Consider the following 144,179-nt stretch of genomic DNA (forward strand, 5'->3'; position numbering starts at 1 on the left):
ATCATGCCACAAACTGGGATTCGTGCATGCTTATTTACATGGTTGAGGACAGCCTCAAGCATCTCACCACCAACATTGTCAAAATAAATATCAATGCCATTAGGGAAGTACCTATAACATTCAAGATCAAATAAGTATGCCTCCTCCACTAGATTATATGCTTGTGATAATCATAACATATAATAAGATATCCAAATGCAAGTTAAACTTAATAAAGAGATATTTCAACTTATAAACACATTATCAATTACATAAAGATGAAACCTTAAATAATAATTACTTGCTTAATGCAGCATCTAAGTCTGTTTCTGTTTTGTAGTTGAATGCATCATCATATCCAAATTCCTCCTTTATGAGCTTTACCTAAGAATCGCAAATAACATAAAATCAGAATGAGAAATTGGTGAGAACGTCTGATACAAAAAAGTAAAAATATGATATATATGCATCATGCTTTATCCCTTGATCTCTTATATCCCCAACTTTCAACAATCTGGTATCCAAACATGCCACCAATTCCAACCTCTAAAACCACAAGCCAGTCAATCATTGTTAGATTCCAAATTTTAAATCACTTTTAATCCCCAATCTTCCACTGTCTTTGTTTTTTTATTGGTAGCTCTTCCTTAGTAACAATGCACATAAACATAATGGTATTGTTAAATTTGCATGCATAACAAAATTGATTTATATGTTGGAAGGTGATGCATAATGCATCAATTCTTCATAATGTAGGCTGAAAATATAAAATACTGAACATCAGGAACATTTGCAAATACACTAAACATAATAGGTCCAATAGAGAACTCAAACATAAGTACTTTTCGAAATTAAAAACAATAAAAATGATTGTAATTTGTCGCGCATAAAAGTACTTAAAAAACTTTAAAAATGATTGAACTTTGTCGCATTGTTAACAAATTTGTTGTTGTTCTGATAATTTGTCGTGTTCGACACTATTATTGGATTACGCTAGCAGATTTACTAGATTTCCTTACCTTGTTGAGATCGTTTAATCCAAACTTCAATTATTGTTTTCTTCCAAAAGTTCGGCGATCTATACTTATTTTTTTACTATATCCTTCTCCATAATAATCAGGAATATGGGAAATATCCTTAAATGCAGGTAGAAACACCTTTCTATTCTTTGATTTTAATAACCTTTGTTTTCACACACACACACACTGAAAGCAATGCATCTAACCTCCAATCCACATTTGCTACTTGGATACAGAACCTAGTTTAACCAATATAAACTACTAAACTACTTGAAAAACAGTTAATTCAAACTGCCAAATATAAGAGTCCCTCTTGTTTCCTAATTTGGTTACAGTAATCAAATTATCTAACAACAATAAAATTGACAGCACTTCACTTTATATAAATCATATGCAGACTGGAATAAGTAATTGTACTTACTTTCAACTTAAGTGTTGCTATGAGTGGTACTAATCCACCATGTTATTTATGGCCTCTATCCTTTATATTAGACACACTTCTTCTTCTTCTTTTCTTTTCTTTTTGAGGAAATTATATTAGACAAACTTAAAATCAAATTAACTAGCTGAACTGCAGCAATCTCCTTTAAAACAAGAACGAAAGCTATATATAGATGCATTTGAATGTTTCAAATTATTTATGTAACTTAAGCTCAATGTTGGAAAGCCAAATTAGAGAAATTTTTGAGAAGAAGCTTTACCTTGGCATTCAAGCCCAAAAAAGAATAATAACAAAAGACAGGTGATGGGTTCCCTTTTTCGGACCATAAACCAAAACGAAAAAAGGCTGTATTGGGCTAGAGATCCTATTAATCCATTATATATAAGCCAACACAGGGGAGATAGATTCATAGGCCAACATAGCGGAAATTCCAAGGGAGTTTTCGTAGTCAATACTTTTCAAAAGGCTCATCATGAGGTCCACTAATTGAAACTACCAAATGAATTTTAATCATAATGGGTCCAAAAAGTCCCAACCCACCATCTCTATAATTGACAAAGTGGTACACCAAATGATATGGGGTTTATAATGTTGTTCCCAGCAGACCCCACCCATGGCAATAAAATTGATTTTTAAGGTTCTGATTGACATGCAAACGGGTCCAAAAGGCGTACACGCAACTACTTTTTTTTTTTTTTATAACTTTTTGAAGAGATGCCAGCTGAGTTACAAGACTCTTCGTCATATCAAATAATACTATGTCATTCGTATCAAAATCTAATGAACAAGAGACATATGTACAAAAATAACTGCCCACTAACACGTCTTTCATTTGTTAGTAAGGTAATTATTTTTTGCAAACATGTCTTACACTTATTGGATTTTAATACCGCTGACATGATATCATTTGATACCAAATACCTTCTCCTTGGTCACAAATGAAAAAGAGAGTTATAAAAATATCTTTTTATTTTTGTTATGTACTCAAATTCATTTGAAATAGATGTAAGACAGTTTGAAAATAGCAAGCCTTTCTACATTGGCTTATGTAAGTTGGCCTATCGAAAAAGCACTAATACTTCATTTCTGCTCAAACCGATAATATCCATCATTATCCAATTCCCCAAGAGTGAGAGATAGCCTAAAATTGTGAGGATTTTTATTTATATTTTTTTTATAGATTTTTACAACAAATCTCAAATAGATTGTTACTGATTGTTATTGTTGGGGCAAAAAAGTAATCTTAGTGTTACGTTCAAATTTGAACCAATAACAACTAACCACTTATGATTTGTTGTTAAAATATTGTGAATATGTCGTGGACATAGCATCTCTTTATATATATATATATAAATATATATATATATATATATATATATTTTTTTTTTTTTTTTAAATGATCTTTTTTATATATTTGTTTAAGTGTTAGAATACTTATTTAGTTATCTTTAATTTACTCTTTTAGTGCTTAGTTTGTATATTAATTATCATTTAATTGCCATGAATTCACTTTATTAGATCATTCACATTGTTGGTGCTAAATTATTTTGTTTTTAGCACCTTAAAAAGCTTCTTCTTCTTTTTTCTACCATCTCACTTTTTAATATACCCTCCATCCCATCTCCTATTTTAGCATACATCCCAGTAAAATAATATAAACAATTTATACCCATTAAATAAATAAAATAAAAAATCACACAAAAACTAGAAACACCGACAAACACCATTTCACAACCATAGAACACCAACATACCCAAGGCCAAACACCCAAACCCACAACCATAGAACACCCATAAAGAGCCATACCCACAGCCAAACACCCATTTCACAGCAAACCACCAACCATTCCATAGCCACACCACCACTTTCACAACCACCAACCATACCACAACCACGCTATTACCAACCCCATCACAACCTAGCGACCCAAACCAGCCAAAAACCACCCCACAAACCACAACTCCGAGAAAACCCAATCATACCAAAACCCGATTAGTGACCCACCACATCCATAACCTCCCATGACCCACCAACCCAACCACCACAACCCGATCAATGATCCATAACAACCCACAGCGTGACCCACCTACCCAGCCACCACAACAACCCACAACCCAATCAACAACCCACAGCCCAATTGAAACCCTAACCCAACTGCCACAAGATGATCAAAGTAAGGAGAGAGGGATGAGAGAGAGAGGAAGAAGAGTGAGAGGTCTAAAATTGGAGAGAGAGAGAGAGAGGGGGGGGGGAATTGAATGAGTGAGAAATGGAATAAAAAAAATATAAAAACAAGTTGTCAATTTTTTTTAGATATGGTACCACCAATGTAGCATGTATTTTGTTGTTTGTGATTCTAAAATAGGTTTTTTAGCAATTTTAACACCCCCAATGTGAATTTTTTTACCCATTATTACTCTTAAATTGACATATGAAAATATAAAAATATTTATATAATAATTAATTAATAAAAAATAATAATTTTCAAAATAATTTTGCATTTAAAATTATCTTTGCTCTTTCCCTCTTTGAATTAAAATTACGGCTTCCTCATAAGTCACCACCCTTCCCCAAAATCTGCGGCCTTTAAGCCTAGCATACACCCTTGACCAAAATTTGATCACTCACCCAAAAAATGGGCTGCGTAACATGCGTTTAGCAGCTTTAGCTTCAACCAAAAGCTTAATTAGTAATAGGTGAATAAGGTTCTAGCCCAAAAATAATTGATTGAGTTACAGGTTAACACTAAACTTAAACAAATTCGACACATGAAAAACACCTTTCTTTTTTCTTTTCTATTTTTAAACTTAAAAAGATAATTAGTAGCAAATTGGAATCACAATTCAATTGCAACAAAGCAAAGAAAGTATTACGAGGACATCCAACCTAAAATTTAGATGGAAGAACTTATATCAATTCGACAAACTATACATGCCAACTGACTTTTTTTGTTAAGTATTAGGCAACTACACATTAAAGGGAAGAACAAAGAAAGTATTAGGAGAACAGCCCACCTAAACTTTAGATGGAATACCTTCTCTCATGCGAGAGTGACAGCAATCAATTACAGTCTACCATATAAGATAAGAGTGCAAATAGGTTTAAAAAATTAAACCTTCCTAGCTATTGAGTTAAATATTATTAATTAGTTTATTTAATATTAACATTGCTTCTAAACCACCTTTATCAAATATTTTCATGGTTGCAATAGATACCTTCTCATCTGATCCAGTGCTGCCAATAACCCTGCAACCTTTGAGTTTAGCCAATTGCCCTGCAAACATTCCAACACCTCCAGCCGCAGCCGAAACAAACACATTTGACCCTGGCTTTGGGTCTCCTAGTACCTCTATTCCCACCCATGCTGCAAACCCTGGTAGCCCTGCAATACATTTATATGTCATCTCATCTTTCATTTTTTTTTAAATATACTATATTTAAAGGATAAAATCTATAAAAATAAAAAATAAATAAATGTATAAAAAGAAGAAACTCCTGGAGAAAAGAAAATAAAAAAAAGTCTCAAGAATATGGATTCAATTAGTTCAACTGGTAAATTTTTATCATCAAATGGGGTTCGAACCCGATTACACTAAAACCAAATTGGTGTCTTGGTTTAATAATAAATAACAATTATTTTGGAACAAACTTTATACATGTAGAAATTCTATTGTACCTATATAAGAAAAAAAAAAAAAAAAGTTCCATGAACAAGAAGTAGTACCAAGAGAACTGAGATACTCTTGCAATGGAAGCTCAGATGCTGGGTCAACCTTCCTTAAATACAACGCTGATGGTATAACACAATATTCGGCAATAGGACCAAAAGGATTGAGGATAATATCACCTACCCTGTAACTACTGTCCTTTGACCCAATCACCCTTGCAATTGTAGATGCGCTTACCACCTACATTACAATTTAGCATTTGAATTATCTATTCTATCAAAAAAAGTACATACATCTATGACAGAGGCGAAGTCTTTTTTTTTTTTTTTTTTTTTTTTTTGAGAAAAAGATATATCAATTAAAAAATTCATGTTTTATGAGAAATAGTAGACTAATACCATTCCAAAATTATTCATTTAATTTCTCTTTTGAACTTTTAACAATATGAGTTTTAATTAGGCATCATCTTTGCATATAAAATTGTATAAATCTCAATGAAAAATCATGCAATTTTGAGAAATTTTTTAAAGACTTAATTTTCTAAAATACTTATTACTTTATTCTCATTTTTTTTAAAAAAAATTACTTTCTTAAATGTTCAAAAACTGAAAAACCTGTTAATATTTGAATTTAAAAAAATATAACTCCCATTCTTCTGAGAGGGGAGCTCATATTTTTTTAGAATCAAACTCAAAGCTAAAAAAATTAAAATTTTAATGAGTTTGTAAGAGGCCATGGCCACGCCAAACACGGCTGATAGCTCCACCATTATATGAGGTTTTGGATTGCATATTGTCTTTTGCCAAAAATTACATAGAGATATAAGAAACATATTTTAAGCCCAAAAAAAAAAAAAAAAAAAAAAAATATATATATATATATATATATAGACATATAACAAACATGGATGATGGATCCCAATTTTAGTTCTATGAATTTACGTCCAATGATTTTTTTGGGCAAGTGGATTGGTCTTGAATTCACAAAACCATTCTGCCAAAAGACATGAAACTTTGAATAAATTGATTCCACAGAAGTAAGATCCGGTTTAAAAAAAATGTATTTTTTTCCAAAAAAGCCATATATAATCTACGAAGAACCGAAGAACTAAAACATATACATATGTTGATATCAATGTATAGGCTAGAAAAGTTGTAAAAATGGAATGGGGCGGTGTTTATTTAAACTTTTAGAAGTACCTCGTTAAGTTTGGTCTGAGGAAAATAAAGGCCATCTTCAAGGCCAGACATCAGGGTACGTTGATATGGATCGACGGAGATGAAGATGTTCTGCACAATGAGATGGTGGTCCGGAATTGAATCAACATCGGGTGATAAAGTGACTGTACGGAGTTTGAGATGATCAGACGTTGGAACACCTTCGGGTGCATATGCAGCCAAGTACCATTCTCTGCTCTCAACCACACCTGCCATTGATGTCTCTAGCTTTTGTGGATGAAAATGTCTGTACGGGTGTCGGTGTGAAGTGAAAGAGAGTTTAATAACCAACGAGTCTTGTGAACTACTTTTCAGGCGGAGATTGGACCTGATTGACTCTTGAGATGTGGTAATGAATGTCTTGTACAGTAGTGATAGTGCTGTGGGTGTTGGTGCAGGGTGGCCCTAGAGACTAGAGAGTCGTTAAGATATTAAAAATTATTCTTATTTTATGGCTAAATTTGCTTGTATACGCAACATATATATATATATATATATATATATATATATGAAAAAGATATTTTTATAATATTTTTACAATAAATTTTAAGTAAGTTATTATTAGTTGTTATTGTTATAGCAAAAAAGTAATCTTAGTACTATGTTCATAATTGAACCAATAACAACTAATTATTTATAATTTGTTGTAAAAATATTATAAAAATATTATGAAAGTAGTCTCTCTCAAAATATGTATATATAAAAGGGTTGTCAAAAAAAAAACTTTTTCCGCCAATAAAAAAGAGTTTTTTATTGGTGGAGAATAAAATGAGTTATTTTTAGCTTATATTCATAATTAACTTTAATAATTATAAAATTTATTGGGAAAAATATGTCGTTGCTAGTATTATTAGTAAATTGTCAATTAGCACGTCTCCCTTTTCAATTCTTCGTAAATAGTCCCAACTGCGCTAGACCAAAATTTTCAACATTCTTGACCTTCTCTCTTCTAAAGTTTTTCCAGTTTGCGTCAATGAGGTTCTTACTTCTTATAGTAGCTTCCCTTGAAAAATAAAAACAATAAATGAACCATTATGGTTTCCTTTTCCATTAAATTAGTAGATTAACTAGTTTTAACAACTCTTTTCAATTGAATTCATTAAAAGTACCTACAAAATAAGGAAAATAAATAAGAAGAGAAAATTGCTTAATTAACTCTCTTTTTTCCATCTTTTCTTAAAACTTATTTTGTATTTTGAGTGGAATTTGTGGTGTATTTTTCAAATTATAACTCATTTTCACTCTTTTGTGTGTATATGTTTTTTTAAAATAAAAATAAAAATAATAAAAAAGATGTTCGAATGTGTTTTATTAAAGCAACAATTATAATAAGTTATAAGAGATGGGGCAAAAAAAAAAAACATTATGCCTGGCTTTTATTTTTAAAAAGCAATAACATGATGCAGTCACCCTCTATCTTTAGGACAGCCCACCAACTCTCTTACTCTTGGGATTAATAACCAACCACTCTCTACTCTTAAGCCAAAACAACTTGCCACCCTTTCTGATATCTCAAAGGGTGTTTAGTTTGTCTTAATATTACATTACGCTCGGGGATGGACCCACAGTGGGGCAGAGGGGGTCCATGCCCCCAAAAAAAAAAAAAAACTAGTATATATATGAAATTGTGTTTGTGCTTGAGACCAATGATTGTTTGGCAGCACTGTTAATGCTAAATTTTGAGTATGCATCATTCTTTCCGTAGAAGCATATAGATGAAATATACATGGGATGCATTATTTGATTGAAATAGGTGTTAGACAATAATTGTAAAAGTCTTTAGTACTGAGTCATTAAATTTTGTGTTTATCACTTTGTGCCGTGTGGGCCGTGTGGCCAAATATATTATACATGAAATTGTGTTTGTCTCTTGAGATTTAATTTGATTCTTTTTGTGGTTGTGATTTAAGTCTTTGATTTTGTACATTGAAAATGAGATTGCTGCAAAATTTGATACAGAATTAATCATAGACGACTTTAGAGTTTTAAAAGAATGTCAAGTTCCATTTTGATAATGTGTTAAAATGTTTAAAAACACTTATTTTGTATGTTATATTTTGTTGATGGTTTTATAACATGAAATGTTTAAGAAATACTTTTATTTTGTATGTAGTATTTTGTTGAATATGAAATAGATGTTAGTTTTTATTTTCATAATATTTTTTTTTTTTGGTTTTAAGCTTTGGCCCCCCTCAAATTCGAATCCTAGTTCCGTCCCTGATTACGCTGTAATATTACATTATTATAATCTTACATTAATGTAATCTGAATATAAGAATACAACATTAAATTGTTTTGGAAGATAATGAAATTAAGATGTTGTGATATATTTTATAGTTTTTAATTATGGTAATATTAGAAAATAAAATAAAATAAACCAAAAACCTTAATATTACATTATCGTAATGTGTATCACATTAAAGGCATATCACAACGAACCAAACACCCTCTTAGAATAGCCAATCAACTCCTTATTTTTACTTATTAGATTTATAATTTGTTCTCATTAATTTCAGTTTTGACTTACATTGTGATAGCATGTCTAGTTGTAACTATTAGCTAATTTATTTCCTATTAGTTACATATTATAATAGACCTATTATGAAAAAGTATAATCAGTTTTTTTATGTAACTTTAACTAGGTTTCAAACCAAGATAGAAAATCAACTTCTCCAATCTTTCTCTGTAATTCCAGCTTTGGTTCTTGATTCTAAGGCAATTCTAATTCAAGTTCTCAATTATTTAATCTTGATTTCTATCATAACACTTTTATATTTTAACAAAATTAGACATGGAATTGACAAAATTATAAAATCAAAAAGAAAGAAAGAACACACTAGAAGGAGTGCTAACTTTTAAATTTTAACAAAATTTAGAAACGAGGTAAGGGGAAAAAATTAAATAAAGAATATGATAGAAGGACTGCTTTCTTCTAGATATACACTTTTTAAAAGTGTGTTTTGATGGGCTTTTCTATTTGTTCATTTGTTAAAAATGCTTAGAAAACGAAAGGAAAAATTATTTTGTATTTATGAATGAATTTACCAAATCAGCTCAAAAGGCAAACCTTATTTTGGTTCTCAAAAAAAAAAATGGCTGGCCTTATTTTTATTATTATTATTTTTTTGCTCTCACTTGTATTAACTTATCCAGTTTTTCTTTTTCTTTTTTTATAGGACTTCTTTGGTTATTTGTTGAAAATAGGTAAAAATGCAGTTATACTTAGAAGATTTGGAAATTTAAAAAGTTATGTATAAGCAAATATGCTAAATAAACTTCAAGAAAATTATAAATAAAAAAAAAAAAACACACTTAGATGCTCTTTGTTTTGTTTTTTTTTAATCTACATTTACTAAGAGGGGGCGGGAAAAGAAAAGGCTACACAATTTTCAAAAAAAAAATATACATGTATTAGTGCTTTTTGTTGCATGTACTCTTAAAATTTCTTATTTTTTAAAAGCTACAATTATATATTAAAAAGGTATTGAGAATTCTTCTTTTTTCAGTTATATTGTGGATGGGCCTCTAATATCAACTAGCTTAATGGACAAAAGTAACCTATACAGGCCTCTAAGATAATAAATGCCCATTATACATACACTATAGTAAGATTGTGTTAGGCCTGTCCAACACAGCCCAACCCACTTTCAAAATATCAACTCATATTTTGTGACTAACCAAATTCACACAGCCTTTCGGGTCTAATAAACCTTCTAGCAAAACCACTCAGACTCCTTTAGTCTTTTGACTGAATCCAACAGCTCATGGAGATGCCAAACTTTTCAGGAACCCAAACACACGAGTCACACTTCTAAGAGGTGGAGTGTTCTAATAAAATCGAGGTTATCTGATGATTCTGATCATCCACTCACACATGTAACCTAACCTTCCAGCTTAACCAAATTTTCACTTTTATAAAACCAAAAGAATTTGAAATCAAGGAAACCTAATTTGGGTCCAATAAATAAAATCCCAAATAGGAAACTATTTATTCTCTTCTCCCAACAATTATATTTTCATGGACTTCATTGGAACTTTTTCACTTTTTTTTATTTTTTATTTTTTATTTTTTATTTTTTATTTTTTATTTTTTATCAAATCCCTTTATCCGTCACCAAAAATCCTTCTACCAAAGTCATGAAAAGGGAATTTAGTCATGAACCAAATACCAGACATTGCTCATATATACCATTGACATCTTCACTAAATTCATCTTTGCTAAATAACCCCCATGTGAGAAAATTGCTTAAACTTCTAGTAAGACTAGAATTTCACAATTAGCAGAGGCACAACAACCATAATTATCGTTTTATTAATTAATTGGCCTCCATGGTCACCATTCACAAGTATAGCAGAACGAAAAATACTTCCAACAAGACAAAGGAGAAAGCAGCTTAATTTTTGTTGCATGCACCACCAAAACTTATGTCCTCCCCATTTCTAATTCACTTTCCTCTCTATCTTACTACTTGATTTGAACTCATTAGCTTGGATTTATTATTAACGCTCCTAAAAACACAGGCTATAGCCGCGTTTCAAAAACATGGTTATAGACTTATAGGTCCATTTGATCTATAACCGCGTTTTCTATTGTCACGTTTTAAAGCGTAGTCTAAAAACTGTAACTATAGACCTTATTTTAGCCACATTTGTAAAAACGCGGCTATAAACCTTATTTTAGTCACGTTTGTTAAATGGGCCTATAGGAGTTATTTTTGCCACGTTTTTAAAATGTGGCTATAGGTCCTCAATATATATATATATATATATATATATATATATATATATATATATATATATATTGTAAAGACCAATTTTTAGAAGGCCTCCAACTTGTAAACAGTTGATGATGGCCCAACAAGCCAAACACAATATATTTGTTAGAGAGTAAATTTTACAAGAAAGAACGTTTCAGCAAATCAAATATAGGCCCTGATTAAAAGGGATTAAACCAGTTAGAAAACATAATGCGAGAATGGCACTCCTCGATCAAGTCTGAGGATGAATTGTTATTATATTTACTGAGGTTCTATCTAAGTAGAAGGTATTCTTTTTTTCTTCTCCTTTTTTTCTTGAGATTTTATGCGCCATTTTTCATGGAGACCGTTCCCTTATATAGTCTTATTCTCTTCAATCTCAACCTTCCACTTATTGATTATTTAGGTGATCTCTTGAATACTTATACCATCAGAAGCAACTTGAAAGATTTGTGAGTAGCTGTGAACTGTGATATCCTTGCTTAGGGGTCATTTCCACATAAATGCGGTCAGTTGGTTAGGTGCAAAACATTAAATGCGGTAGTAGCAGCCTTCTTCTCAGATATTTCTTAGTTTACTATTGACTCATTTCCTTGAAACTTATCCTCAGAAGTATGGTTGCCCCTTACACGGTATTTTCTAGGCGTCCAAATTCTAACATTCAACAACGCTTTCCCGAGGAAGTTTGGCTCCTCGGGAAGCATCATCTATACATTATTATTTGTCCTTGTCCTCAACTCACTAACCCCCACACTTATTTCACCGTCTTACCATCCTCAGGCTCCAGCATGTCCTCGGGCATGGCCCACAGCCCAATACTCCTGCTTGACTCACTAATCTCCCCCCCCCCCTCCCCCTCCCCCTCCCCACACACACACACACACACACACACACACACAACTTTCCTGATGGACCTATAGTCGCGTTTCAAAAACGTGGCTATAGGTAGTCTATTTTTTATTTTATTTTAAAAATTCAAAATGAACATATAGCTATGCTTCTAAACACTCAGAATGCGGCTATAAACTTAATTTATAACCTTGTTTTTAAAAACACAGCTATAGATTAACTATAGTTGTGTTTATTAAATGCAGGTATAGGTCCCCTTTTAAAAAAAATGATTTGATTGGACCTATATCTATGCTTTTTGAACCCGGCAATAGGCCCTATCAAAAAAAACGCAGCTACAAACACTTAGAAATGCAGCTATAGCTTGTGTTGTTTATAGAGTTTTGCTGGAAAGGTTTATATTACTTTGCTAACTCTTTTAGTTCACCTTGCCGAACACTTCTTATTTAATTGTGATAGATACTTGATTTTGTCATCATTGAACATGTATACTTAAGTTTGCTAATCTCCCCCTAATTAATTTTTTGGATACATTTGTTTAGAATTGTTAGACCGTTGTATTGTCTTTTTGTACATGTTTATTTCAACATGTTGCACTTGCTGAATCATGTGAACTTGAGCTTTTTGGATTCTCAACTTTAGCATTATTGGGCTCTTAATTCTTGAGACCAATGTCACTCACTAGACACATTTGGTTACCATTGCTGAATGCTTTTAATTTAGTATATCTGAAATATTATTTTGATATCTCTAAATGCACACAAATCATTACTTCACAAAACACATTACCCTAACTTTACGGGGTGCATTATAATATTTAGTTGAACATGTTATTTTAACCTTGTTGAGTGTTTCATGATCTCACTGAATATCAATCTTGTATTGTTGCATTGTTAAAAGCAGACACATATGTAGACCTAACTTGTAACCATTGGGCATCTCTACCCGATAAATTTCACTATTGTTAGTGTAGACACTCGATTTTGCACCCATGATTTAATCAAGGAGAATGACTCGAATGAACATTCATGTACCAAAAAAAAAAACCATTCATGCATCATTCTATTCTTGCATTTCGTGCATCATTTTGTTCTTGCATTGCATACATCATTTTGTCTTTGCATTACATGCATCATGTCATTCATTACATATCATGAAAATGATCTTGAAATTCTAACGGTCACAATGGTGTTTCCGGTTTCCAAATCGAACCATCGGATCGAAAGATATCGCATCATCAAGTTTGCACAATCCATATGCATTATGTCTAGGAAGAGTCGACCACACACGATTAATTTAAATTAATTTTGATTGGTCAAGCAATTAAAATTAATTAAATAATTTTGTGATTGGTTGATAGTTAGTATTTAAAATAGAGATGCATGCATAGGAATAAAAGGGAGGATTTAATAACAATAAAATTGTGGATAATCTGAACTTTATCAAGATCTATTTTAAGGGATTTATGCACAAGATAATGGGTCAAAATAATTGATTCAAGATAATTGTTCTTAAAAAGCCTAAATTATCCAAAAAAGAGATTAAAAAAAAAATCATAGAGGGATGATGAAAATGCGTCTAGGTATAAGGATCGGCCAAAAAACTCTAGAAAGAGAATCCAATTGGCACCCGAACATGAAAGTGCGTTCAGCATCCAAGGGCCAATTTGGCACTTTTGGAGTGCTGAACAAAACTTTGAAAGTGCTAAATAGCCATCATATGGGCTTTGGCCCAACAGCCTTCGAGTGACGATAATGCACACCATTTTCGACATTTTCACAAAAAGATGCATCCAGATTCAAACCCTAGTCGTCCATACCTATTTTGTAGGGATTTATGATCTCTATAAATAGAAATTGAACCTCATAATTCAACACCTTTTTTTTTACGCTCTAAGATGCATACATTTTGAGACTAAAAGAGTGTTGATATTCTTTAATCCTCTCTGAGATTTGCTACAAGAATTAGAGTTTTTAGGTTTCAAAAAAAACTGAATAAGTTTCTTTGAACCCTAAAACATCCTCTCAAGTAAAAGAGTGCTCATGGAAGAGGTTGCTTTCTAACCCTTCTTCTTACGCTTTTCTTATTATGATGATGCATGCTTTCTTGTTTTAAATATTCATATTTTGATTTGTTAATTTAGATTATCAAAGTATGCTCTTGATTCTTTCATTGTTACTATAATCTGTTTCTTAGTTTTAGAGATCTGCATATACTAAACTAATTTTTCTTCAAAATAAAAACGGATCTACATCTTTTTAGATGTACATCTTAATTTTTCTTCAAAATAAAATGGATTTACATCTTCCTTAGATGTAGATCTAAATTTTTCTCAAAATAAAAATGGATTTTGTATTTTTTGGATACAGATTTGATTGTTTTTAAAGCAAGCAGATTTTTGAAATAAAGAAATATATCGTGAATTGTTGTTGTGTTGTTTGTTTTGTTTGAGTCATGCAGCATGAAATTATGTTATGAATGAGATTCTCTCCATAAAAAACATATCTTTTTCAAATACAAAAACGGATTTGATTTTTCTATTATAAAAACAATTTTTTTTATCATCACCAAAACAAATCTAATCTTTTACAAAACTCGAAACCACTTTTTTTATCCCTTAAAAAATAGATCTGAATTTTTTCTTCAAAAATCTTTTACACATACAAAAACAGATTTGATTTTTCAAAATCAATTTTTTCTAAACATTAAAATAAATCTGAATTTTCTAAACAAAAGAGGATGCATTCATAAATGGTTTTATGTAATTAATTTATTTCACATGTTCAACATATCATACATAACATACATAAAATAATACATTGGTCACAAGAGTCTGGAAGACTAGACTCTGTCTCAGTGGAATGGGTGCCTAACACCTTCCCATTCCGTAATCTAGTCTCCAGATTTAGATTTTTAGTTAAGTAGACTTAGCTTTATCTTTATTTATTTTGGGTAAATTGTAACTAGGACCCAAAGCCATGTAAATTTCAAATTTTCGTACTTGTATTTTTATTTATTCAATCAATGAATGGAACATTCAATCATAAAATTTTGTATTTAGTTTTTCTTATTTTTTGTACAAAAAAACAAAAATTAGTGGCGACTCCATACCACTTACCCAAAAAGAGAAGTGCTCTAAAAGGTACCCGAATCTCTTTTTTGAGGGACACCGTCTCTCACAGTTAGACTATTTTGCAACCTTTAAACAACTCATAATATCACCACTAGATGTCTTTAATTATCATTGGATATTTCACATTTGTAATTGTATTACTATTAGAAGTTGTTTAGCTTTACTTAGACATCACTGTAGTATGTCTCAACTAATTAACATCAGTGTCGTTGGCAATGGCAGCGCCACCTTATGGCCAGGGTGGTCTGACCTGAAAAAAAAAAAAAAAAATCATATATAATAATTTAAAATTTTATATTTATTTACCTTTAAAAAAAAATTGGGATTACCTTGAATTTTTTTATGCCAATAAAATTAAATTTCGGTCCATAATTTGAGCAACTTAACAATATATTGGAGTCTTTCAAGCAAAAAGGCAAAACTCAAAAAAAAAATTAACTAAAATCTGAAAAAAAAAAAAATTATAATAAAACTATTACAAGCTGGGCAGTGGCTTGATTCCTTCAACTAAACACACTGTCCAATACAACACAATTTTCAACCTTTTATTATTTTTTATTACAGTATTATTTTTCCTCACCAAATATATATTACTTGCTTCTCATTTTTAATTATTTTTTCTTGTTTATTCTTAACCACACACATCTTTTGTCTCCTCGATTTTTACACTTCATACTTTTAAATTTTATCACATTTTCATCTACACTTTTACATCTACGTTTTGACTTTCTCTTTGTTCGTAACTTCTGTGTCTTCTACCAGTACCAGTGCAGCAGTGTCTCTTCTCAAGTTTTGAGTCTCAAATTTCTCAATACGATTTTTTTTAGCTGTACAGGTATCTTTGTTCATTGCTTTTCTTTTCTTTTCTTTTTTTTCCCTTTTGAGGTTTTTTGGTTTACAGAATGCACAATTGTTTTGGTTTTAAGAATTTTTTAAGCACAAACTTCATGCCGGCCGAATCTTGAATTTTGGCCGATATTTACCGAAACACCCCGAAACACCTAAAATAGACCGGAATGACCCGAAATTTTTTCAGAAGTGGAATAAGGTGGGTTACTGTTCTGGTTTGTTTACCGGCACGGTATTTTCCGGTCGTTATGGCTAGAATGGAATGGAATTAATAACATTGAATCAAACATAATTAGCTAAAGGCTAAAAAGAAATAAGATTGTGCTATATATGCTTCTTAAAGAACACCTTGAACAAAATTCCTGGAGCCGCCACTGGTTGTTGGGTGCCTTGCGAGGTCGCTGTTGGATACTCTTTTCTGAACTACTTCTTATCTCATATGGTGTTGTTGGATACCTTTTGACACTGCTGAAGCACCTCATAACTATCCTTAACATTGATGTATGCTCTATGATCTAACTACCCCATGATCAAGGGAAAACTATTTCTCTCTCTATTGCAAATTTCCATATCATGTTTTATCTTAACTTACATACTAATCACACTAATTTATTGTTAAAGGGGAAGCACAATGGTACCAACTGATGGATGACCCATTGGCATCAATTTTGGACTCAACCACTCTCACAAACTCGATTCTAATTATCATTGACACGTAGTTTTAGATGTTCCTATTTGAAAAAGCAACTGTTCTAAATTAAAAAGGAAAAAGGTGGGGAAACAAAAGCAACAACACAATGAGAAAATTAAAGCAACAATACTTTTTTCAATTTTAACAAAATTTAGAAACGGGTTTAAAAGAAAAGAACAATTGAAACCAGGAAGAGTTTATTTAATTTAATTTATATTTAGATGTTCAAAATTTAGAAATGGCCGGGTTTGAAAGAAGAAGAAGAATTACTTAAGAATTTTTTTGCCTCTTTATTGTACGGTTTTATATATATATATATATATATATATATAATGGATATTAAAAAAAAGCTAAAATTATAAATTATCATGTTTATATTATTTTACTTGCTAAACACATTAATTTGTTGTTAAAGGGAAAGCACACTGATAACAACTAAAGGGTGACCCAAGTCTAACTACGTATTTATGTATTGAACCACGACACATATTTGAATAAATCAACAAAACAAAAACAAAAATCGTAACAAAATGACATGGAATTGGGAGGGGGGAGAAGAAATAAGAAGAAAAAAAATTATGTCATAGGCCTATAACTAGTGTTGAACTCCCCTCCCCCTCCGACTCACACCATGTACTCTTAGATGTTCTTTCTAAATTGAAAAGGGAAATGTTGGAAACAACATTGGCAATAGTAACTTTTCAATGTTAACAAAATTTGAAACAAGTTATTCATTCAAAATAAGAAATTGAAACGGGTTAAAAAAAAAAATACCACATGGAGGAATATTGTATGTAATTATTACACATAATACCAACTTCCCCCCTCCTTCCTCTCTCTCACCCCATAATGCACTCTTAGATGTTCTTATTTTGAAAAAAACACAATTCTAAATTGAATAAAAGAAAAATGAAAATTAAAAAATATGGCAAACATCACTTTTCATTTTTAAAAACATTTAGAAATGGGGTTGGAAGGAGAAGAAGGGAGTTTACTATAGAAAGTAGAAAGAGGTTTTATCTTTAATTTTTTTTAAAAAATCTTTAATGTAGTAGGCTCAGATGTTTTTGTTTTTTTAAGCTAAAGTTGAGATTCTAAAAATTTAAAGTTATGAATGAATGTACACTTCAGAAGGGAGATTCACAAGTATAGGTGCTTGTGGAGTGTGAGGGGCAAGGACCGGGGTTCAAGTTTCTAGGAGGGAGCTTCACACACATATACACTTAGATTAGGCTAGAGTAGAATTCTATCTTGTATATATATATAATAAAAAAAAAATACTAAAGAAGAAGAAAAAATAAATAAAAACCTAAGTTATAAATGAATATACACTTTAGATGTTCTCAAGAGGAAGAAAAAATAAAAATATAAGCCTAAAGTATAAAAATATAAGCCTAAAGTTATAAATTAATGTACACTTCAAATAAAATAGAGCAAAATATAAATAAAAAGAGTGACCAAAAATAAAAATAAAAGAGAGAATTTTAAAAATAACTAAAGAGGAAGAAAAAAAATAAAAACCTAAGCTATAAATGAATGTACACTTTAGATGTTCTCAAGAGCAAGAAAAAATAAAAATAAAAGCCTAAATTAATGTACACTTTTAAATAAAATAGAACAAAATATAAATAAAGGAGTGAGCAAAAATAAGAGCAAAATATAAATTAATGTACACTTCAACTAAAAGAGAAAAAAACAACGCTAGAAGGAGGGCTTGAACCTCCGACCTTGTGGTTAACAGCCACACGCTCTAACCAACTGAGCTATTCCAGCTTTGTTACTCTCTAATTTGTTTAAATATTATAAATCATTAAATTGTAATCAAGGGAGTATCCAGAGTCGCCTGATTCACATTCGTATGATTCATAGAGTCGTATCCACGGCAAATACGACATCTGCACCAAGGGAATATAGGACATAATATTCATCCGCAGTTTGCTTTTTTGCAAATATGTGGAGATATTATCATGGGCTTTGAAAAGTTTTACTCCGCTAGCTTGTGCTGTAAACATATCATCCATGCAAAAAAAAAAAATTAAAAAAACGCAAGATTGGTATGGAAGAAAAGTACCATAAATGGCTTACAATGTGGGAAAGTGCAAGAACCTCATGCCTAAAATGGTATGAAAATTTGAAAATAGCACAGATTCACGTCACCTTGCAGAGATAGAATGTAAAAGAGCGTGGCACAATCATTTTCATAACAAATTACAGACTTGTTATTTATTATTACTAATTCAATAATTGATACCATTGACATTACTTTACTTTATTACCCATATATTAAATGTAAAATTCGTTGTCAAAAAATTATGGTACGAGCGTGCGTAAGAAGGTAAAAAGGAAAGTGACCAACCACCTAGGCTACATCTGCTCACACCACCTTCAGTTAACTTCAATACTCCTTAGCAATAAAAATAATAAATAGAAACTCCTCCTAATCCTCTTTGGACGTTATTTATTACTATCACAAGTTCAAACTGCAACCACCCACACCCACACCTACTCTCTCTCTCTCTCAAATTTCTCTGGGCCCTGCGCCTCTCACTAGCCTTCAACATCAAGGTACTCAATTCTCATCCTCTCTCGCTACGAGGTACTCATGTGTTTGTGTGTATGTGTGAGGGAGAAAATCTTAATCTTGAAATTGATTATCAGGAGCCTAATAGATCCGTTTTATGCGAAATTGATTCTTATTACAATAATATAAGAAAGTAGTCATATTTCTCTAATTTAATTCTCTGCACAGATTATTTGATTTGTCAAAATAGTGGGAAAACAAAGCATTGCTTGCCTGGTGAATTTCGTATATCTTATATGAATTAGGTACATTGTTTCTCTGATTGGAATGTGACTCCCACTTGATTTGATTAATCTCTATTCTTTATTTCTATGCTTGATCTAGGGGGCTTTCTTTTTAAATATTTTAGTCAAGATCTTGCTCTCTGATCCATAGGTTAGGCATCGTCTATCCAAGAGTTCATACTAAGAAACCGGTTTTCCCCCAGAACCAGAAACACATACCTACTATACTCTATACATGGTTAATTGAATAATGGTTTTCATAAAATCTAAATGGGTCTGTGTCTTTGAGCAAAATTCAGATACCATGGGAAGTAAGGCACCAGGCTGGGGTGAGCAATGGAGCGCAGAAGGTTATGGTGGCAATGATGATGATGACAAGCTCATGAACAAGGTAGGAAACAGCAGTGGCAGCAAGATGGGAGATGTGAAAGCAGCAGCATCAGCAGGACTCGGCAAGGCCAAGGCAGCTGCATCAGTGAGCGCCCAAAAGGTTAAGAGCGGAACCTCGGTGGGAATCAAATGGGTCAAGAATCAGTACCAGAAAAAGGTCTCTAAATGAACAAAGATTTGCTCCTTTGATTGGATGAACGAAAATTTGTATTTGTTCCAAAAAAATAACCAAGAACATTTTACATGAAACTTTATACATACAAGGTGGACAATGTGAACAGCTCTCTTTGTTGGCTTGGTAGTCACTTGCTCACTTTTCTTATCCCCAGCCCGAAGGTGGACAATTTGATTTAGTTTTGCTGTTCCTCACCCTCTATAATATATTAATATTGTTGTGCTTTATGATGTACATTCTGAAGATTTTGTAAAATCCTTTTAGTGACATAATGCCATGGCAGTGCTACAAGCTCTACCATAGTAGCAGATAGCTCCCACGGGACAGCGATGGCAGAATTAAGATTATGATCTCAGTTTCGACTCAAAATTTCAATCGCAGATGACTATTTCTGTCTCCCAGAACTGTCTGTATAACAGCCGAGTCTATAAATTTATTGGAACTTTTCGTAATAATCTCGCAGGAAAATACTTTTTAGTTTTTAATAGAAAGGGCTACCGTTAAACCATAGAAAAATAGAAAACAATACACATTACAACACCTCTAAAACACGAGACAATCACTAAATTAAGAATTGTTGTCAAATCCTCTAGGGGGTCTGGGAAGACAGATTTTGCAATAGTAAAGCAACTACGTTTGGCAAGTACATTTGCTTCTCACGCAAAGTGTGAAGACAGATTTTGCAATTGTAAAACAACCACGCTTGACAAGTACATTTGCTTCTCACGCAAATCTGCTTCCCACGCAAGCCAATTATGCAGAGGACCAGGCCTTCACCAGCCAAGTAAGTCTAGGGACACATCCTAGTTCACGATAAATATATTTGCACATCTATTTGCTTCCCAACGCAAACCAATTATGCAAGAATCAACCTTCATCAACCGAGTAAGTCTCGGTACACATTCAAGTTATCATGTATCAAGTACATGTATTCACTCTCTTACATAGGAGTGAACCGCATACTCCCCACAAGTGAGAGTGATGATACATGTATTAGTATCACCTCCAAGTATTCACTCCAAGTATTCACTCTTTCACATGGGAGTGAACCCCACACTCCCCACAAGTAAGAGTGTTGATACATATATTAATATCACCTCCAAATAGACATGCAAATCCACATGTTTAAGTGTGAAGTTGTAACTTTTTTATTCAGCAAGTACTCATGGTAGTCCCATGTATAATTGCTTAAAATCCATTCCCAGGATAACTCTGAAGCATATTGTGAAGTTGAGTGTGGCTGTGTCAATAGGCAGACTAGTCACTGACCACAGCTTGTAAAATTATATCATTAGATGTGCCATTATTTATTAACGATGCCAATAACAATGTCTGCACCAGGTCCAACTTCTAAAACTATTATCTCAGACTAGACGACTAGATGGAGGCCATCCTTTACCAGTGGCGCTCAAGAAACCAGTCCATGTGCCATTATCATCCCTGTTTTGCCTTTCAACCCTCCGCTTCTATCAATTGATTCAATACCTCCTCCCACGTCCCTTTTTTTTTCCCACATACCCACCGGCGTTGAGCTTATGCCAACCCCAGACCTCTAAAATACAGAGTCAAGCGCGCACACATCCATAGCGCTGCACAAACAATTCATTTACTTAAAATAGTCATTCACCCTAATCATAAAAGAGGTAGTCAAACTGGCAAAAGTAGACATTGATCCAAACCATCTGGAATTTAAAAAGAACATAATACTAAACAGTTGACGAACTAAAAAATATAGTAATTGATCCAAACCATAGTGTACTGCTGAGAACATCAATCTAATGAACTACAGAGAATTTACATCTAATCTAATTCCATCATTTTCTTAGTTTTATTTGCAACTCTTATTCACATAGATGCAGCTTAATCACGATTCAGCAAATCCCAAAGGTGTTCTCGCCACTGTAGGTCATATACAGGAAACCATCATCTTCCTTATTTTCCTCATAAATTGCAGACATCATAGCCGCTGCAATAAAAAACCAATACTCCAAATCATAAAAGTGAAAAGGGAGTGCAAATTTGAAAACAAAAATATAGTGACTATCTTACCAGTGGGTGGTAGAATGTTCTTGACAAAAATGAATATAGCCTTCTCAGGACTTAACTTGATCCTCTTCCGAACCACATACACAAACTGGCCAACAGTCAAATCAGCAGGAACCAGATACCTACATTCATCCCAATGGGGCACATTTAATTTCAGATCCAGTAAAAAGAATGGAAAGACCTGGAGAATGAACACAAAATGTATTAACATAACCTTCCAAATCCACTCTGATAAATGAGAACTAAACTGCAACCTAGGAAATGGTTTTTTTTTTTTATAATTAAACCCATGACCTTACCCTTCACCATTTCTTAAGAGGGGAGATCATTGGCCTAAACTATGAAATGGTTACATGTGACTACTCTAGGAAACTCTTAAAACATATTAAAAACATATTAAAAACACACACACGCACACACACACACATACATATATATGAGAGAGAGAGAGAGAGAGAACAAATACCCATTTAACAAATAAAACTCAGAGATGTAAGCAGATAATAGCATCAACAAAATGCATATTTAACTTGGTTTTTGTAAACCTAGAAGCTGTTACAAGTCTTAAATCAAAAATTCTAACTTTGATAACAAAATGATTCTTCAAGATGTTCCATTAAAACAGATAATAATAACAATGAATTGCTTTAATTTCCTCTAGTGTCCAAAACAGAACTCGGCAAATGGATCCATAGATTACAAAAAAAAAAAAAAAAAAAAATCCATAGATTACATACAGTCCCAAAAGAAATCACATCAAAAGGCAAAAATTGCAATCAAACATAACATAATATTACAAATATTATGATTCCACAACATATCAAAATATTACAAATATATGGAAGTTGTAAAAAAATGGCATAGAAGAACTGACTTCTTCTTATCAATGTCAGGCACATCACTCTTTTCAGCCCTCTCTACAATCACCTACACCAGGCAACCATTTATGTTAGAATCAAAACTAAAACTAAAACACACACACACACACACACACACAAAACAACAATCATACTGGAATTCTATCTGGGTACTTCTCTCTGATGCGTGCAGCTTCAGCCTGCCTCCTCTCTGACATATAGAAGAACACAAACATTAACACATAGACCATAGTAGAATTATACACATAAGCCTATATATAGAAACATACAATGCATATAAATATAAACACAATGTGTATGTGTAAATATATATTAAGTGTATATGCCTAAGGTTCTTAACACTCCAATTGATTACAGTAAGCATAACAAGATGGCTAAATACCTATACAATAATTTACCAATTGCAAAATAAGCAATTATACAAAAAAAATTTACATAAAAGTACAATAGAACATCATAATTACCAAACCCATTTACATTAACCTACAAAAATTAAATTTTTTATTAAAAAAAAAAAAAAAAAAAAAAAAAAAAAAAAAAAACTAGACCAAAAATAGAAATTTCCAAAATCCCCATTAGGGTTGCCAAAAAAGCTAATCAAAATAAAAAAATTCTGAACCTAACAAAGCGTGACTCAAATTTGAGAATTGCCTTTTAAGGAAGAGAGAGAGAAAATATGAAAATTTTCTAGGAATCTAAATCAGAGATCCTACCGCCGCCGAAAATCTAGCCCAAAATATTAAAAATCTAGGGTTCCTCCACATGATCAAACGCATATATCTCCAATAAAAAATAATGAATAAAATCAATACAAAAAAAAAGCACGAACCAAGTGGGTGTTCCATCTTAAAGGAACTCTTGGCCATGGCGACAAATTCTGCAACCAAAAAGAAATTGTAAATTAGGGTTTGTCAGTTTGATATCAATGAAGCAATCGATCAAATCAGATTTTAAAAAGCCAAAGAAAAAATAAAATAAAATAATTTTGTACCAAATTGGGGGGGGGAGAGAGAGAGAGAGAGATTGATTGAGTTGAGATCCCAAAAAGAGGGGCGAAAATACGAGAAAACGAGCAAAGGACAAATTGACCTGAACAGGAAGCCAAGGGAATTCCGTTAATATATACGGTTCGTTTATAGAAGGGCTCTTAAACTTTGTCGTTTTGATTTTTTAATATAAGTTTTTTTTTTTTTTTAAATATGGTGTTTTTTTTTTTTTTTTTTTACAAAAATTTTGGTTTGACTTAACTTCTTTTTTTTTTTTTCCCCATTTCTTTAGCCACAATTGGCTAGTGATTTTTTTTTTTATCGAATTATTATTGGCCAAATCAGTAAATATTGAATTATATATATCTATATATTATAATTCCATAATTGGGTGAGGGATAATTTAATACCTTAAATATCTCATTGGATAATATCAAAATGTGACAATTAATTGATATTACAATTTGTAACCCTAAAAAAAAAAAAAAAATCAGGAATGTTGTTTCTTTAATTTTTAAATGATTAAACTTGTCAACTTTTGAAGCCTACACCACAATTATTTGAATCACGATGTTAATTTGCAGTCATTTTTTTTTTTAATTGTTCATTTGCATTCATCTTGGTTGTTAACCAAATATGATAACTTTTTTTTATGAGACAATATGATAATTTTTTTTTTTATAAAAACAAATATGATAACCTTGATTGCGTGTATGATATGGAATCTAAAATTATGCCAATTTTCCTCTTTCTCTTTATCTTTACATTAAAAATAATTATAAAAATATTTTTTTTCCTTTTATTTTTTTCCATCCGACCCTTTCTCCCTATTTCATCTAATTATCGTTTTGAAATTTGGACCGGACCGGACCGTACGATCTGACCGAAAAAATCGCGAACCTCTCATTTCTATGGTTTTTTTAACCTTAAGAACCGTCTATACAAAAAAAAAAAAAAGCAAGGACCCATGCGAACCCCGATTGGACCTCACAGTTTTGAGAATTGTGAACGATTCTCACAGGTCCCTTTTTTAGGAAAAAAATTATAGCATTCGCCCAACAAATTTGAATAAAAAAGGTGAAATCGAGAGGGAAAAAAATCATGTTAGCCCTCCCATTTTCTTCTCCTCCTTCTTGGCAACACTTTTCCTAGCAGTCATGTCTATTTCTTGTTTTTTGTTTCAGCTACATACCCAGTTTTTTCTTCCTCTTCTTTTAGCTCATTTCTTCCTTCTTCTTCTTTCAGCTTCTTGTCATTTCCGACTTCTTCTCCCAGCTTCATTTGCTTTTTTTTTTTTTTTTTTTTTTTTCTATTTGTGAACTAGCTAGACACGTGAGTTGAGCATTGGAAACTAAGTCTAAGACTTTATTTCTTACAAAGTCTTTAGCCCCACATGGGGTACTTGTATGAGTTGTAAAATCATGTCATAATTTTTTGTCCTACAAATTGATGCTTTTAATTTTTTATAAATGGTTAATATTATTATTGGATAATATGCAAATTGATGCTTTTAATATATTTTTTTTAAATGGTTATTATTATTATTGGATAAATATTTAGGGCTGAGATTGATATATTAGACATTAACTAAAACTAGCTTGTAACCTCATGCATGTGTATGGATACACTTTGTAGAGATGAAGGGCCTAGATAAGGATATTGAGCCGTGGGTCGCGCCCAAGGACGTCAGATAACCTGAGGATAGATAAGTACTAGAGAAGTCAGATAGATTTTTGAGCTGAGGAAGAGATTGAGTCACAATGAACAACTGATGTTGTCTGAGGAGCAACCCCTCCTCAGCTAGTAGAGTAGAGGCCTGAAATTTGACCACCCATCAAGCACTAGGTAGCAGGTAGCTGTGCTTGGGAGAATAAGCATTAGAAAGAGATGAGTCAACAAGAAATTAAGAAATATCTTGGAAGAAAGCTGCAATCACTGCATCGAATGCTCTGCATCTAACCTCCTGGTAGCACTAATGTAGAAGTGATACTTGAACAGTAGTTTCCAGCCTTACAATCACCCACAAAGACTTTAGGAAGGTGCTGATGGGACAAGTATCAAGAAGATTAGCAATCCGATTTACACATGGAAGGCTGGGATGAAAGAAGAGAAAAACATATAAAAGGGAAGAACTTCATGACAAAGAGGGGCATTTGAGATTGAGAGAGAGAAAAACACTGTGTAACTAAGAACTTGAACATTTGTATAAGTCCAAGAGAAATATATAAGAACATACCTTCCTCGGACCTAACTGATGAGCATTTTTCTTTGTCCAAACTGTTTAACTAGCCTATCACCTAACTTACTGAACATTCAGTATCAGGTCTACTCTAATAAATTCATTGTTTTGGGCTTATTGGGCCATTGCCTAACTCGTTTGGGCTGTGGATTGAATCTGGTCCTTACAATTGGCGCCATCTGTGGGGACTAAACATTCTTGAGCTTGTTCCACCATGGTGGGTTCAGGACCAAACTGTGAAGAATTTGTAGGATCCCAATGTCGAGATCATTTTCTTAATCTTGAACGAAGAAGAGATCGTGTAGTTAGTGTACAAACGACTTATACCAGTAGGAGTCATTCCAAGAGTGGGAGCCGTGTGTCTCATGGAGAAGATACCAGAAACCTGCAGCTAGAGATAAATCATTTACGAAGAAAGCTGCGTTGTAAGCAAAGGAGATGGACTCAATCTTGGGGTCTCAGTCTGATGATGATGATAGTTATAGACTTAGATTAAGGACACCCCTAGTGAGTCTTTCTCTTATGATGAAGATCGCCATCATAGGCGAAGGAGTAGAAGCCCGGCCTATAGGGGCTTGGGGAATGATGCAATGAGTAGGGCGTTGCGCAAAATTTCAAAATCACCGTTTACACGAAGAATTTAGAAGGGAAGACTTCCTCGGTGGTTTACCCAGCCAACATTTACCATGTATAATGGAAGGACGGATCTAGTGGAGCATGTTAGTCACTTTAACCAGAGAATGGTTGTCCACTCCCAGAATGAGGCCTTGATGTGCAAGGTATTCCCATCTAATTTGGGACCAGTGGCAATGAGGTGGTTTGATGGGTTGAAGGAAAGATCAATTAGCTCTTTTCAAGAGCTTACCAGGGCCTTTGCGGCCAGTTTGGTCACCTGTAGTAGAGTGCCTTGCCCCTTGCACTCCTTATTGTCTATGACTATGCGAGAAGGGGAGACTCTAAAGATATACTCAGATAGATATCGGGAGATGTTTAACGAGATAAAGGGAAATTTTGATGATGTTGCATTAAGGACATTTAAGGTCGGTCTAGCCACTAAACATGATTTGAGGAAGTCCTTGACTCGAAAGCTTGCCTAAAGTGTGCGTCAACTAATGGACCGAATTGATAAGTATAAATGGGTTATGGAGAATTAGCAATAAGGGAAGACGAAAGCAAAGGCGAAGGTGATTCCCCAAGACCGAAAAGATTTTAGGTTAGAGAGGTATAATAACAATCGGCCCAAGAGAGATTTTGCTGGACATATTGGGCATGCAGCTTCCCAGGTAGTCAACATAGTGTTCAAGGAGCCTGTACACCAAATCCTAGAAAAGATAAAGAATTAGCCATATTTTAAGTGGCCAAATAAGATGGAAAGAGACCTAATGAAGCGTAATCAAAGTCTTCATTGTCAGTACCATCAAGACTAAGGACACATTACAAAAGATTTTAGGACTTTACGTGACCACCTAGAACAGTTAGTCAAAATTGGGAAGTTGAAGCAGTTCCTGTATCAGCCCACTAGGCAGGGAAGCTAGGTCGAGTCGGCACACTAGAGGGATGTCTCCTTAAGACCACCCCTAGGAACAATCTGTGTTATTCTTGCTGCCCTAGGTCGGTCTGGTTTATTTCCATCGTGGGTTATGTCCATAGCAAGGCCGCATGCTGAGGATTTGATCCCTTATTTTAAAAGGGGAAGAATGGAAGTCCGACCAGCTCTAAACTTCTCTAACGAGGATAAAGTTGGAACTTTTCAGCCACATAATGATGCCTTGGTGGTTACCCTCTGGATAGGGGGGTATGATGTGAAGAGAGTCTTGGTGGATCAGGCAGTGGGGCAAAGATCATGTACCCTGACCTATACAAGGGGCTTAAGTTAAAGCCCGATGATTTGGTCAGTTATGATTCCCCTCTGGTGGGGTTTGATGGTCCCAAAAGGCCAGATTAGATTGCTTGTTCAAGTAGGATCAAAGGTTGTGGAGGTAGATATTATTATGGTGCATGCATATTCCCCCTATACTGCTATCATGGCAAGACCTTGGCTTCATGCCATGGGAGCTGTTTCTTCCACCTCGTACTTGAAATTGAAGTATCCCTTAGGGGACTAGGTCGAAGAATTGATTGGAAGTCAGGCTATGGCTAGACAATGCTTAGTTGCGACAATTAGACATCAATCTGAGGGTGAATCCTCGGCCACTATAAAAAGGGATTTATAGCAACCAAAGGAAACAATAATATCCTCAGACACTGTGGTAGAGGGGGAAAGATGTGGAGAATTGGAAAAATCACTATTGATAATGATGATGAAAATTATTTTCAAGTGGGAGTTCATTTGCCTCCTCGGGAGAAGGAAGAGCTCGTTGCTTTCATCAGGAAGAATGCTGATGTGTTTGTGTGGAGTACTTATGAAGCTCCTGGAGTGGATCTAAATTTTATTTGTCATCATCTGAATATTAATTCATCTGTCATCCTTAAGAAACAACCGCCTCGGCGCACTTCTAAAGAACATTCTGAGGTTGTCAAAGAAGAAAGGGTGAAACTTAAGCGTGCAAGGGCAATAAAAGAAATGTTTTACCCAGAATGGTTGGCCAACACGGTGATGGTAAAGAAGAAGGATGGGAAATGGCGAGTGTGTGTGGATTTCACAGATCTGAACAAAGTTTTCCCCATGGATCCCTTCCCGATACCTCGAATAGAGTAGTTAGTGGATGCGAAGATTGGTCATCCTCAAACTGCTTTTGTAACGCCTACTGGGAACTATCATTATAAGGTGATGCCATTTGGATTGAAAAATGCTGGGTTTACTTATCAGAGGATGATGACTAAAATGTTTGAACCTCAGCTTGGTAAGAATATTGAAGTCTACATAGATGACATGGTGGTGAAAAGCAAGGCAGAGATTGAGCATGTGAATGACCTCGAAAGTATTTTTGAGGTGTTAAGAAAGCATTAGTTGCGCCTTAATGCTTCTAAATGTTCCTTTGGCATCAGTTCAAGCAAATTTTTAGGTTATATGGTCACCCATCGTGGATTGAAGTTAACCCTGATCAGATTAAAGCAATCAATGATTTATAACCTCCTTGGAACCCTAAAGAAGTCCAAAAGTTGACAGGAATGATTGCAGCCTTAAATAGATTCATCTCTTGATCCGTAGACAGATGTAGGTCATTTTTCCAACTTTTGCACAAGTGGAAAGGGTTTGAGTGGAATGAAGAATGTGCCCTAACTTTTCAGCAATTAAAGGACTACCTTTCTCGGCCACCCATTATGTCTAGACCTGAGGAGGAAGAGGTTCTTTTCGCCTACATTGTCGTGGCTTCTCATGTAGTTAGTCTGGTATTGGTAAGAGTAAAGAATGGAGTACAGCGGCTAGTCTATTATATGAGTAAGTCACTACATGAAGCAGAAGTTCGTTATTTACCCTTAGAGAAAGCTATTTTAGTAGTAGTGCATGCTACATGGAAACTCCTTTATTACTTTCAAGCTCATACAGTTGTGGTTTTAACTCAACTTTTTCTACAGTCGTTGCTCCGAAAGGTTGATTATACAGGAAGAATTGCCAAGTAGGGGACAATTTTGGGGGCATTTGACATCAAGTATATGCCTCGGACCTCCATTAAAGGGCAAGTTCTTGCAGATTTAGTGGCAGAGTTTACCGAGTCTCCAATAGAGTAGAGGACGGGGAGCATAACTTAGAAGGAAAGCAAGTTAAGACAATTTCTATACAAGGGCCCTCATCCTAGAAGTTATACGTTGATGGTACGGAAAATCAAAGGGGATCTGGAGTGGGGTTAGTTATAATGTCCCCAGACAAGATCACTATTGAGAAATCTTTGAGGTTAGGCTTCTCGGCCATGAACAATGAAGCCAAGTATGAGGCTCTACTAAAAGGGATTGTCGTGGTTTAGAAGATGGGAGGAAAGGTTGTGGAAGTGTTCTCAGACTCAAGGTTGGTTGTAGGACAAGTAAAGGGAGAGTAAGAAGCTAGAGATTTGAGAATGCAAGGGTATTTGAATCAAGCTTGGCATTTGCAGTCAGGCTTTGCATTTTTCACCATACAACAAATCCCGAGAAGCAAGAATACACATACTGATTCCTTGGCAACTCTGGCAACCTCTTCTAGACAAAACCTACCTCAGGTTATACTTATTGAGGACTTGCATAAGCCTGCTGAGGAGAAGAAGGATAAAATCCAAGTTCATCAGATCATGGTCGGACTTAGTTGGATAGACCCTTTGGTCCTATTTCTTAAGGAAGGTGTTTTGCCTAATAAAAAGGGAGAGGCAAAAAAAAAATACGAAGGAAAGCTCCTCTTTTTTTGTAGTCCGAGGTGCAAAAGTTTTACAAATAATCTCTCTATGGACCATACTTGCTTTGTATTCATCTTGAGGCAATGGAGCCACTTTTAGAGGAGTTGCATAAGGGGGTATGTGGAAGTCATACGGGGGGCAGATCGCTATCACATAGAGCCCTTACTCAAGGGTATTGGTGGCGAGTATGCAGAAAGAGGCATAAAAGTATGTAAAAAAGTATGATTAATGCTAGAGATTTGCTCATAACATTCATCAGCCTGGGGGTGTACTCAATCCTCTGTCTAGTCCATGACCATTTTCTTAGTGGGGCTTGGATATTGTAGGACCATTTCCTAAGGATGTGGGAAACTGAAGATGGCTTCTGGTCGGAACTGACTACTTCACAAAATGAGTGGAAGCCGAGCCATTATCCAATACTAGGGAGGACGAAGATGCAAAAAAATTTGTTTGGAAAAACATTATTACTCAGTTTGGGATTCCTCACACCCTCATCTCAGATAATGAGCTCCAATTTGACAGTATAGCCTTCAGGAGATATTACTATGAATTAGGCATTAGGAACATGTATTCAACTCCAGCTTATCCACAAGGAAATGGGCAGGCTAAAGTAGTTAACAAAGTTATAGTGAATGGGCTTAAGAAGAGGTTGGACGAAGCAAAGGGTAGGTGGGTGGAAGAGCTACCACACGTTCTCTGGACATATCGAACTACTCCTCGTCGGTCAATGGGAGAAACACGCTTTTCAATGACTTATGGGTCCAAGGTTGTGATCCTTTAAGAGACTGAGTTTCCAACATTAAGGACGAGTTTATCCTCGTCGGTCAATGGAAGTTTGATTGATGGGCGAAGAGAAGCTGCCATGGTTCAACTTGCATACTTTTAGCAGAAGCTTAAGCAGGAGTATGATACTAGTGTGATGGCGAGACCATTAGCACCTGGTGACTTGGTATTGAAAAAGGTTATAGGTACTGCAAAGAACCTATCATAAGGAAAATTGAAGCCCAACTGGGAGGGGCTATATCGCATCACCTCAGTAGCTGGCATAGGTGCTTACTTTTTAGAAGACTTAGATGAAAATGCTGTACCATGTCCGTGAAATGTAAATAACCTACAAAGGTATTACTTTTAATGAAAGGCAATCTACCACTTTTCGTTTCTAATATTATATGTTATGCATCTTATTCATTTAAGTATCAAACTGAACATTGGTCATGTTTAGTTCCTTGAACCACATACCTTGAGTAAATTAATGCTTATCATTTATTTAAGTGTTAAACGGAACCTTGGTCATGCATGGTTCATCGGACCACATACCTTGGGTAAATTAATGTTTTTCATTCATTTAAGTGTTAAATAGAACCTTAGTCATGCATAGTTCCTTGGATCACATACTTTGGGTAAATTAATACTTATCTATTTTTCTAAGTGTTAAACAGAACCTTGGTCATACCTAGTTCCTCAGACCACATACCTTGGGTAAATTAATACTTCTCTATATCTCTAAGTATTAAACAGAACCTTGGTCATGTCTGGTTCCTCGGACCACATACCTTGGGTAAATTAATAATTTTCTACTCCTTTAAGTATTAAATAGAACATTGGTCATGCCTGGTTCCTCGAACCACATACCTTGTGTAAATTAATACTTCTCTATTCCTCTAAGTCTTAAACAGAACATTGGTCATGCCTGGTTCCTTGGACCACATACCTTGGGTAAATTAATGCTCTCCTATGCCCCTAAGTGTTAAACAGAACCTCGGTAATACCTGATTTCTTGGACCACATACCTTAGGTAAATTAGCATTTAACCTATCCAAATGGATAATAAAGACTCTTGTCAAAATATCCTAACTGAAGAAATGCCTATGAGCATCACTCAAAGCATTTGCAAGTATATCCACGAAATATTCTTGGGTGATAAACCTGATCTCACTAAGCCGTATTCCTTGGACCATATGCCTTGGATAAATTAATACCTCATGTCTATTTGGAGTTATGAATGGAGCCTTAAATCACATGCAATCTTTTGAGCTAAGTATCTCAGGTGCATAACTTATATTTCTAAGTTAAGTTGTAAATTATCAAGTGATTAGCAGTAAGCTTATTAAGTTACCAATTGCATGGGAATTTAACTATTAGATTACTAGCTGCATTGATATCTGTCAAGGTTAAAGGCAATGCTATACTTTAGTTGGAAGATGTTATAAATTGAACTTACAGTAATTAAACTACGTTCAATAATGAGAGAACATTTTTTTTAGCACAAACACGCTGAGAATGCAAAGAAACTTGGTACTTTTTATTAGATAAAGTCTTAAAAGGTAAAGAGAGTACATGTAACAAAAAAAATAAAATAAAAGGAATGCTTATAAATAAATAAAAAAATTAAAAAAACAACAGCAAAGTGAGTGGGGTCCTAGGTGGTCTTAGAAGGAAAAGGGTTGGCCTTCATTGCAATCTAGGTAGACGCCTCAGGCATTGTTGCTTGAGTTGCACCCTTGCCCTTAGGATCCTCCTTGGTGGTGAAGGGGAGTGTGGCCAGTACCAATACCTAATCCTGAGATGCTCCCTTCTCCTACGAGGAGTCCTTGTAATAATAATGTTTGAGTTTGGAAAATATTGTTTCATAAAGTGAAAATTCAAGTTCTAGAATTTTCTAAGTGAAAATTCGAAATTCAGTATTTTTGATTGATCGACATTTTGGCTCAATTAATCGAAATGGTAAGAAAATAACCCTGAAGCCTCTAGATGATTCGATCACTATTCGATTCCCGTTCGATCGATTGAAAAGAGCATTCGATTGATCGAAAGGATCTTTCAATCGATCAAAACTTGAAAAACTAAATTTTCTAGTGATTGTTCAAAGAGTTTGAAGAAGTTTCAAGCCTTGTAAACGGTTTTATAAAACATTTTAACTCTCTATACGTGTCTTTTGATGAAATATAACCCTATGGGTAAAAATAGAGGCTTATGTTTATCGGGAGCTTTTTTTGTGCGTAGCCACGTGTCTTTCTCTGGAGGTTTGACTTTGCTAAACCTGGATTTGTTTTGGGGAGTCTAATTTGGAACTTGACATTGGGCCACATAGACCAATGGCTTCCGGTGCATTTTAAGCCTACAAAACAAATAAAGCCCAAAGTCTTAGAGTCATGATAATAGTTGAAATATATAAATACGATATTTAGCATAATAGCTTTGATTGAATGGTGAGTAGAACGTTATTATTATGTGTAAACGTTATTATTATGTGTATTAAGTGATGACCAAGATTAGAAAGTAGTTAATTAAGTGTCATATATCCAGTAATGAGATGAGTCCAAAATAGTCCATATCCAGCTGAGGTTCGTGGTTCATGTTCAACATAATAAGGTATGTTCAGCAATGGTCTATGTCCAAATGATGTATGTCAAATAGTTCATATCCAGTCGTGATTTATGTCTAAATAATATATGTCCAGCGGTAGTTCATGTCCAAATAATATATATCAAATAGTTCATATCCAGTTGTGGTTCATGTCCAAATAATTTATGTCCAACGATAATTTTATGTTTGAATAATATATGTCCGGTAGTGAGATGAATTCAATTTATTAATATATATGTTTATTAAGGAAGCATTAGTGAATCCAAGTTTATTAAATAGTGAGATAATATTAAAGTAATTTGCATCCAGCGGTGTAATAGTAATGAGTTAACGTATACTTAATAAGGTAATCTTGAAGATAGAGAGATTTTGACTTATCTTGTATTTTTCTAACTCCAGCTGTACAACATCACTTTATTATTTATATGATTTGTGGCTCCAGCCATATAGCGTTAGTGAGCTGATAACATTCCAGTGGCAGAATAATATGAGTACAACAATACAATGATAATAAATTAAAATATACTCAATAGTATAATTTTGGAGACAAAAAATATAATGACTTATCTTTATAGTTTGTAGCTCCAGTTATATAACATCAGTGGACTTGTAACATTTCAGTAGCATGATAAAATGAGTTCAGCAGTACAATATGACATTATGAGTCCTTTCATGGTGACTTTATGATTGAAGGGGAAAAATGGGTGCAACTGGAGGGAGAGAGAACATATCCAGCCATGTGCATAAGTTAGTTAAGTTTATCTTCTTTATCATGCATTTAAATGATTTTTCCCATATAATACTCTTTTAGTTTTTTAGTCAAATATAAGTGTTATTGTCTTCCATAAGAAAGACTTTTAGTATTAGAGATTTATGTCTATCATGAGAATGACTTTAATATAAGATCATTGTGCCTTCTAAGAGAAGGACTTTTAATCTTTAATGTTCATATGCCTTCCATGAGAAATGGCGTTTGTAATATGTTTTTGGAAGAGTATTCGGTATCTTTTAAGATGTATGAAGATGGTAAAAAATATATATGTTTTGTGAGATATGGTGTTTGTAAGATAGATGAAAAATATATGTGAGAAGTATGTATGGATAGTTTGTAAGGAATGTGTTTGTAAAATCTATGAAAGTATGAGATAGATGATATGAAGGTTAAATATAGTAAATACATGAGCTTATAGTTGTTGGTGGAGTTTTTTTTTGTGTTATGACATTGGTTATGTTGCTTTCTAAGAAGAGATGTATTGTAAGAGAAATAGAGAAAGAGATGGAGATGTGTTTATGGGCAACAAAATGATGATATTTCAGAATAATAGAGTGTGGGGAAGATGGGTCGTAGTGTTGTAATATGTGTGTTGTGTTGTTATCTAAGAAGAGAGATTTTGTAAGAGAGGTGGAGAAGTATGGAAATGTTTAGAAATATGGGCAGCAAAGTGAATGAAGTTTCAGAACAAAAGAGTGAGAGAGAGATGGATAGTGGATAATAGTGTGGTGAGTTGTGTGTAGTTTGGTTCTCTTTATATAGAGCCAAGTATGTAACTAAGTTTGAATTAGTTGAAGGGAAAATATGCAAATAAGGAAAGGTTTTTGGCAAAACAAGTGATTTCCTTAGTTGGTTTTTTTTTTTTAGCTTGTTAGGGTACTTTTTTTTAACACCTAATTTTATTTGAGTACCACCTATTTATTTTCAAATACCACTAATGAGTTATTGGGTTTTCCCAAATATTTTTTGCACTACTATTATGTTAATCACAAATGTTTCATATCTTATTATCTAAATTGGGTCATGATATAAACTATCACAAAAAGCCCAAAAACTCATATTATATCCAATTTTATTATTATTATTTAGCTAAACTCAAAACTGGCCTTATGAACCCAATACACACATCATATTCTATTTAAAGCCCAATAATACTTATGCTTGACAATATTTGAAAAGCTCATGATTCAAGTCCATGGTAAAACAATTTTATCAATGGAATTCAAATCCATAATCAAAGCCCAAGATTTAAACCCATGGCAATTTTATTTATCCAAAATTCAATTGACATTGACAATATTTAAAGCCCAATTTTCATTGGCAACATCAAAGCCTAATTTTCATTGACAATATCAAAACTCAGTTCTCGCTGGCAATAATTAAAGCGCAATTTTCATTGGTAATATCAAAACTCAATTCTCATTGGTAATATCAAAAGCCCAACTTACGTTGGCACTATTAAAAACCCAAATTAACTACTTAACACTATTTTATCAAAAGCCCAAGGTTATTAACACTTGGCAAAACACTATGTCATAATTATTTCACTTAAAAGTCCAATAATGAACAATATTTTAGATTCTTAAACTTATAACTATAATATTACAAGTTCATGGAATTTATGAATTATCTATTCTCAAAACCCATGGCAATCATCTTATAAAAGCTCATGGAAAGTTATGATTATTTATCTTAGACCTATGACATTTATTTATTTCATATCATATTATAAACTCATGTTCACTATCTATCTTACATCATAACATTCATAATATTTATTTCCAAAACTCATGGTAATTATTCATCCTACATGTCCATTATGATTATCTATAGAAAAATTTATGAGAATATCACATTATTCCATTATAATGGTTATTATCATATTTATCTAAAACCCATGGATATTGCCTCTATTTAAAACTCATAGTAAATATTATTCTCAAGAAAATATTGAAGGTCATTATTTAAAAAGCCCCAAAGAAAATATCATTTACAAAGTAATCTATAGCAAAAATTATGAGAAACTATACAAGTTGTTATTTAAAGCCCATGAAAATTAATACCCAAAATCTACCATAAATATTTATTAAAACTCATGGATTCATTTTATTTCTACTAACTACTAAAGCCCATGAGTAGTAAAAAAAAAAAAAAACTATGGCAAAACATGTCTTTAATGCCCATTTTGTAGGCTCAAGAATCTCATGGATTAGGGAATGAGCCCAAGCAAAGAAAGGGTCATGTGGCCCAACCAAAAGTGCTAAAATGGAGCAAAGCCTAGCCTAAAAAGTCCCCAGCAAATCAGAGATTCAAGGTGAAACAAGTAAGCCTAATCAAGTCAACCACCAGCGGAAGGTTCCTCCACACCTCTAGGAATGAACCAAGGGGCTGTCATGACAGAATTCTAACACATTTTCTATTGAGAACAGTAGCTAATAACTATTCCTAGCAGCTAGGAAGTTGATGGGCAGAGTGGCATCATCATCTCCCTCAAGGTCCTACCTCCAACAGAAGCTAGTGGGTAATAAATACCCTTCTTCTTCAAGTTTTAGTTACAACTCAAGGAAGCCATGACCAAGACTCATGAAATGCTCAACTAAATAGTTTATTTTATTACTAGAAATATATGTTACTGATTCATGAACCAAGCCTATGAATTCCTAAAAGGGAAAATTTGGGAACTAGTGGTTTGGAGGGCACTAGGAAAACCTCCAGTAGAAGCATGTGGGTGGCCTCAACACTTGACACCTGGCTTAGGGGTGTTAGAGCTCACTTCAATGCTTCAATCTCAGTGCAGCCAACCAAAATCCTCTCCTCATACCTACCAGCCCTCATTAGCCCAACCAACTCTAAAAATCCTAGCATTTAATGAGGGAATGTGTTGGATTTGGGTCATGTGAGACATTGCCCAAAGATGCAAGATATTCCTTAATCCAAATCACCAGTTTTAGGCTAAATCCAAGTTATTAATTCAGCTATCCTGCTCCCTTGAATCAGACCTACGTTTTTTGGATTTTAGCTAATTAATACTTGCTCTAATCCTCTCTATAAAAGGCAAACCACTCCAGCCCATGAAGGGGGGAGACCAAAGCCTCTCTAAAAATTTTTGTCATTAACTGCATTCTGCAGAAATTCAGTCACTCTTAAGCTTTCTTTAAGCTTGCCCAAGCTCTCTTGAGCTCACTCACAACCTTTCTCAGCCTATAGTCACCATAGCACCAACATTCCCCACCTTGCTTACACCTTTCTACTTCATAAACGTCCCATGACTGACCATAACCATCCTAAACTCCCTCCATGAAACTCGGCCAAGCTTCCTCTTAACCAACTTCTCATAAGCTCACACACTCACCCAACAAAAAACTTTCACCTTACATACCACCCACATTTCCCTTAAGGATCTTGGTAACCACATGCTGCACTGAGCTAGGAGTCCCTCTCTCCCTTCATACCATGCCAAATAACTCATTTTTTATCACTATGCAACAACTAATATTTACTTATTTTTTTACTATGGGAGGCTATAATCTATATGAGACTTTTGGAATTTTTTCTTCATATTGATGTAATGATGACTGAGAGTATTGTGGACCCTATTGAACAAAACACACAAGAATTTTTTGAAGTTAATACTTTATTAAATTTATATAATAATTGAATATAATTTACCCTACCGCTGGAGATAATACCGTACCACTGGTGGACTGATTTGAACTATGATGCTATAAAAGGGCTAATAATATAACAAACTAACAACAGTAACATGTTATTAGACTTTATTTTTGTCTTCATGTCAGGTTGCAGCCTCTATCTTTTGCTTAGGCGGGCTTACACAACACCAAAAGACTTTGGGCTTTATTTCAAGGGTCCATCGTCGAGTTTTGGATTGGCTACTCCATTTTCTATTCCAGAACATCAAAATTTTCCACTCAACATAGCTAAAAGAAGAAATTATAATCCTTTAATGCTGTTGGAGCTATTGTTACAGTTGTCAATCACAGCTGTCAGCTCTACAGCAGTAGCTGCTATAATAGCTAACACTACTGGATGATGTCACTTGAATGACAGCTTTTGCTGGAGGAAAGATTCAGCATTAAATTCATGGGTTTGGCTGAAAATGGTAAAAAAACTTTTATGGGATCCTTATATTTCTGGTATGATTTCTTTTATAGGACCCTTGGTTCTTTAGGTATGGCAGCAAGCTGCTAGGATTGGGCATTAATGGGTTGATGATGTTACTTTTAAACATGTGTTAGTTGTCTAAGCTTCTGCTGGAGCTATTACAGCTTCTGCTGGAGCTATTGCTGTTTTTGCTAGAGTTATTGTAGCTTCTACTGGAGCTATTGTTATTGTAGCTTCTGCTGGAGTTAAGGCAGTTTCTGCTGGAACTATTGTTAGTATTTTGGCTGAGTTTCATTTTTTGGAAAATTATATGCTTAGTCCATATATAATTTTAGTAAGTAATAAACTAGTTGGTTGATATTTGACGAAGTTTTAGAGATGTAATTATGGTCTCTTTATGTTTTGACTAAATCTTGGAGAGCAAGGAGAGTATTTAATGCTATATATGAGATATTAATATAGATTTAGTTATATGCTTGTGATTGATTTAAATAAAAATAAAAATATAATTTATATGAAATAATATGATTACATTTTCAAACTTATTTTATATGATGAACATTAATTTTTTATGTAAAGAGCATGAGGGGTTTTATCATTTTAAGTGTTATGTGATGTGAGAGGCTTACCAAATGCTACCTATTGCACACTGACCCGTTAGAGTTCAGGGAATTGGGGAAGACATGACAAGCAACATGTTTTCTTTTATCAACTTTGAATTGCTGGACCTTTACTAAACATATTTCTTGGCCCTTCAAACCACAACTCCCAAAATTTCCCTAATGAGACTCATGAGCTTGGATCATGAGCTAAAAATGAGATGATGTGCCACGAGCTTGTGCCATGGGCTTTGATGAGATAATATCACCATGAGTATTGGACTATGGGCTTTGACACCTTTGTATGTAAATATGGGCTCTTTTGAGTTTTGAAAGAGATTTTTTCAAAATCCATGATAATGTTGATGTGGTATGGGTTGCCAATGAAATAAAGCCATGTGATGTGAAAAATTTGTCCTCAACAATGTTCACTTGAAACACAAGAAATCCTGTGGTCATTCTCCAGAATTGCTATCTATAAAACCTAACATCTTGGTTGTATCATGGGGACAAATTTGCATAACCTTTTAGCAATAATAGTGTGGGAGCAAATATGGTCTAAGGAAAATGATATTGTGCTTACAAGTTATCTATTTTTCTGTTTGTCTTTTGTTATAACTTTGTTCTTCCATTAATATTTTGTGTAATATCCCCAACACGTTCATTATTCATCAATCACAATATTATGCCAAGAGCATTGTAATTCAAATTTCATATCTTGACATTTTCTAAAAAGATATTTATAATTCAAATTCTTCGTATAGTTCTATAATTACTACAAAAACTAGATTTTTATTTCTCGTGGTTGTGAACTGTGACATACAAATACATGGCAATGATATTGCAACAAAATTGACATGCTACGTGACATTGTTCATACTCATGGTTCTAAGTAAATTGAGGAATCTATCACATCTTAAACACTAAAAGCTCCAAGCTTGCGAAGTGGTAGACTCTTAATATTGGCTTCTATGTTAGATTCAATAGGATTTCAATTTTATGACATCCACTTTATGATTTTTGCTCTTTATCATCAAATCAAAACACCAATCGATTTTGAGGAATTGGTCACATGTTACACTAAAAGCTACAAACATGCCAAATGGCATACTTTTACCATAATCTTTTGGTTTGAGTGTGTCTATAATAATACTAATTTTAAAGCATTTACATATAAACACTGTTATTGTTGTACAATTTTTTTTTTGTCCTTAATTAATGTGAGAAAATAGTCTTTCATATATATATATAGGTAAAACTTGGAGAACATTCTCCAATTAAACTCTATAACTGAAGTTCAATTTTGTGTCATGTGTCCTAAATTATTTATTTTTAGAGAGATTAATTTCTTAATTATAGAATCACATGTGGGATCACATCATAAATATCCATCCAAGTGAATTATTGCGTACAAAAACCAAAGAGTCTAAAATTAATGAACATAATTTTTTTTTTTAAATGGACAATTTACATTTTCTACTTTATAATATTATTACAAGACTTTTTAAATAGTTAAAAAAAATAGAATGACTATTAATATAAAAATAATATTTAAATTATATATATAAGAATTGTACTATGCATCTTAATATATATCTTTTAAGAATGTTCATATATATGCATGAGGTTACAAGTTAGTTATATTAAAACCTAGCAAATTGATTAGTAAACCTTTTCTTAATAGAGAGGAGAAATCTAAATGATAAGAGTATTTGTGTTACATGACTAAGAATTATGATTTATATGATCGAGGTTTTGAACAGGACTGATGCAAGCATTTTAAAACAAATATTGTAAAGGTGAAAGTTAAGAAGTATTAAATATTTAATTGAGTTGTAATACACATATTAAAAGACAAGAAATAATAATAATTCAATGATTCACTTACATGCACACAAATTTAGAATAATTATTAGTTTTTGCTGATATTTGTAAACAACTTGACTTTATTAAAAAAAAATATTTATTTAGTACAATTTAGCTTGTATGATTAGGATATTTATTAACAAAATACTATTTATAATATTGAAGAGGAAGTTTATTGCAATTATTTAAGAAAAAAAGTGTCACGTCTTACTTTCATGCTCTTTTGAAAATTGAAAAAGTCCATTGGAATCTCATACTTATAGAGACTAACATATGGATATAGTAGCATTTAATAACTTCTAGGATTTTTTTTTTTTTAATAATAATTATAACAATGAAAGTGGGAGGATTTGAACACTAGATGTCTACTTTGGAAGCATCAAAATGAGCTAGAAAGCTCTTGGCATAAAATTGTGATTGTCAAATAATAAAAATGTTAATAGTAAACCCATATAAAAATGGTGTTGAACTTATTATCTCCAATCACAGCCTGCCATATCATATAAATTGTGTCCTTGGTGGAATTGATAGCAGTCTAATGATAACTAGTAAGTAATCCATGAGAAAGTTTAATCAATTATGATTTTTCTATCTTTTTTGGTTTAAATATTCATTTGATAATTATGGTAGTTATTAATAGTCGTTTATTTTTTACTAAATGTGAAACTTGATAATTATGGTATTTACTATTTATTAATACTTTTATTTTTTGTTTAAATACGAAATTTGATAATTTTGATAGTTATTAATAGAAATTATGGTAATTATTAATAGTTCGTCTGGTGGTCGAAGCTGTCGTTCTAACAACCAGTGCTGACAGTTCAATCACCAAAGATATTGCTTCGGTGGCAATCACCAGCAGTCCAGATCTCTAACACTAATGGTTTTAGTTGTTAAGCCACTAATTTTGGTGATTTACTTGATAATTTTACTTGTCATACCAAACCCTTAAAAATATAAAATATTTTACTTCAAAGCAGAGAAAGCTACTTAGAAAAGGGCTTGTGAGTTCTTTAGTAAGATGGGAACGTGACCATTAATTGTTAAAGTACGTGGGCTATTGGGCTTGGGATTTGGGTTATGCCTCAAAGATGGATGAGCCAGGCTTTGAGCATTTGGGCATAAGGGGTTAGATGGGCTTGAGTTAAAATAAATGAGCTTGGGCTCACAATGAAGTGACTTTGTACTTTGGGGAGTGAATCCAAACAGTAATCTCTGGTGTCGATTCCCTTCTGTAGTGGCTTCTACAGTATTTTGAGAGTAGTCTCCATCGCCTCCACGTTAAAAGATTTTGGAATCAATAATTTTGTCAATACACACTTATATTTCCTTTTCTTTATGCTCTCTCTCTCTCTCTCTCTCACTCATGTCTCTTTGTCAACACAATTGTCGTGTTCTTCTTCTATGTCGATGAGAAACTCTTGCATATCCCTTCTTCTTCTATGTCGTCTTCTTCTTTCATCATTGAAAAAGTCGAGAATTAACTCATTTAGTTGGTTAAATTACCGATTCTTTCAAATGATTAAGTTATGGAGAAATTATAAAATTAATTATTTAATCACATATTTTTAATACTATATTTTCCTCCACATGTGAGTTTAAACTTCATTTTCATAGTTGAGACTAAAAATATAAGATTTTAAATAAAAGATTGAGCAGAAGAGACAGAGATTGCCCTCATGCTTCAACCATGTTAAATGACTAAGAGTATTAGCATTTGCAATGCAAAAAAAGTATTTATTATACATCCTCAAAACTTACTTTATTTATTTTACATTTTATTATATAATTCATCTAACATCCTGATTTTTATTTTTACATACAACTCATTAAAATAATATAAACTATACTAACATCTCAATTTCTCTTCCCTCTTTTCCTCTCTGCCTCTCTCACACCATTAAAATATTATTTTTTATTTTTACCATCCCAAACAGTAGGGTTGTATATATACAATCTTACTGTTTACAAATACTAAAAAAATTTACATACTCATACCCAGGTTTATTCTCTCAACATTTAAGATATTGAAAAATAGTAAATTAACCATGCACATGATTGCAGTGGTAGAATGCAGCTGAAATAGCAACTGTTATAAGGAACGTAATTTGTCAGAGATATTAAGAGCTTAAGTTTGCGTATACAGCAAGTATGATTTAAACTAGTCGATCAGGCGTGCATGGTTCAAACTGTATGCTTGGCTGTCATGCCAGATTCCAAATCTTTTTTTCTTTTTCTTTTTTCCTAGTGCCAACTGAAGTTGAACCTAATTGTAGTATGTCCTTTTGTGCACATTGTATACATTTTTACACAGGCAATTTTGTTTGGAAGATTTTGTAATTTTTGACTTGGAGTTGGGGCCATCAAAAAGCATAAAGAAAAAAACATTAGCAGTTCTGTATAAGAGTACATTTTACTGTGTCATATTTGTTGTCACTTTATTGAACTCAAAATTTTGTCAAAAAAAAATAATTTTGTCCACTACTAATACAACCGCGGCACCACTGGGTTGTTACCACGTGTCGAGCCCAGAAGAAGAAAACATGACACAATGGGCCCATAAGCGAAAACAGGAAGCCCCTGGAAACAAATGCTTACAGCTTTTTTGAATCTAAGTGGTGGGTTTCTTCATGTTCAGTCCCTTGTCCAACTGCGACCCATCATTTGGCCCATTGGGCCCTATTCATTAAGCTCCCACGTTTTACTTTTTTTTGTTTTTTTTTTTTTTCCTCTAGCAACTATTATTAAAATATCAAAATTGGTAGACCCCATAGTCACACATCCTTTTTATTTTTTTAAGCCTTAAAAAGGCCCACTTGTTTCATTATTTTTTTGCACGGCTCTCCTTCTCGAGGTTCCTGCTTCCTAGTTTAAGAGCCAAGACTCGTACACATAAGGTGCAAAATAGGAGCAAGACATGGCACAGTTTCATTTTGTGGAAAACCAGCATTTGGAGGAGCAAAAAAACTTTTGGAAGAGGTGTGTGGCCATGGCAAAGGAGCAAAAGGCAAGGTTTTACATACTGAGGAGGTGCGTGGTCATGTTACTATGCTGGCACAAGTATGGGAAGTATGATTAGATGGTTTAATTTTTTATTTTATTTTGTTAGGTACTTGTATTTTAAGCTATTTATTAAGCAGGAAGTTTAAGTGTAATGCCAATTTTATAAAATTACACCAATTAAAATTATTATATGTTTAATTTTTAGGGGTATATATATTTTGAGCAAGTGTTCATGGTGATGTTATGAGGGCTTACGACAAGAAATGTATGTATATATATATATTATATAGTATTTATGTTTTTATGCCTAGATAAACTAAGCATGTATCGTGAAACAAACGAAAACTTATTAGTTATTATCATGGATCCAGTCTCCATATCAGGTGCCTTTAAGTTTCAATGAAGATTATTTTTCCCCTTGTCTTGCAAGAATGGCGCTCTAGAATGCGACAGCCAACATCAATTTAAGGTGTAAAATCAAATGCAGGTTTTTGACAAAGCCAATTCATCTGGCATCAATCTTTCGGCTTGTCATTTCCTTACTTTTATGCGTATTAAATTGATTTTTGGGACCCTCTGCTTCTCACCTTATCAATTCATATTTACATTGCACTAGGTTATCAAATATCAAATTTCCCATAAAAACAATTTTAGTTTCACAAATAAATATTTTATTAGTCCCCAGCCTAACTCAAATGCAGAACAACGACTCTATAGTGTGTCAGAAAGTTTGAAGGTAGAGGGAAGTAAAGGGTAAGGGGGAGGAAAGGAGAGGAGAGGATACGGAAGTGGTACCCCTTCCTCTTATTTGAAAATTTTAAAAATGACTTTTATACATTTAGATTATACTTGCAATGTAAATTTACATTGTAAAATGCAGATATACAAAAAGTGGCAAATGTTGTATACATTTGCAAAATTGTATAATATACAATGTTAATATGTATCTATCTATCCTCCTTTATTTATATATTTTAAAATTTAAGTAAAAGGATGACAATTTGTATTCAATTTGTGTATTCAATGAGGTGGGCGAGGGTACTAAGATGTCCGCCAGTAGCAAGTTCAGGATGGGGCTAGGGATGCAACCTCCAACCAATACCATACTTGTGTATATTATATATAGATATGTATTGAATATTTATCTCTCTCCAACGACCACTGTGCTTCGTCTCAAACTCATTGTTGATTTGAGAACCAAGTCTCCTTTCCAACAACTACCATGCCTTTGTCGCAACTCATAGTCAATCTCTCTCTCTCTCTCTCTCTCTCTCTCTCTCTCTCTCTAGGTTTCCATTGTGGCAACACAGGATGAGGTGGGGCCCAATGGGTGCCCATTGGGGTGAGGATGGGGGCAACAAATTCCCCCTAGTGCAAGGGTGGGGTGAGAAATATGATGTCCACTCCAAGCCCATTTTGTTGCCATTTCTATAAAGTGAGTGTTTGGATAGGAATTATCTACGTCTAGCGTTTTGAGTTTTGCATTTTCCTTTTTTTTTTTTTTTTGCATGCGTTTCAAGAGACAAATTTCACTGTTTATTTACTGTTCATGAACAGTAGTCATAATATTTGACTTTTCAGCTACTCTTCAGCACATTAGTGGGTCCCGTGCATTGTTCACGGGACCCACAAACCTTACTTTTCAGCAACTTCTTCATTAAAAATGGGTCTCACGGTACTATTTACACATTTAAAAATTATTTTGCTACAATGTTTTTAGTTTTCAGTTTTTAGCAAAATAAGCTATATCCAAACGGACCTTAAGTAAGGAAAGAAGATGGAAGAAAAAGTCATATAAATTAACAATTATGAACATGTTTTACTAATTAAAAAAAAAAAGATATATATATTATAGAAATAAATTAACAATTTATTTATTTTTAATATAAATGGAACTCCTCTCTTTTTGCATCCCCTCCCCCCAAAATGAGGGGTTTGGAGGGTAAGATTGTAAGATACCCCCAAACACACTCTTTAAGTCTTAAGATATTCTATTCTAATAACTCCACTTTCCTCTTCTCTACCTTCATTTTCTATTCCAACCTTACCATTTTAGACCCACATTATGTGTCTCCCTGATTGGCAATGTGAGACTTTGTCCGCGTAGACTCATCAATTGTTTTTTCCTTTTTTTTGTTAATTAATTTAAAGGAGAAGAGTAGACAAGGCCTTATAGTTAAAGCCTTATAGGTGATTCGGTAAAAATCTCAAGCTTACTTTTAAAGGATAATTCTAATTCTCGAATAGCTTATGTAGTTACAAGACCATCGCCAACAATACTTCAAACTTGTACTGCTGACACCATGTAATTTATTTCAAAGTTAACATGTGCAAGCTTTATATTTCTCGATGTTCATGGATGATTAATTAGATTATCAAAGTTTGTCACTTTAAACTAGTCTATGAATCAATTTAAGGTTGAATTAGCTTTTCTTGTTGATAGGGAAGATCAGCATTATTAAAAGTTCTAAAATACTTACTACGATTGAATTACTTACCTTATCGCCTGCAAAAAAATAATAATAATTCTCTACTACATCCTTTAATTAGATCTTGAGATGTTCCTATTCATATTTTGTGATATCAAAATCTCTTTTTTCAGTTGATGAGAATAAGATAACAATAATAGAGAAATGGTTCTGAAAAAGTAGCTAGGGGGAAAGCGATGACTGATGAGACATGTCTCGTACACCACAACGAGGAGCTTGAATGAGAAGGAACAACGATTACGATTAGAGCCATACAAATGTAAGCTGTAGAAAGTTAGACTAACAAAGTAATCCTATTTTTACAGTACTAGATAGCAACTAGCTTGCTTGAACAACTGGAAAGGTTGATAAACGTGAAGATTTGAAGTCTTGGCATGGAAAATGACTTGCTACTATTAAAGGTTCATTTGAATTCAATTTTCAGCTACTTGGCCTACTTTTATTGAAGCATTATTACATAATCTCGCCCTCATGCTTATTATAGATGACCATATACACACACAATCTAGCATATTGTAATATTTTCCAAAAAGATTGCAGGCAGACAACACAATAAGAAAGTTAAATACTATGCATTAGTTGCAAAAGTGATTGAACAACTGAACCTACGAAGTGCCTCATCGGAGGATGGGTACCAAAACACCAACCAAATCCAAAAGCAAAGGTTCTTGCCGTTTGATACATAAATGCTGATTGAACAAAACCAACATCCTTCTCCCCCTACTCCATCATCCATAAATGCTACATTAAAAGCTCCAGATTTGTGTCCGTGAGCTTTTTCACGATTCCTGTACCTTCTTAAATTAATATTCCAACTTCCTTTGTTGTTGGGTAGTTGGAAATTTAAATGCAACTTCTTCAATGCTACCATTACCACCCATCTATTTTTGTTGCATATTGGGCACTACTTTAAGAGATAGACAGTCTGTTCTCTCTTTAGTAGGAGTATATACATGATCTCCAACCCCCACACTGCCTTGTCCCTCGCTCATTATCTCTTTCCAGTTCCTTTCTTAATAAACTCTTTTAAGTCATTTAGTTTGAGGTGCTAGCTATGAATTGCATCACTCTTACTTCTACCAAATAATTGCATTTTTCTTCATATATATCATGTCTTGTTGTGAATATATACTACTTCTTTCAATTTTTTTATTCATTGGTGTTATGAATTGCTTTTTCTCTTTCGTATGTTTTGTTTTATTTGCAGATTTGTTGCTAGCTAAGCTAAGATCAAACGTGGTGATGAGAGAGATGGATCAGTTTAACGGGATATTGGTCCGGTTCAATAAGAAATCAGTGTTCAAAATGTTATGGGCCCTGCTTTTTGATTGAGCCGTGCCAATATCACGTTCCACTGCTCCCAAATCCTCGTATCTTTTCCAGCAAAGGGTCAAAGATATTTTCTTTCTTTCATAGCCTGAAACCCCAGGACATGGAAGGTAAGTCGGAGTCCTAGTGCATTCTTTCTTTTCTTTTTCCGTTTTCTCTTTTTAACTCAACAGTTAATAACTTTCTTTTCTTTTTCTAATTTTTTGGCATTGATGTTCATGAATTTAGGTAATTAAAAGTCTCCTTGTGCAGTTTGTTCAACCCAAGCTCTTTGTCATGATGATATGGTTCTAGGATAGACCCGTTCACAAGAAGAGGAATCATGGAGCAATGTTGAAAATAAACTTTGATAGTTTTTTTTTCTTTGCTTTACTTGCTTTTTTTGTGTAAGAGAGAGGTTAGAGCATGTACCATTGCTGCTATTTTTTGCTTCATTAATGGGTCTTTCAAGCACAACTCGTTGCTAAAATTTGACACTTTTGCTCATTTCTCTTTGAATATTCACTGAGCAAATTGTTTTTGCTGCAAATTTAGCGCCAGCATATGGAAAGTAAGGAGAAATTTAACAAGTATGAAGTTTGTTGTAATGAATCTGAGGCGACAAGAACAATTTTAATGTATGTTTCCTTTCGAATTTAAAACAACAGTTTGCGTAAAGAAGTTGTACTATTATTAGTAGGTTAAAGACTCACGTTGAGAGTAGGAACTTTGGCCGATGGCTTAAAGTTTGGCCATAAGAGAACACCTCAGCAAACATTCATATTTTGCTAAGATATGAACCAAGTATTCTTGTTTTTGAAACATAATGCTCCTCGTTGATTATTACAAGATTTTATAATAATATGATTATTCATAAGGTCCATTTGGGAGGCAAAAAGAGCTTCTTAGACCCAAAAAGCTCTTTATATGCATTTGGCTGGATATCAGTAGAGCTTTTCTGGGGACGGAAGATGAGAACTGCTTTCTTAAAAGCCAAAGCTTCATGCATGACTCCTTCAAAAAAGTGTGATAATTTTGTTAGGAGATTAAATCCACATTATTCTTTTATGCTATTCTTAGGAGACTAAGATAAAGTAGTTCATTTTTTCTTTTATACTTTTGCTTTGAAGACACGAAAAAAGTGTGATAATTTTGTTAACCTCAGAACATATTTATTATTTATTAAGTTTAATTTTCATTTTTTGTTTGTACATCTTTTAGTTTGAAAATTATTGTGTACTCTCAGAATACCATAAATGCGTACTCTCTCTTCTCACATGAATGGTAGGTCCTACTAATTAAATTCATTGTGAGACCCACTATTTATGTGAGAAGAGGGAGTATGCATTTATGGTATTCTGAAAGTACTTAATAATTTTTCCTTTTAGTTTAGAGAATACTTCATTTTCATGTTGAACATGTTTATAATTTTTTAAACCAACTTTTTTTTTTCTTGGCTACATAAGTTTTCAAAGCTTTTTGAGCACCTAAGGCAGTGTTTGGTAACGTTATTCTAGTAACGTTGTTTATATTTTCTGGAAATACGTATGAGTGAAAAAGTGTGAAAATATGTGTAATGTTATTTAAAAACTAAAAAACATTGTTTAAAATCGTTTATCAAACACCCCTAAATATTTCATTGAGTGTACATAGACTCATGTCTCTCTCACACACACACTACATAAGGGCATGAAGAAATTCCTTAAATACGATCCAAACTCTCAAGGTATTATGGTCCCAACTCCCAAGATACTAACTAGGAGTTATAAACCTAACTACCCAAGGTTTCATAGATCTCATAAGGCTTGATAACTACTAGACCAACCTCTAAAGTTTTTTTTTTTTTTTAAGAGTGTAAAATCCAAACAACTCTAAATTTTAGGAGGTAAAATCCAAGTTTTGAATCGTCAGGGTGTAAAATTTAAACACCCCAAATTTCAGGGAATAAAATCTAAATTCTAAAATTTCAGGGTATAAAATCTAATCACCCCAAACTTTAGAGGTGTAATTTGTGATTTATCATTTTTTTAATACTATTGTATAAAAATAAATAAATGATCATCAAGTTTTAGTTTAGTCCCCAAAGTTAAAATTCTAGCTCAATCCCCAGTTTACACGTAGTCTTAGAAATAGAACTAGAACTTGAAACCTTTTGGAAAAAATAACCATATTCAGCAAAATCGTGGCCTGAAAATGATTTCCATTGCTAAGAAAGAATCTTCAGCTGATTCTTTATACGACGAAACTGCGCCGAAAGGAAATTTGAACCTCCTAGTCCACTTTCTTCCTTTTTTTCAATTGTCATATCTATCAATTCTAAAATGACAATTTCAAAGTAAGGTGCGATTATTTCTACCATAAGAGTAATGACTAATCACTTAAAAAGAGGAAATGACCATATATTATAGGAAAATTATTAGATATTCTCGGAGCATTATAAATGTGCACTCCTTCCTCTCAGATAAATGATATGTCTCATCATGAATTTAATTAGTAGAACCCACCATTTATGTGAAAGGAGAGAGTATACATTTATGATACTCTAGGAGTACACAATAATTTTCCTATCTTGTAAAGCTGCAAAGAGCTTAGTGGGAGGAAACTTTCTATCATTGTTCTGATATTACTTATTAATCAAGTTGCATCAATAATTATATATTATATATAATTGATCTGTTTTTAACTTTGCGCAAGACTTTCAATATCTTGGCAAAGTTTACCATGTAGGGAATTTGCACGAATTCCTAAACCTGTGAGAAACAAAACTAGAGAAAACACACGCCAAAGAAAAAATAATCACACGCACAAGATAGTATTTATGTGGTTCGGCAATTTGCCTACGTCCACGGAGTTGCAAGGATTTCACTATTATCAGGGTAAATTACAAATTGCGGCTACAGACCTATTTATCTCACCAAAACTGACTTCACACAAACCCTAATCACAAAATCACATTTTCTACTAAAAACCGGATTCACAATGGGCCAGAAAAATTTTCCCGGGGCATTGCCCCGGACCCCCAAAAGGCTTGTCCATGAGCACTCCGGCTTGAGCCTGTTGGCCCAAGCCTCTGCTCTATGAACTAAGCTTCAGAAAATCTCCCATTAAAAAATCACGCAACATTATTTTGGTCTGGTCGGATCGTCAACCGGATCAAACATAAACTAAGTTCTACAAAGCCCAACATTCCAAGAGAGCTTGTAGAACTAGTCTTCACATTAAAATGTATTGATAGTTTGATACTGCTTCTTGAGATATGTATGGACGTCAATCTTCTCTTAAATCCATGTATATTATGTGTTAAAAATATTGTGAATTTATGTAATGGTGACTAAATATATTGTATGCCCAACTAGGATTTTAACCTAGCTAGCTCCTCTATATACCCTTGTTTAAGTTTTATTGTATAAACAATTGAACACAGTAAAAATATAGCCACTAAAGCTTTCTCCCGTGTATGTTGAACCGAACCGCGTTAACCCTTATTTTTCATTTAATGGCTTGGCTTCTCTCTATAATCTACATCAAAATTCTGTATTATCTTTCATTTTTAATTAACATTGTGAATCTGTATATATTTAACCAATTGATTTAGCCAAATTAGTAATCCATCAAACATCCAGATTCCCTGGTAACCCTGTGTCAATTCTATTGAAATTCATTTATTATAATGCCAAAAACTGCAGGGTTTTTAATACTATCTGGTTCCCGAGGTCCATCCAAACTCTTATTTATATAATTATTGTATCCAGAAGAATGCAAATATGGAGGTCGAAGACATGGAATTTACAAATATATATATATATATATGGAGTCACAAGACAGAATTTAGGAAAGAGATCATCAAGAGAGCATTTCTTCAAAATAATACTTGAAAACAGTAAGGAAGGGTGCCAAAAGCCACCAGATATTTATATTTTATTAAAAGCTTGATAGCCATGGAACTGTAACTTACAAATTGGCCTTCCAAGCATCAAAGAATGGGTGTTGACTATCTCTTGCTTCCTTTTCTGGCTGCTACAATGGGCAATCTCCTCTCTTAAAATAAAGAATGTCCTTGCAGCAACGCCCCTTCTCTCTCTCTCTCTCTCTCTCTCAGTGTAAGATGATATACTCTCTATACTCACACAAAAAATACAGGGCAAAAAAAAAAAAGCATGGTTACTTAACTACTCTTGCTTATCATCCTCCTGAGTTTGGAAGAAGTCCAAGCCGCTGCGTCTCAGAAAGAAGCACTCCACAAAGCATTTTCACCTTCCCCACACCGCCGATGAACTTCCTTAATCCTATCAGCAGACCTGCAAATCCCACTGCAGGTCCAATCAAAAGAAGCTACACAGACATTGCCTGCCTGAGCCTTCCACTCACAATCTGCATCAATAAGTTACATCAGAAATTTAAAACTACATAGAATATAGCGACACAAACCCATACTCGAAGTGTGTAAACAAACCAAACAAAAGCTAGTGTTCTCAGCATTTTGCTGCAACCCCATACCACAGACCAGAGGTACATGAAAATGGTACTCCAAGTGAGGGGGAAGAAGTCAATAAGCCATGTGACCACCTTTATAATCACTATATACAATACATTTAATCCACTTTCAAGCTCAAGATGCATAACATTCTAAGTTAGAAAAAAGGTAGAAATTAAGGAGTACGAGAGTAAATTAAATAAGATCAAGGTAAATCTCACTTAATGGTGAATATGGTAACCAGTGTAGTTGTAACCATCACAGAAAACAATGGGTTTTTTTTATATCTGCCATTCAATATTCAATACTGTCACCATCTGGGGTCCAGCACAAATTATCTTTATTGGTTGTACAGTATATACTTTCCCAGGACTCTACAATGATAAGTACTTCTTACCTTTCAGAAAGATAAAAAATAAAAATCACATTGTTGCTATCGTTTAGTCAATTCAATTTCTGGTGTCAAGTATCTTTCTTCTGGGAGAACGATTGGTATGATGTACTTTCCCCCCCCTTGAGCAAAACGTGTGAATTAATGCTCTACTGTCATTCAGGTAGAGAGTAATTTCAATTTAAATGACTGGATTTAGATTTTGATCTTTTCAGTTTATTTGACTGAATCTATTTTTATTATATTTTCTTTACAAAGTATCTAAACACTTGTTGCTCAAACAACCTTTTTATCCCTTTTTCCTATAAAAAAGAACCATATTGTCATGACAATTTACCAGTTCTCAGGAAAGCAGGACTTTACCAGGTGGAGTGCCACAACATAGTCTCCGATCATCAATATGCTCCACATCAAGTCCAATAAACCAAGATCCCAGTGAGACATCTTCATTAGCATACTTATGTAGAACATGCCTGAAATAATTATGCAACAACCATCATTATAGTGCAAGAAACAAGCCAACAACTTGTAGATCCACACATTAGCGTCCATCATTTATTTTGGGTAACAGTAAGTGCGCTTACTGGTTTATTGATATATAAGTTGCCAGATCTTTCGAAATAGCATAGAGCTGTCCTGTAGCATGACGGAAATACTTGTTCCCTGCCTCACCGAATTTCCAGTACTCAGGTTCATGGTATCTCACTCCCCTGTATGATGAAATGGGCAATTAAGAAACTAGAAGTTAATTACTTGGTCAAAATTCATCAGAAAAAAGATAAAATCATTTTAACAAGGAAAAAGGGAGAGAAAGATGCTTACTTTTGATTAAGGACAGGACCAGATTTCATGCATCCAATATATACCCGTGGTTTTGATCGATGTCTAACTAGAGTTTCTCCAAGTGTTGCTGTAGAAATTGAAATTAGTTAAAATCAATGTAACAAGAATAACATATAAAAATAAACTGCAGAAGTACTTGACGATATAAGAAACTAGAAGGTTAAACTTCTATGACAAATTTAGAGCCTTGGCTGCATTAATTATTGTAAATGTCATATTGAGTTATTATTCTCAATAAGAAAGATACAAAATTACAAACTAAATAACATTTTATGGAGTTTTCACCGTAAAGAAAAAATTTTACTCGCCTATATTTACATGTACGTCATCATCAACTTTAATATAGAAATCTGCATCCCACAAAGCAACAGCAGTAGCAAAATATATCTTTGTCTTGGCAGACAATTCCAGGTAACCTTCAACATGATCCTGCTCTCATGTAACACAGATGTAAAGTCAAATGGTATTTTCTATTTAATGAATCAATACAGTGAAAATGTATTTTGAAGCAATAATACATACAGCAGGAAAGAGTAGGCAACAATGGAAGAACAAAATATGAATTTATTACCAGCCTTAGCAAATCTCCATGCTTTCTGTCCTCAGCTTCAACAGCTCTGTCTAGAATACCCCCTGATGTGGCACTAAATAATGACAAGAAATGTTGAATTAATCATCCATTATGTCTATATTCTCAGGAACTTAAAATGACCATCAGTTGTTGGAAAGACAAGGGAATATGCAGGTGAAAGTTCCTGGGTGCAACCTCATATGGGATTTCAACAGTAACAAAGCCTTAGTCCCAAAATTTTGGGGTCGGCTATGGATTGTCAACAGATTAGTTAGGGTTGCCCACATGTATTCTCATATGAAATTTCAAAACTAACCCAAAATATAAAAAGAAATGCATACAGAAACAGTGTGCATGAAATAAAAGTGAGAAAAGATTGATTTAGGAGATCAAACTTTCGACGGCAAGAGATTGACTTATGTTTCTACCTCTAGGGAAACACAATGATGCCTCAGGATTTCCTAGAGACCTTTCAGAAGGACATACATGACTAAATAATCTGCTTGTCAAGAAATATGAGTATCCAGCAAAAGCCTAAGTGCACAGGAACTATTATAGAATGAGGAAATGGTGGATTCTTAATTAGAGACTTAAAAATTCCACTGATTTTCTACCTAGCATTCAAAAGTGGTTGCAACTAAATTGTTGTTCTGAAGACATACCAAAACCATAACCCCCTCCCCCCCCCCCCAAAAACCAAAAAGGCTGGCATTGCTTGCAGCATGAATAGACAAAAGGCTCAGCAGGTGAGTTTAAGATAAAGTTATGTAAGAACAAATCATGTCCACTTATCGAATATTAGCATCGAAAGAAAATTAAATGCCCACCTATGGCCAATGACAAACCGAACAATAATGCCCTTCTCTTCCTCCAGCTTCTTTCTCTTTTCACCTATTTTCCGTGTTTTCAAAAGCAAAGAAAATCATAAACTAAATCCAATTAAAAAACCAAAATAACATAAGAATAATCCAGAAAAAATCTAAGAGGGAGAAAGCAAGAAATAAACATATGAACCTTGTGGCATCCATGTTGCACGAACTGAATCTCGTCTTTTCCGGCTGCTGAAAGCAGTATTTATTCCTATGACCATTAGATACTTTCTTTTCCCAGGTGATTCATTCTTCTGTATATCTTGTGACAAAGGCGAGCCACTTCGTATAGACTCCTGAGCTGCCCTGGCAGCAGATAATTCCATCTCTAAACTTGAAATAGTCTTGTCTAATGTCCTACATTCAACAAACTATGTTAAGTGTCGCATTCAGAATACTTCTGAACCAAGCTCAGCATAAGACATAAGGGAATCAAGATAATTAAATAAGCATAAGCATAAGCATAACTTACTGTATAGCATTATGAGTCTTAAAAACTTCCCCCAAAATTTCCTTGGATTCACGCCTTACTTCCTTCAGATGCAACTAAAGGAATCCAAACAGAATTTTATTTTATTTTATGAGGCACATAACAAAGATAACATATAATCAAACACAAACGTTTAACACAATTCTAAATAAGAATTAAATGAAATCAAGCACTTATAAGAAAGAGATGCTCACAACTTTTGGATCACAGCCCTCTGAAACCAGTTTTAATCTTTCAGCTTCCATTGCCGTTGTCCGTGTGATACCTTTAGGCTCAGGAACAGTCCACATCCTGTACCAGTTTACTTTTATCATTAAAATGTCACAAAATTTCAGAAACAAGTATTCTTGTAAAAAATTCAGATATATTTTATATGATTGTTGTTATAAAATGAGAAAAATTATTTATACGAATGTATATATAACGATTTGTTAATAATAATTAAAACAGAAATTTGACAACATAAAAGAATATAAGCAAAGGAGATGACTGGAATTTTTTGCAAATATGAAGTCTTCTTTATTAACAATTCAATGGTTCAATTATGATTTTACCAACCTTAGTAACAGGTGGGCCTATATAAAATTAAAACATCAACTAATAAGCTGCAAATTGATCAACGAACTACAAGATAAACCAAAAAGACTTTTAAAAGTACTTTTGTAGTTTTTTGGACTTGTGGGAGGTTTTGGGTGGCTAGTAAAAACAAAATCAAGAACTTCCAGTTACCTCAGCCAGAGGTAAAATTAAGAGTATGATATTGAATAGGAGACATCAAATGCCTTCTGTTCTTTAATGAGAAAATGGGAGCAAAGGAGAAGTTTTTTTTTTTTTTTTTTTTTATAGCAAAGGAGAAGTTGAAAGCATTCTTCGGGGACCACAAAACTGGCATACAAGCAGAGCATCTTTATCTCATCCCAAAAATAATTTCTACATACAAACAGAAACAAAAACTGAACCATCTATAAATGATAATGGAATTGACACAAATTTGTGCAGAGTTTTTCAGTCTAGAATTGACATGTCCTAAATAGTATTAAATACACAAATTTATACATATGGAGGAGTGGTTTTTTAAACAGAAAACTAATATAGCTTGCAACCATAATATAAACTCAATTTAGATCTATCCAACTTTTACAATCAAATGGGTCAAGTAAATATACTATTGGCATGAATTTCAAAGAAGACTCAGATGTTAAATGCCATGAAACAATGAAATGAAAATGAAAAGTACCTTTCAATGCCATCAAAACATTAAAAATCATAAAAACTCAGAACTACCCAGCTGAAGAGAACACAGAAATCATTAATTTAAAAATTCTAAAGATATTAACAAAACATGTAAAGTATAATTCAGATCTCAGAAAAAAGTTTAGAGTTTAATTATTCTTCACGGTCACAAACCAATAAAAATGGATTGAAGTTGAACCCACTTCAGGGGAAAAAAAGCATAATTGACCCAACTTGTAAAAACCCACAATTAATTATCTTTGAAAAAGTTGCAGGAACTGAGAATTCAAAGAAAGCATAATAGAATACAACATATCCATACCTATTGGTGAAGAGCATTCCAACACAGAAACTGCCCAAACAAAGAAAAAGGGACCATTTTTGTGATATAACACTTCTAGAAGAATGCTCTCCTTTGCTTTTCCAAGACATTTTTATTGTTAGATTCTCCTATATTTCCAAAACCAATAACTTTCTTAAGCAAAACCCATATACAATACAGAGAGTGACAACAAAATCAATAAGACCCAGAAGCAGACCAAGCCCAGAGTAGCTTATAATCAAATATGAAATTCAAAGTGAGCTCTGAAACAAGATTTGAGACAGAGCAAAAGTCTGGAAAGAGAGAGAAGGAAAGTATCAGAACAGAGAAGTTGCTCTGTTTTTTAACTTCTTAGTTTGTTCTTTTCTTTATCCCTTGCTTTGTCCTCTCTCTCTCTCTCTCTCTCTCTCTTAACACTTCTTTGCAGGCAAGAGAAGTTGAAGTTGAAGTTGAACAGAAGTGAGAGGACTCACTAACTGCTATGTTCTAATTACCAAACAGTCCATGTCAGAGCTTCCTTTCTTTATACTGACCTCAGACCCCAGAAACTCTTACAGCAGTGACATTAATGCCCTTAGGACTGGTTTTTCTTTTCATTATATTACTAAAGTATATTATTATTATTTTTTGAATAAATTTTACAGGAACATGTTCTTGTTAGTTGTTACTGGATGCTGGTGGTCTCATCCACTCAGGGATAATAGATACAGCATGGGCTTTAATTATGATACGTACAGTGCACATGATATATTTTATGTCATTTATTGGGTTGATGGGTGCTTATTTACTCAATTTTTCATTCTACCCAACTCAATGCTTAATCATTTGAGCCACCCAAACTTTTTTTTTTTTTTTTTTTTTGAGAAAGACCCAAACTTTAAGTTCTAGTAACTATTTTGGTTCGGACATTAAAAGCTTGGGTAAAATAATAAACTTACCCTTCAGGCTTGGGCTAATATAAGCCATTGCAATGTAATATCAAAATTTTCAATATATTACATTGCAATGGCTTATATCAAAATTTTCAATATATGTTTCTCAAAAAAAAAAAAAAATTTTAATATATCGAATTTGCTTCCTAAGCCTAAGTTCAAACGTCATTTAATAATGTACTTTAAAAAAAAAAAAAAAAAAAAAGGTCATTTAATAATGTCGAAAATTTCCCTACTCCTCTAAATTCCTTCTCTATCTCTAACTGCTGTATATCTACCATTGACTATCCAAATACTCCCTCTCCCATATAATTAGGAGAGATCATGAACTGATCCAAGCTGAACCATTGAACCAGTTCTGCACCAATTGAACCATTGAGGGTTCTGATGGTGACTAGGGTGACTGTTGGAGTTCTTAGTTTTCCGATGTTAGTTGGCGCAATTGTCAATTGTGAAAGAAAGTGGGTTGTTGACGATACCAAACCAGTCAACACACACACAGTATATAAAATCAGTTAAAATCTATATATTAAAATAAAATGATGTTGTTTAGTTCTTTAAGAAAATATATAAACAAAGCAACACCGTTTTGTCCTTAACCTTAATAAAAATGTGAACTCTCTCATTTTAAGCTCAAAACTCTCTCTCCCTCTCTCTCAAATTCACTCCCAAACTCTACCGTTGTCAATCTGTCAAGTTCTGCCACTATTTCCTTCTTTTAAGGTTTATTAAGTCACTTTTTTTTCTTTGTCTCAAACCAAAAGAATTGGCTAAACTAAGCCCATATAAGAACCAACCAATTTAGACTGAAATTTCAACCTTCAACGATGAAATTGGTACCAGTTCTAGGCAAGCCAACCTCTGCTATTTGGCTGAAAGCCTAACCCCCACCCCCTCCCCCCTCCCCTCATCTAAAGCAAATCGATGTACATTCCTACATATAGTTGTCATAATATAATCACGGTAAGACTTGTACAATCAAGATAAGCGGCTAAAAGAAAGTAGAGGACTTGAAGTTATAGGGAACTTTTTAAACGGTGTTAAGTGTTATTTGCGCTTAAAGAGCAAATATGATATTTTAAAAAATCTTGATAGTATATAATATTAACCTGATTTTTGTATTTTACCCTAAAAACTAAACAAAGATAATTGTACATGCAAGATTGCAACACTACCTAGCAAATATATATATATACTTTTTTTTTTCTTGGCTAGGTAGTGTTTTAATTATTTCAATTTAATCATCAATATTCGATTATTTTTCAGTTATAATAGAGATTCTTCACAAAAACTGCCATTTACCTTCTTATGATCATAAAAAACAAGCATCAATATTCTTTTACACAAAAAAACCAAATGGCAAAACAAAAACAAGCATTCGTGTTTACATAATTAGCACTTCATTATAGAGTGGGACAAAAACAGGGAAGCAGTGGACTGTGGAAGAAAGATGACAAGAAAGTGAGCAAGCATATAATTTACTAACACATTAACACGTCTCTTGAAAAGGAATAAAGGATACGTTTTGTTAATTTTTCCATATTAGTGCGACTTTAACATGACCTGGCTCCTGAGAGAGCAAAGCATTAATCGCGCGTTTCTATACAGAGTTACAGACTCATGAGTTATGAGTTGCGAGTTTCTAATAGTTGACTTAATTTTGCCACTGGGATGACTTTAATATGCGTTTATAGGTTGATGGGGATTGGGAATGTGGCCTAATAATGTGCATAATTATGCTCTTAGCAAATCTCAAACGTTTTGCTAAGAAATAACGCAAACATGATTAGCTTTGATATTGCCTTCCTCTCCATTTCTATGATGTTGACCCTTTCCAATTATAGTGTTTTTTTTTTTATTATTTAAATATAGATACAATTCATTAGAAGTCATAATTTAAGTTTTCCCATTGATTTTTAACCACTCGGTTCTCTGATCAATAGATAAAAATTAAATTTTTTTAAAAAAAGTGTTTTCTATCTCAAAAACAATTAAATTTAATAATGTGGTTTATTAGTCAATGCAACCAGAATAATTCTTTAGTATTTTGGAAGAATAGCAAAGTAATACCTCATCTTCTCACATAATAGTAAGGCTTACATAATAAATTATGATAGCATGCACTATTCATATGAGAGGATAGAGCACCATGTTGTTGTACTCTTGGAATAACAAATAATTTTCCATATAACCAGATAGTTGAATTTAATTGAAGAACTTGCAATACAATGCTTAGTGAATGTTACATAAGTTTTACCCTTTTGGGGGTGCTTATTTCACACAATGTTACACACATTGTGTATCTTTATAAACTAAAAACATGCTTTAAATCACATTTTCAATTATAAAAACTCAAGTGTATGTAACAAACTATGTACAAGAGTTTTTTCCCCTTTCCCTTTTTTTATAAGTTCTACAATCATAGCTCTAATTTCCTCCCACTTTTAGCTAGATTATGCGAGACATGTTTTTATTTGAGAAAATAAAAATATCTACATAAAAATATGAGAAAATTCAAAGATTCAATGGGAAGAGTCTTAATTCTTTATATCTACATAAAAATATGAGAAAATTCAAAGATTCTGTGGGATGATCTTATCTCTTTATATTTAATGCTAAGGCCTAAGGGAGTCTAAGATATAAAACTCTTATGGTCTTATTTAAAAGAAGTTCTATACACAATAAAATCTCATAATATTTTTACAAAAAGCTTGTAAATAAATAAATAAATAAATATATATATATATATATATATATGTATATGTGAGTTGGGTTCAACTTACACCTGGTGTAACTCTAAGCAATGTTACACCACCCAATAACTTGATATTTAATTAATATTTTGAAAATCCAACCGTTGAATTATATTGTCTATATGTTTTTAACATGCATGCCAATTTTCATATCAATCGGATGCTATTTACCATTTGATCCATAAACTCATATTTTATGCATTATTTTAAACTATAAAAATTTGAATTTTAACAATTGATTGATGATATGGATATTCATTTTTAATCACCTTGAAATTTTGCAAACATAAAGAATATGCAAAGATAATGTAATCTAATGGTGGATTTGTCAATATTCACATTCAATTAAAAAATATTGAGTGGTGTAACATTACTTAGAGTTACACCAGGTATAACTTGAACCTAACCCTATATATATATATATATATATATATATATATATATATATATAGACTTTTGGTGGACTTATACCAATACAGCATATGATATTATTCCCATGACAACCAAACATGCATGAATATATTATATATGGAATTAACCCTTTTTTTATAGAAAAATATATGGAATTTACCTTAAGGCATATGGTTTAGTTTAATCCAATTCCCATTAGTTATCATAAATCTCTAATTAAGTAAAAAATAATAACAGTGACAACTGACAACTCTTCACTACACAGCTTAGGCCTATATAAGTTGCGAAGAATTATAGTAACGTAAAAATATACACAAGCAACAAAACTTAACTATCATCACCTACTTATAATTTATAAACAAGTCCATTTCTTAATGACTTTAAGATTAATACTAGTACCAATAGGTTTTTTTTTTTTTTTTTTTTTTTTTTTTTTGTTGAGGGAATGGTGTTTTTTCCCTTGATTAATAGGAGCTTTTGTGTTCAAATATAGACGGTAGTTCTTATCTCTAACGTTGTCAAAATCGGGATCTTACGTAAGATCGTGAGAGGTAGGTGAGATTGTAAATTGTAGGATCGGATCGTAAATCATAAGATCCTGCATTATTTGAGAAAAAAACAAAAAATATACATTGGTATGTTAAATAATCACATAAATTATACATTCATTGATATAATTACCATACATCACTATATCCATTTGTAAGCATCAATTAAAGAGTCCAAAAACCTCAAAATGTGATACTCTATTGATATATTTTTTATTTGGGTCAAATTGACACTCTCTCTACATTAGAGTTGAAAAACTTGGTCTATTAAGATTTTATTTTTAATTTAGGTCCAACTAAGTCTTCTATCAAGTTAAAGAAGAATACAAGAAACTAAGGTCGTTTGGAATTGTTAGAATCGTACAATCTTACCAATCCTGAACAATCATAAAGATCCTTGAAAGATCTGAATCGTTTTGGGCAGGTGAAATTGTAAAATCGTAGGATTGTAGGATCCAGATCAGGATTTTGACAATCATGCTTATCTCTTCTAGTCTTCCCTTCTACCCCTCCTATAAAAGAGTCAGTAACTAATTTTCAATTATTCTAAAATTTTAAACTTTTAGATTAGAGAGAGGACTTGGATTCTAAACCACTTGTATTGAATAATGATACTATAATAAGTTACTAATTATTCAAAAACTTGAGAAATTAGGAACGATTAATTTAAGGATCCTATTATCGAGTACCATAAGGGCTCAAGTTAAAAATTAATAATTTTTTTTTTCTTTTTGAGAATGCTAATAAATACTCAATTATAAATTGTAGTGCATACTTTTCAAACAATTAAATACATATATTAATAATTTATTAGTTTACGTGCACAAATTCATTGTGCTGGTGTATACTTTTTTGGATATACTTGCACAATTTTGACTTTATTTTTTGATAAGTGTAAAAGCAAGATTGAATATAAGTATTAAATGCATATTAATCACCGTCTTTGGAGCATTCATTAATTATTTAAGATTTAGCTAATACGTTTTATTTTTTTAGAAAGATTTAGCTAATACTTCAATAGGAAAAATTAAAAAATGCTCTAAGAGAAAATAAAATAGGGAAAAAATGATTTTTTGATAATATTGTATATTTTTCATAAAAATGGTATTAGAATTTTCTTAAAATAGTATATTAGCAAATGCTTAAGAGCATATGTTATTACTAAAAATTAATCCCAACAAAATTGATACCTAATACCACTGTACTCTTTTTAAAAACAATAATAAAAATCAACCAAAACTGGTGTACGTTTTAAATTAGTATAACAAATGCAGTTTCTTTAATTTCATAAACTAGCATAGAAATTAAAACTATTTGGTTTGGAGAGAAAGTAGTGCTTTGGCTTTGAGAATGCCACTGGGTATTAGAATCTGTGGAGCAAATATTGATAAGAAATCTTACTTATTATACGAACCCAGGGCAACAAGTTAACAAGCACAGGTGGGGATTAGAAAGAAAAGTCAAAAGTAGCTAGCTGACAGTGCACGTGACTAGTGATAAGATGTAGTAGAACATTGTAACACGTGGCACATCCTTGTTGGATAATGGGGACAACTTGGGTCCCATAGTTAAGAGCTTTCCAACCAATATCATATGTCCACTAATCATCATGTGAATATTTGCATCCTTAGTCACGTGGATGCTGCCAAACTCTGCATGGGAGTTGACCCACATCACGAGCTACTGACACGTGTCATTATATAGTGAGCCGACACTGAATTTGATGCTTTTTTTTTAATTTAAATTACTGAGAATTTGAATTTGATGCTTCTTTAGCCAATGAAAAAAAATCAAAAGGGAGATCCCCTCTTGTTTGATGTTTCTCGGGAGGGAGGGGCAATTTCGTCACTTTATAACAACTTCATTTCATTTTCTAGTAATAGTTTCTTGTCTTGAGATTTATTATCACCCATTAATTAGTTTGTGGTATAGACAAAAATTAAGTTTCAGATTTCTTATTCAATAATTAAAAATTTTACCAGTTAAATTACCATATGTCTTGAATTTACCACTATATTGTTTTGTTAGTAAATATTAAATAATAATGTAATGTAAAATTAATATACTATGAGGATTTTCTAGAGAGCTAAAAATGGAACCGACCATGATCCATGAAAAAAAGAATTGCTAAAAATTATAATCTAATTTTGTTTAAAGATTTGGATTTCTCTTCTTTCAGTAAGTTCACTATTGTCGGCTTGGACTAATCCGCACCGTCAGATCTTGGAAGAATAAATTTGATATTATAATTGTGTCATTTGCAAATATAAATAATGAAATAATAATAAAAATTTAAATTGGACCAATCTTGATGAACATGCAATAGAGTTTGGATAAACTCGAACTTCGAAAAGTAATTTTTTTTTTTTGACCCAAGTACTCTTTTGGTACTATGATTAAATGTTATGGCCAAAAACAAGTCAAGTGGTACGTTGATATGTAAACCAACCTTGCTAAATTAAAATTTTTTAATGAGTTTTAACTTATAATGTCTGCTTATGATGATAACTATTTATCATCAGATCAAGACACTAATCAGTTTTTGGTGTAGACGTAGATTGGACTCCAAATCTCTTATACAACCATTAGAGATTTTACCAATTGAGCTAACTGAAACCCACCATCTTGCTAAATTAATTAATGTTGTCTAAACCCTAATAATTAAAAGAAAAAAGAAAAGAAATATTCCTGGCCTTTTATGGTCATCTATAGTCATCTTTACATTCGTAATGAAAATATGTTTTCAAAAAATTGAGAAAAAGAGAGTAATGATGGTGATAACAATACTTCGGTTAGTAAAAATTTTGTTGTCGAATAAAATATTTGGATCAAATTCTGTCTAAAAAAACTTATTAACGTTAAAAGTGCATTTGGTTTAGTTTATAAAATTTTTTCCCTCATATATCATTTTTTTAAATCACTTTTTCCTAAACATAACTACATTTTTATGTACTTACAACAAATACGCCATTCTAATTTTTAAATGGACTTTCTCAACAAAAAAAAATGTATATTGGTTTATGGTAAAGAATAATTATTAAATATAGAATATGAGCTATAAATTTAAATCTTATTGTATTTATAAAATACTACCACTAATAATAATAATAGAGGTTAATATTCTAATAACTTTGATGTATAATTATATTATCAATTAAAAATAATAATTTATTAAGAATTTTAATGCAAAAAATATATAAATCTATAATATGTGTAAAACAGAAATCATTTGATCTTTTTAATTAATATATAAACTTTTGAAGTCTCACAATTTTACATGCTATTATTTTAGTATGTACTCATACAATTTTAAATTATAATTTTGGTATATCATATTTTCTTTAAACAATAGAATAGAAATTTTCATACACAACTGCAATCATAAAATATATATATATATATATATATATATATGCCAAATGATAAAATATATTTTTTTCATATATTAGCTAATAAATGTCTATTGATAACAATAATAATTATCAAATTTGAGAGAGAGAGAGAGAGGAAAATCATATTAGATTAAACTCTAATAATTATCAAACACACGCTTAGTGTTTTATAAAAACCATATATCAGTGATCACTTTGGTTGAGACTTAAGTGCTACCTCTTCCTTTCAAATTTTTATAAATTATAAGACAGGAAGAATAATAATGATGATAAGGGCGGAAAAAAAAAAAAAAAAAAAAAAAAAAAAAAAAAAAAAAAAAAACCAAAAACTGCTAAGCATGTGTTGCAACTTGCAAAGCACAATCGACAAGGAAGAAACAGATTCCACATGTTTACATGTTCTTTTGCAAAAGCTCATGACAATTTTAAGCAAAAAAAAAAAAAAAAACTTCACGTGACTTTGATTTTAGAAGTATTTGAACTTGCATATAAAAAGCTTTAGTCAATCATTTGAATTATAACTTAGAAAGACTTCAAAGTTCAAAGTTCAAATTATGTTAACTTGCTAAAAGAACCAATTATGAAGACCCTAAACCTTTGTTTGTTTGGGCCAGAATCGCCAAATTGTAATCAAATTGACATATTACGTCTTTCAGGCAAGACCAGAAATTCCACATGCTCTCATAAGAAACACTTTTCTCTTTGAATAAATAATTTATTAGTAAATTTTGTAGAACGAATTTTCAAGTTTAATATGCATTAACTATCAATGAAATAACTCACAAAGCTTTCTTTCCAAAAAATTAAAATATAAATCAAAACTTTTATATCAAAATTAAATACCGTGTAGTCAAGAAACTTGTATCTTAATGATATAGTCTATTCTTCTTTATCTTTATTAAGAGAATTAGAGTTCAAATCTCCTTCTTACTGTAACTACTATCAAATTATTAAAAAGATTACATGTTTATAAGAGACACGTTCCATTGGATTGGCGCATAAAATACCGTTTCATGGGTCTTTGGGACCAAAGAGAACCCAAGTTGAATTATATTTCATCATTCAAAATTTGAAAATCATATAATCCAACCCAGTGAGCAATTGGGCAGGCAGACTGAATTCAGAATTGCATGATTCTTGTCCCTTTGCCAACTTTTAGGTATTATGACTCAACGTTACAAACCTGCCAAAACATTTTGCTGTGGAGCACAACTGACTAGTGGAATCCTCGTCTACTTTTATTTTTGTTCGACCCCAATTTTACATATGTATGTATATATCTTTCAATCCCAAAGCCATTCCAGCCTAGGGACAAATTAATTTCATTTCATTTTCTTTTTTTCAATGTTTTTTCACATATGGAAAAGGTGAAAAGAGTGCATTTTTGTGGTGTAGAATTAGTTGGATATGCGTTGCTTGCAGTAGAGAGTCCCTTTCGCTTTACAACACCACTTCTTACTCTGTCTAAGCAACCCCCAAAGCTGCCATTGCACGAGACCATCTGTTAGTTGGTGCAGTTTCTTTGTCAAAAAACAATAAAAAAGACATATATAGTTCATTCACCTTTGGGGGTTCTTAAGTCTTTCTCAACAAGTTAAAAGGCAATCTAGTTCTAAAGCTAAATCCAATATCGAAAGAATGAGCCTGAAGAGTGGGCCAATTTACCACTTTGGTGCTACGGCTACCAATCTTCCACTATAAGTCTATAATGACTCCTTTTTAAGTCTTGGTCAAGATATTTTAGCAAATAGGCTTATGATAAGGGCATGATTGCCCATTACTTTATATCAAATTACTCACTTTTTAAAGTTTTTTATATGAATAAAGAGAATGGGATTGTGTTTACCTTACCACCCTAAGGAAGATTCTTTTCGTCGGATGAGTCTATTCTAGAGGCACATCAAAATTGACTAGGATTGAAGAGCAAGTCTTCTAGGATCTCCTAAAAAATGTATTAGGCCGACATCTTTCCTACATTTTTATTAGTTCCAAGGGAATTAAATGGTTAAATAAAAGTTTAAAATTTTCATCTTAATCTTAATTAAAATCTTGTGAGGAATTCATTGATTTGATTGAAGACATTTTTTATTGGCTAGGTGACATGTCTAGTCTTTCATAAAAAAGATTTATCAAAAAAATGTCTCTTTTTGTATTTTCACTTAATTGTGAGTATCAATAAAATGTCTCATTCTCCTAATAAAAATAATAAGAAAAATGTCTCATTAGGAAAAAAAAAATGTTAACGTTTAATAAAAGACAAAAAGAAAAACAGACATATAGTTCTAAATTAATTATCAAATACCATCACACCACATCATTCACATTCTAACATGTTACCATTCATCACATCCATCCTATCATAGCATGTTATTATATATTCATTACATGTTATCACATCATCATCATCACACGATCACATGTTACATGTTCATCATACATTATGTCATCACATGTTCATCACACCCCACCACCATGCATGGTAGGTCGTTATGTTATCACTTACCTCACAACATTATCTCAACACCATGACAATTAGAATGCATGTTCATGTTAAATTCATGTTCTAATCTTCTTCACATCTAATACCTAATTATGTTTCTATTCAAACAACTTTTCCTAGACATGTTCCTATATAACCAAAAATAAATAAATAAAACCTAACGCCATTTCAAAAATAAGTCAGGCCACATTGTTTCTTCCTTAGTCATCTCTATAAGAAATTTAATAGAATATGACAAAAAGACCGAATAAGCTCATTTTTAAAATCAATCACTTTAAACATTAGTAACATAAAAATTAAAAATGTTGAGAAACAAGATATTTTGACCATTTAAAATAGGTAGATGTTATAGCTAATTTTTCAATTAATACTATAAATAGAAAATTACAAATTAATCTCAAATTAAATTATGGATTTTAGAATTTTATAAGGAAGAAGTTTGCCTCCAAACAGATTTTCTACTATCTTGCTTTAATTTATTATTATATGACAATTAAATCATCAATCTATAATTTTAGTCAAATAACTTTTTAAATAAGTTATATATCTCATTTAAATAATATTCATGAATAATCTTATAATTTGCCACCTAATAAGTTAAAAAAGATAGTTCCAAACCGGGTTGAAGCCAACTTTTGTCTATCTTATAATTATAACAATGTGATATCTCACACCAGGTAAATTCTTAACCATTCCCTCTCTTACTAAGATTACAGAATGTTTTTGTAAACTATGACCAATTCCAGATATATAAGCAATGATTTCAAATCCAGATGTTAAGCACATAATTAAGGATATTTTGTGACCAAAAGCCTTGTAGTTGTAGTAGCTCACATTCATCAAAATTATTGTTAATTTTTGTTTCCTGCGGTCTCAAGTATGCAGATTTATGTTTGTGCAATACTTATATAATGTTCTAACTGATGAAGAACTTGTAAGGAATATATGAAGATTCCTGATCTCACAATGCTAAGAAATGCTAACCCCTTTCTCATGCATATTACAAGGGGAAAAAAAATTATAAAACAAGTTATAATAATGGTCTAACAAATGCAGCTTCAAGGATAAATTATCTAAAGTATAGTAATATTTGCGAGGTTTCCCCACTTTAGCCTATGCTTGAATGTTATTTTATAGATAAACGAATGAAAAAGAAAAATACATACTTACATACACACACACACACACACACACACACACACATATATATATATATATATATATATATGAAAATCAATCCGAGACATTTGGGAACTTGAGCTTTTATTATTATCATCATCATGCACTTTATGAAAATCTTATGATGCAGAACAATCAGAACAAAATTAAAACAAGAATAAAATAAAGGGATATGACATAGGAGTCAGCACTTAGGCCTTACTTGGAGTCAGCACCAAACGGGGAAACTACTAGGAGTCAGTACCTAGGGTAAACCTGGAGTCAGCACTAGACCAAAAGAGACCAAACAACCATTTTTTCATTTATCAAAATATCAACTCCCTCCTCAAGGAGTACAATATGTTGTTTATAAAGGATTGCTAAACCCTAGTTCTAATTAGTTAAGAAACCCTAATTGCCTTATTACAAAAATAACCTTCCATCCAAATTAATATACTAATAGCCCAATCAATTACTAGGACCTAAAACATAAAAATACAATTGACTTGCAAACATAAATAATACTAAATAATAATCTTCTTGCGTCTTTCGCATCATTCTCCTCTGATTGGAGAAAACTCGATCTCGAGTTTTAAAGCATTGAAGGAGTAGAATGTTGACAAGTAACACTTGCTTCAAGTCTGGAATCACCTTAGGGAGCACATAAAAGAAAACCTTGAATTCCACCACATCAAACTCATTTGGAATAACAAAATCAATGTGTGAAATTAGTATAATCTCATCTTGAACCTTATGAACCATAGGAAACAATGTAGTTTTAACCTCTTCGACTTCACCAAGATGTAGATCTTTAAGCACTATGGAGGGTTGATTAGAAGCACATTCAACTACTTCAACTTTCACATCATGTGCACCCTCAAGCTTGCTGGGTAGTTTTTGAGTGGGTGCAATTACCTTTTCTAGCTAGACATTAATTCTAGTGATTATTTGTTCCCCCAATTTCCATGAAATAGGTGAAACATTCTGATTTTCCTTTCTTACACTAGCAAAAAGTGAACTGAGAAGATCCAAGGAAATGTCTTCACTTTCATCTATAACCAAATTCATAATTGTTCCTATGGCTAAAAGTACAACAAGTGGATGGTTGGACCTAATTATCTTCAAGAAACTTTGAAATATCTCAACAACCAATGCATCACACTCAAGATCCAGCATCACCAACCATAACTTGACCTTTGCAATGGTATCAAGAATTGAAACCACCTTCTTATAAGAGCGAGTAGACACATGAGATATATTTTCAAATGCTGCCAAAATCAATTGGAATATTTCTTTCATTTGCTCATCCTTATATGGGGCATCAGGTGCTGTTATCCTTGTAATCTCAATAATGCAAGATAAAACTGAAACCTTCACATCCATTTTAGCATGTCGCAAAAGTTTATTAGTGATTAGTGCCTTCACTGAGGGTAAAAGTGCATCTCGCATTGATTTGGATGGTTCTTGCTCCACATATGCTAACAAATTTTCAACTTTATCAAGAAGAGTGAGGAGATCATCAATGGAGGAAGGAGGGTTAAGGAGTGTATTCCCAGCCTCCTTAATCTCCTTCTCAAATTCTCTATCAAAGGCAATCATTTTCAGCTCAGATTTGGATTCACAAAACACTGATGGAAATTTTTTGTGAAGTTGAAGAACACTTGATGTGCATGGGTTGGCTTCTAGGTTTAATGGGTTAATATGACTGCTTATATGTTTTTTAAATTGGGCTAGGGTGGCTTTTGCAATGGATGGGTATAGGATTGGGCTATTTGGTTAATTGGTTTTGATTTTTTTTTTTTGGGCTACTAGGTTCAGTAGTTTGAATGTGTTGGGACAATTGGGCCTAATTAAGGTTTTTATTTTTTTAAAATTGGGTTGGGACAGTAAAGGCTGAGGCAAAAGATAGACTGTCTTTGGGTCGGGTCAAATGTGTTTAAGGTTAATCAGATCAAGTAGGTCACGTAAATGGCTAAAGAAGGGGAATAGGGGAATTTAGATAGGCTAGTGGGTTACCTCATGAGATTGGATAGATGTTTAGGCTTAGCGTTGTAGTAGAACCAGCGGCTTGCGTTGTTGAGGCTTCTAAAGGTGTTTGTGGTTGTGGTGGTTGGCTTTTTTGATAGATGGTGTAGTGCTTCAACAGTGGCCAAGATTGACAAATGGGGTTTGTTGGTTGTTGGGTCAAAGGGCTTTGGTTGACGGGGTAACCTTCTGGTGGCTTGATACGTGTGGGTATCGAGAGAAGGTTTTCTGATGTTGGTTTGGCAGAGATGTCATGAAGGGATTTTGAAGGTGGTGTGGTGGTGGAAAATATACGATGAAAGTTTTTTTTTGGTTTTGGATTGACTGCGATGATGCTTCAAACAGATCGATGTTTGCTCTGATACTGAAATTAACGCAAGACAACTAGAACAAAATTGAAACAACAATAAAATAAAGGGATATGACCTAGGAGTCAGCACCTAGGCTTTGCTTAGATTCAGCACCAAGCGGGGAAACCACTAGGAGTCACCACCTAGGATAGACCTGGAGTCAGCACCAGACCAAAAGAGACCAAACAACCATTTTTTCATTTATCAAAATATCAACTCCCCCCTTAAGGAGTACAATAGGTTGTTTATAAAAGATTGCTAAACCCTAGTTCTAATTGGCTAGGAAACCCTAATTGCCTTATTACAAAAATAACATTCCTTCCAAATTAAAATACTAATAGCCTAATAAATTACTAGGACCTAAAACATAAAAATACAATTAACTTGCAAATATAAATAATATTAAATAATAATCTTCTTACATTTCCCACGTCAACTTACCTCAAACAAAGCTTGCAGCTGTTAAAGACCATCTAGGCGTAACTTCAGCACCAAAATCAACTCTAGAAGGTGGCAGTGGCACAAACAAAAACTCCTTAATATTATTCAGAATTTCTTTAACAAATGGATTTTTAGAACCCACATAATTTTGCCGAAAATTCTCATAAGCTGTCTGTAAGAAAAAGGGAAAAATAAATAAAAGAGAGAGAGAGAGATCAATTAAAAACACAAATATGCAAGTAATGCAAATCCAGTAATTTGAATTGCTAAACAATATTAGCTAGGTACAAACATAAAGCTAATGCCTTAAGAAGTTGACCATAAATTAGGTTATACATAAAGAACCTGGTTTTTAGTAGTAAGGTACGCATGGAATAGAACAAGGCCTCCTAGAAATCCGATGGAAATGGCACCAAACAATATCAATGCCACCGTTTCAGGACAGTTCTCTAGCAAACCAAACAATCCAGTTCCATTTCTCAATATTCTTTGGTGAATTCTCCAGCAGGAAAAGGCAAAGATGTAGACAAAGAAAACCAAGGCCGATTCAACAAATGCTAGGAAAAAGCGATAGTTCCTCTACACATAAAAACATCAAAATTAAATTGGCTGCTATCATAAAACATTACAGAGCAATTGGTGCATGTACCAATGAGCATTTTGGTTGTAACCTTAACAGTGCAATACATTGACCAACCAATGGGCTATGGTGATCTTATTTCTCAACACAGTTGTCGCATATAGCACAGTGGCAACTCCTGGGTGCACACCATTAACAATATTTTACAAATTTGACAATATTTTAGCTTCAAATCCACCCCATTAACAATTATTTTCCTACTCTTTGTGTCATCACTAGTACCAGCATCTTCAATGGATAATTGATCATTTCTCGGAATAATTCCCGGATCAATTACAGCAAGCATAATCAAGTTGACGAGAACCTACGTGCAGTCGAAATACAATAAATATATACTAATCATGCTATATTAATTTCAAATTTTTGTTACGTATGTTCCAAAAGATTAATCAGGAGTCTTGTATGTCAATTACAAATTGACTTGTAGGGAATGTGACTGTAAAATAATTTTTTTTTAATATAAAAAGTTTGATATAGAGTTAGAAACTAACAATTATTGTCAAAATCACAGAGATGTCGATTATGAGTCTAGAATGACTTGATAGATCACCCCCAACATAGACGGCAAAAATCCAACTTGAGAGAATAATAGAAACTGTTGTCAAAAGACTCAAAACCAACCCTCTTGGATCTGCACCACAAATGAGTCTCCCATGGAAGAAAAATACCTGTAAAATGAAGTAATAAGTAAACAACTTTAGTACAAAAGCAAGAAAAAAAAATGTGCAACTAATTTAAAAACAAGATTTAAGTGTCACATAGTAAAAAGAGAGACATTTTTCCCAGGTCAAACTTGGTAGACTCTAGTTCTTTCCAAATTGCTGCCACGAAAATATTGAACCAATTGTTCCAATTGATCCTTTACAACCCTTTTTGAAAGTAAACAACTTCTCCCACATAGTGACCATGATATTCCCACCCTTTTCGCTAACTTCAGGATTTTCTCTGCCGATTTCTTGTTTTGATGGGCCAGAAAGAAAAATGTTAGGCACCATCAATTCCATTGTAGGTTGACGACACTTGAAGCATTTGAATCTATTTGCTGCAGTGAACCACAATACAATTATAACTAACTTTTGAAAACTGATTTTTTTTTTTTTTTTTTAATCTTTTGAAAATTGAAAAACGGTCACCATTGGGGCTAAATTGAAGGCCTAGGCCTAGCCCCCTTAGGCCCAATCATGACACACTACCATTGGACCTCTAAATTGAGACCTTCGGCCTATTTCCAAGCCCACATAAAAGTGTGATTTGCAGTTAAATATAAGAATTTTTCAACATTTCTAAAAATCTTAAAAACATTATCTCATACCATAAAAATAGCTTTTGAAAACTGAAAAACAGTAACAATTGGTGCTAATTACAAGCCCACATCTTAGGTTCAAACATGACACTTTCATTGGGCATCTAACTTGAGACGATCGGCCCATTTAGAAGCCCAGTAAGGTGTTCACTTCTGCCACGTAAAGGCATGTTTTTACCCTGCTGAACTGCCACGTAGATGTTGAAGCCTTAAAACCTAAACCCTGTCCCCAACCCCGAGTTTTGAAGCGCCAGAGGGAAACGAGAACACACACATTTGACATTTCTTTTAGTGAAAACAGAAAAGAAGAAAAAAAAAAAAAAAAAACAGATTTCTTTTATTCTTTGAAAATGGAAAACAGGTACAAGATGAGAGTGATGGCAGTAACAATTGGTACCTTGGCGGCACTCTCGATCTTCATAACCGTACGGTACCGGAGACGAAGGCGGAGCCAAAAGTGCCCTTCCAGTTCGTGTTATTTACAAGGAGACCACTGCCAGAACCAGAAGAAGCCACAGCACGCATTTAAGCGAGTCTTGGCCGACAATTCATACTCTCCTTTCAAGCACTTGAAGAAACTTCACGACTCTCCCAACGGTACGGTACATTTTCCTTATAACCCTGTTTGGTTGCTGAGAAAATAATATAGGAAATGAAAAATAAAGATTTTAATCGGAGGAAACGTTGTAACTGATATCTCTCTTAAACTGAAGTATGCGGTGACATGAGGTGAGGTGAAGTTCTGTTTGGCTGCGGAGAAAATTGAGGGGAATTTCTGCAATTCGTACTGTGAAATATTTGATAGAAATTCATTCCCTTCGAATTAAAGATTTTTCTTAGTTACTGGAGAACTTAGCTGGAGTTATTTTCTGTTGAAACAAATGAAACTAACGAAGCGAAAATCTCAGCTCAAGTGCTCAACTCAGCGAAAAGCTTGGATTTCTCTTTCTTTTTTGTTGTTGTTATTGTCGTTGAAGTTTTCGCTTGCTTTTTGATCAATCAAAACGGAGCTTAAAGCATAAGAATCTAAATGATTATTTTCGTTATACTTTTGTTACGGTGGTATAATAATGGTGGTAATTAAAATTGGAGGGTGCTCTTTTTTGGTAACAGAGAATGCTTTTTTTCTTCTTTGATAAGTGGTGACAGAGAATGATTTGAATTCGCATCCATATGAGGCGGAGATTACAGCGTTGTTGGACAATCCAGGACTTGAATTCAGCTTCATGAGTGAATATACCGATTTGAAAATGAGCGAGATTTATACTTGGGTTGAGACTGAGACGCAGTTGAAGGAGCTCGTGGATGTTCTGAGCAAAGAGAGGGTTTTTTCTGTGGATACTGAGCAGCATAGTTTACGATCTTTTCTAGGTTTTACAGCTTTGATACAGGTACATTGTTTAGTTTTTACTGCAATTTGCAGGTTTTGTAAAGCAATATGATGGATTTATGTGTTTTCGTTGTAATTTGAACAGATTTCTACTCAGAAGGAAGATTATTTGGTGGACACAATTGCTCTTCATGATGCAATGAGCGTTATTCGCCCAGTTTTTGCAGATTCTAGTATTTGTAAGGTGTTTAAATTGTGAATTTGTTTTACATTTTGAACTCAATTATGTTGGGTAGATGAGATTTATGTCACACAGACAATGCAACTTTTTAATAACTCTGTTCAAAAAGATAGGATGAGTGTGGGAGAGAGAAAACTTCTAGGGTATACATATATATATATATATATATATATATATATATATATATATATTTAGTTGTTATTACGGTATTAGTGCCATTGATATCGGGAAGTTTTGTTGTGTAGGTGTTCCATGGGTCTGATAATGACATTCTCTGGCTACAAAGAGACTTCCATATATATGTTGTAAATTTATTTGATACAGCAAAGGTAAGTATTTATGAGGTCCTTCATTAGATGTGTTTACCATATGTATTGATTTTGGTTGAATGACGGTTTACTGGAAATATGGTGGGCTGAGAGAGAGAAAGATGATGCATACAGAAACTAACTGCCCACTATTCTTTTGTCACTTTGTATTCCTGTTGCTACATTGCAGGCATGTGAGGTGTTGTCAAAACCACAAAAATCACTGGCATACTTACTTGAAACTTATTGTGGAGTGACGACAAACAAATTGTTACAGGTTTGGCTTTCAGGCTAACTGACATACATGTTGCTTCATTTCAAAATTTACTGGTCATTTTTGTAAGAGAACTAATTAGATTTTTATGAGAATAGCATCCCAATCTATTGTACTCTATACTAATAAACTCCACATATTTTCCCGGATTAAAATTCTTCACACAGAGCAGTCTAATATGTCCATGAAAAGGCCTAGGTTACATACCAATGATTTTGGTGTTGAGAAGCAGTGGACTGGATGATGGATGTTAGTTTTTAGAGTTTCAATTGTATTTCTACTAAGAAAACAAGATTTTTCTACTTATTTGATTTTATTTCACATTAAATTGTAGCGTGAAGACTGGAGACAGCGACCCCTATCAAATGAAATGGTGCAATATGCTCGAATAGATGCACACTATCTACTGTACATTGCGAATTGCTTAATTGCTGAACTCAAACAACAGGAAAATGGTATTCCTTCTATCTTCTGTTCATGTCTAAAATCCAACATTTGGCATTTAATTTGTTTGTGTTGGAATGGAGGGAAAAAAAAAGGTGAAAATATTATCCAATAAAAATCGTGTACATTCGGCATTTGGTTGACTGCTAAAATGCAAATTCACTAAATGCTAGTTGTGATTTTTTTTTTGGGGGGGGGGGGGGGGTGGTGGGTGTGGAAGAAGAATTTGGAACATTCCAAAAACTTGGGGACCCGACTACATTGAAGGGTGGGGGAGGGGATCCCTGTAAGGGAGTTCATATCCTTTGGAGGATAATTAATTGGAATGGTTTATCATGTGACAATTGCCAGATATTGGGAGACATAAAATTGAAAGTTTCTAACTTGTTCTTAAATGTAGTATAGGTTAAGCTTGAAACGAATGTATGTCTTCCACTCTTTCGTAGGTATTACTCCATGCTTACCCATTGCTTTGCTGCTGGTAACTTTAGAAACCTGCATTTACTACTGCACATAACAACAGAATTTTTAATATAGCAATAATATCTCAGAAATCTCCTGTCCCGATGACAAATTCCATTTTGTTCTTGAGGCTAGTCGGCGTTCCAATATGACTTGTTTGCAACTCTTCACAAAAGACGTTGAAGGTTTTCCTGGAGAGTCTGCTGCATCATCATTATCTTCCCGTCATTTGAATGGTCAAGGAGGTGTTTCATCAAATTTTGAAACCAAGGTTTGCTGCATTTTCATTTGAATATCACTTTAGGTCAGTAGAAAGTTGCAATTCTACATTTTATAAAATTCTGATTTTTTTTTTTTTCAAATTTTTTTTTTTCCAGTTTCCAGATCTTGTGAGGCGATTGTGTGCTTGGAGAGATATAATGGTTAGTAGTAACTTTTCCAAAAATTTAGCTGCCACCATGAGAATAGCTTTATTGCTATAAGAGCAATGCAGCAAAAATATCAGGTTTACTTGCTTAGGGGAAATTTGTTTAATATATTTGTGAAATATATTTTAACAATCAGCCAAGGGTACGTGTTCATTTGATGTCCCACCTCATGTTACCTTCTTCATCATTAGTTAACCTTATCTCTACACTCACAGCTCACCAACAAATATATATATATATATATATATATATATATATATATATATATATATCTGTTCGACCTTAATGAAAACAATGTTCATAATCAAAACGATGATATGCCTAATATCTTAAATATATATACACTTTTTATTTTCTTTCCACAATATGACATTAGGTGTGCTACTATTATATGGGCAGATTATTTTAGCTAGGCCATCGAGTTATGATCCCCAAATTTCTAGATTCCTCATTTGTCCATAGTGCTGCTCATCTTCTCTAACTCATAGTGAACAAAACAGTAAAGTACTTTGTAGTTAGTTAAGCTTATTGTGTTGGATTTATCTCCTTTCAGGCTCGTTTGCATGATGAGAGCTTAAGATACGTATTATCAGATCAGGCTATTGTTGCTCTTGCAGACAGAGCTCCAATGACAACAACAGAAGTATGTAACACCATAAATCAAGCTGATCTGAATGTGGATTTGAGTTTCCATTCTTTCCTCCCATCTCCATCCCCTGTTGTTTGCAGTCACTTGGATGATGTCTGTTCTCTGCTCCAGGACAAGATAGGCAACCTTAATGATATTTTCCCAATGATTATCCAAAAGTGCCTGGGTCCAAGTGGGAGTTGTCCCATTTCTATTTATAATTATGCTTTATTGATTAACTGTAATCTGAAATTGGAATTTGTATCCAAACAAAATGGGGTAAAAAGTTCAAAGCAAGTTGCTAAAAAGGCTTCTCGAGATCTATTTGTTCAAAAATTCTCCTGCAAATCTCCAGTTTATCATAATTGCAGAATTTATGCAAATGATGGGCGACTGCTTTGTTACTGTGATCAAAGGAAGCTTGAATGGTTGGTGAGCCTTTCTGTTGCCATTATTTGTGCCACAAAAAGGAATGCATTCAATGTGATCAATGTCATATTCTAACAGGTATCTTCGTAGAGATTTGGCAAAAATTGTGGATGACAATCCGCCTGCCATTATGCTTCTCTTTGAACCCAAAGGCCGTCCAGAAGATGAAGACAATGATTTTTATATCCAGAGTAAGAAAAATATATGTGTTGGCTGTGGTGAAGGAAGTCACTACTTACGCTACCGAATAATTCCCTCATGCTACAGAATTCACTTTCCTGAGCACATGAAAAGCCACCGTTCTCATGATATTGTCTTAGTTTGTGTGGACTGTCATGAAGTTGCCCATGCTTCTGCTGAGAAGTACAAAAAGCAAATTGCTGCAGAATTTGGAATTCCCCTTTTTGTTCGTAAAGTGGTTGATTTAAAACAAGCGCAAGTTATGTCTGTGTCATCTGAGTCAGAAACAAACCTTGAGGAGGGAGGAGTATCTCCTTTACAATTGCGAACAGCTGCTATGGCACTTCTGCGCCATGGACCAAGAATGCCATCCAAGCGCCACGAGGAACTGTCACAGGTTTAGAGCACTTTCTCAACTTTGATTTTTTTCCCCCCTATTCTGAAGCCGAGCAGACATATACAAACAATAATGCTAGAGACACAACAAATTTCGTGAAATTTTTTCACAATATGCGGAGGTGGCAGATTGTGATTAATTCAACATCTCTTTCACATGGGGCCACCTCTAACATCACCTTTATTGTACATCAATTATAACCTGCCACTTCACCAATTATGGAAAAAGTTGTGAAATTTGTTATGGTTCTACACTTATTGATATAAGAATTTGAATTGAATGTAACTACTGTTTATAGTTGAATAATCTGCACATATAGCCATCCTGGAGTACAAGATGTAGGTCTCTAGTTCAACAGTATCATTTGAATTGTAGAGAGCTGAAATTGGTGGTATAAATTTGTCTTAGGGTGTGTTCAAGATAGCTCACCGGTTACACATAATCAGTTGAATTACATTATTACAGAGAGCTGAAATTGGTGGTTATTATTTTAATTATTTTTGGGTGTGTACAAGATGTAGGTATCTGCTTAAACATAATCAGTTGAATTACACAGCCGGAATTGGTGGTTATTAACCCAATTATCTCACAGCATGTGTTGGGAATCTCATTAGAATTTGAATGGCTTCATTGTGAAAATTTCAAGATGAAAATTTATGATTTCTGAATAAGACCATTGTCACAACTCACATGTCCTCTTTATCAGTTTCATTGCAGCTTGTTACTCATTAGCTTCACTGGGGGAATAAAAGAGAACTTTTTTTAACATTATGGAGTTTTTTTTTCTTCTTTCTGTCCTGCTGTTTGCAGATTGTCATGAGTTATTATGGAGGGAGGGAGATATCTGAGGTAGATTTGGAAAAGGCTTTGTTAGTTGGCATGAGTCCTCATGAGAGAAGACGACTTGAGAAGAAAAAAGGATTGTCTTTCAAGCCTTCTGCTGTGAGCATACTTCCAAAGGTGGAGCAAGAGAATAATAATGGTAGCACAGAGACATCTGGCATTGTGGAGACATCAGAAGTTACTACCCTAGATGATTCTCAAAGCACTAAAGCAGAAGCACGTGGTAGAAAAGAAGATAGAGAAACAGGTGCTGATGTAGGTGACTCCTCTGTTTGTGCTGATTCAGGGATTAATGAAGAAGTCAGTTCTACTTTTATAGAGAATGTAAAGCCTGATAAAAATGGAGTTTCTGATATAAATGGTGTCCTTTTGATAAATTCTAATGATAATTGTGAGAGTAGAAATCCATCGAACAGAATAGTTGACTTATATCAAACAGAATATGATGGAACTGCCCAACCTAAGCATCACCCAAAATTATCACTATTAGGACATGGTCCACATGGGAAACAAGTTGTAGATCATCTCCTAAAGGAATATGGTGAGGATGGTATTCGGCAATTCAGTCAAAGGTGGAGACAAGTATTTGTTGAGGCTGTTCATCCTCGTTTCTTACCTGCTGGCTGGGATGTAATGCACAGGTACACTAATAAGTAATCATGCTTGTTTTCAGTCTTGTAGCACATAATCACATGGTTGCCTTCCGTCCTTTAACTCCTCTCATGGATGATATGTATTGCATTCACCACCACTACAGCTGCTGTAACTGCCTGCTGCCTCACCATCACACATACTAACACCACCTCTGCCTCCAATACCATAATTTCACATTAACATCAGTCTAACCATCACTGCTGTCATTACCATCATGTCATCATCACCTATTCCTATGCAATGTCATAACCAGACCACTCTTTCATTACACTAGATAGTCATTCCATGCAGAAGTATAATAGATGGTGGTTTAATTTCATAATATGTAAAACAAATAACCTGCAAATCAAAATTTAAATCTATGTGTAAGTGTAAGCAAGTGCTTATGACAAAGTTTAATCTATAACAGTGACATCTAAATCGAACAAAGAAATGCTATGTCCACATCATTTTCACTACAAATCGTAAGTGTTAGGTTGTTGCTAGCTATTACCGGTAGGCAAAAAAGTAATTTTAGTAATGGGTTGTGAAAATGTTGTGGATATAACACTTCTCAATCAAATATATATCTCATCCAAAATTAGTGGCACACACACATAGACACTCCAAAAGAATTTAATAAGTTCTTGATAGCAAGATGTTTTGGAATACCATATCTATTCATTGATGAGAAGGGACAACAGAATTCTATCAGTGTTTTAGTCAGAAAGGGACTAAAAGCCCCATTAATTTAATTTTTATCTATGTAAAACTTATGCTGTAACAGCACTATGAATTTAATTCTAATGCATAATTGCAGTCCATATAAAAGTAATGGGGGGAGTGCTTATGTAGAGATCTGCTAGCCTGCTTCTAATTGTTGGTGATGATCTAAATATTGCTTAGAGTACTAATTTGATGTGAATAACATTAGAAGTTGGTGTGTGACTGCATGGTTACTAAAACATGGATAATTTAGTGAATTGTTTTTCCTATTTTGTGTGAAAGAGAGACTTCAAAATATGTCGAGGAACTGAATTTGTCATTTTGTCTCAAGGATTTGATTGTGGGCAATGTTTTTGCCAGTGGTAGAAGGGACTTCGGTGAATATAGTGTATACAATCCTGCCAAGAAAACTTCTGCTCCTGTTCAGAGTTAGTTCCAACATCTAGGATGCTGCAACATCATGCATGGACTTAATAAGGTTGGATGGCGTTGAATGTGGTGCAATGGTACATCAAGATCCAATTGGTCGTAAACCCCCTGGTTGGCATATGCACTTCTGTTTTGTCTCTTATTTATTTATTTATTCCAGTTCTTTTCTTATGTAAGATCTCAGAGCTTCCATGTTCAAACTTTTGACATTTTCAATTTGTTAATCTCAATTATTTTTTTTCATAACCTGTTGAAATGAATCTCTCCTTTTCCTTGTCATAAGATCTACGCTATAAAACCTCGGATTTGCAATCTACCAGGTAAACATGGAATCAATATCAAGCAGGGATCCTCGATAACAATGTATAGGTTGCTGGGTTGGGTACATTTTATATGGGCATAAAAGCTGTGCCCTATTTTAAGAATTAAGCTGAGAGCACCCAAGACCAACAAGAAGATTTATTATGCTCTATAATGTAAGAAATTGAGATGATATATATATATATATATATATATATATATATATATATATATATATATATATATATATATTCTATAACGTCGAAATTAGTGATTATGGATCCATTCCAGCACACCAAATTTTATTGGAAAATAGTCAAACGCACCGAAGATCTCCTGGGCTTAAATTTTGCAAACAGGGCCTCGGTCTTCACTCTTCAGGCAATATCTTCTATTAGGAAATAGAATTGAAGGTTGAAATCCTAACCTTTTCTAGAGAGAATAAAAAAGAAAGTGCTCCTAAAGATTCATTTACCATCTGACGAAAATTTTAAAAAAAGGAAATCCCTGAAGGGACCGTTATAATTCAGTAGCATACAGGTACATTTTGCGGAAAAAGCTCTTCTCTTTGAAGGGGCAATGACTTTCACGGACCAAAATAGGTGAACTTCATTTTAAACTAATATTCCTTCTCTCTCCCTCTCCCCAATTGTCATGTGGATTTAAGTTACAAAACTTATCTCTCAAGGAACTTACACCAAACTATCAGAATGCTTCATATATAACATGTTTAGCAAAGCTGTCCACACACAAGTTGCTGCTCCATCTACTGGAGGCATCTGCCAACGAAAATCACATAGCTGTCATGGAACTTACAAATGAGATTGTGATTAGAACATATATACAGCAATAGAAGATAGGAACGTACCAGTCATTTCAAAGCAGATTTACAGTGACAATATTTGTGACTTGTGATCGATGCCATTGAAGATGAAAGTCCCAGGCATGGGTACAAACTGCCTTGTTATGAGCTGCAGTGGAAAGTGACAATTGTCATGATGGGTTTTGGGGGTCACATAAAATGGAAAAGAACTTTTAAAAGCTTTTTAAAGATATAAACAATTGTGCTTTCTGATGATTGTGCTCGTCAAACATGGTTGAATACTCATCATTCAACCACCTTTTGGTCCTTAATATAAACAGATAGATCTGAATTAGATAGGCCAAGAGATAGAACCTTAATCACTTCTTGTGATGCAATTCCTCCAATGAAGGCAGAAACTGCATGGAGCTCTGAAGCACCAAATCGGCAGATCTCATTGATAAGGTCCTCTGTCAAGGTTGAGCCATTGCAACCCAAGTCACTGAGGAGGCCAACAGCTGTAGTCTTCAATCGAGAAATGTCTTCATCCATCCCGCTATAAGAATCAATAGGTGAGGTTAAAATTGCAGTATGATCTTTTAGAAAGATATGATAATTGTTAACATTATCTCAGGTGTTACCCATCAAATTGCCCAGGAAAACTGTTGTAATTTGCAGCAAACCGATCAACAGCTCGAAGCAGAATATAGAACCCCACAGCTGTACTGCTACACATATAAGAGAATTGTAGCATGTAAGAGAATCTCTTTCAGTACGCAACTTTTTTTTTTGTTTGGGGTGTAGTGGTGATTCATGCATATGTATATTTTCATTTTGTTTTACCTCTAGCAAAAAATAATTCCCCAAAAAGAAAGATAGTAGTTAATTTAGAGGGTCTAAAACAAAAATATTTGCAGAAGATATAGACACAAGCTAAAGTTGTTAACCAAACACAATCAAAGGTGGTAGGATCAAGAAATTAGACAGTAGGCAATCCAATCCTGACCAAATGTTTTACATAAACAGAATGCATCACTTGGTCTGCAGAATTAACAGTATACCATATGCAAAAGGATTCTGAAACCCCAATGACTCCAATCTGCAAAACTTACGCATAGTTTCCTAATTTTTTAATGATTGCACATCCTTTTCTTGAATTTCATCATTATTAACAATATATAAAAAAATTCTACATTGGCCAATTGGTAATGCAAATGAAATGTTCTTAATCCACATGCATTCTTGATACAAAATTTAGATTTTGAATCAGAAAATCCAATTCTCTCAAAGAAACAAGTTCATACTATGCATGGGGTCCAGAAATGATTAAAGTACAGTATGAATACTTTTTAAGAATTGGACACTAAATTTTTTGATAAGTAGAAGTTGGACACTAAATTATTATCTGAAAGCATGAAAAGTAAATTCAACGAAACCTGTAATCTTCATCTGTAAGATACTTATGTAACTCTGGTAAGATCAGAGAATTAATCTCATTCTCAATGGAGCGATACCTGCAAACCTACAAAGTAAAAATCAATACCTTCTTGTCCCCAGGCAAAAATAATAGCGAGCATGAGTCATGCTTGATCTATAAGAAAATATATAACATCAAGGCCTTAGCAGCTATAAGCCCATAGGTGCATGATTAGCTGAGGGCAATTTTTGGGAAATAAGTATTCATTACTAAAACGTAAGATGTACTTAAGTCAGTAGCAAAATTAATTATGAACGTATGGCTGTAATTTACAACTACTAACATAGAGGAACGATGTGATCAAAGCTGATTACAACAACATATTGGAACAGGACTTGTTTAGAATCAACCACAAACTTCAGGTCATGGTAGTCAAGGTTCTATCTAATATTACTACTCGGAAGTTAGGACCTTATGAGATTTACTACAGTGTCACCACATTCATAACTGAAAGTAATTTGTCATCCCAATGAGTGAATACCTATAAAAGAACCCCCCCTCCCCCCCCCCCCCCCCCCCCAAAAAAAAGAAAAAGAAAAGACAGTAACTCCAGACTTACTTTTGAGTTTTCTTGCATTTCTACCGAAGCTTTTTATGGTTGTCTTCGAGATGCTAAGTGGATCTTTACCAAATTTTTTCAGAATATTCCTCACTCGTTGCTCAATAACAAGAAAATCGGCTTCAGCCTTTGCTTGGTAATTGTTCTGCAGATTAACATAAAGCCTACAAGAGAATTGATACAACTCGTCTCAACAAACTGATTTCCTTTTAGTTCTAAATTATACTGTCAACAATGAGATACTTAGATACTAAGTCAGTTGTAGATGTCATCTCAGGTATTGATCCCTCAAGGGGTGCCTCACCACCACCTTCATTTGATATAAAGTCCTGCAACATCAGGAAAGAAACGCAGAATTATACAACTTCAACAAATGCACATCACCATGTCCATATTTAGAACATTCTGAATAGTTGATGTCAAAATAACATAGAGATTGACTGTGATAAACATTAATGATATTTCTTGCTGGCCCATCCAGCGGGAATGATCTTAGCATAAGAAAACAATCTCCACATTTTCCTGGCATTTCAAACAGTTGAACCAGCATGCAGAGTATTTTTGGACCATTTTGCATTCAGTCCATTACCAATGAGCATAGGTACTTTAAATTAAAATTTCAAAGTACATTTGTAAGGAAAAAGGGAGTAAAAAGGCAGCACCATAAGCCAAGGAAGCATGCGTGTGCATAGAGAGGGGGAGGGATTGAAAAAAATTAAATGAAAGCAGGTCAAAGCTTTATATCAAATGAGAAAAGAGACCCTCCACACAATCTGTTCCATAAGAGTACTAATGATCAACAAAGCTGCACAAGAGTTGGTAATGTCTGTGAAGCAGACTTTCTAAGAAATATAAACACAAGAATTGGTTAGATGAATCTGCTAGAACATCAGTAGGGCAATAAATGAACTAGCTTGTTTATTAACAACTGGGCTTGGCTCAAGAAAACACTTGTTTACGTTCGTTTATTTATTAAACAAGCCAAGCTCAAACATAATAATATGTTCATAAACAAGTTCGTGAATATAAGGCTTGATTAAGTAAATATAATATTATATGTTTATATGTATACATGTATAAAAAAACACTCATATAGACTTGATATTGAATTGTGTAAATTCGTAAATAAGTTATAACATATCAATTTTTTTTTTTTTTTACTTTATTGTTAGTATAAATAGTCCATCTCGTAGTAAAATTATATACATTTTTCAACAATGCAAGGTTGATGAATCTAATTCTTATAAGTTCATAATGAAAATCATTCTATCTAATTAACTCAAGTAATACAATTTAGTTATTAATTATTAGCATGGATTTATGGGAGTAAAAAACTTTAATTGTGAATAAGCTTGAATATAATGTGTTTACTATATATATGAGAAAAGATTAAGTTAATCAAGTAGCTTATGAAAAAGCTCAAACTTGTCTCAATAAGAAAATGAACCAAGCTTGAACATGTAGTCTAGTTTGTTGATGAGCTCAAGTTCAGCTCATGTTCGAAATAAAAATAAATGAGTAAACCTAAACTTTTAACCCTCAGCCTAGCTCCTTGTTTACACTTTACACCCATAAACATCAGTATTTTCCACCCCCAATTTTGACTCTACGGGGTGTACAAAGAGCTTGTCAGTCAACTTAGGATCTAAGCTAAAAGTACCTCTTTGCAGAAACATATCAGTATATATTATCACTTGACTTCGGTGAATTGGATGTCAGTATCAGATTCAACTAAAGAATAACAAATGTCAAGAATGCCATTTTGGAATTACCTTCAAAGCAACCACCATCACCCAAATATCTGATGAATTAGAATCAACTTCAGCACAGCTGTCATTAAGTATCTGTTGCAAATCTGGGCCTGAAATGCAAAAAATAACAAAACTTCAGCTCTTAGTTACATGCAACCAATTACAGAATTCTTAATTTTCAGGCAGAAATCACACATTTCTTGATGACAAAATCAGAAGCATATTGCAATCCCACATTAGAACTTCATTAGAACTGCAGTAAGTTTACAACCACATAAGCATGCCGTCTCCATCATTCAAATTGTTTACCAGTTAGGATTTGTTTTAAATATAGATATGTTTTAAGAACCTTACTTTCTTGTTGGATTAACTTAATGAGGCCTATTGCAGGAAGGTGACTCAAATCCATTTCCATCACAATTCAATGCAGGTAAAAGTGCCAAAGCTAACTCAATCCCAATATGGTTGGAATTGAAATAGCAGATTCCTAGCATCCAGACCACCTTCCAAACATGCATTTAAAAAAGAAGGGGGAAGCCCAAAGCATTTGGACCCAGTCTCTCTGCATTTTTTCCTAATATATATATATATATATATGAATCCTCAAGTATTTACCCAACATAAAAATACCTGAACGAGCAAAACATTAATGATAGTTATTTAATCCATCTTATTTAACTTTGACATGTTTATCACAATTTATCATGAAAAATCAGAATCTATACTTAAGAAATTATACAGTTTGTTGCCAACTAGCTCAATGGGCACCGCCCTTATAATTTCTAGGGGGAGCCAGGGAGGATTTTTTTTTTTTTAAATTTTATTTTATGAAATCAACACCCACTAGATGCGTGTGTAACTTACCGATAAAAAAAATTACATAGTTTGTTACTTTATAATTCCTCAAGGAGCAAAGACCTTAAAGGAGGCCTCAATAGCTTCTTTGTAGTTATCTCCATCCAATGCAACCATCCTGGCTTTAAGAAGCTCCTAAAATGTTCAAGACCCAACTTTGTCACTTTACTTTCAGTTTTTTTTATTATCAGCAACTGTCACTTTATTTTCATAAAAAATCAATAACACAAGGAAGCCAACAAAAGAGCTATGAAACAAACAAATTAACCTTGAATTCTTCTCTTCCCTGGTTGATGGAAGACTACCACCGTGGCTTTAGACCCACTGCTCTGCCATCTTGATAAGAAGAACCACGTATGGTGTGTGCTTGAGGGCCACAGGATCTTGCTCATCTAAATCAATGCTTTCTGCAAAACTATTGTGTGAAAATAGACAATCAGAAGCATTTAAATGGAATTCAAGGTGTGTGTTTTTAGGGTCAAAGATATAAGCTGAGCATTGTGCCAGACACTAACATACATTAGACAATGTGCACATGCAAAATCAACAAAAGAAAATAAATATAAAAACAAAATCTGCACCTCTTAAGCTCGGGCCATGGGCTATTTAACCGGAGGTCATCCAGAAAATGATCAGGCTTTGACTCGACCACAGAATGTTCCTGCAACAAATAAGAAAAGTGGGTATAAAATTGATTTGTATAGAGAAAATTTTCTATATTTGATCTTGATAAAAGTTTTTTACTAGATTTTGACAGAACAATTATTTTTTTTGATAAGTAAACAGTAAGTAGTAAAGAACAATTATAGTTGCTACCTTACAGAAATTCTGTACCAAGTTCAAGAGATTGTCCGTTTTGATAAAAATAAATTTTAAAAGGAATGTTAGTGATGATTCAAACCAACAGATGTTATACTAGGACAGAGCATTATAAGAAAACAACTGATCATCCTTCCAGTGTCCAAGTTTTTCCTTTGGAGGAACCCAATGAAATAAAACCACATTACCTTTATACTGATTTGAACAAGCCCAGTAAGCCCATAGGAGCGAGCAAAGATCAATGTTACATTTGCCTCCCTACAGATCCTATCAAGCTTTACCATTGAATCTTCCATCAGCTGCAAGTGAAAGTAGGAAAAACTCTTATCATATTTATTGCACTTCTTTTTTCTTTTATTTTTTTAAGTAACAAAAGATTTTATTAATAAAAGCAGAACTAAGTACACGGGGGGTGTACTCGGGAAGAAAAACAATCACACTCTCAAACTACAATGATTGATATCTTATTTATTTCACTTGATAAGAAGAAACAGAAAAAATTGTTAAAATCTAGGAAAGTAGGTTACAAATCCAGAAGTCCATTGAATTCATTTATGTAATCAGACCATGCAAATCTTATGAAAAAAACCAAACCGCAGTGAAATTGTGAGTACAGGCTACAAGCCACCTTGACATTCAAATTTATCTACATCTTTGTGATAATAACAAAGAAAATGTTTGGCAATACACGCATTGCAGAGCACACAAAACAATGTTTTTTTTAATTAACTATTTTCATGGTCAAAAAGTAAGGTAAACATTAGCTTCATACCTGAGTGGCAACTACCAAGGTAAACTGAGAAAAAAATGAGGGGTTTGTCTCAATTAACATCACCGGATACTCTTCTATAAACTTGGCCTTAACAGCATCATTCAGCTCTTGAAGAAATGCACATACACATTTCGCCTTAGATTGCCCAACACTTGATTCATCAACTATCAAAATCAGAAACTGAAGATAAGCACCCAGGATTTAAAAGGTACTCCTTCCCTCCCATTTTATATATCTTAATTTTCATTTTGAGTCACCTCAAAATACATATCAGCATTCCAAAGTTGGAATTTTTACTTTTCAACTCCAAATATCCATATCATATCCTTTTAAAACAAACAAGAATTCTTATTAAATGTCATGATATCTTTGACATACAGTGACCATAAGTCTAGGGCCACAACTTTTTTCACAATTGCTGACATGACTTATTGTTAGGGACGAAGCTAGGACTTAGAGTTAGGGGGGCAAAAGTATAAACAATTTTTTTTTTTTAAACTCCAAATAAGCATTCCAAATTTTCACAATATTTTTACTATATTTTCACAGCAAATTGTAAATGGTAGGTTATTATTGGTTATTATGAGTGGGCAAAAAAGTAATTTAAGTTGTAGATTCAAATTAGAACCAATAACAACTTACCGCATGTAATTTGTTGTGAAAATGTTGTGAACGTAGTAGTTCTCAATTTAAAAAGTTAAGCTTCTTTTTCTTTTACCTTTTTTTGGGTGTCTTGTGTGTTGTTAGATGTGTGTGGGTGTTCACTTAGACTAGTTAGAATTGGCTTAGGAATTTCTTATTTTATTTTATTTTTTGTTTGTGCTTTGCATGGGTTTGTTTTGGGGTGTTGTTTGGGCTTAAATTTGTTATGGGTAAATTTTGTTGTTAAGCTTGTTAAATTTATTTTAGATTTTAAATCAATAAAAAATTTTATGGCCTTTAAAAAGATCAATAATATTGTTGAGAGGGCAAAGTGCAAATTTATTGAAACAAATTGCTAAAAAATTAATACATACATACATGCATACACACACACATATATATATATACACTAAAAAAATTTGGGGGGGCCTCTGCCCCCAAGTCCAACTATAGTTCCCTCACTGCCTATTGTGGTTGATATATAATGAAAGTCGTGTCAACTATGGACTCAAGTGAAAGTGATATTGTTCCAATCACAACAGACCATATCAGAGGTTGAGAAAAAGTTGAGAAAAATGTTGTATTCCTAAAATTAGTCATAAAATAAATGGCATTTTGAAAACATAGCTATATTTTACCTAGACATCTAAAATGTGTTAGAGAAAGTAAGTAAAATTCAAGTAACAAAAGAAGCATAACATTAATTACCCATAAAATTATTTCCAAGGTCCCCAGGTTCAACCTTGGAACCATCAATTACAGTTATGCTTCCAACCCCACCAAGAACAAGATTCTTTAATGTCTCAGAACCGGTAGGACCACAATTGAGTAAGCATATACTAGCTTTCTCAAGAGCTGCTTGTCCTTGATCACCCCAGATCCTGCAATTTCAGTTTCACATCAAGTTTCAAAATAGAGTTCTCTAAGGAAAACAACAACAACTAAGCCTTATTCCTGAAATTTTTTATGCCGGTTATGGATTTTTAATAGACTAGTTAGGGTTGGCTACATGTATTTTTTTTCCCTGTTGTTCTATTATATTCGAGTCATACACTCTGTTACTTCCTTAATTGACAAGTCCCATTTGAATACTTCCATTAATATTATTTTCTATCTTTCTCTACTTTTCTTTTTTTGCTAATCTCTCTCATCTCGACATGACCAAACCATCTAAAGTGACTTTGCCTCATAGTTCCAAACCGGTTTGAAGCCAAATTTTGTCTATTTTATAATTATAACAACGTGATACCTCACACCAGGTAAATTCTTAACCATTCCCTCTCTTACTAAGTCTACAGAATGTTTTTGTAAACAATGGCCAATACTAGATATATAAACAATGATTTCAAATCCAGATGTTAAGCACATAATTAAGGATATTTTGTGACCAAAAGCCCTGTAGTTGTAGTAGCTCACATTCATCAAAATTATTGATAATTTTTTTTTTTTTTCTGCGGTCTCAAGGTATGCAGATTTATGTTTGTGCAAGACTTATATAATGTTCTAACTGAAGAACTTGTAAGGCATATATGAAGATTCCTGATCTCACAATGCTAAGAAATGCTAACCCCTTTCTCATGCATATTACAAGGGAAAAAAAAATTATAAAACAAGTCATAGTAATGGTCTAACGAAGGCAACTTCAAGGATAAAGTATCTGAAGTATACTAATATTTGCGAGGATTCCCCACTTTAGCCTATGCTTGAATGTTATTTTATATAAGATAAACGAATGAAAAAGAAATATACATAAAACGTGTTTGATTTACAAGATACTCCAACATGTTGAATATATATATGAAAATCACTCCGAGACATTTGGGAACTTGAGCTTTTATTATTATCATCATCATGCACTTCATGAAAATCTCAACTCAGACAACGCTTGCAGCTGCTGAAGACCATCTAGGTGTAACTTCAGCACGAAAATCAACTCTAGAAGGTGGCAGTGCCACAAACAAAAACTCCTTAATATTATTCAGAATTCCTTTATCAAATGGATTTTTAGAACCCACATAACTTTGCCGAAAATTCTCATAAGCTGTCTGTAAGAAACAGGGAAAAATAATGAGAGAGAAAAAATCAATTAAAAACACAATTGTGCAAGTAATGCAAATCCAGTAATTTGAATTGCTAAACAATACTAGCTAGGTACAAACATAAAGCTAATGCCTTAAGAAGTTGACCATAAATTAGGATATACATAAAGGAACCTGGTTTTTAGTAGTAAGGTACACATGAAATAGAACAAGGCCTCCTAGGAATCCGATGGAAATGGCACCAAACAATATCAATGCCACTGTTTCAGGACAGTTCTTTAGCAAACCAAACAATCCAGTTCCATTTCTCAATATTCTTTGGTGAATTCTCCAGCAGGAAAAGGCAAAGATGTAGACAAGGAAAACCAAGGCCGATACAACAAATGCTAGGAAAAAACGATAGTTCCTCTGCACATAAAAACATCAAAATTAAATTGGCTGCTATCATAAAACATTACAGAGCAATTGGTGCATGTAGCAATGAGCATTTTGGTTGTAACCTTACCAGTGCAATACATTGACCAACCAACGGGCTATGGTGATCATATTTCTCAACACAATTGTCGCATATAGCACAGTGGCAACTCCTGGGTGGCCGATAAATCTTACAAATTCGACAATATTTTAGTTTCAAATCCACCCCATTAACAGTTATCTTCCTACTCTTTGTGCCATCACTAGTACCAGAATCTTCAATGGATGATTGATCATTTCTCGGAATAATTCCCGGATCAATTACAGTAAGCATAATCAAGTTGACGAGAACCTACGTACAGTCAAAATACAATAAATATATAGTAATCATGCTATATTAATTTCAAATTTTTGTTACATATGTTCCAAAAGATTAATCACGAGTCTTGTATGTCAATTACATATTGACCTGTAGGAAATGTGACTGTGAAATAATTTTTTTTTATATAAAATGTTTGATATAAAGTTAGAAACTAACAATTATTGTCAAAATCACAGAGCTGGCGATTATGAGTCTAGAATGACTTGGTAGATCACCCCCAACATAGACAGCAAAAATCCAACTTGAGAGAATAATAGAAACTGTTGTCAAAATCAACCCTCTTGGATCTGGACCACAAATGAGTCTCCCATGGAAGAAAAATACCTGTAAAATGAAGTAATAAGTAAACAACTTTAGTACAAAACCAAGAAAAAAAAATGTGCAACTAATTTAAAAACAAGATTTAAGTGTCACATAGTAAAAAGAGAGACATTTTTCCCAGGCCAAACTTGGTAGACTCTAGTTCTTTCCAAATTGCTGCCACGAAAATATTGAACCAATTGTTCTAATTGATCCTTTACAACCCTTCTGAAAGCAAACAACTTCTCCCACATAGTGACCATGATATTCCCACCATTCTCGCTAACTTCAGGATTTTCTCTGCCGATTTCTTGTTCTGATGGGTCAGAAAGAAATATGTTAGGCACCATCAATTCCATTGTGGGTTGACGACACTTCAAGCATTGGAATTTATTTGCTGCAGTGAACCACAATACAATTATAACTGACTTTTGAAAACTGATTTTTTTTTTTTTTAAATCTTTTGAAAATTGAAAAACGGTTACCATTGGTGCTAAATTGAAGGCCTAGGCCTAGCCCCCTTAGGCCCAATCATGAAACACTACCATTGGGCCTCTAAATTGAAATTCAAAGTGAGCTCTGAAACAAGATTTGAGACAGAGCAAAAGTCTGGAAAGAGAGAGAAGGAAAGTATCAGAACAGAGAAGTTGCTCTGTGTTTTTTAACTTCTTAGTTTGTTCTTTTCTTTATCCTTTGCTCTGTTCTCTCTCTCTCTCTCTCTCTCTCTCTCTCTCTCTAAACACTTCTTTGCAGGCAAGAGAAGTTGAAGTTGAACAGAAGTGAGAGGACTCACTAACTAGAACACCCTTTCCAAATAACAATAATATTCTAATAATTTCGTTAGTTGCCCGGGTTTGAAAGAATTGTGAAACTAGCATCTCGAGTTTTAAAAACTCGAGATTTAATTAGAACTCAAGTTTTTAAAGCTCGAGTTCAGTGTTTTTTGCTACCCTTAGCTAGACAAAATTGCCACGTGGAGCCACGTAGAAATCGAGTTTATAAGACTCGAAATCTGCAGCATAAAAACACATCCACAGCACTTTCAAACGGCTTATTACAAAATCCTCAAATTCAAACTCACTCACTCGAACACCCTTTCGCTCTGCCCTCTCAAACTCACTCACTCACTCACTCTCAAGCAATCGTATCCCAGTGCTGAAGCAAAATCGTAGCCTACTATCACGAAGGTAGTCACTCTCGAGCAATCGTAGCCCATTGTCAACACCGTTCGTAGCCCACCGTGCCGAAGGTACTCTCTCTTTCTTCTCAATACTTTGTCGTTTTTGCTTCTTAGATTCCTCTGTCTCTCTCTCTCTCTCTCTTTCTCCAATTTTAGATTTTGGAATTTCATGATGTGACGTAGGGTTTTTCGTTTTTCAATTTCGGATCTTTTCGGGTTTTTTTTTTGTGTGTTTTTTTTTTATTGGTGTTCTAAGAATATGGTTATGTTTTGGCAATGACATTAGTTTTTATGTGATTGTTAGAATTGAAAAAAAAAAATTTAATGTGGTATTTCAAGGAAACCCAAGTACCCATTTTTGGATTTGATTCAAAGATGGCATTTTGGAACTTTGATTCACTTTTGAGGCAAATTCTTTGTTGAAATATTGTTTACCAAGCTTATTGGGTGTGGATTAATTCAAACTGTGCAGAGCTTGGGAATTGATCTTACACAATTTTGACCAAAACTATTAGGCTATTGGATGATTGGCTGACAATATTTGGTTAAAACCTTTTTTACATAATTACCCGGCTTAGTCAATTTGGTTTATATTGGCATTACAAGGTTTAGGAAGACTATTTCATCCAAAGACTCTACAGATCTATGCTCCTAAAAGCTCTTTTGAAGTTACCAAGTCCTACATGGTTATTACCTTCATTATTGTCATCTATGCTACTGGTATCTATAATAACTACCTCAAAGGTATATAGCGGCTATACTTAGACCAATAAATCAAATGACTGGTTATCCTAGATTTTATTGAAGTCATCTCATGCTGGTTGCCTGATCCAGGAAGGCCTTTTTAAATGTTAGTTAAGTCCTTGATCAATCTCAATATGTCACAAGTCTCAAAGCTCCATGCCTTTTGTTAGTTAATGCAGCAACACATAGAAAGCACAATAGCACTTTGGCAACACACAGCAGACATGTAACATACCCAAAGAAATTATTCTGGAATTTTGTGAAAGCATCCTATGTGGATTATCAAAGGAAATTGGAGGGATCCTTTCCCAGTCTAAGTTGGATTTTACTAAGTGCTTCTATGTCATGTTAAGATTTGAGACCTATTTGGACCTCCTATTGTTTTGCTTTGCCATAACAATTGTGCTTTAGGTCTAATTGGTTGATTATTAATTCTCACCAATTTCTTCTTTGGGGCTTGGGCTGGACTGATAGATCATATTGTTGCGATTGCTAGTTTTAATATATATATATATATATATATATATATATATATATATATATATGTATATATTTTGGTTTTATTGGGAAGATATGCTCACTTTTTAGTGTCAAACTGGTGAATTGTACCACACCATCTCAACCATAAATAATATTGTGACATGGTAACTTGAATAAGGGAATGAGAAACCACTATGAACATAAATGCACCCCCCCCCCCCCCCCCATCTTCAGTAGTATTTCATAGGGCCTCTAATGTATTGGCTATTGAACTGCCAATGGAATCCAATTAAGTTTCTAACTTTTAATTGCATGTTCTATCACAATAAGGCTGCCAATTTCTACAACACCATTCTTGGTGACAATTTCATACCACCACATGCAACTTTAAAACACAAAGGTATAAGCTAACAAGAATGTAAGATAGACTGATCAATTTGTGAAAGTTGTTTTGCCACATCAATCATTGTTGTTGGAAGGTAAAGTTAAAGCACGTGGGTGAGGGCATAACCGTCAATTATGAGCGAAAGGATTGAGACCCAAAGACAATACTGTGAATTTTGTAGCCCAACCCATAGATGTCGCAATCCTATGTTGGAGAATTCTCTGAGAATATTAGTAGAGGAGAGGAGGCACTTATGAAACAAACATCTTAAAATAGTTGCCTCAATTGGAGATAACCGTACTGCATCCTTTCATCGAGTTGTTATAATAGGAAATGCTAGAAACTCAATACTTTATCTGAAGGATGATCAGGGGGATAAGATAATGGATCCTCAACAAATTAAACAATCAGAATCTATTAGATAACTCTAAGGAGCATCTGCCTCAAGAAATTTGGGCAGACTTTCAACAATTTCCACCTGCTTAATGAACTCCATTATGGTATCAAATTTAACTACCTGAATATCATATCCCGCTTTTAACGCCGCTGACTTTAGAGTCGAGTTCTGAAAATGTGTGTTGAAGTTGCTAGCAACATGTCGAAGGCAATATCTATGAAATACCCGTGCTTTTCCATCATCCCCATTAGGCCAATTTGCAATGGCCTTTTTGATACCGAGATGTCGGTTAGAAATTATGCAAATGCCTTCGTTAGGTATCACGTGGCCAATCGTATCTCTGAGGCGTTGTAAAAACCACATCCAACTGGACCCTGACTCACAATCCATAACAGCAAAGGCGAGAGGGAATACCTTGTTGTTAGCGTCGGTTGCCATTGCGACCAACAACTTTCCCTAGTATTTATCATACAGATGGGTCCCATCAATACTAATCACCAGCTTGCAATATTTGAATCCATCAATGCACGGACCAAAAGACCAAAACGCATAATGCAACATTACGGTGTCATCTTCATCGGGGTCTGTGGTACGAAAGAACACCTGAGTAGTCGGATCCTGATCAATATATGCCATTAGCAACTTTTGCAACTTTTGTTAAGACTCTTCCCAATCCCCAAACAACTTTGCAATCGCCTTTTGTTTTGCATCCCATACCTTGTAGGAAGAAGGCTTATGACCCTCATATTTTGTCTCTATCATATCTACGAGATACTTAATTGGGATAGTGTGATCCTCGCTTATCTTCTTAAAGATGTCTGATGCAATAAAATTAGAAGTCATCATTCTATCATCATTTCGCACCCTAATGGGTATACACGTGTAAGGACCCCTATACACGGTGACCATCCATAGTTCGTGGAGATTGGGCTTCATGACTGCGCAAACATACCACTTGCATGACTCTTCCACACATTTCACAGTAAGTTTTGTAGTATTCGACCTACTGATCAGAAAATGTTTGTTTTCCTTGAGGGCACAAGTTCTTAATACGCACTGCACCTCCACTTTATTGGCAAAAGTCAACCCTTTGCACAAATTCATCCCCTCTCTCCAAGTAGACACAAATGGTATCTCAATATGTGAAGGATCAACCATATTTTTCCAAGTATTTGCAGAAAATGACAAGGTAAGAGGTGCGTAGGTAGGGATTGTGTTCATAATGTTTTGGACACTAATAACATTGTCTACATCAGGTTCACTACCGTCCAATGTCTCATCGTCATCAATGTCCCTCTGAAGATCCCTAAAGTCCATTTGCTCAATCATCTCTTCAAACTCATCTCTATCGACAAAATCTTCACCGTTAATGGCAATAGTCTCATCAACATAGTCTTCATCATCATCGTCATCATCATCATCTTCATCATCATCATCATGAACATTATCCTCTACATGTGTAGAATACTCATATTGAGCATCTGGAACTATAACCTGTAAACTTATGGTTGCTTGTTGGAATTCCTCGATACCAACTTCTACATGCGGCTCCAACTGTATGTACAACTCAATCATAGTCACTTCGGCTATTCTCTCCAACCTGTCAAACATCATGTTTACATGTTTTTCTGCTTTTATCACTATATACTTGTAATTAATCTTCTCCTTAAAGATTTCAGTTGGCATACGATAAGTAATTTGTACGTTGTTCAAAGCAGGATCCACACACAATTCTTTCATAACTGTCTTCTTCAATTCATCAAGGGTCTTCAACCTACGATCAATATGGGTGAACTCCATGTGTATACCCGGCCCTGCAAATGACAATCCCTGGTCCGCATTGGCGTTCTTAAGCAGATCACCGTAGTATAGGACTATATCAATTCCACTCATTGTGAACCTGTTCGAGTCAAGTTACTATGTTAGTTAACAAAACAAAGCAAGTCATCAACCTCACATGCAATAGTCGGTTTAAGTGAACATGATGTTATTCCAATTTACAACAAATCATGTCAATAGTTGGGAAGCGGACTTGCTATACATGCATTATATGTATCATTTGAGGCATAATAACCTTGAACAGTATTAGCCCTTATAATTCTTGCAACACCAGCACATAGATTCAAAGGCTTAAAGCAAACTGCAAAACTTCTTTAACTTAATATATACCAAAAACAGGCAAATCCTAGAAATAGGTTAAATTATCACTCAATTTCACGAAACAAAAACTTAACCCATTTCATGTATATTGTTCAGAGTTAAAGTAATTCATGAAAAGAGAGAGAACAATCAAAAAATGGGTCAAACAAACAATAATGGAAAAAAAATGAAATTTAACAATCAAAAAATGGGTAAAACAAAGCAAAGTTATGTTAACTATCTACAAAATAAATAGTCAAATCTTTTAACCCACACCTAACAACAAATAATACCCAACAAACAAACAAATACCCAACTACAATGAAACCCATACCTGATATATGAATTTGTTGAGAGGAAGGAGCAGTGAGAGAGGCAATGTGAGTGTGGGTGAGGCAGTGAGAGCAAAGTGAGTGTGGACTGATATGAGTGTGGGTGAGAGAGTTCTAAGTGAGGCTGAATGGGTGAGGAAGAGAGAGCTGTTTTGAGTGTGTGTGCGTGGGCGCGTATTTAAAAAAATTTTCTCAGCTAAACTCGAGTCTCTAAGACTCGAGATCTTAGTAATTTTTAATTAAATTTCGAGTCTTATAGACTCGAAATCTATGTGTCAAAAATATTTACTTTAAGAAAATCGAGTGTCTAAGACTCGATTTTCTGTTTCAAAGAACTCGAGTATTTAAAACTCGAGATCTATGTGGCGTTTTCTGTCCACCTCATCACTTACCAAACGGGCTTAAAGCGAGTCTATGAGACTCGAGTTTTACCCACATCTCAAGTTTCTGAAACTCGAGATGCTAGTTTCCTTAAAACTTCTAAACCTATGTTAACTTATTATATATTTTCTCCCTACTGACCTAGCCTGCAAATTCCCTCCACTAACAGCTATGCTCTAATTACCAAACAGTCCATGTCAGAGCTTCCTTTCTTTATAATGACCTCAGACCCTAGAAACTCTTAACGCTTTTTTTTTTTTTTTGGGTCCTATTTTATGGGAAAAATTGTATTTTTTATTTTATATATATAATTTTTATTTTGAGAACCTAATTTATAATCTATACTATTATTTAAGAGGCTTTCTCGGTTTGGATTCCTCATTTTTTAGTTTAAAAATGCCTCTATACCCCTATGTTTAACTATAAGACAATCTGATAAAAATGCAACTCTAACTCCTACTAAAACATTGCCTAAAAAATAGGACTACTTTCCTGTTAATTTTCAAATTACTTTATCCACTTAAAAATTAGATTTTTAAAATAAAAATCATATATGTAAAATAAATAAATAAATAAAACACAGTTTTTTTCTATAAAATAGGACCACTAAAAAAAAAAACTTCATCTCCTGTTAATTTTCAAATTACTTTATCAACTTATAAATTAGATTTTCAAAATAAAAATTATATATATAAAATTTTTTAAAAAAAAACATCTCATCACACGCGCAAAGCGCGAGTGATGAGGCTAGTAAGTAAATAAAGTAATTTGAAAATTAAAAGGAGAGTGGTCCTATTTTTTAGGCAATATTTTAGTGGGAGTTAAAGTGACATTTTCGCCAGATTGTCCTTTAGTTTTGCCTCTACTTAAACATAGACGTGTATGGGTATTTTTAAACTAAAAAAATGAAGAATCCAAACAGGGAAAACCCCCTTAAATAATAGTATGGATACATGCAGTGCACATGATTTTCTTTATTTTATGTCATTTATTGGGTTAATGGTCATTTATTTACTCAATTTTTCATTCCACCCAATTCAATGCTTAATCATTTGAGCCACCCAAACTTTAAGTTCTAGTAACTATTTTGGTTAACTTACACTTGAGGCATGGGCTAATATAAGCCATTGCAATGTACTATCAAAATTTTCAAAATATCAAACTTGCTTCCTAAGTTGAAACGTCATTTAATATTGTTGAAAATTTCCCTACTCCTCCAGCTTCCTTCTCGATCTCTAACTACTATTTATCTACCATTGACTATCCAAATACTCCCTCTCCCATATAAATTCGTGAACCAATCCAAGCTAAACCATTAATGTGACATTTGGTACGGGGTAATGTTTTAGGATTCTCAAGAATGTTTAAAGATTCTCATGTTTGGTTTCAAATCACACTACGGAATTAAATACCAGGGTAATCTGGATTCTCCTCTTAAACCCCTGTCAGTAGGAATGTGGGCCCTTTAAAATATGTGGGAATCCAAATTCCCAAGCTTAAAGGAAATTGTATTTTTTATAAATTGACAATTTTAACCCTTTTTCCTTATCATTTAAAAAATTAAGATAAAATATAAAACAAATCATCAATATCTTTTCCCTTGTCTTTATCTTTTCTCGCCAAAATAATATAAACAGGATAGACAACTCTGTTGATATATTTTTTAACAAAGTTTTTTTTAGGTTTCACGTGTGGAAAAAAAAAAAAAAAAAGTTGTCAGGTTGTTTTGTTATGGATTAAACTCTTTTAAAAATTATTATTAGGAATAAAAGTATTTGAGAATTTAAATAGTTATTTTTCTATTGTACTTGTCATTTTGAAATTTTAAACCATAATTTTAATGAATTTGTCATAATTAATAGTTTATATTTTGTTTTTCATTATTTATTTAAAGGAAGATTTTTTTAAAAGGACTTGGTAGTCCATATTCAAATCTAAGGATAGAATGAGAAAAATAAATAATTCATTTAAAATTCCTAGGAATAAACCAAACATTAGCATCTCACATTCCCAATGAAACCAAACATAGGACTAACTACATTTTTAGGAATGTGATTCCTAGGAATCACATTCCTAGGAATCTGGATGCCTGGAGTAATGTGGATTCCTCCGTACCAAACGCCACATAAACTTGTTCTACACCAATCGAACTACTAAAAAGGGATTCTGATGGTGACTAGGGCGACTGTCGAAGGAATTCTTGGTTTTCCGATGTTAGTTGGCGCAATTGTCAGTTGTGAATCTAGGTTTTTGACTATACCGAACTAATCAACACACACACACACATAGAGTATATAAAATCAGTTAAAATTTATATTAAAATAAAATGACTTTGTTTAGTTCTTTTAAGAAAATTGATGATGTGAAGAAAATCAGTAGGCTGGATGCTTCGGATTTGGAAGGATTACTGGCTGTCTAGATGGCCTGAAAAAGAAAGAACGATGATCAAAGGTGACCGGGGTTGCCGGCCAAAAACCCTCCGATACCAAAGTTAGTTTTCTCTCTCTTAAACTCTGGAATTTCCACTTTTCAAGAATTGTAAAAAACATACCTTTGTCTGGTCCGAATGGGCGCTTATATAGTGTACCCTAGAAATGGTTATTAAATTTGTAACTTCCCCTATATTTGAGGAGGTTAGAGGTTCAGGGATAACTTCCTTAATTGCCATGGAGGTTATATATTTTCATATAACCGTCATCGGAAGTTAAGTATTTAATTAGTCCTCTTCTGTGTGGAACACCTCTTCTGCTCTAGACGGCTCCTATGGATGAGCTGGAGTTAGTCAGATTTTCAGTTCTCCATCAGCTGCCCCCTTGTCTGAGGGTCGTCCAGAGTGATGGAGGATCTACTGACGCCCTATGGACGTGTGTCACGATTCTAATAGCTGAGCATTAATGTTCCAAAATGCGCCACGTGTCATGGTTTTATTGGTGAAAGGTTGTGTCGATTTAAGTTTTCAAGGGAAACGCCACGCGGCACTTTCTGATTGGTCACATCTTTCCAGGTACCAATTTTCAATGCCTATAAATAGTGGAATTCCTCTCATACCCTTTACATTTCTCAGATTTTCTTCTTTGACATTTCTCGTCCATCACCTCGTCTAGAAGTATTCCAGCGTCCCTAGTTTTCTTCCGTCTAGAGCCAGGTATCTTCTTTATACTCGTCTTTAGATTTTCCTTAAGTTTTCGAAATGTCTAAAATTGTCGTTTCTTCGTCTAATAATAGTGTTGAAAAAGAGATAGACGAGTATCATAACTCCACTAGCTACAGTGGCTCTAGTAGTAATAGTAGTAGTGGGGGGAATACCACAGACGAGGAGTATACTTCTGGGGTTCCTGGGGTTCCTCTAGAAGTCCTTCAAGAACAACTTAGGACGAGAGTAGTGTCTGGGTCTAAGGCTGGTCCTTCGAGTGCTCCCCCGTCTGTCCCTCAGGACGAGGTAGAAACCATATATAACTCTGCTGTGGGAGTCCCTTCTAAGACGGACGATAAGAAGTTAGCGTCTCTTAGGAGTTGGTATCAAATCCCAGACGAGTTGAACCCTAGGTTGGCCGTCCGAAAGGAATGGTGTTGCCAACCTCGTTTTGGCATGGGAGTTTATGAGGCCTATCTTTTAGGAGGTCTTAGGTTGCCTCTTAACACTTTTGCTAAGGAGTTACTCACTAGGTTAGGTTTAGGGTTGTGTCAATTTAACCCCAATGTGTGGAGATTAGTCATCTCTATGCAAATTTTATGGAGAGAGATGTTTGAAGGGGATCGTCCTCTCACCGTGGATGAGTTCCTTTATTGTTATAAACCCTCTGAAATTAGCCAATCCCTCAGTTTTTATCAATTCACAGCCAAAGGGAGAGATTGTAGGATTATAAAGTCTTTGGTTACGTTAGACAGGAATTGGAAGACGAAGTTTTTCTTCGTCTCAGGTTTCTGTGCAGGACACCTTGTTGAGGTTGGCAGGGATCCATTTGCCCCATATACTGGAGAGTTAGGGAACCTTTGTCCTGAAGGTATGCTTATTACTATCGCGTTGTTATCTTCATCACGTATGTCGTTTTATAATTATTTAACTCCAACTTTCTTTTTTGCAGGCGTTAGACGACCGTCCTTGAACAAGTTCTACCTTGGACGCATTCAAAAAGCTCGTCTTCACCCTGAAGGTATGCTTATTACTATCGCATTGCTATCTTCATCACATATGTCGTTTTATAATTATTTAACTCCAACTTTCTTTTTTACAGGCGTTAGACAACCATCCTTGAACAAGTTCTACCTTGGACGCATTCAAAAAGCTCGTCTTCACCCTGAGAGGGATTTTCGCTCCTTGGTTACTTTTCAACGCCTCGTTACTTGGGAACTTGGTCCTGAGCCTTCTCCTGAAGTCACAACCCACAAACTTACAGTCTGTAGACGTAAGTTTTTACTTTGTGTGATTCCTTTATCATTTTTAGGAATGGTTCTAACAAGTTTCTTTGCAGGAATGGCTACTATGAAGGAGAACAAAGGGAAGGAGATAGTGGACAAGGCTGTTAGGCCAGAGGCTCTGTCTCAGCCTCGTCCTGCCATTAGGGATAAAAGGAAGAACCTGTCTAAGACTCTAAATTTGGAAAATCTTCCCAGTCGTCGAGGGCATAGGAAGGTGAGACATGGGTCATCTAGGCCCGAAATTGTTAAGCCAAGCACTACTCCTTCTATCTCCCAAGTGCCTCCCGTCCAAGTCCTTGACGTGGAAATGCCTGAGCCTGCTGGTGTTACTCCTTCCAAGGTCGTCACTCCTGCTTCGTCTCAGCCTCGTCCAAAGGTTCCCATGAACATGATTGAAAATGAGGATCTAGCTTGGGAGAGGTTTGAAAAATTTGTGACTGAGGAAGACGTGGCTGCTTGCTATGATATGTCTTTGAAGGAGTTTAAGCACTTTGCTGTCCATGACCTCTTCAAGGTATGTAACTATCTTTTACCTCGTCTTGTCTTTTTACTGTGGCCATTGTCTTTATTTTTAATAAGACTTTTAAGTGCTTGCATAGGCAATGTCAAAGTTCATAACAATGTCCAGGCAAGCTACAGAGATAGACAAGAAGAGGGCCAAGCTTGAGATGAAGCTACGGCAGGTTAAGGATGACTACAGAAGCTAGGCTGAGGCAGCAGGCAAAGCTAAGGACGAGGTTAAGGAGCTTAAGAATCTCGTCAAGGAGCTAAGGACTGACATCGTTGAAAAGGACACTTGTCTGGTTCATTTTCAGAAAAGGAATGACGAGCTTAGTACCCTTCTTAAGGACGCCAAAAAGGTAGTTGTGGAGGAATTCAAAGCTTCCAGTCAGTTCACTAACCTCTTGGACATGAACTATGCTACTGGCTTCGAAGATTTCCGCATGGACGCTGTCAAACGCTTCCCCGATGTAGACTTTAGCCCCATCAAACTTCACCTTGGTGGCTCTGCTAGCTCCCTCCTCCAGACAAGCTCAGAAGACATTAATGTTGAGGACGATGCCACCACGCAGCCTGCCCAGGACAAGCCTAAGGCTGGAGACGCCCCTCAGTAAAAATTTGTATCAGAAAAGTTCATCTCTGTTCATTTCTTTTTCCTCTTCTTTTTTTTTTTTTTTTTATAAGGTCCATAGCTAGGGACCATTTGAAATTTTTTTCAAGTACATTTTACTCGTCCGGGAAATTAGGACAAGTTCATAAACAATTGCCTTTTTAGGCTTTTACTGTATAAGGGTTTTTGGATGGTGATCGTCTACCCTTTAAAGCTTTGACTTATGAATGTTTATTTGCATTATTTGTCTATTATTAAACATATTTTTGCATGGACGAGTTTATATATATACCATTTATGTTACTGGCTTTTACGGGGTCTGTATACTCCCAAGTATTAGGGGGTCGTCCCTATGCTTTTCCTATGGACGATGTTAGAGGGTTTTCCACGTTCTTTTCCTATAAACGACCTGTTTGCGTATGGATGACTCATTTGTTCGTCCTAAGAGTAGCAGTGATGATTTCGCCAGTTCTTTTCCTCGTCCATAAGTTGAACAATTGGCATTCACCATTCGTCTAGACGTTTCTAGTGCTTCACTCATCCTTAACACGGGAACATCTTGGCTAGACCCTCGTCTATGGACTTAGTGTTTACGCTTACAGTTTTTTATCCTTTTCTTTGGACGAGCATAGGCTTTCCCGTCTGTTTATTAGACGAGCATGCCTTAGCTTATTTTTCTTTGCTTTATCCTCATTTCAAGGAAAGCTTGTGAATGTTACATCCCTGCGTCTAGAGATTTTCATTCATCTTAGGCTTTAGCCTTCTTGTGGGTACTATTATGGGAATTAGGTTCATGCATTGAATACATTGGAAATCCAAACCATATTTATTATATAAAAAATGTTCACAAATATGGCTCCAGCTTAGAAGCTAATTCCTTAAGAAGTTAAAACACTTATACAAGTACACAACCTCGTCCTTCACACATTTGTCTATAGACAATGCAAAAGTTTAGGAACTAATGCACTTTTTATTTTTAAAACACATAATAGTAGTAGTATAAACACAACAGTAAACATGAGTAAACACGTCCACAGCTGTAACCTCGTCCATAACTCTCGTCCATGATAATTCTCGTCTAAGCTCATCCTTCATTAATAGTACCTCCTTAGATGCTCCACATTCTAAGGATGTTCCAACTTCCATCCGTCCAGAGCTTCCAAGTAGTACGACCCTTGCCTCTTACAGTTGATTACCCTATAGGGTCCTTCCTAATTGGGTCTTAATTTTCCATGAGCTGGGTTCCTGGTTGCCAAGGACAACCTTCTAAGGACGAGGTCTCCAATGTTAAAACGCCTGGGTTTTACCATGGCATCACACTGCCTAGCCATAAGATTTTTGTATCTTGATGTCCTTTGCTTTGCCTCCATCCTTACCTCGTCAATGAGATCGAGGTTAAGACGAAGTTGCTCTTCATTTTCTTTCTCCTAGTATTTCATCACTTGATGGTTAGTCATATGAACTTCCGCAGGTATGACTGCTTCATTTCCATAGGCTAGCTTTAAAAGGGTTTCTCCTGTCGGGGTCCTCACAGTCATCTTGTAGGCCCAAAGAACACCTTGTAGCTCATCTGGCCATACCCATTTTGCCCCCTCAAGCCGAGTTTTGATGATTTTCAGCAAGGATCGGTTGGCTACTTCTGCTTGTTCATTTGCCTGTGGGTGAGAGGGTGAGGAATAGTGATTCTTGATTCCAAATCACTCACGAAAATCTCTGAAAGGCGTGTTATCAAACTTTCGTCATTGTCAGATATTAGTACTCTAGGTACTCCAAATCTACATAGAATATTCTTCCAAACAAAGTTCTTAACATTTTGTTAAGTAATTTTCGCCAGAGGTTTGGCCTCCACCCACTTGGTAAAGTAGTCAATCATTACTACTAAAAATTTCATCTATTTAGTTCCCAGTGGGAAAGGACCTAGGATATCTAGTCTCCATTGCGCAAAGGGTCATAGGGTCATCATCGGGGTCTGGTACTCCGAAGGCTGTCTGAGAACGTTGCTGAAGCGCTAACACTGGTCATACACCTTAACATAAGCCTTGGCATCTGCTTGAATCATTGGCCAATAGTAGCCTGCATGGATAACCTTATGAACTAGCGACCTTGCTCCTGAGTGATTTTCACATGCTCCTTCATGAACTTCTCTCAGTACATAGTTTGACTCATCTAAAGCTAGGCACCTTAAGTAAGGTTGAGAAAAACCTTGTTGCTATAGTACTTCATCAATGAGGACGTACTTGGCTGTCCTAACTCTCAACTTCCTAGCATTGTCTTTGTCCTCTGGAAGTTTTCCATCCTTGAGATAAGTTACTATTGGAGTCATCTAATTTTCTCCCTCCACTATCTGTTGTATCTCTGGAAGGTCAATGCTCGGCATGTATTGAATTTTTTCATACTCGTCCATAATTCCTCCTGCTGTGGCCCTCGGGAGTTGAACGAATCTGGCGTCTTTAAACTTTTGGACAAGCCGCTTCACTTTGTTGAGGTACTTCTTCATTCTATCCTCCTTAACTTCACACATCCCATTCACTTGATTAATAACTAGTTGAGAGTCTCCCTTGACTATTTTTGACTCTGCCCCTAAAGACTTTGTCAATTCCAATCCTTTGAGGAGAGCTTCATATTCAGCTTCATTGTTGGTGGTCTGGTATTGTAGACGGGCTGCGTATTCCAACTTATCACCTTCTGGGGACTTTAGTATGACTCCAATCCCCCCTGCGTGCAACGTGGACGAGCCATCTACATTGATAACCCATTTTTGGGTCTCAACGTCTAGCTCGTCCTGACAGGGAGTGAACTCCGCAATGAAGTCTGCCAATGCTTATGCTTTTATCGCGCTCCTTGGTTGGTATCTGACATCGAATTCACTAAGCTCTAGAGCCCATTGAATTAATCGTCCTGCGGCCTCCAACTTGTTCATTGCCTTTTTTAGGGGGTGATCTGTTAGTACGTTGATAACATGAGCTTGAAAATAATGCCTTAGCTTCCTAGAGGCTGTGATTAAGGCAAAGGCTAACTTCTCTATCATTGGATATCGTCCTTCCGCTCCTTTTAGCGCCCAGCTCGTATAATAAACCGGCTTTTGAATCCGCCCTCCTTCTCTTATCAAAGCGGAGCTTACCTCATGTGGGGACACTGCCAAGTACAAGTATGTTAGGATGTGTACCCTTAAATCCTATTGTATGATGCTATGTATGTTATTATGTATGACATTATGTATGACTTAATGTTGTAATTAATAAAGTTGTTTTTTTTTATCTAAAATAATGGTAACATGAATTTTGGGACACTATCATATAGTCCATGAGATGCATTGTATGTGATTTATATGATTTAGTCATAGAAGATGTAAATCACAAGTTCCTTGTAAACTCAAAATGTAGTTCGTAGTCGGTGATGAAATTGGGCATTTCATCTGCAAAAACTATAACATATTAACTAAGATTATTTGTCTTGATCATGAAAATGGAGATTTCTAGTTGGTATGTTGATATGTTTAAGAGTTAAAACATATTGAACTGGACCGCTGTGAGATTTATTATTCTCCTAATGACTGTCAAATGAATAATAAACTCACGACTTATATTTGCATGAACTCTTAATCCTGAGAGAATAATGGACTTGATCATGAAGTGTAGGTTGCTTTGATATATCAGGAGTGAGATCTATAGTTACGGTCAATACCTCAATATGTTGGGCAACCATATTTAGTGTTGATGGAACATATATTCTCAAGATGGAATTCATAGTCTCTTAACGGAGATACAAAATATTCCCTTGAGATAAGTTTAATGAGTTTGTTATTCAGAGAGTTAGGCCTAACCACTTTAGTAAGGAGTTACTAAAGTATATATTTATGGAATTGGATTTCATAAATATATGATAAATAACTTAAAGGATTAAACCGGGTACTCAAGGATAAGATGTAGTAATTTACAAAGTGGCAGTCTAAATTCATAACTTTGTGTTACTACGAATATTTTATGAATGGGTTACATGTACAATAAAGTCTTGAGATATAATTTATAAATAAAGCCTAGAGTGCAACTATATTTATATAGTGGTATTAAATATAGTTAATGGTAACTTTGGACTTGTTAAGAGTTGACAGAAAAGCCCAAGGCCCATTGGAGCTAGTGTCTTATTAGTCCCTTTTGGTCCCACTCCAAGCCACACACTTAAGCCCAATTGGAAAGGCCCAAAAAGCCAGCCCAATTAGATAATCAGTTAGATACAAAATGAAAAATATACATAATTTTCTGTAGAGAATTATAAGAACACTATTGTAAAGTGGTGTAAGAAGTGTTAAACACTTTGACATTCTCTCTTTGGAACTGATTGAGAGACCACACATCTTGGGCGTTAGTGGAATTGGAGTGAAATTTGAAATTGTTCCCAAATGCTTCTGATCTTCAGTTTTGAAATTCACCGCTCCAAGGTACACTCACTTGTTCTCAAATTCTGAAACTTACATAGTGCATGTTAACATTTATAAATAAAGTAGATCTGTTATTTTTCCGCTGCGTATATGCATATTTCCATCAAAGTATAGCTCTTCACCAGGTACAGATGGACTTAGCAGAGGTGTTATGGTGATGTAAGCCTTGAGGTCTTGGAAGGCCTTCTGACACTCGTTTGTCCACTCGAATGCTTTTCTAAGAGTCTTAAAAAATGGCAAACACTTGTCAGTAGCTTTCAAGACAAACCTGTTGAGGGCGGAGACTCGTCCAGTGAGAGAGTGGACTTCTTTGATATTCTTCGGTGGCTTCATATTCAGTATCGCCTGTATTTATCAAGATTCACCTCAATTGCTCTATATGAAACCATGAACCCCAAAAACTTTCCCGACGAAACTCCGAAGGCACACTTGTTTGGATTCAACTTCATGTTATACCGCCAAAGTGTATCAAAGGTTTCTTGAAGGTCATCTAGATGTTTCTCCTTGTCCAAACTCTTCACCAACATGTCATCCACATAAACCTCTACATTCCGCTTGATTTGTGGACGAAACATATGGTTAACAAGTCTTTGGTAAGTCGCCCCCGTGTTCTTTAAACCGAAAGGCATCACCTTGTAACAAAATAATCCCTGGCTAGTAATGAAAGAGGTCTTCTCTTGATCTACCTCGTCCACCCTTATTTGGTTGTAGACTGAAAAGGCGTCCATGAAACTCAGCAGTTTATGACCCGCTGTCGAATCCACCAGCTGGTCGATGCGTGACAATAGATAACTATCCTTGGGGCAAGCTTTTTTTAACTTGTTAAAGTCCACGCACATCCCACTTGCTTTGCCTTTTTGACCATAACCACATTTGCCAACTAGTCCGGATAATAAACTTCCTGGATAAAATCCGCAGTAATCAACTTCTGGACTTCTTCTTTGATGGCATTGTCTCGTTTAGAAGCAAAAACCCTCTTCTTCTGACATACAGGTTTGGAGTAAGGATACACGTTCAGACGATGGGTAATGACACTTGGGTCAATACCCGGCATGTCCTCGTGACTCCATGCAAAGACATCAAGGCTTTTCTTAAAAAACTGGACTAGAGTGTGCTTTGCCTCCTTTTCCATGCTTGCCCCAATTGTAGTGAACTTCTCAGGGCTACTCTCGTCCAAAGGGACATCCTCTAACACCTCAGTGGGTTCTGCTGTAATCCTTCTCTTGTCTATGCTCATTGTTTGCACGTGCTTGTCCATTGCCAACATGGCTAAGTAGCACTCTCTGGCGGCTAACTGATCTCCTTATACTTGACCTACTCTATGCTCGGTCAGGAATTTGATGGAAAAATGGTAGGTAGAGGTTACCGCTTTCCAACTATTCAAAGTCAGCCTTCCAATAATAGCATTATATGATGATGAACAATCAACAACAAGGAAGTTTACCTCTTTGGTTATCTGTTGTATGTACGCTCCAACTACCACAGGTAATGTAATGGTGCCCACAGGCTGCACCTTCATTCGTCCAAATCTTACCAATGGCGAATTCACTAGTTGGAGCTGATCTTGTCCTAGCCTTAATTATTGGAAGGCAGGGTAATACAGAATGTCCGCTGAGCTGCCATTGTCTACTAACACCCTCTTGGTCGTATAATCGGCAATAAGTAGGGTAATGACAATCGCGTCGTCGTGTGGGTGGTGAACTCTTTCAGCATCCTCGTCCACGAACGTAATGGCTTGCTCATCTGCTTCCCTCGTCCTGAGAGATTGTCCGGACAGCTAGACGTTTTGCACCACCTTCAGGTATGTCTTCCTTGATTTGGATGACTAAGCTGCTGAGATTCCTTCTATAATAACTGTTATTTCTCCAATTCCTCAACTTCCCTTGCCTAATAAGATTCTCTATCTACTGCTTTAAATCAAAACACTCTGTGTCGTGCCCGTGGTCTTTGTAAAAGCGACAATACTTGTTCCTATTGCGCTTGTTAGGATCTCCTTTCATTTTCTCCGGCCACTTCAAGGATGGATCATCCTTGATTTGCATAAGCACTTGCTTTAGTGGCATATACAAGGGAGTGTATTGCTGATTTCTCGCTGAGGAACTCGCCTTCTTACTATCTCTATCTTTTTTCTCTTCTGCCCGAGCCTTCTTTGGACGAAGACCCTGATCTAGATGATGCGGGTGACCCACTTCCGAACGCTCTGCTCTCTTCCTCTTCTTGGCTATGATCATGTCCTCAGCATTCATGAAATTTTGGGCTGAATGAACGAGTTCGGCCATAATTTGTGGTTCTTGCTCGTAGAGCTTATGAATAAACAAGTCAAAGTTGACCCCATTATGGAAGGTGGCCAATAACAACTTGTCGTCCATCTCATCCACCGTCAAGGCTTCTCTGTTGAACCGGGTAATGAAGGACCGTAAACTCTCATTCTCCCCTTGCTCTATAGTTAGCAAACTGGAAGAGGAATGCTTGTGGCGTTTTCCTCTAATGAAATTATTGACGAACAACTTACCCAACTCCTCAAATGAACCCATCGTATTTAGGGGTATCTTGTTGAACCACACTCGCGCTGGTCCCTTGAGGGTGGTAGGGAATGCCCTACACATAATCTCGTCCGAAACCCCTTGAAGGTAGCGATGTGATCACACAAGTCACGAGTTCCATCATATGAATCCAAGGAAGGCATTTTGTACTTTAGGGGTAGGGGATGACTATTGATGGAAGCCGTGAAAGGGGAGTCCGTTCGGTGAACTAAGTCACCACGGGGTTTGCCCGTCTCATATTCTCCTTCATTTCATCCATAGCTTTTCTCATCTGGTCCATCTCCCTCTCTAAGTGTGGCATTCTTCTTGAAGCAGTACCCTTTACTAATTCTCGGACTCAACGTTTTCTCCTCTACCTTCTTGACTTTGGGCTTGCCCTTCTGTACATCTTTCATGGTGTTGCCTCCTTAAATTGATTTTCCTATTCAACTCTTGGTTCTAACGGGTTAGTTCCGCCATAGCGACAGCCATGGACTGTATATATTGAATGGAAGGCAGTTGCATGACAGGTGCTGACTGACGATCACGGTGGGGATTACTAAAAGCATCCCTACTCTCCTGGTGACCTGGGCTGGTAGCCCTTGATCTTGTTCGAACCATTCAGCCTTTTGTCTGGGAAAAGCAAATCGTTGAAAACAACTAATCGAACGAAAGGAACGTTGCTTCTTCCCTACAGACGGCGCCAACTAATGATGCGAAGAAAACCAGTAGGCTGGATGCTTCGGATTTGGCAGGATTACTGGTTGTCTTGATGGCCTGAAAAAGAAAGAACGATGATCAAAGTGACCGGGGTTACCGGCCAAGAACCCTCCAATGCCAAAGTTAGTTTTTTCTCTCTTAAACTCTGGAGTTCCCACTTTTCAGGAATTGTAAAAAACGTACCTTTGTTTGGTCCGAATGGGCGCTTATATAGTGTACCCTGGAAACGGTTATTAAATTTGTAACTTCCCTTATATTTGAGGAGGTTAGACGGTTCAGGGATAACTTCCTTAACCACCATGGAGGTTATATATTTTCATATAACCGTCATTGGAAGTTAAGTATTTAGTTAGTCCTAGCAATGAACCTGGATCTTACCCATACCTTGGAATAACGATATGTGGTTCCATTGCCAGTTTAGGTAGGCAAATCAACACTTAAGTATCCCCAAATGCTAGGGGGTCGCCCAGGAGCGTTCCTAACGAGCGCTCCCCATTGATCATCCCTCCAAGGATGACCTTGTCATGGACGATCGTCTATGGACGACCTTAGGGTCGTCCATACATGGACTATCTTCTGTGTGGAACGCCTCTTCTGCTCTGGACGGCTCCTATGGACGAGCTGGAGTTGGTTAGATTTTCAGTTCTCCATCAAAAATATATAATAAATATATAAACAAAGCAATGCGGTTTTGTCCCTAACCTTAATAAAAATGTGATCTCTCTCTCTCTCTCTCTCTCTCTCTCTCTCTCTCTCTCTCTCTTTAAATTCACTCCCTAACCCTACCATTGTCAATTCGCCGAGTTCTGCCACTTCTTTTAAGGTCTACTAAGTCATTGTTTTTTCTTTGTCTCAAACCAAGAGAACCAACTAAACTAAACCCATATAAGAACCAACCAATTTAGACCGTAATTTCATCCTTCAACGATGCAAATTGGTACCCATTCTAGGCAAACCAACCTCCATTATTTGGCTAAAAGCCTGAACGCCCTCCCCCCCCTCCAAAGCAAACCGATGTACATTCCTACATATAGTTGTTATAATATAGTCACTATGAGACCTGTACAATCAAGATAAGCTACTAAAAGGAAGTAAAGGACTTGGTGGAGTTATAGGAAACTTTTATACGGTGTTAAGTATTATTTGTGCCTAAAGAGCAAATATGATATTTGCAAAAATCTTGATAGTAGGTGATATTAACCTCGTTTTTGTATTTTACCCTAAAAACTAAACAAGGATAATTGTACACATGCATGATTGCAACACTACCTAGCAAATATTTTTTTTCTTGACTAGGTAGTGTTTTCATTATTTCAATTTAATCATCAATATTTGATTATTTTTCAGTTATAACAGAGTGTGTGGGTCTTTTTTGCAAATGTTGGGCTGGGCTGCCTGCCGCTGCACTAGGCCCGAAGATTTCTAGATTAAGATGTTGGGATCGGTCCAAGAGCAAACCTCCTTGGTCCGGCTTGTGCGCAAACAATGCCCCTGTTAATCAGGCTTTGATCACATGCCCATGGCAGGCAGGACTGTTACGTTAACTAAGGCAGGTAGATATAATAAAGATAATAATAATAATAATAAATTCCTTTATGATTCAGACAGAAGCAAGTAATGGGCTTTGATAAGGGATGCCCATTTTATGTAAATAACAACAAGAGAATAAGTATTGAATGAATAACAGTAAACTTAAAAGAAATGAATGTCAATCTGTCGCATCAAGTTGTGTTGCTAAGCCTAAGTTAAGAAGGGGAATCACCTCTTCAACGTGATTAACCTCTCTGAAGGAGAAATTAACTGCTTTGAAGGGGCAAGCCTGAAGGACTTGTGTTTAAGGAGGTATTTTCCCGTTACCAGAGAGCATAAGTTGGAGAGGGAGAGGGAGATTGACCCATTCGATGCATGCCTACCACTCTGTTCTCTCTGTTTTTCTTTTTTACTTCTTCTCTCTATTCCTTAATTCTTTCCTTTCTTTCTTTTCATTTTTTACTCTCCTTGTTATTTTCTCTGATTCTTTCTCTCTTTTTTTTCTTCTCGTTTTCTTACTCCCACTGTCTTTGTGATTCTAGCAATTATATCCCAGAGGTTGCCGTCCCACCTGCCGTGCACAGCAAAGGTCCCTTATATAGGGGCCAGCTATAGTGAGTTTTTACTATTTTAGCCCTTAACCGTTTTTGCCTGGTGTGGGTGTTTTTGCCAACCATTACTGACTGGTCAATCACCTAGCCAGTGCCACTTACCTGTGCTGGCCGTGCCATTCTACTTCACCAGACAAAGAATGCTCTTTTGTTTGCTTGCTCGCCGTGGCACTCTTACCTACCATGGTGTAAGCACTCTCCTTCTCTCCATCCCTCATGGCATGCACCTAGTGGTTCCAACTCAGCTTTGCCTCTTTTGGGTGGTATCTCATCCTAGCAGGACATTGCCTCCGAAAGGACTTGAGCAGGAAACACGAAAATGGGTTTTTCCCCCTCCCCACCGCCAGACCATACCCCCCTTACCTCTGACCCATGACCTCACCATTTTCCTGTATTGGCTGGGTACAGGCTGGTGGTGCTTAGGCCTTGCACATGCCTTGCCTCATGCTCATCCAAGTTCTGCCTGTTGTTCGTGTGTCTGCTGCGGTCTGAAAGTCAATTTGCCATGTTTTCTGTTCATCTTTGGCTTCTTATGGCATGGCTGCTTTCCCTGACTTCGCATTTATGGTTTGCCTCACTTAGGGGCTGGGCCTTGCCCGATTGTGGGCTGTTCTTATGCTTCTAGCCCTTGTTATTTGTTTCTTGCCGCATCATTCTACTATGCCTGCTATGAGGTTTGCTTGGCCCAAGTCTGCTGGGCCTCTCCGGGCTTTTCTATTCATTCTTTCTCTGAAGGCCCAATAAACTCATTAGGCCCTTTACTACTTGCGGGCTCCCTCATCCCACCCACTTTTCTTTGGGGCATCCTTGGCCCATTTACTTTCTTGGGGCCATCCTTGGCCCTTTCCAATTCTATGTTTCCCATGGGCTTTTACTTACTCCTTAGGCTTCTCTGGCCTAAGTGCTTCTTACTTTTTCCTTGGGACTCATGGATTATTCATTGCCCCTTACTTTCTTTACCTACATTGCCTTGGGCCTACTGTGACAGCCGTAGTCTATTCTCAATATTCTATATCCATACAGCCCATGGGTTTGTTATTTCTTTCTTCTGGACCTTTTTAGACCCATTTACTTTTTCAAGGTCCATTTATTTGCTTTATGGACCCATTATCCATTATTCCTGCCACTTAGCTTAATGGCATTTCCATCCCACTCTCTTCTGCCCATGTCTTTGGGCCTTTCCTCTTGCTGGGCTTCCACAAAAAATGAGCATCTACACAGAGTTTCTTCACAAAAACAGCCATTTACCTTCTTATGATCCTAAAAAACAAGTATCAATTCCTCCACACAAAAACCAAATGGCAAAACAAGAACAAGCATTCGTGTTTACATAATTAGCACTACATTATAAAGTGGGACAAAAACAGGGAAGCAGTGGACTGTGGAAGAAAGATGACAAGGAAGTGAGCAAGCATATGATATAACACGTCTCTTTAAAAGGATACGTTTTGTTTTTCCATTTTAGTGCGACTTTAACATGACTTGACTCCTGAGAGAGTAAGGCATTTCTATACAGACTCATGAGTCATGAGTTTAAATAGTTGACTTAATTTTGCCATTGGGATGACTTTAAATCACATTTTCAGTTATAAAAACTCAAGTGTGTGCTACACACTATGTACAAGAGTTTTTTCCCCTTACCCATTTTTTTTAAGTCCTATAATTGTAGCTCTAATTTCCTCCCACTTTTAGCTAGATTATGCGAGACATTTTTTATTTGAGAAAATAAAAATATCTACATAAAAAAATGAGAAAATTTAAAGATTCAACTACGTGGTCCCCTCACTCTATAGGTCCATCGCCTTATTTTCCAAATGGACTCGTGGAGTGACGGTCTAACTCAACCCTTGGGAAATGCATTCTGATTGACAAGCTAGGCTAGAGCCATTAATGCAGTAGGGGAATGTAGCATGTTTTTAGTGGTTAATCACTCGGACCGAAGCATCCCTTCGTCTTCCGTGCCGTTCCCTCTATATATATATATATATATATATATATATATATATATATATATATATATATATATATATATATATGTTGCTTTTCCCTTTCATTTTTTTACTTTTCACAACAAATTTCCAGTGCCAGAGCGCTACCGTCTTCTTGCTTTCTCAGCCACATCTCCTCCGTTGCTTGGTGCGACCATCCGCCCCACCTTCTTCGTTCCTTTCTTTGCGTCGTTCAATTGTAAGTATCCTTCACCTTATACTGAACTCCTTTTTCTATTCACTTTAAATATCGCATGTCCATCGCCTATGTAGACTTGTAGAGTCTTAGGGGTTTATCCATCACGTGTAGGTGATAGATGTCTAGTGAGGCGTCAAGTGATCAATCGTGTGTCTGTGAAGGAGCGGGTTACGATGAGGTGTATCCGTTAGGTCAGGATGACCCTGGCACCTCTTATGATGAAAGGGTTCCATTTGCCAATTCTCCTTCCGCGGAGGAGGATAAGGACATGGACGTGGACGTGGATGTGGTCGGATCAAAGGGTGATTCAGGTGGGGATTCAAACAGTGAAGAAGTATACTACGCTGACCCTCCTATCCAATTCGTCATAGGTCTTGATGGCCTTAGGGAGTTTATCCTTCTCTTGTTATGGACGGTAAATGACTTCAACTCTAGCATCAAGATAAAACACTTCAAGACCCTTAGGGAGAGATACCAGATTCTCGTCGACATCCCTATTCGCTTGCCGTTCAAATCCGAAAAGTGCTACTACTAGGGTGCTGAGGACGTCGGGGTGTATGAGCAGATGTTGAAGGCAGGATTTAGATTCCTTCTAAGTGCTCTTCACCGTTGTCTACTTCAATACCTGGGGTTGGCTGTCACCCAGATCTCTCTGAATGCCTGGAGAGTCTTCCTTGGTGTGGAAGTTTTGTATGGAGTCTTATCTAATGAGGAGCGTAGGATGACGGTGGAGGAGTTCTTCCACTTCTACCGTCCATCAGAAATCAACCAGTCTAAGAGTATGTACAGTTTCCTACCAAGGAAGTCTATACTTAGGCTAGAGTACTTCTTCAGTCAGGGGGACAACTGGATGTGTCACCCCGACGATCAAGAGTACATACCTATGGACAAAACTTGGGGTAAAATGCCTCCGTCTAGTAGGTGTCCGTCCGGTCTAAATTTTGTTTCGTATTATTTATCGTTGTTGACCTAACCGTCCCCTTTTTGCAGCTCGAGACTATCCAAAGGTGACCTCGAAGCAATGGAGTTTTCTGGAAAAAATATTTAAGATCAAATTGGCAAAAAGGACGTGGAAAAAACTTTTAACCTTGGACACGATCCACTGGTATTGTGACGGTCCTGAACCTACTGCAGCTGCCCGTCACTACGATAGTCAAGCATGCAGACGTAAGTCCATTGCTCTTTACTTTTTCTTTTATTTATAGTAATTTTCCTAACTCTTTCTTTCTGTCCATTTTGATGCAAAAATGGAAGACAGCAAGAGGAGGGCTTTCATCAAACAATAGGCTGTTGCGTAGAAGAACCAGGATGGAACTCTGCCTCCCAAGGGAATGAGTCCGGCCAACCCGTCCATAAAGAGGAAACCATCGAACAAGACTGACCATCTTCCTAAGAAACCCAAGGTTATGGCAAGTTCAGCCATCGAGGTGAAGGGTAAGGGCCTTATGACGGATCAGGTTCCCGTCACTGAAAAACACCCCGTCCTCCTCCGTGAGGACTCTCAGTATGCACTTTCGCAACTTTCGTCCATCAAAGATGATGACTATGAGGAATTTAGAAACTATGCAACCGAGGCTATGGGGGAGACAAGTCTTTTTAGCATTGCACAGGTATGTACATCCGTCCCTTTCTCCTTTCCGTCAAGTTGTCTTCTTACTTTTTTAACCCTTTTTTTTTTTTTTTTTGCAAGGAATGCTTATGATGAAAGGCCTAATGGACCGTTGCCTATCCCAAGAGACGGTGGTGGATCGAGTAAGGGCGAAGGTGAAGGCGACGGAGGCGGAGTTGGGGGAGCTGAAGGCTTGGAAAGTCGTCCAGGAAAACAAGCTCGACCTAACGAAAAAACTCCTAGAAGAGGCGGAGGCACAAACGAAGGCACTGAAAAAGAGCCTAAGGACAAGGAAGATGAAATCCATAAGTCCAAGAAGCAGCTCCGTCGAGCTAAAGAGGACACGATAAAGGAATACCATGACTCCGACACTCTTTTAACCAAGCTAGGTAGTTCCTTCACCGAAGGCTTCGATGACTGCCTCCGCCAGGTCAAGGCCTTTTTCCCAGATCTGGACTTGTCCCATATAACTATCGATGTTGAGGCCCAGACTCCAGCCCAGCCCGTCGAGTCCAAAAGCACCGATGAGTTATTTGTTGATGACACCACCGTTGACCCTTAAGGTGACAGGGAGACTGCTCATGAAGATCAAGCCAAATCTGTCGGGGATGAGGCTCATCCACTTGAGGGGAACCAAACGGCTGAAGGGAAAGACGTGAAGAACCTAGTGAACCAGTAGTAGATTTTTTATTTTAATTTAATCATTTTTTTTCTTTTTTGAATGTAAAGATCTTCTGGGAGAACAATATTTTTGTTAATTTAACCGTTGCCTATTGTTATCTAGGCCTTGCATGTAGATATTTTCCCTTTATGGGCCTTTATAATATTTTGATTATATATCTGACAATGTATGTTTGCAAATTCACCTGTTCAGTTATATAAATAATTTCAAATCATCCCTTTAGATGATCCCATCCTTTTAGGGACTTAATAAATTTAAATCATCCCTTAGGATGGACCCGTCCACTTATGGACTTGTTAAATTTAAATCATCCATTGGGATGAACCCGTCCACTTGGAGACTTAATAAATTTAGATCATCCCTTAAGATGGTCTGTCCACTTGTGGATTTAATAAATTTAAATCATCCCTTGGGATGAACCCGTCCACTTGTGGACTTAATAAATTTACATCATCCCTTGGGATGAACTCGTCCACTTGTGGACTTAATAAATTTAAATCATCCCTTGGGATGAACCTGTCCACTTGTGGACTTCATAATTATTTTTGTAGGCATACACATGACATATTTGAATAATTCCTCTTATTGTGATAAATACATGTGTAGAAATTGTTCTTAAAGAAAGAAAAACTGCCCTTCGGGCTTAGATAGTAAAAATAAACTAAAAGGAAATAAACTAGAAATAAGGAGTGTTGTTGTTCGTGCCGTCGTCTACTGGTAATATTTCTTCAAGTGCTCTGTGTTCCATGGGTTATGTAAATTTTGTCCATCTAGCGGCTCCAAATGGTAGGTGCCTCTCCTTTGCCATGACACAGTCCTGTAGGGTCCTTCCCAACTAGGTCCTAGCTTTCCCTAGGCGGGATTTCTTGTGGCACCCATTACCTTCCTCAAGATGAGATTTCCAACTTGGAAGTCCCTATGTCTAACTTTTGAGTTGTAGTGCTTGGCCATGAGGTCCTGGTATCGCCCTAAGCTTTGCTTAGTTGTCACCCTGACCTCGTCCACCAAAAATCAAGCTGAAGGCGCATAGCTTCATCATTCCTACTCTCGTCATAGTTTCCAACTCTGTAGCTTATGAGTCCGATGTTGGCTAGGATGACTGTCTCGCTTCCGTATGCTAGTCAAAACGGAGTCTCTCCTGTAGGAGTCCTTGTCGTAGTCCTGTAAGCTCGTAAAATGCTTGGCAATTCTTCCGGCCATATTCCCTTTACCCCCTCGAGCCAAGTCTTGATAATTTTGAGCAAAGATCAGTTCGTAACCTTGACTTGTCCGTTGGCTTGAGGGTGGGCAGGTGATAAGTAGTGATTCTTGATTCCCAATCGTGAGCAAAAATCCCTAAATGAATCGTGGTCGTACTGCTTCCCATTGTCTGAGACTAGTGCTCTAGGTATACCGTACTTGCAGATGATGTTCCTCCATACAAAGCTTCACACATTCTTCTTAGTGATAATGGTCAGGGCTTTGGCTTCCACCCACTTGGTGAAGTAGTCTATATCTACTACTAGGAATTTCAACTGTTTAACTGCTGTTGGGAATGGGCCCATGATATCCAACCCCCATTGAGCAAAAGGTCGTCCGGTAGCATGCCATCCGGCCATCTTTTAAGTAGGAGGTTATTGGTATAGTCCAGTTGCTTTCAGAACCTATCTCCTGCACACTGATGCTATTTATTAATGGAGAATTTTGAACAAAGGACAGTACCTGACTTGGGATGAGCATATGTTTTGCTGATGCAGCCTTGGCAAGATGATCGGTTTGCTTGTTTTCCTCCCTTGGGATTTGAACAAACTTCACTTGGAGGTCATTCGTTCGATTCTTCGCTTGCTCTAGGTACTTTTTCATCCATTCGCCCTTGCACTCATAATCGTCGTTTACCTAACTTGTGAATACCTGAAAGTTGCAATACATAACCACATTTGCGGCTCCTGCTACTTTGGCTAGATCCAGCCTAGCTATTAAGGCTTCGTACTCCACCTCGTTATTGGTCGTAGGGAAATCGAATCGGTTATTCATTCGATCTTGTCCCTATCTGGGGAATGGAGCACTATACCAGCTCTAGCTGCCTACCTATTAGAGGACCCGTCCATGTGGATACTCCACTGAGGCTGCGCTTCTACCCCTGGCTTTCCATGTTGGTGAATTTCGCAATGAAGTTAGCAACAACCTGCCCTTTCATGGCCGTTTGTAGGCGATACTGCACGTCGAATTCACTCAACTCAATTGCCCATAGTGCCATCCATCCAGCGGCTTCAGGGTTGTTCATTGCTCTCTGTAGAGGTTTGTCTGTCAAGACGACCACAGTGTAGGCCTAGAAGTATGACTTGAGCTTTCAAGCGGCAGTCACTAAAAGATGAGCTTCTCTATCGGGGGGTACCTCTCTTCTACACCTCGGAGCGCTTGGCTAGTGTAGTATACAGGCTTTTGTACCTTTTCTTCTTCTCTGACTAAGGCTGCGCTGACAGCCACCAAGAAGACGGCCAGATAGAAGAACAATTCTTCCCCTGGTTTGGAGGGACTCAACAATGGTGGGGAGAATAGGTATGCTTTCAGGTCTTCGAATGCCTACTAACACTCAGTCATCCATTCAAATGACTTCTTCAATGTACGGAAGAAAGGCAGGCACTTGTCCGTTGTTCTTGAGATGAACTTGTTTAGTGCGGCTACTTTGCCGTTGAGGCTTTGTACTTCCTTGATGTTTGTTGGCGGCGTCATCTCCATTATTACCCATATCTTGTCTATGTTGACCTCAATACCTCTCTGGGATACCATAAACCCTAAAAACTTTTTGGCTGTCACCCCAAATATGCATTTGTTCGGATTCAGCTTCATGTTGTAAGAGTGAAGGGTATCAAAAGTTTCCTTAAGGTCATCCAAATGGTCGTCTTCTGGTTGGCTTTTTACCAACATGTCATCCACATAGACTTGAACGTTCCTCCCAATCTAATGTGCGAACATTTTGTTCATCAGCGTTTGATACGTGGCACCCGTGTTCTTGAGTTCAAATGGCATTACTTTGTAGCAGAAGAGGCCCTGGTTGGTGACAAATGAAGTCTACTCCTAATCAGCTTCATTCAGCTTGATCTGGTTGTAACCAAAAAATGCGTCCATGAAGCTCAGCAACTAGGACCAGGATGTCAATCTACGGAAGTGGGTAGCTGTCCTTGGGGAATGCCATGTTTAAGTCCGTGAAGTCCATGCACATCCTCCACTTCCCGTTGGCCTTTTTGACCATCACCACGTTGGCCAGCCAGTCGAGGTAGTATACTTCTTGTATGAATTCTGCTTCTTGTAATTTGCAAACCTTTTTTGCTATGGCCTTGTCCCGCTCCTGCATGAACACTCGTTTCTTTTGATGGATGAGAGAAAAAGAGGGTGATACATTCAACTTGTGGACTATGACCAAAGGATCAATTCTGAGCATTTCTTCATGGCTCCAAGTAAAGATGTCCTGGTTTTCCCTTAAAAATGTTGTAAGTGCCTGACAGACTGGTAGGCTAGCAAGAGTGTCGATCCTAGTCGTTCGCTCAGGCCTAGAGTCATCAAGGAGTACTTCTTCTAACCCCTTTACGGGCTCTGCCACCTTCCGCTGTTCTTCTATGCACATGGTTAGTAAATGATCGTCCATCTCCAGCATGGCAATGTAGCACTCGCGCGCTGCTACTTAATCTCCTTGTACCTCTCCCACTCTATACTCGGTGGGGAACTTGATCACCAGGGTGGTAAGTTGAAGTTACGCCCTTCCATGAATTAAGGGTAGGACGGCCTAGGATGGCGTTGTAAGCAGACAAACAGTCAACAACCAGGAATGTGACATCTTTGGTAATTTGTTGAGGGTAATCACCGACTGTTACGAGTAAAGTGACCGCACCGAGGGGCATACTTTTGTTCCTCTTAATCAACGAGTGGCGCATTAGTTGGAACTAGCCGTTCTCTATCAATCCTCATCTGCTGGAACACCGAGTAGTAAAGTATATCAACAGAGCTCCCATTGTCCACAAGAACCTGGTGAGTATTGTAGTCCCCAACTCATATGCTAACTACAAGCGCATCGTCATGTGGGTGGTGGAGACGTCGAGCATCCTCCTCTATGAACCCAATCACAAGGTTGTCGAGGCATGCCATCTTTGGGACTAAACCCGTTAGCTGGACGTTCTGGACCATCCTGAGGTAGGTCTTGCGTGCCTTCTTGGTTGTGAGAGACCTCGCCTGATGAGTGCCCCTCAAAAAAGAGAGAGATTTTTGTGGTGTGCTTTTTAGGGCACCTCTCTTTTTGGGTAAATAGTGTGAAGTTGTCACTTATTTTTTATGTACAAAAAATAAGAAAAACTAATATAAAAATACATGACTATATTGTTTCGTTTCATTGATTGAATAAAAAAGATACAAATTTGAAAATTTGAACTTTACATGACTTTGGGTCCTAGTTACAATCTACCAAAAATACATGGCTTTTTGTCCTAGTTACAATCTACCCAAAATAAAAACAAAGATAAAGCTAGATCTACTTAACCAAAAATCTAAATCCGAAGGCTAGGTTACAAAATGGGAAGGTGGTAAGCACCCATTCTGCCCAGACAGAGTCTGGTCTTCTAGACTATTGTGACCAATGTACCGCTTTATGCATGTCATGAATGATATGTTGAACAAGTGAAATAGACTAAACAACACAAAACCATTTATGAATGTAGCCTCTTTTGTTTAAAAAAATTCAGATCTGTTTTGATGATTAGAAAAATTGATTTTGACTTATATAAAAATCAAATTTGTTTTGTATGGGTAAAAAGAATGGTTTTTGGAGAGAAAATCCAGATCTATTTCTATTTAATGAAACACAAAGTTTTTTGGTTTGTTAAAAAATTCAGATCTGTTTTTTAGAGATAAAAAAATAGTTTTGAGTTTTGAAAAAGATCAAATCTGTTTTGATGATGGTAAAAAATGGTTTTTTATTTAACAGAAAAGGCAAATCTGTTTTTATATTTGAAAAAGATTTGTTTTTTTTTTTTATGTAGAGGATCTCATTCACAAATAATTTCATGCTACATGACTCAAACAAAACAAACAACAAAACAACAATTTACGATCTCTTTCTTTATTTCAAAAGTCTGCAGGCATTAAAAAAATCAGATTTGTATCTAAAAAGATACAAAATCCGTTTTTATCTTAAGAAAAATTCAAATCTACATCTAAGGAAGACGGAGATCCATTTTTGTTTGATGAAAAATTCAGATCTACATCTAAGAAGATGTAGATCCAGTTTATTTTAAAGAAAAAGAGTTAAGTACATGCAGATCTTTAAAACTAAGAAACAAATTATAGTAACAATAAAAGAATCAATAACATATTTGATAATCTAAATTAACAAATCAGAATATGAATATTTAAAACAAGAAAACATGCACCATCATGATTAGAGAAACATAAAAGAAGAAGGGTTAGAAAGCAACCTCTTGCATGAGCACTCTTTTACTTGAGAGAATGTTTTAGGGTTCAAAGAAACTTATTCAATTCTCTTAAAAACTTAAAAACCTTAATATTTGTAGCAAATCTCAGAGAGGATCAAAGAATATCAGCAATTTGTAATTTTCAAAACAAATGCCTCTTAGAGCATTAAAAAAAATAATTAAAAAAAAAGTGTTGAATTATGAGGCCAGAAATCTCTAAAAAATAGGCAAGGACGATTAGGATGTGAATCCAAACTCATCCTTTTGCGAAAATGTTGAAAATGATGTGCCTTATCGTCACCCGAAAACCGTTGGGCCAAAGCCCACATGATGGCAATTTGGCACTTTCAAAGTGCTGTTTGGCACTCCAAAAGTGCCGAGGTGGCAGATTGTGATTAATTCAACATCTCTTTCACATAGGGCCACCTCTAAGATCACCTTTATGGTACATCACTTATAACTTGCCACTTCTCCAATTATGGAAAAAGTTGTGAAATTTGTTATGTTTATAGACTTATTGATATAAGAATTTGTATTAAATGTAACTACTGTTTATAGTTGAATAATCAGCACAAATAGCCATCCCGGAGTACAAGATGTAGGTCTCTAGTTCAACAGTATCATTTGAATTGTAGAGAGCTGAAATTGGTGGTATGAATTTATCTTAGGGTGTGTTCAAGATAGCTCACCGGTTAAACATAATCAGTTGAATTGCATTATTACAGAGAGCTGAAATTGGTGGTTATTAATTTAATTATTTTCGGGAGTGTACAAGATGTAGATATCTGCTTAAACATAATCAGTTGAATTACACAGCTGGAATTGGTGGTTATTAACCCAATTATCTCACAGCATGTGTTGGGAATCTCATTAGAATTTGAATGAATTCATTGTGAAAATTCCAAGATGAAAATTTATGATTTCTGAATAAGACAATTGTAACAACTCACATGTCCTCTTTTTCAGTTTCCTTGTAGCTTGTTACTCATTAGCTTTACTGGGGGAATAAAAGAGGGAACTTTTTTAACATTATGGAGTTTTTCTTCTTCTTTCTGTCCTGCTGTTTGCAGATTGTCATGAGTTATTATGGAGGGAGGGAGATATCTGAGGTAGATTTGGAAAAGGCTTTGCTAGTTGGCATGAGTCCTCATGAGAGAAGACGACTTGAGAAGAAGAAAGGATTGTCTTTCAAGCCTTCTGCTGTGAGCGTACTTCCAAACGTGGAGCAAGAGAATAATAATGGTAGCACAGAGACATCTGGCATTGTGGAGACATCAGAAGTTAGTACCCTAGATGATTCTCAAAGCACTGAAGCAGAAGCACGTAGTAGAAAAGAAGATGGAGAAACAGGTGCTGATGTAGGTGACTCCTGTTTGTGCTGATTCAGGGATTAATGAAGAAGTTCTACTTTTAAAGAAAACGTAAAGCCTGATAAAAATGGAGTTTCTGATATAAATGGTGTCCTTTTGATAAATTCATAATTGTGAGAGTAGAAGTCCATCGAACAGAGTAGTTTACTTATATCGTACAGAATATGATGGAACTGCCCAACCTAAGCATCACCCAAAATTATCACTATTAGGACATGGTCCACATGGGAAACAAGTTGTAGATCATCTCCTAAAGGAATATGGTGAGGATGGGATTTGGCAATTCAGTCAAAAGTGGAGACAAGTATTTGTCGAGGCTGTTCATCCTCGTTTCTTACCTGCTGGCTGGGATGTAATGCACAGGTACACTAACAAGTAACCATGCTTGTTTTCAGTCTTGTAGCACATAATCACACGGTTGCCTTCCGTCCTTTAACTCCTCTCATGGATGATATGTATTGCATTCACCACCACTACAGCTGCTGTAACTGCCTGCTGCCTCACCATCACACATACTAACACCACCTCTGCCTCCAATACCATAATTTCACATTAACATCAGTCTAACCATCACTGCTGTCATTACCATCATGTCATCATCACCTATTCCTATGCAAGGTCATAACCAGATCACTCTTTCATTACACTAGATAGTCATTCCATGCAGAAGTATAATAGATGGTGGTTTTAATTTCTTAATATGTAGAACAAATAATCCGCAAATCAAAATTTAAATCTATGTGTAAGTGTAAGCAAGTGCTTATGACAAAGTTTAATCTATAGCAGTGACATCTAAATCAAATAGAGAAATGTTATGTCCACCACATTTTCACAACACTTCCACTACAAATCATAAGTGGTAGTTTGTCACTGGCTATTACCGGTAGACAAAAAAGTAATTTCAGTAATGAGTTGTGAAAATGTTGCAGATATAACACTTCTCAATCAAATATATATCTCATCCAATCTTAGTGGCGCACACACAAACACTCCAAAAGAATTTAATAAGTTCTTGATAGCAAGATGTTTTGGAATCTATATCTATTCACTGACAAGAAGGGACAATAGAATTCTATCAGTGTTTTAGTCAGAAAGGGACTAAAAGTCCCATAAATTTAATTTTTATCTTTGTAAAACTCACGCAGTAACAGCACTATGAATTTAATTCTAATGCATAATTGCAGTCCATATACAAGTAATGGAGGGAGTGGTTATGTAGAGATCTGCCAGCCTGCTTCTAATTGTTGGTGATGATCTAAATATTGCTTGTACTAATTTGATGTGAATAACATTAGAAGTTGGTGTGACTGCACGGTTACTAAAACATGGATAATTTTAATGAATTGATTTTCCTATTTTGTGTGAAAGAGAGACTTCAAATTATGTTGAGGAACTGAATTTGTCATTTTGTCTCAAGGATTTGATTGTGGGCAATGTTTTTGCCAGTGGTAGAAGGGACTTAGGTGAATATAGTGTATACAATCCTGCCAAGAAAACTTCTGCTCCTGTTCAGAGTTAGTTCCAACATCTAGGATGCTGCAACATCATGCATGGACTTAATAAGGTTGGATGGCGTTGAATGTGGTGCAATGGTACATCTAGATCCAATTGGTCGTAAACGCCCTGGTTGGCATATACACTTCTGTTTTGTCTCTTATTTATTTATTTATTCCAGTTCTTTTCTTATGTAAGATCTCAGAGCTTCCATGTTCAAACTTTTGACATTTTCAATTTGTTAATCTCAATTACTTTTTTCATAACCTGTTGGAATGAATCTCTCCTTTTCCTCGTCATAAGATCTACATTATAAAACCTCGGCTTTGCAATCTACCAGTTAAACATAAAGTCAATCTCAAGCAGGCATCCGTGATAACAATGTATAGATTGCTGGGTTGGGTACGTTTTATATGGGCATAAAAGCTGTGCCTTATTTTAAAAATTAAGCTGAGCACCCAAGACCTACAAGAAGATTTATTATACTCTATAATGTAAGAAATTGAGAAGATATATATATTCTATAACGTCGAAATTAGTGATTATGGATCCATTCCAGCACACCAAATTTTATTGGAAAATAGTCAAATGCACCGATGATCTCCTGGGCTTAAATTTTGCAAACAGGGCCTCGGTCTTCACTCTTCAGGCAATATCTTCTATTCGGAAATAGAATTGAAGGTTGAAATCCTAAACTTTTCTAGAGAGAATAAAAAGGAAAGAGCTCCTAAAAGAAAATCCCTGAAGGGACAAATAATTCAGTAGCATGCAGGTACATGTTGCGAAATAAGCTTTTCTTTTTGTAGGGGCAATGACTTTCACGGACGAAAATAGGTGAACTTCATTTTAAACTAATATTCCTTCTCTCTCTCTCTCTCTCTCTCTCTCTCTCTCTCTCTCCCCAATTGTCATGTGGATTAAAGTTACAGAACTTATCTCTCACGGAACCTACACCAAACTATCAGAATGCTTCATATATAACATGTTTAGCAAAGCTGTCCACACGCAAGTTGCTGCTCCATCTACCGGAGGGATCTGCTAACAAAAATTACATTGCTGTCAAGGAACTTACAAATGAGATTATGATTAGAACATATATACAGCAATAGAAGATGGGAACATACCAGTCATTTCAAAGCAGATTTACAGTGACAATATTTGTGACTTGTGATCAATACCATTGAAGATGAAAGTCCCAGGCATGGGTACAAACTGCCTTGTTATGAGCTGCAGTGGAAAGTGACAATTGTCATGATGAGTTTTGGAGGTCGCATAAAATGGAAAAGAACTTTTAATAGCTTTTTAAAGATAAAACCAATTGTGCTTTCTGATGATTGTGCTCGTCAAACATGGTTATTCAACCACCTTTTGGTCCTTAATATAAACAGATAGATCTAAATTAGATAGGCCAAGAGATAGAACCTTGATCACTTCTTGTGATGCAATTCCTCCAATGAAGGCAGAAACTGCATGGAGCTCTGAAGCACCAAATCGGCAGATCTCATTGATAAGGTCCTCTGTCAAGGTTGAGCCATTGCAGCCCAAGTCACTGAGGAGGCCAACAGCTGTAGTCTTCAATCGAGAAATGTCTTCATCCATCCCGCTATAAGAATCAATAGGTGAGGTCAAAAGTGCAGTATGATCTTTTAGAAAGATATGATAATTGTTAACAGTATCTCAGGTGTTACCCATCAAATTGCCCAGGAAAACTGTTATAATTTGCAGCAAACCGATCAACAGCTCGAAGCAAAATATAGAACCCCACAGCTGTACTGCAACACATATAAGAGAATTGTAGCATGTAAGAGAATCTCTTTCAGTATGCAACTTTTTCTTTTTTGTTTGGGATGTAGTGGTGATTCATGCATATGTATATTTTCATTTTGTTTTACCTCTAGCAAAAAATAATTCCCCAAAAGGAAAGATGGTAGTTAATTTAGAGGGTCAAAAACAAAAATATTTGCAGAAGATATAGAATTCTACAAGCAAAAGTTGTTAACCAAACACGATCAAAGGTGGTAAGGATCAAGAAATTAGACAATAGGCAATCCAATCCTGACCAAATGTTTTACATAAACAGAATGCATCACTTGGTCTGCAGAATCAACAGTATAGCATCTGCAAAAGGATTCTGAAACCCCAATGACTCCAATCTGCAAAACTTATGCATAGTTTCAAAATTCTTTAGCAATTGCACATCCTTTTCTTAAACATTATTAACAACATATAAAAAAATTCTACATTAGCCAATGGTAATGCAAATGAAATGTTCTTAATCCACATGCATTCTTGACACAAATTTTAGATTTTGAACCAGAAAATCCAATTCTCTCAAAGAAACAAGTTCATACTATGCATGAGGTCCAGAAATGATTGAAGTACAGTATAAATACTTTTTTAAGAATTGGACGCTAAATTTTTTGATAAGTAGAAATTGGACACTAAATTATTATCAGAAAGAATAAAAAATAAATTCAACGAAACCTGTAATCTTCATCTGTAAGATACTTCTGTAACTCGGGTAAGATCGGAAAATTAATCTCATTCTCAATGGAGCGATACCTGCAAACCTACAAAGTAAAAATCAATACCTTATTGTACCCAGACAAATATAATAACGAACATGAGTCATGCTTGATCTATAAGAAAATATATAACATCAAGGCCTTAGCAGCTATAAGCCCATAGGTGCATATAGCTGTACTTAGGTCAGTAGCAAAATTAATTATGAACATATAGCCGTAATTTACAGACTACTAACATAGAGGAACGATGTGATCAAAGCTGATTAGAACAACATATTGGACAGGACTTGTTTAGAATCAACCACAAACTTCAGGTCATGGTACGTCAAGGTTCAATCTAATATTACTCAGAAGTTAGGATCTTATGAGATTTACTAGTGTCACCACATTCATAATTGAAAGTAATTTGTCATCCCAATGAACACCCCCCCCCCCCCCCCAAAAAAAGAAAAAAGAAAAAAGAAAAAAAAGACCAACTCCAGACTTACTTTGAGTTTTCTTGCATTTCTACAGAAGCTTTTTATGGTTGTCTTCGAGATGCTAAGTGGATCTTTACCAATTTTTTTCAGAATATTCCTCACTCGTTGCTCAATAACAAGAAAATCGGCCTCAGCCTTTGCTTGGTAAATGTTCTGCAGATTAACATAAAGCCTACGAGAGAATTGATACAACTTGTCTCAACAAACTGATTTCTTTTTAGTTCAAAATTTTACTGCCAAAAACGAGATACTTAGATACTAACTCAGTTGTAGATGTCATATCAGGTATTGATCCCTCAAGGGGTGCCTCACCACCACCTTCATTTGATATAAAGTCCTGCAAAATCAGGAAAGAAGTGCAGAATTATACAACTTTAACAAATGCACATCACCATGTCCATATTTAGAACATTCTGAATAGTTGATGTCCAAATAACATAGAGATGACTGTGATAAACATTAATGATATTTCTTGCTGGCCCATCTAAAGGGAATGATCTTAGCATAAGAAAACAATCTCCACATTTTCCTGGCACTTGAAACAGTTGAACCAGCATGCACAGAGTATTTTTGGACCATTTTGGAAAGCATGAAAAAAATTATGCATTCAGTCCATTACCAATGAGCATAGGTACTTTAAATCATAATTTCAAAGTACATTTGTAAGGAAAAAGGAGTACAAAGGCAGCACCATAAGCCAAGGCAGCATGCATGTGCATAGAGAGAGGGAGGGACTGCAAAAAATTAAATGAAAGGAGGTCAAAGCTTTATATTAAATGAGAAAAGAAACCCTCCAACTTAATTCCTTCCAAAGGGATCACAAGACAACTAGACGCTTCCCACACAATCAGTTCTGTAAGAGTACAAATGATCAACAAAGCTGCACAAGAGTAGGTAATGTCTGTGAAGCAGACTTTCTAAGAGAAATAAACACAAGAATTGGTTAGCTGAATCTGCTAGAACATCAGTAGGGCTATAAATAAACTAGCCTGTTTATGAACAACTGGGCTTGGCTCAAGAAAACACTTGTTTACGTTCGTTTATTTATTAAACAAGCCAAGCTCAAACATAATAATATGTTCGTAAACAAGCTCATGAATATAAAGCTCGATTAAGTAAATATAATATGTTTAAATGTATACATGTATAAAAAAAACACTCATATAGACTTGATATTGAATTGTGTAAATTCGTAAATAAGTTATAAGATATCAAATTATTATTTCTACTTTATGGTTAGTATATATAGTCCATCTCATAGTAAAATTATATACATTTTTCAACAATGCAAGATTGGTGAATCTAATTCTTATAAGTTCATAATGAAAATCATTCTATCTAATTAACTCAAGTAATATAATTTAGTTATTAATTATTAGCATAGATTTATGGGAGTAAAAAATTTTAATAGTGAACAAGCTTGAATATAATGTGTTTACTATATATATATATATATGAGAAAAGATTTAAGTTAATCAGGCAGCTTATGAAAAAGCTCAAACTTGTTTCAATAAGAAAATAAGTCAAGCTTGAACATGTAGTCTAGTTAGTTGATGAGCTCAAGTTCAGCTCATGTTCGAAAAAAAAAAAAACAAACAAACAAACAAACAAACTTTTAAAACTCAGCCTAGCTTCTTGTTTACAGCCCTAAACATCAGTATTTTCCACCCCCAATTTTGGCCCTACGGGGCGTACATAGAGCTTGTCAGTTAACTTAAGATCTAAGCTAAAAGTACCCTATGATGCACTGATGTGGCAAAATGGCCGCCAAACCCGCGTCCGATGCGGGCTGCGGCAGGCGACGCCGCTAGCTGCACGTCGGTGCTGTCTTTTTTTTTCGTTCCCGATACGCGCCGATTCACGCCGAATCAGGCCAAATCAGTCCGTATCGGCCAAAACACACCATATTGACGCCGAACCGGCCGATTCAAGCCAAAATAAAATAAATAAATAAATAAAAATAAAAAGGTGCAAAACACACCGTTTGGCCGAAATTAAAAAAAAAAAGGTGCAAAACGCACCGTTTGGCCGAAATAGCAAAACGCACCAATTCATTCTTCAGTCTTCAGCTCTCTCTCTCTTTGCTCTCTGTCTTGGCATCTCCCCTCTCTCACAAACGCACTCAGTCACACAATCTCACTCTCCTATTCTTCAATTTCTTTGCATTACTCTTGGACTCGGTATCAAACTCACCGACCCACTCTCAACTCAACTCAAGTCTCAAGCTCACCTCACCTCACCTCACCAACCCACGCTCAACTTAGGTATCAAACTAAAGCATTCAATCTTAGTTTTTCAGTCTCAAGCTCATTATACTCTCACATGCTCTGACTATTACTCATTGTGATTTGTGAATCTGTGATCTGATTTTTAAATTTTTTTATATAAGTTGTAATGTTGTGACTTGGATTTGATTTTTTATTTAGTTAATAGTTATTACTCATTGTGATTTGTGAATCTGTGACCTGATTTTTTTAATTTTTTTTAAAAAAAAATTTATATAAGCTGTACTGTAATGTTGTGACTTGGGTTTGATTTTTTTATTTAGTTAATAGTTATTATATATTTGTCAAATTTGGTATATGTTTATATAATGTGAAAAAGTATGCTTAACAATATATTAAAAATATAAATAATAATTTTTTTAATAATTTTTTAATCGCCGCACCCGCAACCTACTTTTTCAAAAATTGCTGAGTCCTGCACCCGCACTCGAATCCGGAAACGCACCCATGCTTCATAGAAAGTACCTCTTTGCAGAAACATATCAGTATATATTATCACTTGACTTCGGTGAATTGAATGTCAGTATCAGATTCAAGTAAAGAATAACAAATGTCACCAATGCCATTTTGGAATTACCTTCAAAGCTGCCACCATTACCCAAAAATCTGATGAATTAGAATCAACTTCAGCACAGCTGTCATTAAGTATCTGTTGCAAATCTGGGCCTGAAATGCAAAAAATAACAAAACTTCAGCTCTTAGTTGCATGCAACCAATTTCAGAATTCTTAATTTTCAGGCAGAAATCACACATTTCTTGATGACAAAATCGGAAGCATATTGCAATCCCACATTAGAACTTCATTAGAACTGCAGTAAGTTTACAACCACATAAGCATGCCGTCTCCAATCCATCATTCAAATTGTTTACCAGTTGTGATTTGTTTTAAATATAGATATGTTTTAAGAACCTTACTTTCTTGTTGGATTAATTTAATGAGGCCTATTGCAGGAAGGTGACTCAAATCCATTTCCATCACAATCTAATACAGGTAAAAGTGCCAAAGCTAACTGAATCCCAATATGGTTGGAATTGAAATAGCGGATTCCTAGCATCCAGACCACCTTCCAACCATGCATTTGGAAAAGAAGGGGGAAGCCCAAATCATTTGGACCTAGTCTCTCTGCATTTTTTCCTTATATATATATATATATATATGAATCCTCAAGTATTTACCCAACATAAAAACACCTGAACGAGCAAAACATCAAAGTTAGTTATTTAATCCATCTTATTTAACTTTGACATGTTCATCACAATTTATAAGGAAAAATCAGAATCTATGCTTAAGAAATTATACAGTTTGTTGCCAACTAGCTCAACAGGCACCTCCTCCCCTTATAATTTCTAGGGGGAGGATTTTTTTTATGAAATCAACACCCACCAGATGCATGTGTAACTTACCGAAAAAAAAATTACATAGTTTGTTACTTACTAATTCCTCGAGGAGCAAAGACCTTAAAGGAGGCCTCAATAGCTTCTTTGTAGTTATCTCCATCCAATGCAACCATCCTGGCTTTAAGAAGCTCCTAAAATGTTCAAGACCCAACTGTGTCACTTTACTTTCATTTTTTTTTATCAGCAACTATGTCACTTTATTTTCAAAAAAAAATCAATAAGACAAGGAAGCCAACAGAAGAGCTATGTAACAAACAAGTTAACCTTGAACTCTTTCTTCTCATCCCTGGTTGATGGAAGACTACCACCATGGCTTTTGACCCACTGCTCTGCCATCTTGATAAGAAGAACTACGTATGGTGTGTGCTTGAGGGCCACAGGATCTTGCGCATCTAAATCAATGCTTTCAGCAAAACTATTGTGTGAAAATAGACAATCAGAAGCATTTATATGGAATACAAGGTGCATGTTCTTAGGGTCAAAGGTATAAGCTGAGAATTGTGCCAGACACTAACATACATTAGACAATGTGCACATGCAAAATCAACCAAAGAAAATAAATATAAAAACAAAATCTGCACCTCTTAAGCTCGGGCCATGGGTTATTTAACCGGAGGTCATCCAGAAAATGATCAGGCTTTGACTCAACCACAGTATGTTCCTGCAACAAATAAGAAAAAGTGGGTATAAAATTGATTTGGTATAGAGAAAATTTTCTATATTTGATCTTGATAAAAGTATTTTACTAGATTTTGACAGAACAATTATTTTTTTTGATATGTAAATAGTAGGTAGTAAAGAACAATTATAGTTGCTACCTTACTGAAATTCTGTACAAGTTCCAGAGATTGTCCGTTTTGATAAAAAAATATTTTAAAAGGAATGTTAGTGATGATTCAAACCAATAGATATTATACTAGGACAGAGCTTTATAATAAACAACCGATCATCTTTCCAGTGTCCAAATTTTTCCTTTGGAGGAACCCAATAAAGTAAAACCACATTACCTTTAAACTGATTCGAACAAGCCCAGTAAGCCCATAGGAGCGAGCAAAGATCAGTATTACATTTGCCTCCCTACAGATCCTATCAAGCTTTACCATTGAATCTTCCATCAGCTGAAAGTGCAAGTAGAAAAACTCTATCATATTTATTGCACTTCTTTTTTCTTTTTCTTTTTTTAAGTAACAAAAGATTTTATTAATAAAAGCAGAACTAAGTACACCGGGGGTGTACTTGGGAAGAAACAGAAAAAATTATTGATATCTTATTTATTGCACTTGATAAGAAGAAACAGAAAAAAATCTTAAAATCTAGGAAAGTAGGTTACAAATCCAGAAGTCCATTGAATTCATTTAGGTAATCAGACCATGCAAATCTTATGAAAAAAATCAAACTGCAGTGAAATTGTGAGTACAGGCTACAAGCCACTTTGACATTCAAATTTATCTACATCTTTGTGATAATAACAAAGAAAATGTTTGGCAATACACACATTGCAGAGCACACAAAACAATGTTTTTTTAATTAACTATTTTCATGGTCAAAAAGTAAGGTAAACATTAGCTTCATACCTGAGTGGCAACTACCAAGGTAAACTGAGAAAAAAATGAGGGGTTTGTCTCAATTAACGTCACCGGATACTCTTCTATAAACTTGGCCTTAACAGCATCATTCAGCTCTTGAAGAAATGCACATACACATTTCGCCTTAGATTGCCCAACACTTGATTCATCAACTATCAAAATCAGACACTAAAGATAAGCACCCAGAATTTAAAAGGTACTCCTTCCCTCCCATTTTATGTATCTTAATTTTCATTTTGAGTCACCTCAAAATACAAATCAGCATTCCAAAGTTGGAATTTTTACTTTTCAACTCCAAATATCCATATCATATCCTTTAAAAACAAACAAGATTCTTATTAAATGTCATGATATCTTTGACATTCAGTGACCATAAGCCTAGGGACACAACTTTTTTCACAATTGCTGACATGATCTATTGTGGTTGATATATAATAAAAGTCATGTCAGCTATGGACTCAAGTGATAGTGATGTTGTTTCAATCACAACAGACCACATCAGAGGTTGTGAAAAAAGTTGAGAAAAATGCCGTATCCCTAGAATTAGTCATAAAGTAAATGGCATTTTGAAAAAGTCGCTATATTTTACCTAGACATCTAAAACGTGTTAGAGAAAGTAAGCAAAATGCAACTAACAAAAGAAGCATAACATTAACATTACCCATGAAATTATTTCCAAGGTCCCCAAGTTCAACCTTGGAACCATCAATTACAGTTATGCTTCCAACCCCACCAAGAACAAGATTCTTTAATGTCTCGGAACCAGTAGGACCACAATTGAGTAAGCATATACTAGCTTTCTCAAGAGCTGCTTGTCCTTGATCACCCCAGATCCTGCAATTTCAGTTTCACATCAAGTTTCAGAATTGAATTCTCAAAGGAAAACAACAACAACAACAACAACCAAGCCTTAGTCCTGAAAATTTTTATGTCGGTGTTGGATTTTCAACAGACTAGTAAGGGTTGGCTACATGTTTTTTTTCTTTTTCTTTTTTCGTCATTCTATTCTATCCGAGTCATGCACTTTGTTACTTCCCTAATTGACAAGTCCTATTTGACTACTTAACTTTCTTTTTTCGTTAATCTCTCTCATCTCCACATGACCAAACCATCTCAAGCGACTTCACCTCATATTTCACCATTTTGAATACTATCTTGCACAGAAATGCAACTTTGTCTATGTATTTCCAAGCTATTCTTGTTCATTAACATAAGAGAGGTATTAAGAAAACATTAAACAAGTTCTAAAAAATTTAAAACAAACAATGCCAACCAAAAAGAATTAGGGACAATCAGTAGCTTCTTTATAATAATCAATATGCTTTTTATTGTCAGAGCGTTGCAGTAAATTTACATAATTCCCCCCTAAAAAAAAATAATAATCTATTGAGCCTCACTCAATCTCACTGCATAACCTTTACATAATTTTTATTTTTATTTTTTTCCTCGGGAAAAAAATTTCCAGGGAAAATAATTTACGCGGAAGGAAAAGGAACTGAGAGAGAGAGAGAGAGAGAGAGAGAGAGAGAGAGAGAAGTGTGTCCAGGGTTGATAAAGCAATAGGGCAAAAGTCAAGGAAGAAGAAGAAGAGTAGAATGTTGGGAGTAGCAAAACGGTGATTTAATTTGTACCTGAGCTGCCGATCGTATTTGGTTTTGGGTTCAGCCATTGCTTTTCTGCTGATTTCTTCTTTTCTGTTTTTCTGTGAAAAGCGTTCGGTGCTCGCTCTCTCTCTCTCGCTCTCGCTCACAGTGGCTCGCTTGATAGTTACGCTTCGCAGTGTGTGCGATTGGATTTGGTGGACCTTTAGTCCTTTGCTTTGGGCTATTTTTCTTCTGAAAGACCCACACTATGTTTTGGGGGCTGAGCTTATTAAAAAGAGAGAGAAATGAAATGGAAATGGGTAAAAAGGAGACAAAATCAAGATTTCAACTAAATTTTACTATGTTTTTCTTATATTTTTGAAAAATCTTTTTTAAATGAAAACTTTGATCACCAAATTTGATATATATTTTTAATAAAATAATTTTTGATAATTGGGATTGAGGAATTTGAATCCCTACTTCAACCAATATTTAAAGGAGCATTTTTTATAATATTTACTAATATTTTTAATTTTGTAAGATACGATCATTGTTAATCTTATATATATATATATATATATATATATATATATATATATATATATATATATATTCACTTGTAAATTATTTGAAATACATAGGTATTACTTTTTATGAAAAAATAAATAAGTATTACTTAATTTTTTTTTTAATTCTTTGTTGTATATTTCTTTTCTTTTCTTTTCTTTTTTATAGAATTTGTTGTCTATTTCAAGTTCAACTAAAAATCATCTTCTGATTTCTAATTACTTTTGCATGCAAACCTTTAATTAAAATTCAAATTTAATCATTTGCATGTAAACACTAATATTAATATCTACTAAGCAATCCTACTTCCATGGCTAATTGGTTACTTTACATCAAGGCCCACTTGTGGGTTGCTGCCTATTATACTCTTATGAACATTTCTAATCCAACTCAGTACTTGGAAATGGTTGGTTCGTTCAGTTCAGCCCAAACAAATAATCACTCAACATAGTAAAATCTCTTAAGCCCAAATGATGGATCAAGTCGAACTTTCCTTACCCCTTTCCCTCTTGTGTGTGTGTTTCTCAAAAACAAAAAGAATGGATAATTGTTCTACATTGTTTAAGAGAGTGTGTTGTGTATAGTATAACTTGTCCCACCCTCTCTTAAAAGTTACCGTAACTTTTGAGTAGAGTTGTCACATGTCTTTCTGTTAGAACCTCTTTCCATCTCTCTTGTGTGTGTGTTTGTTTCTCAAAAAAAATAAAAATAAAAATAAGTCGAATTTTCCTTCTAACGTATCTCTATCTAATTCAAAACAAACTGACATCTCATATTAATGTTGATGATGCTCTCCAAAGAAGTCATGCTTGGGCTATGGGACAACATCTTTCTACCACTAGTGCTTTATACCCCGTGGAGGATAGGATCTAACCTCATCGATTATAGTGAAACCATCAATTTGTGCTTTGCAACTCCAATAAAAGAAGCATTTGTCTTGTTTAGAGTTCATGAGGATACTTGAAGATATTATTCTAATTTATAAAAGTTTTTCATTCATTTTTTCTCTTCCCAATCATACAACATAATTATGAAATAAATAAGAGATGGGTTCAAGTTACACCAAGTGTAACTCTTCACATTTTTTAAACCATTGAATTTAAATAGATCCAACGGTCAAAAAAATATCCTCATTAATGCTAATTTTTTTTTTTTTTTAGAAACTACAAATATTCTAATTAATTTCATTTATTATCCCTTATTTAATACATTCCATACTTATTTTTAAACCAAAAAAAAACTATATGTACTCTCTCTCTCTCTCTCTCTCTCTCTCTCTCTCTCTCTCTCTCTCTCTCTCTCTCTCTCTCTCTCTCTCTCTCTCTCTGTGCCGCGTTGTTGAATAACACATTCCATACAACATAAGTGTTGTATTCTATTTCAACGTCTTTGGTCTATTATGTGCTTCTTCTTCTTTTTTATTATGAACGTCACTGAAGTCTATATCTACAACTATATGAACGTCTAGGAGTTGATATAGTAGTTGATTAATCATAAAAAATAAAAAATAAAAAAAAAGAAAGAGTAATCAACTCCTATATGAACATCACTGAAGTCTATAGCTACAACTATATCTCACTGAAGTCAATAGATTGTAGTTTTATCAATAGGATTTAGAGTCTTGTTGTTTCTGTCAAGTTCAGTCCTTACTTCACTTATTGCACATACTTCAAAAATATATTATTGCGAGAGCATAAACAATGTCGCCAATCTACAAGTGATTGCCAGCTATTATATTAATATCTACTAAGCAATCCTACTTCCATGGCTAATAAATTATATCAATTAGAATATTAGTATTAATGAGAGTTTTTTTTTTACCGTTGGATCTACTTAAATCCAATGGTTTAAAAAAAGTGTAACTCTAAAAAATTACACCAAGTGTAACTTGAACTCATCTCAATAAATAAAGTCTACTATCAAATTTTCCTTCAAACAAAAAAAAAATCTATAAAATATAAACGAAATATCAAAGTAAGTGTGCGTTTGGCATCACTTATTTTTGTCAATTTATTTTACTATTCAGCTTATTTTTATTACTATTCATGGGTTCCATTGCACTTTTTGGTACTATTCATAGGTCTCACTGTATTATTTCAACTAACTTTTACCTTTATCTATAGTACTTTTAGTAAAAAGTTTTCAGTTTCAGTAAAATAAGTAGATCCCAAACAAACCCTAAATGCAATCTTCTACATTATCTAATATAATTTTGGGTGTGAAATTGAGAATTTTGGTGGGCTATGTGAGATATTAATAAGCCCAATGAAAAATGGCGTGAAGTTATGTTGAGGATGAGCAGCATGTAGGACATTGAGCCCAATAAAAGTGTTTCCAGAACTACGCTGTCCCACAAAAAGGAGATAGGAAACCACCGGGAAAAAGGAGGAAGACAGAGATAGAGAGATTCAAAAATCAAAATCACATTTGCGAGTAGCAGATCTGATTGGATCGAATCAAATCAAATCTGTACGTTTTTAGACCCCTTAACACAATATGTTTAACCTAGTTATTTAGCCAAGTGATTACTTAGATAAATTATTCAGTTATAGGTTAACACATATAAATCATATCATGTGAATAATGCGGAAATATAAAGAACACAACGATATGATAACTCAGGAAAACAAAACCGGTAAAAAAACTTGAGGAGGATTTAACCTAATTATCCTTAAGGTAAAACAGATCCACTATGAAAAAATTGAAATTTGTACAATAGAACTTAAACCACTAACATCCTATTGCTACCTCAAGTAGAAAACTTACTACCACGACCACGTGACAGCTCCGAGTCCACGAACTACTTCTTTCTTCGATCTATTGCAACCACAAGTTCTCCTACTTGTGACTTTGAGACTCCACTCAAAGGTTTCAGATCTTCTTTAAGTTCTTTATGCAGCAACTGAAACGATCATCAAGTTCTTGACATGAATCTTGATCTTGATAACCCTAAGTGTGTATTAACGTAAACACCTCTACATCTAATAAGAGATTCAACACACATCACATCAAAAAAGACCTCTAAAATGTAGTTAGGGTTTTTCCTTTTATATTTGGAGTAAAACATAAAACCCTACACGTCATATAGGCTTGGACTAAATTGGCAATTCTGCACACAAAAAAAAAAACAAAATTTGCACGTGGTTCGATCGATTGAGCCTTGCAGATTTAATCTAATAAATTATGTAATCACTCGATTCTAATATATTTAATTCCTAAAGTCTTGGAACCTAACAAAATCAAATCAAATCGGATCGGATCGAAATGTCAAGCACAGGAGCATATCCGAACACGTGGGCCCACGACCTCGTAAAGGTGTCCCCCTACACCTTCTCCGCCATCGATATCGCCGTCGCCATTGGCGTCTCCGTCCTCGGCACTGCCTGGTCTCTCTCAATTCTCTACTCTCTAATATCTTTCCTACCATTATCTTTCATTTTCATGAAAATTTGTGAAAATCCTAATGTTGTAATTATGCGGTTGTTGATAGGGGTATTTACATAACCAAAAGCAGTTTAATTGGCACTGCGATCAAAGCTCCCCGTATTACTTCCAAAAATCTTATTAGGTATTCTATCATTTCTTCATATTTTAGTCGAAACAAAATCAGTCTCATTTGTTGATATAAATTTTCAATCTAATTAGCCATTGATTGATTCAACTTCACGGTTTGTTGGTTTACAAAGTGGTTTTCTGAGGTTGTAAAACTGTTACGTATCTTGAGTTTCAGTTAAATTTGAATTGAACTTGATAATAAACTCACACTTGCTTCGTATTTTCTATAATTTAAATGCAATAAGCCCTATGATCAATTCAGTAAGCTTTTTCGTTCTCGTTTTATATAATTATTAAGAGATCCTTCCCTTCCCTATGTTACATCGCTCTGTCATAGAGAAGAGGTGCTGGCTCAGTAGGTTTTAGTATATAATAGTAATATAATACATATCTATGCAGTTGATAAACTATGCACAAGTCATTGAAGAAGTTGTGATTATCACATAGAAAATATGATATGATTTTCCTCAAGTCTTTTAAAGTTCAGGATACAATATGACATGAATACTTTAATTAATTTATATATAAATCAATATTATTAAGTGCTTATTATGTAAATTTTATTTTTAATAGATAACTAAGAAATGTTAGGAAGGCTAATGGCCTGTTTGGATGGAGGGGGAAGGAGGGGGTGTAAAGTAGAGTTGACTAAAAATAAGTTACTTTTTTTGCTACTCTACTCCCCTTCCTCTCCTTCCATCCAAACGGACCATAATGTGCGTGTGTGTTGGAGAGAGAGAGGGAGAGAAAAATAAAATTAAAGAAGTATGCCACTGTATCCATGTGTATCCGGATTGGATACACATGTGCATTGCATTTGTGTATTATGCAGAACATGAACTCACTCCTTAGCCTAGTATTCAGTGGTTTGGTGACGTAGGACAAATTGTGGAAACCTACCTAGCGTGCTTGTGGTGGGTTTAGAGTTATGAAAAATTGTGGACTTGGGATTCATGGTTTAAGAAGAAGGGGTTAGGGCGATAAGATGGGGAAAAAAGGACAATATACTATTTCTTGAAACAAACAAGTTGTCAGAAAATAATGATTACAGTTTTGTTTAGGAATCAAAGGTTGCTTTGATGATTATTTGATAGAAATAGTATGTGGGGTCTTAGAGTTCTAATAGGTAACAGGAAGGCTTGATTGGAAGTTTTAACAAAGAGGGAAAACAGAGAAATTAATGGTTTCAGGTGTTGTTTGAGCTAGATATCATTGTTGTATTTAGGGGAATCATATTTTGTGGAGATAGGTGTTTGTTTCACTAAATTCCTTATTCTATGAATTTACTTTCCCAATTCAGCATCCTCATTAATAGGATTAACTTAAAAATCAACAAAACCTCATGGGAAACAGGAGGAAATGTTAAAGATGATATAGAAGATCAATTAAGAAAGAGGAACATTAAGTGTTTAACTACTATTTGAGAAATATTAACAATCTATCACCTTTTTTTAATTTGAGTTTGTGAAACTTGAGTAAGACATGAAACTCGAGTTTCAAAAACTCAAGTTTTATATTAAAAAAAAATGCTGCTTACATGGATTATTTTGATATAAAAAAATGTCACGCGGAACTTCAAAGGAGGGTTCCTGTAATATGAAACTCAAGCTCTTGAAGCTTGAGTTCTTCAAAATTTGACACATGTTTTTAGGGTCTGGTTAATATGTGCCCTAAAAGCACACATTAAACCATCCATTTTTTGAAACATTTTATGGGAAAATACATGATTGCTCCAAGATAAATATGTTTTGTCTTTTATGATGCTTTAACTATTGACTAGAAGTCTAGAACAAGTGAACAAAAACACTTTTATTGACAAATAATTAATTCACCAAAGGTACGCCACCTTTGCTTATGGAAATCTAACTGCTCCTACACTACTGAGACAAGTAGGTAGACTTTTACACTTACACGGCAAAGTTGAGAAAGTATCCCATGGGACACTCTCTTCATGTCAGCACCTTGTTTGGTGAGACTACCCACTAAAAATTGGACATGTGTAACAAAATAAAAATACCATAATACCCTTAAATTTTTCAATAACCCACCCATTTTTCCCACTTTTTTGTCACTGCCACTGAAAATCTGAAACACCAAACACTTATTCAGAAACACCACTCTCTCAAAAATAAGAAATACACTATCACTTCTAGCCGCTGACGGAAAATCACATCTACTGTTGCCAGCAATCTCGCTCCACCCAGAAAAGTTTTGACTACTACTCCATCCTGACGGCAACACCGCAAAACACCGGAGTAGAGGTTTTTGCAATTGAACAATGGTGGACCAACTGTTTCAACCACCCACCTCACCTCTATTTCAAAATCCACCCAAAAAAAAATGTGATTAGATATGGTGAGGATATTTTGAAGTCACATTTTTTGTTTTTTTGTTATTGCGTTGTATCATTTCTTTGCCAAAGTTCATCCATTTCTTTTATTTGTAGCACTATTTTTTTTTTTTTCAGTTCGTCAAATGACCTCCTAAAAGGAACCCAGTTCCTTCATTTCTAATTAGGGCCTTATTGAACCAATAGTAAGTTTGTTAAGTGGCTATTCCATTTTTTATTCATTTTGAAAATTTTCATAGGTTGTTTTTTAATTTCTATATTGTTGCTATGCAGAATCTTTGTTTTTAATTGAAGGATTTGATTCTTGATCAACAAGTATGAATTACTAATTTTTAACAATTCATTCTCATTTGTAATATAAGTTTTGATGAAATATTACATATAAAAAAAATGGGTATTTGAGGAAATACAGTAAATACTATTATTTGAGTTAGGTGGAAATTATAATATTTTGATTATGGGTATGATGCCCAGTTGAGTGTGTTGTGTGTTTATTGTCTATGATTTCAACAGAGTATATGAGCATTAGTATATGTGTGTTTACTATCTCTGTGTGTTTATGGCTGAGATACAAGAGCATTAGTATATGATTTTTTTTTTCTTTTAATTTTTTAAAAGCTCCCCCTTGTCTTTTCTAATTGTTTCTATGCAATACTTTTTTTTTTTTCTTGTTTGCGTTAGACTAATGCAATGGAGTTTCAAAGAAATGTTATTGATGTGGCTGAGAACAATGGAAAAAAAAAATGAGAATGTCATTGATGTGGATAGAGGCAATGATGAAGGAGAAAATATTGAGAATGTAACTTTTGTTGAAAGTGGTGAAATCAAAATAGGAATGCGAGTTCTGAAGAAGAAGCATATAACATGTATAATGAATACACTTCAAAGAAGGGGTTTAGCATTCGAAAAGCAGCTAGACGAACAGTAAATGGTGTTGTTAGGCAAGGAGAATTTGTGTGTTCTAAACAAAGTTTTAAAGAATTTGAAGACCATTTAGATGTGAAAAAATACAATCATTTAGAGATAAGGACAGGTTGTTGTGCTAGGATTCGGTTTAATGTGAAGAATGATATTAGGATTGCGTCACATTTCAATGATATACATACTCATGAATTTGCAAATCCTGAAGAAAGGTGTAACTTGCGATCAGGTAGAAAGGTGCATAATAGACATGGGAATATTCTTAGCAATATAGTTGGTGCGGGTATAAAAGC

The 144,179-nt window shown here is 34.9% G+C and overlaps 7 protein-coding genes, 2 long non-coding RNA genes, 1 other non-coding gene and 3 pseudogenes across 14 annotated transcripts in view; 4 read left to right on the forward strand and 9 right to left on the reverse strand.

Annotated features, from left to right (window-relative positions):
- Positions 1-6,782, reverse strand: part of LOC142640741 (2-alkenal reductase (NADP(+)-dependent)-like) — a 7,521-nt gene extending 739 nt beyond the window's left edge. Inside the window, exons 1-5 of the mRNA XM_075814973.1 lie at positions 6,308-6,782; positions 5,165-5,348; positions 4,656-4,822; positions 281-363; positions 1-111 (exon numbers count right to left, since the gene is read on the reverse strand). The exon at positions 1-111 is cut by the window's left edge and continues 16 nt beyond it. Of these exons, the coding sequence (XP_075671088.1) occupies positions 1-111; positions 281-363; positions 4,656-4,822; positions 5,165-5,348; positions 6,308-6,541 (779 nt within the window). The 5' untranslated portion in view covers positions 6,542-6,782. The remainder of the gene's footprint in view (positions 112-280; positions 364-4,655; positions 4,823-5,164; positions 5,349-6,307) is intronic.
- An 11,521-nt stretch (positions 6,783-18,303) lies between these two features.
- TRNAN-GUU (transfer RNA asparagine (anticodon GUU)) lies at positions 18,304-18,377 on the reverse strand. Its single transcript has one exon. It is a non-coding gene; the product is annotated as a tRNA-Asn (tRNA).
- A 651-nt stretch (positions 18,378-19,028) lies between these two features.
- Positions 19,029-20,205, forward strand: LOC142640644 (uncharacterized). The gene is made up of 2 exons (XR_012845216.1): positions 19,029-19,169; positions 19,709-20,205. It is a non-coding gene; the product is annotated as an uncharacterized LOC142640644 (long non-coding RNA).
- A 1,437-nt stretch (positions 20,206-21,642) lies between these two features.
- Positions 21,643-24,000, reverse strand: LOC142640643 (autophagy-related protein 8C-like). The gene is made up of 6 exons (XM_075814824.1): positions 23,890-24,000; positions 23,728-23,775; positions 23,033-23,088; positions 22,895-22,947; positions 22,024-22,142; positions 21,643-21,940 (listed from the first exon to the last, which is right to left on the reverse strand). Exons 2-6 carry the CDS (start codon positions 23,762-23,764, stop codon positions 21,846-21,848), a joined length of 360 nt encoding a protein of 119 aa, XP_075670939.1. The 5' UTR covers positions 23,765-23,775; positions 23,890-24,000; the 3' UTR covers positions 21,643-21,845.
- Positions 24,001-47,984: 23,984 nt separating this feature from the next.
- LOC142641757 (uncharacterized) lies at positions 47,985-48,456 on the forward strand. Its single transcript, XR_012845456.1, has 2 exons — positions 47,985-48,086; positions 48,205-48,456. It is a non-coding gene; the product is annotated as an uncharacterized LOC142641757 (long non-coding RNA).
- A 3,378-nt stretch (positions 48,457-51,834) lies between these two features.
- LOC142640928 (putative beta-1,3-galactosyltransferase 2) lies at positions 51,835-57,635 on the reverse strand. 2 transcript variants are annotated; one of them, XM_075815248.1, is made up of 11 exons: positions 57,149-57,635; positions 55,788-55,884; positions 55,576-55,649; positions 55,249-55,460; positions 55,062-55,125; positions 54,235-54,307; positions 53,972-54,092; positions 53,643-53,730; positions 53,405-53,530; positions 53,184-53,293; positions 51,835-52,326 (listed from the first exon to the last, which is right to left on the reverse strand). In XM_075815248.1, exons 1-11 carry the CDS (start codon positions 57,256-57,258, stop codon positions 52,178-52,180), a joined length of 1,224 nt encoding a protein of 407 aa, XP_075671363.1. In that variant the 5' UTR covers positions 57,259-57,635; the 3' UTR covers positions 51,835-52,177. The 2 variants fall into 2 exon arrangements, with proteins under 2 accessions (XP_075671363.1, XP_075671364.1); XM_075815249.1 differs by having other exon boundaries at positions 55,791-55,884; positions 57,149-57,472.
- Positions 57,636-69,766: 12,131 nt separating this feature from the next.
- On the reverse strand, positions 69,767-70,441 carry LOC142639806 (sister chromatid cohesion protein PDS5 homolog D-like). Its single transcript, XM_075813946.1, has one exon. The coding sequence runs from the start codon at positions 70,439-70,441 to the stop codon at positions 69,767-69,769; it is 675 nt and encodes a 224-aa protein (XP_075670061.1).
- A 1,218-nt stretch (positions 70,442-71,659) lies between these two features.
- On the reverse strand, positions 71,660-73,302 carry LOC142640363 (putative protein S-acyltransferase 6; annotated as a pseudogene).
- A 536-nt stretch (positions 73,303-73,838) lies between these two features.
- LOC142640684 (protein RRP6-like 3) lies at positions 73,839-81,601 on the forward strand. Of its 4 annotated transcripts, none has more exons than XM_075814889.1 (12): positions 73,839-74,198; positions 74,742-74,992; positions 75,077-75,175; positions 75,418-75,501; positions 75,671-75,757; positions 76,089-76,209; positions 76,750-76,931; positions 77,038-77,082; positions 77,642-78,144; positions 78,224-78,722; positions 79,533-80,206; positions 81,256-81,601. In XM_075814889.1, exons 1-12 carry the CDS (start codon positions 73,952-73,954, stop codon positions 81,260-81,262), a joined length of 2,799 nt encoding a protein of 932 aa, XP_075671004.1. In that variant the 5' UTR covers positions 73,839-73,951; the 3' UTR covers positions 81,263-81,601. The 4 variants fall into 4 exon arrangements, with proteins under 4 accessions (XP_075671004.1, XP_075671002.1, XP_075671003.1 ...); XM_075814887.1 differs by having other exon boundaries at positions 81,285-81,601; XM_075814888.1 differs by having other exon boundaries at positions 74,751-74,992; positions 81,285-81,601.
- A 636-nt stretch (positions 81,602-82,237) lies between these two features.
- Positions 82,238-90,605, reverse strand: LOC142639807 (NEDD8-activating enzyme E1 regulatory subunit AXR1-like; annotated as a pseudogene).
- A 599-nt stretch (positions 90,606-91,204) lies between these two features.
- On the reverse strand, positions 91,205-92,824 carry LOC142640362 (putative protein S-acyltransferase 7). The gene is made up of 5 exons (XM_075814423.1): positions 92,597-92,824; positions 92,322-92,489; positions 91,875-92,135; positions 91,544-91,777; positions 91,205-91,375 (listed from the first exon to the last, which is right to left on the reverse strand). The coding sequence occupies exons 1-5, from the start codon at positions 92,822-92,824 to the stop codon at positions 91,205-91,207; spliced, it is 1,062 nt and encodes a 353-aa protein (XP_075670538.1).
- Positions 92,825-127,252: 34,428 nt separating this feature from the next.
- Positions 127,253-136,753, reverse strand: LOC142640361 (NEDD8-activating enzyme E1 regulatory subunit AXR1-like). The gene is made up of 15 exons (XM_075814422.1): positions 136,542-136,753; positions 135,572-135,744; positions 134,899-135,062; positions 134,332-134,442; positions 133,906-133,985; positions 133,589-133,739; positions 133,362-133,455; positions 132,504-132,592; positions 129,905-129,978; positions 129,651-129,813; positions 129,122-129,207; positions 128,326-128,409; positions 128,060-128,240; positions 127,762-127,864; positions 127,253-127,672 (listed from the first exon to the last, which is right to left on the reverse strand). Exons 1-14 carry the CDS (start codon positions 136,577-136,579, stop codon positions 127,781-127,783), a joined length of 1,572 nt encoding a protein of 523 aa, XP_075670537.1. The 5' UTR covers positions 136,580-136,753; the 3' UTR covers positions 127,253-127,672; positions 127,762-127,780.
- A 5,918-nt stretch (positions 136,754-142,671) lies between these two features.
- Positions 142,672-144,179, forward strand: part of LOC142639073 (protein FAR1-RELATED SEQUENCE 5-like) — a 4,016-nt pseudogene continuing 2,508 nt past the window's right edge.

Source organism: Castanea sativa, chromosome 6, assembly GCF_040712315.1.
Source record: "Castanea sativa cultivar Marrone di Chiusa Pesio chromosome 6, ASM4071231v1".
Taxonomy (NCBI): domain Eukaryota; kingdom Viridiplantae; phylum Streptophyta; class Magnoliopsida; order Fagales; family Fagaceae; genus Castanea; species Castanea sativa.

Bases quoted from the DNA above. Each gene is read 5' to 3' on its own strand.
- LOC142640361 (XM_075814422.1), bottom strand. From the start codon at position 136,579: ATGGCTGAACCCAAAACCAAATACGATCGGCAGCTCAG. The intron at 132,593-133,361 runs GTAAGTAACAAA...TTTGCATTTCAG, and splicing joins CTTTGCTCCTCGAGGAATTA to GCCCAGATTTGCAACAGATA. The intron at 127,865-128,059 runs GTTCTATCTCTT...TTTCCACTGCAG, and splicing joins CATCACAAGAAGTGATCAAG to CTCATAACAAGGCAGTTTGT.
- LOC142640928 (XM_075815248.1), bottom strand. From the start codon at position 57,258: ATGTCTTGGAAAAGCAAAGGAGAGCATTCTTCTAGAAGTGTTATATCA. The intron at 53,731-53,971 runs GCGAGTAAAATT...CAATTTCTACAG, and splicing joins TGACGTACATGTAAATATAG to CAACACTTGGAGAAACTCTA. The intron at 52,327-53,183 runs GTAAAGTCCTGC...TTATTGATGCAG, and splicing joins ATGTTGTGGCACTCCACCTG to ATTGTGAGTGGAAGGCTCAG.
- LOC142640643 (XM_075814824.1), bottom strand. From the start codon at position 23,764: ATGGCCAAGAGTTCCTTTAAGATGGAACACCCACTTG. The intron at 22,948-23,032 runs GTATGATTGTTG...TGCCTGGTGTAG, and splicing joins AGTACCCAGATAGAATTCCA to GTGATTGTAGAGAGGGCTGA. The intron at 21,941-22,023 runs GTAAGATAGTCA...TTTTTATTGCAG, and splicing joins GAACATTCTACCACCCACTG to CGGCTATGATGTCTGCAATT.
- LOC142640684 (XM_075814890.1), top strand. From the start codon at position 73,952: ATGGAAAACAGGTACAAGATGAGAGTGATGGCAGTAACAATTGGTACC. The intron at 78,145-78,223 runs GTTGGTGAGCCT...ATATTCTAACAG, and splicing joins GATCAAAGGAAGCTTGAATG to GTATCTTCGTAGAGATTTGG. The intron at 80,207-81,206 runs GTACACTAATAA...TTTGTGTGAAAG, and splicing joins GGCTGGGATGTAATGCACAG to AGAGACTTCAAAATATGTCG.
- LOC142639806 (XM_075813946.1), bottom strand. From the start codon at position 70,441: ATGATTGCCTTTGATAGAGAATTTGAGAAGGAGATTAAGGAGGCTGGG.
- LOC142640362 (XM_075814423.1), bottom strand. From the start codon at position 92,824: ATGGAATTGATGGTGCCTAACATATTTCTTTCTGACCCATCAGAACAA. The intron at 91,778-91,874 runs GTAAGGTTACAA...TTTTATGTGCAG, and splicing joins TTGGTCAATGTATTGCACTG to AGGAACTATCGTTTTTTCCT. The intron at 91,376-91,543 runs GTTCCTTTATGT...TGTTTCTTACAG, and splicing joins ACCTTACTACTAAAAACCAG to ACAGCTTATGAGAATTTTCG.